At 44.0% G+C, this 137527-nt stretch overlaps 1 protein-coding gene across 3 annotated transcripts; it reads left to right on the top strand.

Moving 5' to 3' along the window:
* Positions 1-64173: 64173 nt before the first annotated feature.
* On the top strand, positions 64174-127359 carry RNF145 (ring finger protein 145). Of its 3 annotated transcripts, none has more exons than XM_063447766.1 (11): positions 64174-64207; positions 81417-81629; positions 90890-90998; positions 92275-92366; positions 94747-94982; positions 96477-96652; positions 101487-101627; positions 103264-103446; positions 122642-122789; positions 124096-124452; positions 125718-127359. In XM_063447766.1, exons 2-11 carry the CDS (start codon positions 81446-81448, stop codon positions 126177-126179), a joined length of 2088 nt encoding a protein of 695 aa, XP_063303836.1. In that variant the 5' UTR covers positions 64174-64207; positions 81417-81445; the 3' UTR covers positions 126180-127359. The 3 variants fall into 3 exon arrangements, with proteins under 3 accessions (XP_063303836.1, XP_063303834.1, XP_063303835.1); XM_063447764.1 differs by lacking the exon at positions 64174-64207 and adding an exon at positions 64233-64434; XM_063447765.1 differs by lacking the exon at positions 64174-64207 and adding an exon at positions 64233-64438.
* Positions 127360-137527: the final 10168 nt, after the last annotated feature.

Raw genomic sequence — 137527 nt, 5'->3', positions numbered from 1 at the left:
TAGCCAACTGATTCTTAATAGTTCTATTCATTCTCTCTACCTTACCAGAACTCTGGGGTCTATATGCCGTATGAAGCCTCCACTTTATACCAAGCATATGAGTCAGTTGTTGTAGGCACTGATGAACAAAAGCTGGACCATTGTCCGATCCTATAGAGCAGGGTAGTCCATATCGGGGTATTATTTCTCGTAGCAGGAATCTCACAACTTCTCCTGCTTTCTCTGTACGAGTAGGACATGCTTCTACCCAGCCTGAATAGGTGCACACAATTACCAGCAGGTAACGATGTCCACCCGATTTAGGCATCACTGTAAAGTCAATTTGTAAATCGGACATGGGGAGTCCCCCCATAAACTGGACTCCTGGTGGCTTTACTGGTCCTTGTCTTGCATTATTTTTAGCACACGTTACACATCTTCGTACAATGGCCTGAGTCAAGTTGGACAATCTTGGTATGTAGAAATGTTTTCTGAGAGATTCTTCTGTGCTGTCTCTCCCAGAATGTGTCCCGTTGTGATAATTTTGGACAATTTCTACCGCTAGTGATGCTGGAATGACTATTCTTCCATCTTCTAACTGATACCATTTGTTCTCCAAATACTTTCCAGGTTCAGTCTTTAACCACTCCTCTTCTTGAGCTGTATAAACTGGAGTCCATTGAGACAGTGGAGTTGGTATAAGGGCAGCTATATGCCCCACATATTCCTGTCTTCCCGATTCAGCGGCACGCTTAGCTGCACTATCTGCCATCCGATTTCCCTTAGTTACATCACCATCTCCTCTCAGATGCGCTCGACAATGTATGATACCGACTTCTTTCGGCTCCCACACTGCTTCCAATAGTTGTAGGATTTCAGCTGCGTACTTGATTTCTTTGCCTTCTGAATTCAATAGTCCTCTTTCTTTATACAAAGCTCCGTGGGCATGAGTGGTTAAAAACGCATACTTGGAGTCCGTGTAGATGTTCACTCTTAAACCTTCAGCCAATTGTAACGCTCGTGTCAGTGCTATCAATTCTGCCTTTTGTGCTGATGTTCCTTTCGCCAGTGGCCGAGCTTCTATCACCTTGTCTATTGTTGTTACTGCATATCCTGCATAGCGGATCCTTTCTTTCACATAACTACTGCCGTCGGTGTAATATTGAACATCGGGGTTCTGGATGGGAAAATCACGAAGATCTGGTCTACTTGAAAATACTTCATCCATTACTTCCAAACAATCATGTTGACTTTCAGTAGGTTGTGGCAAAAGGGTAGCTGGATTTAAGGTGTTTACAGTCTCTAAATGCACTCTTGGGTTTTCACACAACATTGCTTGATACTTGGTCATACGGCTGTTACTAAACCAATGATTTCCTTTGTAATCCAACAACGTCTGTACTGCATGTGGGACTCGTACATAAAGTTCTTGACCCAGAGTGAGTTTATCGGCTTCAGCTACTAGCAGAGCGGCTGCAGCTACGGCTCTTAGACAAGGTGGAAGTCCGCTGGCCACTGCATCCAGTTGCTTAGACATGTAGGCAACAGGTCTTTGCCATGATCCCAAGTACTGTGTCAATACTCCCACAGCCATTCTTCTTTGCTCATGTACATACAGGTAGAATGGTCGTGTGTGATCAGGTAGACCTAATGCTGGGGCACTCATCAAAGCCTTCTTCACATCTTCAAATGCCGTTTGCTGTTCTTGAGTCCATAAGAAGGGGTCGTGCTCTGTACCTTTGATAGCTGCATACAGAGGTTTTGCCAGTATCGCATAGCTCGGAATCCATATCCTACAGAAGCCTGCTGCCCCCAAGAATTCTCGCACTTGTCTTCTATTCTTGGGTATCGGTATTTGGCACACAGCTTCTTTTCTCTCTGGCCCCATAATTCTTTGACCTTCAGAGATATGGAATCCCAGATATTTGACAGTTGGCAAACACAACTGAGCCTTCTTTCTAGACACCTTGTATCCTGCCTTCCAGAGAATGTGTAGTAGATCGTGCGTTGCTTGCTGACATATTTCTTTTGTAACTGCTGCTATCAACAAGTCATCTACATACTGTAACAATACACACTCTCCTGGGATGGACTCGAAATCCAGTAGATCTTGACTTAGAGCTGAACCAAATAGGGTAGGTGAATTTTTAAACCCTTGGGGCAGTCTTGTCCAGGTCATTTGGCGTTTTGAGCCCGTTACAGCATTTTCCCATTGGAAAGCGAAAATACATTGACTTTCTGCGGCAATTCGGAGGCAAAAGAAGGCATCTTTGAGGTCTAAGACTGTAAAGTAAGTAGCCCCGCCCGGAATTAAAGCAAGCAGGTTATATGGATTGGGTACAACTGGATGTATACTAACAACCGCATCATTGACTGCTCTCAAGTCCTGCACAGGTCGATACTCATCTGTACCGGGCTTTTGAACAGGCAGCAATGGGGTGTTCCAGGGGGAAGTACAGAATTTTAGGATACCATACCGTATGAACTTATCCAGATAAGATTGGATGTTCTTCTTAGCCTTCTGCGGGATGTGATATTGTCTTAGGCTTACTGGATAAACCCCAAGTTTTAGTTCAATTTTAATAGGTGGAATATTGCGGGCCAGTCCTGGTGGGTTGTTCTCTGCCCAAACTCCTGGTATGTTGAATAAGGACTCATCACTCCTAGGGTTTTGGCTAGTCAACGCTGTATAAAGTCGCCACTCTTCTTCCTTTGGTACGGATAATGTCATAATACCTGAAGGTCCATTAAACTTTAAGGATGTTGTTCCATTTGGTAGGAACGTAATCTGCGCTTGTAATTTAGATAGCATATCACGTCCCAGCAATTGGACTGGACATTCAGGCATATAGAGGAATTGATGTTTTACTACGTGGCCTCCCAATGTACAGAGTCGACTTTTAAGAACCGGTTTTTCAGCACTTCTTCCAGTTGCTCCTATTACAGTAATAGTCCTTCCAGATGGAGGAGCAACTAGATTAGTCACCACTGAATGTTCAGCACCAGTGTCGATCATGAACGCACTCCTTTTTCCCCCTATTGATACATCGACCATAGGCTCCGCTCGACCAAAGGGGATGGAGCCCGGTCGGTATCAATAGTCCTCCATGACCGTGTCAGCCAATCCTACAAAGTCCCTGCCTTCTCTATCGCGGGACCTTTGCGCTGCTGGGAAATACCTATCTTCCCTAACACTTCCTCTGTTCCCATTGCTCCCTCTATTACCATTACTCCCTCCGGGGCCTCCTCTACCTCTCGCTCTGCCTCTAAAGTTTCCATAACCTGCCCTGGGTTGGTCTCTCTCGTACTGCTCTCTTTGTGGACACTCGTTCCTCCAATGCCCTTCTTCCTTGCAATACGCGCACTGATTCCTACTCAAAGGCTCCCTACTCCATCTACTATCGCCTCTATCTGGGCCCCGTCTATCTACGCCTGCGATTGCTACCGCTAGCATATCTGCCTTTCTACGCATCTTGCGCTCTTCCTCTTTCTTACTTTCTGTTTCCCTGTTCATGTATACTTTATTCGCTACCTCCATTAGTTGGGTGATAGACATACCTGCAAACCCTTCTAACTTCTGTAGCTTGCGCTTAATATCTCCGTAAGCTTGGCTGACAAAGGCGGAGTTCACCATTCGGGAATTATCTGCGTCTTCCGGATTAAAGGGGGTATACAAGCGGTATGCCTCCAATAATCGGTCATAAAAGATACTGGGCGCTTCATCACTTTTCTGAATCACCTCAACTGTCTTCGACATATTAATGGCTTTCTTTCCTCCGGCTTTCATGCCAGCAATTATAGCGTCTCTATAGGCTCTGAGTTGAACCATATCAGCACCATTTACATTCCAATCGGGATCGGTGTTGGGATAATGTGTTGCGGCCCATGCTGATGGATTGGCTTGATTCAAAGTACGGGCTTTATCCTCTAGCGCTTTAATGGCCGCTTGATTAATTCTTGTCCTTTCCTCATTGTTAAACAAAGTCATTAATAACTGCTGGCAATCAGCCCATGTCGGGTTATGTGTCTCTACTATTGAGGTGAACAGATCAGTCATAGCTTGTGGTTTCTCAGTATACGAGGAATTGTGGGTCTTCCAATTCAAGAGATCGGTTGTCGTGAACGGGACATATACGAAGACTGGGTCAGCATGTGCCATTTGACCTGCGGCATCAATATAGGCTGACCCGGGATTCAGACGAAGAGGTATCTGATAATGTTTTAATTGTTGGGTACCGGTCAGTTGTCGGGTTAGTATGGGGCTACGTGGAGGGGCGTCAGTTAGAGGTTCCGGTCGGGGGGTAATAAAACATGAGGATGTGGGAGCTTGGTTTTGGGAAAAGGTAGTAAATAAAACACTTCGAGCCGAGCTAGAAGAAGCTTGACCGGAAGTCTGAAGTGGCGCCAAATCAGGATATTCGGATCTAATGGGGGTTGGCTCTGGTTCCGGAAGGGGAGATTTAGTACGAGAGGGGGTGGATTCTGTACTGGAGGAGGAAGCGGAAGTGGATGAGGGCAATGAGGGAAGGGGTGCAGGACTTCCTGCATTTGCGTCACTTCCTCTTAACGGAAAGTAAGGGGGCGGCAAAGGGATCTCGGACTCAGGGGGCGTGTCCAAAATGGGCCTAACACCAGTCCTAGTGGACAAACAAGTCCTAGCCACCATGAGGCGACATTGCTCCTCGTGGCATGTCTGAATCCATTTTGGCGAGTCATTTACGGCCTGTCTCCAACAATCAATATAAGGAAACTGCCCGTAAAGTTCAGGCCTACCTGATACAGCCACGTGTAAGCGCTGTACCAGAGTTGGATCCAAACTGCCACGTGGCGGCCATGCCGCAACCAAAGTAGGCCACTCCCTAGTACACAAAGTGACCAAACGTACAGGAGACATTTTAACCCCAAAATCACAAGTTTTGAATCCCTTTTTAAAATTCTTCACCATACAACCTAAGGGATCCGGAATCGTTGACTGCGACGCGCCCATACTTATCAATGGAACGTCGTTGACAACGAATACTATGCACGCGTACTATTCAACAGTCACACCGTTTCCTCTGGCAACAGCACCACGTGGTACGGTTACCAAGTGAAACGTACACAATAACACAATAAACACTCAGGGAATTCCCGTACACACACAGCTGTTACACCAGTCCCTAGATAATCAATATTATGCCCTTTGGCGAAACTATACAGTCACCCACGCTATAATTCTCTATATACGAATTACCCGTCTATAACACACCCCAGTAACATCGTCTTTTACAAATAGCGGTTACAGTACGGTTAGCATAGGTCAAAGCACAATTTAAGGTCACAATACAATTATTAGTGGTTATGGTGTTAAACATGCAATGGACGACAATGATTAGTACTTATATACAGTGTCAGTAAATATACAGGGTTATGGTACCGTGCACTATGATACAGCAACACACTATTAACACTCTCGCTAGACGGCTGAGCTCGCGCTATCTAACAAGATATACACTTTACTAACAATCTTTATCACATTTACAATTCCCAACTAAACTATTGGCCAGTACCTTGAATGGACTACCAAAAACAATCTACATACGTTTTGGTTAGCCACACTGCCCAAGCACCACATATAGCGAGCTAGAGGACCGAATTTACACAGACGCCTCTTAGTCGATTACTATCAAAAATCTAGTGGGTTCCAAATTTACACGCCTTCCCACTTAGCCAAGATAGGTTGAGAGCTAGCGAACCGAATTTACACAGGCGCCGCTTAGTCTCCCGGTCCCTCCGACCTAGCGAACGTAATATACACCCTAGAACGCTAGTCTAGACAAGACACCGGTGTCCGGCTAGGGCTATTTACACAGGACCCCGCCTGACTAACCAAATCAAACGGTCTGACTAAAGAGCGTTCGATCGAGCGGTGCGCCTTCGCTCCTTCCCTCCGACAGAGGGAGCAGATTCCATACACAAATAACCCCTTATGGGCCTACCGCACAATCGGTATACCCCTAGTGGGTCTGCCGTCTAAAACAGCAGTTGTCTTACCTCCTCGTTCCTAAACCTGAGTTCACACTCATCGACGGGGACACCCCAGCACTTCTTACGTAGAGGCCGATGATCTTCTGGACAACAGACCAGTGGCGCCGAGACGAAGGGAGGTCCACGCAGAAGTTCAGGGGTGCAGCCGTAGAGAACGTGGGCAAAGATAGACCGTCTCACGCCTCTGCCTCTCAGCTACCGTTGAACGATGAGCTTCCCGGCCAATGCACCAAATGATACCGGAGAAACTGACGGAAGCGAAGCACAGAGAGATGGACACAGGTTTCTTCAGGAAGGAAGAGATTCTTTATTGGATCACCGATCGGGACTCAGAGGGACTAACGTCACCAAAATACAACAAGTTCTGAGCCCCGGACAATAGTGCAGGCTCCTTATATAGGCACATAACTCCTCCCATATTAAGCTCCACCCGCACATTCTCTTGACCAATCAATACAAATAAGAATTAACTTCCTGCTTGACCGCATGGCTTGTCCAGCACAATGGAGGAGGGGAATACTACATCCTGTATTCTTGCACATGCTCCGTACACTACTGATCGTATCTTGCCTCGTGCAACCAACTGATCGATACGTCAGCATATGCACGTACACATGCCACGTGGTAATCTCGGCCTACTAAATTTATTTTTACCGAGATTCCACCACAGCAGCGGCAAGGGACATCGCCGCTGCCTCAGGTAAGTCACTGAAGGGTGTTTTCACCCCTTCAGTAACCGGGGATCTAGGGGTGGGAGGGAGAGGGACCCTCCAGTGCCAGGAAAACGGATCGTTTTCCTGGCACAGGAGTTTCCCTTTAATGAAGGGTACAAAAGTAATGTTTTATTATGGCCATATGGCCTGCTTTTATACACAGACCCCAAGCATGGAGTCTCCAGCCAAAACATAGGTAAAACACGCCCAGGTGTCTCTGTGTCTGGAAGATAAATGAGTTTGCTTTGCTTAAACTATTTATCTCCCAGGAACGATAGGTACAATGAATGAAACATAAAACACACACAATATTAATAGTAACCCCCACTAGTCTTATATCCCCGGATCTGAGCGCCCACGTTGTCCAAATAGCGCTCAGATCCCGATAATACAGCCTAATCGCCACCAGGGTAAAGCTTTGACCAACCACACACATGGCAGCTGCACAAATTAGTTCCATACAAAAAGTGGTAGCGGTCGGTCAGCCTTCGGGAGTTCCTACATGAAAAAAACAACAAATGGTTCCCCTGGCTCGTAGGGAGCGAATGTTCGCCTCGTTCTGGAGGTTCTTTTCAACGGACACCACTCTCCTGGCTTGTCGGGGAAGGAAGTAGGTTGCGGTACAAAGTTACCAAGGTACCGCTGCCTGCATTCAGGAGACACCCAGAGAGAGCACTTCAGGTTGTGGTTGTTTTGAAGATACAAGACAAGCCAGATGGGTGGTCTGTGTTCTGTAGGTAACCACCGAACAACTTGGACTCAGGAATAAAGATAGTGTCTGGGCATTATGTCACATTGCTCCCCCCCTCCCCCCCCCCCCCCCAGTTCCATGGTGCGGCATACCCGCCTAAACCCTGACGGGTTGGCTTAGGGATGGCTGGCAGTAGAAATCAGTTCTGCAATTTGGTCTGTCGAGAAAGAGAGCCCATCCGCGTTGCCCTTCTGCTTGCCTGGTCTGTTTTGCATGTTAAAGCTATACGGTTGGAGGGCCAGGCTCCAGCGTAGCAGACAGCGATTATCTCCGGCCTCCGGGTTCAGCTAGATGAGGGGGTTGTGGTCTGTCATTAAAGTGAAGGGACGTCCATGGAGATAGGGCTGCAGCTTCTTTAAGGCCCATACAAGAGCCAAGTATTCTTTCTTCATGGTGGCATAGCTGACCTCTCGGGGTAAAAGTTTCCTGCTGAGTATGCCACCGGGTGTTCCATTCTGTCATCCCCACCTGGCTTAGCACTTCTCCCAGCCCAAACATGGAGGCATCTGTGTGGACGAGAAACTTTTTAGTATGATATGGGGCAGTCAACATAGGTGCTTCACTTAGCGCTGTCTTTAATTTTTGGAAGGCATCATTGCACTCCGGGGACCACACTACTAGCCTAGGGAAGGACTTTTTGATGAGGTCAGTGAGGGGTTGGCCAGGGAGCTATACCCTCGTACAAACGTTCGGGAATAGCTTGCTGTCCCTAGGAAAGCTAACACTTGGATCTTAGTACGGGGTTGAGGCAGGTTTAAAATAGCCTTGACTTTGGCAGGTTCAGGGCACCTTATGAGCGCTTTTATCTACTTCATCTTGTGAGTGCATTCATTATCAGCGCAAGAAACATTGTATTTACTGTATTACACTATTGTGTTTTTTTCTTATGTTCCCTTTATAGAATTTTCAGCCGTATCCCGTCTTGGTTGTGGTTTTTTTATATTTGTAAAGATCGTTTGTTGTGGATAACGATCCCGGGAGGCTGCACACTAATCAAAGTTAAGTAATCCTACACCATTTGTGGTATTTATATCTGTTGGTCTTTTTTGTTTTTTTTTCAGGGTGTTGCTTGCCTGGCTACCTCAGCCCTACCAACATAACATTTGTTGGGCTTCAGCGTAAGTCCTGCTGCCCGAATTCTCTTAAGTTCACAGATATGTGTTTGAGACGGTCTTTCCATGTGCGGCTGTAGATCGCAATGTCGTCTAGGTAAGCACAGCCAAAGTTTTTAAATTCCTCCAAGAGTCGCTTTCGCTGAAAAGTAGCCGGGGCATTCTTTATCCCGAAAGGCATAACCTTGAACTGGTAAAGCCCGAATGTCATGAAGAATGCCAACTTAGGAATGGCCTCCGGCTGGAGTGGGGTTTGCCAATAACTCTTGCACAAGTCTATTCTAGTCAAGTTATTCCCCCCGGCCATACGATCTAATAGTTTGTCTATCCGGGGCATGGGGTAGGCATCGATAACTGTTCTGTTATTAAGTTTGCGGTAGTTGATTCAAAAGCGGGTCGTACCAGCACTACAGGGGAAGCACATAGACTCTGGGAAGGTTTTATAACCCCTAGCCTTAGCATTTCTTGGCTGTCCTTCCACATGTTCTCCCTAACTGCCTCAGGGATGTGACATGGCTGCTGCTGTAGTGGGGCTTGCCCCTGGGTCTCTAGCCAATGGACTGCTACGGTGGTGTACCCTGGTAGGGCAGACAACATCTCGCTGTATCCCTGGAGTATTTAGGAGACTTCATCCTTTTCTATCGGGCTTATTCTTTCCCCTAGGCTAACCTGCTCCACACACCCTGTGGATGTGGCGAGCTGGTCGGGTAGGGGAAGGTTCTCGCTATCCTCAGGAGATGAGGCGCATATGGCGGCCACTTCCTCTGTCCTCTCGAAATAGGGCTTCAACATATTCACATGAATGGATTGGCGTATCCTTTCATCTGAACAATTCTCTACAATGTAGGTAGTGTCGCTGATGCGCTCTACTACCCGAAAGGGTCCCTGCCAAGCGGCCTGCAACTTGTCCTTTTTTGTGGGCCTGAGCGTTAATACCTTTTGACCCACTTCTAGAATTCTGTCTCGGGCTCCCCTATCGTACCACCATTTCTGACACTGTTGGGCCGTCCGCAGGTTCTACCAAACAGACTCAGTGAGAGTCTGCAGGCGGTCACTCAGCTCCATGACGTATGGCACAATCAGAATCCCTGCCTCCCCATGTCTCCCTCCCAGTTTTCCCATATGGGGTCCAGGGGTACCCGTACTTTTTTCCTGTACAGGAGGTGGGGTAAAAACGTTTCCCAGTTTTGGCAGGAGGCTGCGAACGTCTTTAGCATCTGTTTCAGGGTGCCATTAAAGCGTTCACAGACTCCATTCGTGTGGCATGGTATGGGGAACTAAGGATAGGTTTGACCCCACAGCTTTACCAAAGTTGCTGGGTGACTGTTGCAGTGAATTGGGTCCCTTGGTCAGAAATAATTTCTCTGGGGAACCATTCTCGAGTGAAAATCTTCACTAGCGCCTCTGCTACTGTTTCGGCGTCTATGTTGGGAAGAGCTATCACTTTGGGGTACCGGGTGGCATAAGTGAGTATACACCTTTTCCCCGAGGTGCTGGGTCTACTTAGTGGCCCTACTAGGTCTACCGCTACTCTGTGAAAGGGCTCTTCAATGATAGGTAATAGGCGCAACTTGGTCTTCGGATGGTCACCCATATTTCCTATCCGCTGGCAGACATCTCAGGTCCTGCGGTACTCATGCAGATCCCTGGTGATTCCTGACCAGAAGAACATCTAGGTCAACCGGTCTTTCGTTTTCCGGATGCCCAGATGTCCTACCAGAGGAATATCATGGCTGAACTTAAGTAGCTCTTCCCAGTATTTACGGGGAACAACTAACTGCCTTTTTGCAGTTTCCCCGGTAACCCTGTATAACAGCCCCTTGTCACACTCAAATCTCTCCTGTTCTATGTCTCCTTATGGGGATTCTACCTGTCCCCTATACCCTTCTAGAGTAGGGCCTTCGTTCTGCTCTCTCTCGAAGCCTTAGAGGGTGCCCCAATAGGGAGTAGAGATTTTCATTAGGTTTCCGTTTAGGAGGTTCTACCTGAGGGTCCTCGGAGTACATCGGTTCTAACCTCAGGGCTTGTATTCGGGTGGTCACGGGTATGGTTTCCTTAGTGCGAGTGAATGTGAACTGAGAAGTTAGGCAGCCCTAGTCATTCCCCAAAGGTACTTCAGCTGGTAGATCTCATAGAATTACGACCTCTAGGTGCTTGGCCCCCAAACCCCAGTTGAGATGGACTCGGGCAGTCGTGAGTTTGTCGATGGCACCTCCTGCTACCCTCACGGCAACTGTCTGGCCGGTCTCGGCCTGAAGGTTAAACTTATGTGGCTGTATCTGTCACGTATTCATCCGCACATAAAAATGTGGTTAATGGCATTTACAGTCCTGATAGGAAACGTTGTGCCAAGCAACATTACTGTCCTGATAGGAAAAGTTGTGCCGAGCAACATTACTGTCCTGACAGGAAAAATTGTGCCGAGCAGCAATCAAATCCACAGGAGGGTTTGTGCTGAGCAGCAATCATGCAAATGCTTGATTGAATGGGAGACCCCTATCTCAACCTCTTATTACCCATGAGACCTTGCCTATTTTGATTACGATAGGAGCTTTTCATAAGGAAGACATTACTTTCCAGATAATCGCTTCCCCTTCTTGTCCCATCGTATTAGGGTTCCCTTGGCTCATCAAGCATAACCCTCATATTGACTGGACTAGAGGGGACATACTGGAATGGGGTAGAGACTGTCAGGAAAGCTGCATGTTACCCATTTCTAAAAAAGTGGGCATTGTTGCTTTACCCGCTGCTACGTCTCCAACTCCCAAAATTCCCATACAGTGTTGGGAGGTTAGAGAGGCGTTTAGTAAAAGCCAGACTAATGCTCTTCCTCCACACAGATCTTATGATTGTTCCATTGATCTGTTGCCCGGGGCTATGCCTCCTAAAGGAGCAGTATATGCCCTATCCCCACAAGAAAGTAAAATCATGGATGAGTACATCAAGGAATCTTTAAGTAAAGGCCATATACGTAAATCATCCTCGCCTGCTGGTGCAGGGTTCTTTTTTGTAGCTAAGAAAGATGGAAAATTACGACCTTGCATAGACTACAGGGCATTAAACAAGATTACTATCAAAAATGCCTACCCCCTTCCCCTTATATCCGAATTGTTTGATAGACTCCAGGGTGCTAAGATCTTCGCTAAGCTTGCCCTTAGGAGTGCGTACAATTTGGTGAGAGTTAGGGAGGATCATGAATGGAAGACGGCATTTAACACTAGGAGTGGGCACTACGAATATCTTGTTATGCCCTTCGGGTTATGTAATGCTCTGGCCATATTTCAAGACTTCATTAATGATATACTCAGAGACTATATGTACTATTTTGTGCTTGTATACCTGGATGATATCTTTATTTATTCCCCCGACATCCAAACTCATCATGATCATGTCAAACAAGTTTTACAAACTTTGTATAAAAATGGTCTTTATTGTAAACTTGAGAAATGTGTATTTGATCAACATGAGGTTCAGTTTTTGGGGTATAACATTTCTGCCTCTGATTTCCAAATGGATCCTCGCAAACTAGAGGCCGTTCTACAATGGCCATTACCCACTGGGTTAAAAGCCATACAGAGGTTTATTGGTTTCTCTAACTATTACAGGAAATTCATCAAAGGTTTCTCTTTGGTAATTGCCCCCATCACCAATATGACACGCGAGGAGGCTAATTGTACTACAGGGAGTGCAGAATTATTAGGCAAGTTGTATTTTTGAGGATTAATTTTATTATTGAACAACAACCATGTTCTCAATGAACCAAAAAAACTCATTAATATCAAAGCTGAATATTTTTGGAAGTAGTTTTTAGTTTGTTTTTAGTTTTAGCTATTTTAGGGGGATATCTGTGTGTGCAGGTGACTATTACTGTGCATAATTATTAGGCAACTTAACAAAAAACAAATATATACCCATTTCAATTATTTATTTTTACCAGTGAAACCAATATAACATCTCAACATTCACAAATATACATTTCTGACATTCAAAAACAAAACAAAAACAAATCAGTGACCTTTCTTTGCAAGGACACTCAAAAGCCTGCCATCCATGGATTCTGTCAGTGTTTTGATCTGTTCACCATCAACATTGCGTGCAGCAGCAACCACAGCCTCCCAGACACTGTTCAGAGAGGTGTACTGTTTTCCCTCCTTGTAAATCTCACATTTGATGATGGACCACAGGTTCTCAATGGGGTTCAGATCAGGTGAACAAGGAGGCCATGTCATTAGATTTTCTTCTTTTATACCCTTTCTTGCCAGCCACGCTGTGGAGTACTTGGACGCGTGTGATGGAGCATTGTCCTGCATGAAAATCATGTTTTTCTTGAAGGATGCAGACTTCTTCCTGTACCACTGCTTGAAGAAGGTGTCTTCCAGAAACTGGCAGTAGGACTGGGAGTTGAGCTTGACTCCATCCTCAACCCGAAAAGGCCCCACAAGCTCATCTTTGATGATACCAGCCCAAACCAGTACTCCACCTCCACCTTGCTGGCGTCTGAATCGGACTGGAGCTCTCTGCCCTTTACCAATCCAGCCACGGGCCAATCCATCTGGCCCATCAAGACTCACTCTCATTTCATCAGTCCATAAAACCTTAGAAAAATCAGTCTTGAGATATTTCTTGGCCCAGTCTTGACGTTTCAGCTTGTGTGTCTTGTTCAGTGGTGGTCGTCTGTCAGCCATTCTTACCTTGGCCATGTCTCTGAGTATTGCACACCTTGTGCTTTTGGGCACTACAGTAATGTTGCAGCTCTGAAATATGGCCAAACTGGTGGCAAGTGGCATCTTGGCAGCTGCATGCTTGACTTTTCTCAGTTCATGGGCAGTTATTTTGCGCCTTGGTTTTTCCACACGCTTCTTGCGACCCTGTTGACTATTTTGAATGAAACGCTTGATTGTTCGATGATCACGCTTCAGAAGCTTTGCAATTTTAAGAGTGCTGCATCCCTCTGCAAGATATCTCACTATTTTTGACTTTTCTGAGCCTGTCAAGTCCTTCTTTTGACCCATTTTGCCAAAGGAAAGGAAGTTGCCTAATAATTATGCACACCTGATATAGGGTGTTGATGTCATTAGACCACACCCCTTCTCATTACAGAGATGCACATCACCTAATATGCTTAATTGGTAGTAGGCTTTCAAGCCTATACAGCTTGGAGTAAGACAACATGCATAAAGAGGATGATGTGGTCAAAATACTCATTTGCCTAATAATTCTGCACTCCCTGTATATGGCCTAAAGAAGCTAAAGAGGCTTTTGAGCTTCTTAAACAAATGTTCACATCTGCTGACATATTAGGACATCCTGACACTAGTAAATCTTTCCTATGTGAGGTTGACGCCTCCGAGACAGGGGTCGGGGCTGTTCTTTCTCAGAGAGAGACACAGGATGCCCCTTTGCATCCTTGTGCTTACTTCTCCAGAAAGTTGTCTCCTGCCGAGCGTAACTATGACATTGGTAATAGAGAACTGTTAGCCATCATACTAGCGCTTAAGGAATGGCGACATCTTTTGGAGGGTTCCAAGGATCCCATTCTGATTATTACTGATCACAAGAACCTGGCATACAGTTGCAAGAAAAAGTATGTGAACCCTTTGGAATGATATGGATTGCAGCACAAATTGGTCATAAAATGTGATCTGATCATCATCTAAGTCACAACAATAGACAATCACAGTCTGCTTAAACTAATAACACACAAAGAATGAAATGTTGCCATGTTTTTATTGAACACACAATGTAAACATTCACAGTGCAGGTGGAAAAAATATGTGAACCCTTGGATTTAATAACTGGTTGAACCTCCTTTGGCAGCAATAACTTCAACCAAACGTTTCCTGTAGTTGCAGATCAGACGTGCACAACAGTCAGGAGTAATTCTTGACCATTCCTCTTTACAGAACTGTTTCAGTTCAGCAATATTCTTGGGATGTCTGGGGTGAATCACTTTCTTGAGGTCATGCCACAGCATCTCAATCGGGTTGAGGTCAGGACTCTGACTGGGCCACTTCAGAAGGCGTATTTTCTTCTGTTTAAGCCATTCTGTTGTTTATTTACTTCTATGCTTTGGGCCATTGTCCTGTTGCAACAACCATCTTCTGTTGAGCTTCAGCTGGTAGACAGATGGCCTTAAGTTCTCCTGCAAAATGTCTTGATAAACTTGGGAATTCATTTTTCCTTCGATGATAGCAATCCGTCCAGGCCCTGATGCAGCAAAGCAGCCCCAAACCACGATGCCCCCACCACCATACTTTACAGTTGGGATGAGGTTTGGATGTTGGTGTGCTGTGCCTCTTTTTCGCCACACATAGTGTTGTGTGTTTCTTCCAAACAACTCAACTTTGGTTTCATCTGTCCACAGAATATTTTGCCAGTACTGCTGTGGAACATCCAGGTGCTCTTGTGCAAACTGTAAACGTGCAGCAATGTTTTGTTTGGACAGCAGTGTCTTCCTCTGTGGTATCCTCCCATGAAATCCTTCTTGTTTAGTGTTTTACGTATTGTAGATTCGCTAACAGGGATGTTAGCATTTGCCAGTGACTTTTGTAAGTCTTTAGCTGACACTCTAGGATTCTTCTTCACCTCATTGAGCAGTCTGTGCTGTGCTCTTGCAGTCATCTTTACAGGACGGCCACTCCTAGGGAGAGTAGCAGCAGTGCTCAACTTTCTCCATTTATAGACAATTTGTCTTATCGTGGACTGATGAACAGCAAGGCTTTTGGAGATACTTTTATAACCCTTTTCAGCTTTATGCAAGTCAATAATTCTTAATCGTAGGTCTTCTGAGAGCTCTTTTGTGCGAGGCATCATTCACATCAGGCAATGCTTCTTGTGAAAAGCAAACCCAGAACTGGTGTGTGTTTTTTATAAGGCTGGGCAGCTGTAACCAACACCTCCAATCTCATCTCATTGATTGGACTCCAGTTGGCTGACATCTTACTCCAATTAGCTCTTGGAGATGTCATTAGTCTAGGGGTTCACATACTTTTTCCACCTGCACTGTGAATGTTTACATGGTGTGTTCAATAAAAACATGGCAACATTTCATTATTTGTGTGTTATTAGTTTAAGCAGACTGTGATTGTCTATTGTTGTGACTTAGATGATGATCAGATCACATGTTATGACCAATTTGTGCAGAAATCCATATCATTCCAAAGGGTTCACATACTTTTTCTTGCAACTGTATATTGGGGATGCCAAAGGCTGTCTTCTAGACAAGCTAGATGGTCATTATTTTTGTCTCGCTTTAACTTCATTATCACCTACAGACCCGGTTCTAAGAACGTTAAAGCTGACACCTTGTCTAGGCAATATAACATTGAATCGGATCTAGAACAAGAGAAATCCTCTATTATTTCTCCTGAGTGTATTATTGAATCCACTGGCCTTCCTTTATCGTCCCCTTTGCTCCGTGCTATCATGGCGGCTCAGCCCCAGGCACCTTGCAACAAACCTCAGGATAAATTGTTTATTCCATTGCCTGACAGGAAAGAGTTGCTGAAGGTATTCCATGACAATGTGACCGCTGGATATTAATAAAACTGTATCTGCCATTTCCAGGTCATTTTGGTGAGAGTCACTCAGGAGGGATATTAAAGATTATGTAGAAGCCTGCTCTGTCTGTGCAGTTTGAAGGTTCCTCATAAACTTTCATGTGGATTGTTACAGCCACTTCATCGATCAATTTCATTGTTGAACTGCCTAGTTCCAATGGGTATACTACCATCCTCATGGTAGTTGACCATTTTTCCAAAATGGCACACTTCACTCCACTTAAAAAATTGCCATTGTCTCAGGACTTGGTGCACATATTTATAGGTAATATTGTCAGTAGACATGTGCAATTCGTTTCATTCGTCCGAATTTCGGGAAATTCAGACATTCGGGTGCTTCCGAATGTCCAAATAGCTGAAGTGCCGAATTGTCGAAGTCCCGAAATGCCGAAATTACCGAATTTCCGAAGTGTAGTAGTGCCGAGGGGCCGAATTGCTGAAGTTCCGAGGTGTCAAAGTGCCGAAGTTGCGAAGCACAGTATTGCCTAAGTACTAATATACTTACCCAGTGAAAGAAGAAGAATGTTACATTGTATAAAATTTTAAATAAAAAGTATACAAACATAGCCAGGATTGAGCTGTAAGCATTTGCAACACTTACAACAATCAAGTAACACACATTCATATACAATGTAAGTTACTTGGCCAGTTAATGTAATGGCAGGAATGAATAAGTAGATAACTCACAAATTCCCACGGTATTAGGGAGCTATCTACTAAAAGGCTGAAAGACCTGAATTGGTCTTTCAGCCAAATTTACTAATACTAAGTAAAGATTACTTAGTATTAGTAAATTATACCCCTACTTGCTAAATCGCGAGTAGGGCATGTCTATTAAACAGTGATACAGTTAAAAAAAAAAAGGTCCCCCCTCCTTAACTAAAGGGGGAACCTATTGCCCCCCCCCGCCCCAACCCTTGAGCGGCAGGGGGGGCCCTAAAGTAAAAAAGGGGGGGAGGACCTATTGTCCTCCCCACCGGCCCCCACCCCTGAGCGGCGTGTGGGGTCGCTAAAGTAAAATAATGGGGGGGACCTATTGCCCTCCCACCCCAGGCCCCCACCCTTGAGAGGCGGCTGGGGGCCCTAAAGTGAAAAAAGGGGGGAGGATCTATTGTCCTCCCCACCTGCCCCCACCCCTGAGCGGTGGGTGGAGGCCCTAAATAAAAAACCTAATGTACGCCCCCCTGCCCCCCCCCCCTGAGCGGTGGGTGGGGGCCCTAAACAAGAATAAGGGGGGGACCTAATGTTCTCCCCCCTGAGCGGTGGGTGGGGGCCCTAAATATAAATTGGGGGGGACCTAATATCCTCCCCCTGGCCCCCACCCCTGAGTGGTAGGTGGGGGCCTTAAACTAGAATAAGGAGGGGGACCTAATGTCCTCCCCCTGAGCGGTGGGTGAGGGCCCTAAATACAAATTGGGGGGTGACCTCTCTGGCCCCCACCCCTGAGCGGTGGGTGGGGGCCCTAAATACAAATTGGGGGCACGACCTAATGTCCTATCCCCTGGCCCCCACCCCTGAGCGGCGGGTTGGGGCCCTAAATACAAATTTGAACCCCCCTCCCACCCAGGTGACTAGGGGTCCCCAAACCCCTAGTCACCCCCGCACCAAAACAATGAACCCCTACCTACCCCATCACCCTAAAAATAATGACATTTAACTAAGTACCTGTAAAAATAAACTTACCATTTGATGTTTTCTTTCTTCTAAAATCTTCTTTTTTCAGCCCCAAAAAAGACCAAATAAAAATCCATAATAACCGACACACAAAAAAAAAAAAAAATCCATCTTCACCCGGCGAGGGCTCCGTGCAGACTAAGCTCTGCAGGGCGGGGGAAGGCTTATAAAGCCTTGCTCCGCCCTGCAATTAGGCTCAAAGCACTATGATTGGTGAGAAGTAAGTCTCTACATTTACCTGTTACAGCACTCTGATTGGTTGGTTTGAAATCCACCAATCAGAGTGCTCTGTGTCATTTTACACAGCGTGGGAAAGTTCTTTGGAATTTTCCCACACTGTGTAATTTGACTCATAACACTCTGATTGGTGGATTAAATAACCAATCAGAGAGTTATGAGTCAAATTACACAGCATGGGAAAATTCCAAAGAACTTTCCCACGCTGTGTAAAATGACACAGAGCACTCTGATTGGTTGATTTTAAACCAACCAATCAGAGGTTGATTTAATTTAGGGCCCCCACCCGCCGCTCAGAGGTGGGGGCCAGGGGTGAGGACATTAGGTTGCCCCCTTATTAGTATTTAGGGCCCCCACCCGCTGCTCAGGGGTGGGGGCCAGGGGGGAGGACATTAGGTCCCCCCCTTATTCCAATTTAGGGCCCCCACCCGCCGCTCATGGGTGGGGGCTGAGGGGGAGGACAATTTTTTTTTTTTAACAGTGAGCAGCCACAGGCTGCTCACTGTTTAATAGACATGCCCCTACTCACTGTATAGCGAGTAGGGGCAAAATTTACTAATACTAAGTAATTTTTACTTAGTAATAGTAAATTTGTCTGAAAGACCAATTTAGGTCTTTCAGCCTTTTGGTAGATAACTCCCTAATACCGTGGAAATTAGGGAGTTATCTACCAAGCAGCTGCAAGAGAAGTCCCAAAGTGCCGAAGTCCTGAAATTCCGAAATGCTGAAGTTCTGAAATTCTGAAGTTCCGAAGTGTCGAAGTGCTGAAGTTGCCGAGCTTCTGAAGTGTCGAAGTTCCGAAGTGCTTAAGTGGCGAAGTGTTGAAGTGCCGAAGTCCCGAATTTCGGAATGCCGAACCGAACCGAAAATTTTCCCCATGCACATGCCTAATTGTCAGGCTACATGGTATTCCTCAAAATATGGTATATGACAGGGATTCCCCATTTGTGTCACAGTTCTGGAGGGCGTTCAATAAACAGTTGGGCATTGAATTGCCATTTTACTCTGCCTACCATCCCCAAACTAATGGTACGGCTGAAAGAGCTAACCAATCACCTGAGCTGTATTTACGTTGCTTCGCGAATAGTAAACGGTCTAACTGGGCTGAATTATTGCCCTGGGCTGAATTTGCAAGGAATAACGCTACCCATGACTCATCTGGGCATAGTCTTTTTTTTGTCAATACGGGTCGTCATCCTGCTGTTCTCCCTGCTGTGTTTTCTGATACAGCTATCCCTTCTCTGGATGATCACCTTACCTATCTATTCGTGATACCTGGACTAAGGTTCACTCCGCTCTTGAAACTGCAGCTGCTCGCTGCATGTTGATAAAAGGCGGAGTGCCAATCCAGTTTACCAGGTGGGTGATCGGGTTTTGTTATCCTCACGCAGCATCAGGTTGAAGGTTCCCAGCATGAAGTTTGCTCCAAGGTTCCTTGGTCCTTTTCGTGTGGTTAGGAGAATCAACCCTGTTTTTTATTCTCTGGCCCTTCCAGCATCCTTACGTATACCTAATACTTTTCATGTGTCCTTGCTCAAACCGCTTGTTTGCAATCGGTACACAAATCTGATTGTTCCCCCTTCAGCTTTGGTTGTTTATGGACAGGAGGAGTATGAAGTCTCCTCCATCAATGATTCCAGGTTTTCTCGTGGTTCCTTACAGTAGTGTCCCTGACCTCGGCTAGTATTTTGACTATTCTTGGAGACGTTAAGTCCGGCCATTCTAAGGTTATACATTATCCTTAGTCCTAGGTGTGACACAGTACTGCGTGCTGGATCAACTTATAATCCTGACAGTATCAGCATTAAGGTCGTGCCGTTATCCCTTAGCCTTCGTGCTTTGTGTCTGTCCACTGTCGGTGGTGTTCCCGGTTGTCATCTGCCGCTTGTATGGGATTCACTTTGTGCAATACTGTCCATTGTTCCTTAGGGCAACTTGGTGCAGTTCAAAGTTCCTCTTGATAACAGTGCGCTGCTGCCTGAACTGGTTGGGATTGGGTACGTTCCCAGCTTCCTCTATTCCAGTGCAGGCTGTTGTCCTTAAAAAGTCCTTGTTGATTGCACCCATGGCACAAGGGTTCAGTTCTCCTGTACGGTGTTGGGGCTGGTGAGGGGGTGAAGGAAGTGGGTCTGAAGGATGGAAGGGTTGGTTGTGCCAGATAGGGTGGGTCGGAAAGGGGGTCGCCCGCCGCTGTTTTCTAACCTCCTTCCATCCTGATATTTGTTAGCCAACCTAGCCGCCTCATCTACGGTAAGGGGTTTACGATCACGTGCCCAGTCCTGGATCTCTGTAGATGTGTGGTCGAAGAATTGCTCCAATAGTATCAGTTGTAGAGCTTCAGGCGTCACCACATACTGAGCTAGCAAAGTCTTTTTTACAGCTGCTCTGTCAGACTACTTGCTTCTCAGTAGTGATGTCCCGAACAGTTCGCCGGCGAACATAGCTTGTTCGTGTCGAACGCGGCGGGCAAACATATGTGATGGTCGGTCCGCCCCCTATTCGTCATCATTGAGTAAACTTTGACCCTGCACCTCACAGTCAGCAGACACATTCCAGCTAATCAGCAGCAGACCCTCCCTCCCAGACTCTCCCACCTCCATGACGAATAGGGGCTGTCACGATTTGGGGAACCTAACACACTAACACACACACACACACAGAAAAGGTGCAGTACCGGACCTTAGAGTGGCCGGGCTAAGCACACACAGAATAGTCAGGAGACAAGCCGAGTAAGGGGAACCAGAAGACAGGATAACGAGGAACAAGCCAAGGTCAAAGGGTAGGAGAAAGTGACAAAGTCAGTTTAACAAGCCAGAGAGTACTTAACCAGAAAACACAAGTTCAGTATCAATACTAGCAAGCAAAGACCACAACAGGGCAGGGAGGAACAGGAAAGGTAAGTATTTAAACCCTGTGGTTAATTCTGATTGGATAACTTCCAATCAGAATTAACAATCACACGTGGGAGATATCTATGTCTCCCACTGTGATTGTCGTACTGTGTCTTTAACGCCGGGTCAGGTGGCTGACCGCGGCGTGTATAAGAGTGGGTGGTCCCCCAGCGTTCAGCGTCATGCATGCTGCCGCTGGGGGACAGAGAGGAGGACGCGGGCGGCATCCGAGGCTGGGAGGATGCCGCCCAGCGAGCGTATGCCGGGAAAGGACCCGTGGACGGCTGGAGGGTGAGTGCCGCAAGCGGACTGCAGCCTCCCCTCGCAGCTGCCCGCGGGATCCTGACAGGAGCGGATTGAACATTGCATATCTTCGCCCGCCGCATTCGCCACGAACAAGCTATGTTCGCCGGCGAACAGTTCCCGGGGCGAACTGTTCGGGACATCACTACTTCTCAGTATTGCTGCCCAGTTTTCTTAATCCAGATTCTACAATGCGCATTGTCTTTTGAAATCCTGGAGGGACGAATCAATGTCCATTTCACCATCAGTGAAATTTCTGAACGCTGCAAAGTTCAGTTTCTGTTGTCCTCAGTTTACAAGACCTTGTGGAGACCTTGTGTCTCCCTCCTGTATAGCAGCTCTGGTTTGCCATGCCATCTGTGTTGTTGTGGCTTGTGCCATAATCTGCACAATCATGTCTTGTGAGGGTTTGGGACCCTGGTCAAACATTCCTCTGGAACTCTGTATCCTTGATGCTCTCCGTCGCTGTGTTACTGGCTTGGTGGCTCTCCATCAGTTCAGCTATCAGTGCTGTTTTTGTTTTATTACTTGCCGAACGTCCCCAAGCTTCCAGTAGGTCTTTCAGTGTTGTTCGCTTAAGGGTTGGTAATGCTGGGCCATTCATTGCTGTTTCTTGTTCGGGAGGTCCATTCAGGAGGAAGATCCCGCCGCTTGCCACTAGTTCTAACGAACCTCCTGTATCCTGAGTGATACGTTCGTTTGAAGTCTCCCGAAATCCCACCAGGTCATGTGATTACCTACCTCTAACTGTGGCAAACATCAGTCGAGACTTGATGAAGGGATGTTTTATTATGGCCAATTGGCCTGCTTTTATACACAGACCCCCAGCATGGGGTTTTCAGCCAAAACATAGGTAAAACCCGCCCATGCATCTCTGTGTCTGAGAGATAAGGGAGTTTGCTTTGCTTAAACTAATTATCTCCCAGGCACTAGAGGTACAATGAATACAATATAAAACACCCCAAAATACACAATATTAAAGAGATCCTATAGTGCCAGGAAGAAAGAGCCGTTTTTCTGGCACTATAGGTTTTTAAGGTCCCCCCCCTCACCACTTGCCTGAATCCAGCACCGATGTCCCTCAACGCTTGGTAAGACTCTGCCCATGCACGTAAACTGGCGGGGGAGACCTAACACGCATGCATGGCAATGGCCACATGCACATTAGACCTCACCATAGGAAAGCATTATTTCCTATGGGAAAAATCTGAGGCTGGAGGTCCTCATGTAGAGCGTGAGGACGTCCAGCATCAGATAACGGACCAAAAGTCCATTTGGATTCCAGAAGCCATCTCTGGAACTGCAAGGTTTTACATTTTACTCTAAGTGCAAAAAGGTCACCCACCCACACCACTTAAATGAGCAGAAGGGGTGCCTACAGTGTCCCTTTAATAGGAACTCCCACAAGTCTTATATACTCGGATAGCCCGGATCTAAGCACCCAAGTTGTCCAAATAGCGCTCAGATCCTGATGGTAAAGTTTTGACCGACCGCACACATGGCAGCTGTCCAAATTAGTTCCAAATGAAAAGTGGTAGCGGTCGGTCAGCCTTTGGGAGTTCATACATCGAATAAAATGAATAGGGAGCGAATGTTCACCTTGTTCGCGAGAGTATTTTCACCGAACAGCACTCTCCAGGTTTGTAGGAGAAGGAAGCAGGCGGCGGTAAAAAGTTACTGAGGTTCGCGGGCTAAAGTATGTGTCATTCAATTCCAGGCACCGAACGACTTTGTACTGCTGCCTGCGTTCGGGAGACAAAATGGCCACCATTTTCCAAAGCACGTGTTGTTGTTTATGCGAATGGCGGTGTGGAGCACTTGAGTTTGTGGTTGTTTCGAAGGTAATGAGCCAGGGGGTGGTCTGTGTTCGGTAGGTACAAGTACCGAACCAAGGGGAACAACCTCGGCTCAGAGAAAATAAAGACAGTGTCCAGGCAGTTTGTCACAGAAGGCGTTTTCTCTGTTTCAGCAAGCCATGCAAGGTCTACAACTCGCCTAGTGTTCTCAAACAGTTGTCTCTGTGGAATGAAGCCAACCTGATCTGTGTGGATCAGAGTGGGCTTCAGATTTTTTCTTTTTCTGATAAGATGCAATTTATATCAACTCTCCTCTGATAACGGCTTTGTGTGCAGCCCATAATGTAAATAGAAAAAGTTGGCCAGGTGATTAATGTCAGAAAATCCAGGGGAACAAATAAGGGGGTAACCCTAAAGGACTATGAAATGAGAGAAGGAGGGAAATCTGTCCCCAATAATAATATAGAAAGAGAGCTCACTCGGTGTGCTTCTAAAAATCACAAAGATACTTTATTGTAAATACCAAGGACAAACAATTATTAAAGTAAATAAATAAACCCTAACTGCGGCTACCTGATTAAATGAGTCAATTACAGTAGTCTACGCAGAGAGCACACATACAGAAGGTAAGGGAGTGTAGGGTAACACATAGGGGTAAATGAAAACTGAGTATCTGTGGCAGTGCTTCACAGTATATCGGATACACTAATCTGTATAAGAATTAATGTCTATGATAGTGTATCCAGTGTATATCCTATATGCTTAAATGTATCAAAGTAATAACTGTAATGATAATTTTACAGTTGGTGGGCTACCCGCCCAGACTCAGTATGATTGACAATTCAAGCTAAGAAGAATCAGGTAGGTAAAATAAATGCCTCAATCGGTAATGTGGCTAAAGAATGAAGGTAACATTAGTTGCCTAGTAGTAAAATCCCTATGATTATAGAGGCAGTATCATAAGAAAATACTGTGAGGAAACCTCTCAGTAATAAACTGACAGGTTTAAGAAAAGCCAAATAGTAACTGATAAACACAGAAGGGAGGTCCAACAAGTTCTGATAGTACAGTAAAAGAGAGAACCCTAATCATATAACGATGTGTCCAAAGTGCGTCTAGTGCACTGGAGTGTGTCGGAATATTGGCAGTAAGAATAGTTTCGCAATTGGTGAGTAATCCGCCCAAACTCCGTATAAAGTAAACAATTGCAGTAAAAGGGAATCGAGTGAATAGATATTTGCCTCAGTCGGCGTTTGGCTAGTGAAACAAAACTGGCTTGGCTGCCTAGTAGTAATAGGGTTCTTCTATAAAGAAAACGGGGAATAATGTAATGAATAAATCCTCAAAGGTATCCTCACAGTGATATGCTCGTAACTGGATTGATACAGTGTGAGGTGCACTAATTGGTAGTCTCATCCATCGGTCAGCTATGAAAGCTAATGAAAATAACCTCGGGCTATATATTGCTGTAGAAAGCAAAGAGTAAGGTAACAGGAATGGTGCCTTCATGGGCACCTTGTACAGAAAGACAGTGTGAAAAATAGAAAATCTTAGTGTCACGTATTCATCCGCTTATAAAAATGTGGTTAATGGCATTTACTGTCCACACAGGAAAAGTTGTGCCGAGCAGCAACCAAATCCACAGAAGGGTTAATGCTGAGCAGCAATTATGCAAATGGTAACCTGGTAGCTGCCTTTGTGGTCAAAGGCCGGTTACAGCCTATCAGATCTAGAGGAGGGGTATTTAGGCCCAGTTCTCATCCTGTTCAGTGCCCTGTCGTAGTTTCCCTTGTGGTTGTCTGAGAGCGCGTTCCTGATTATAGTTTCTTCTGGTTTTTGACTTTGGCTTTGATTTTGACTTCCCTGTATTCTGGTATCCCTGACTTCTGGCTTTCTCTTATCATTGTGTCTCTTTCTGTATCCCCTGACCTCGGCAAGTATTCTGACTATTCTTTGGTATGTTAAGTCCATTTAGGGCCATTCTAAGGCCCGGTAATACGTTACCTATTAGTCATCTGTGTGACACAATTCTACTTGCTGGATCAACTAGTAATCCTGACACTTAGCAGATATATGAGGAACTAAGTAGTTGCTTCTAGAGAGGTCCTGCCAATTAAAATTAACTCTGAACAGAGACGACCCTGATCGGTATATACTTTCCTTGTATAGAGGGAACTTTGATCGATAAGTCTCACAGAGGAAAGTGGTAAGCCCAGATGATCCTGATCGGTATATGCTTTCCCTGTATAGAGGGAACCTTGATCGGTAAGTCCCACAAAGGTAAGTGGTAAGCCCGACGCGCATTTCGCCTGGATTAGAGGCTCATCAGGGCCTCTAATCCATGCAAAACGCGCGTTCCCTCTATACAAGAAAAGTATATACCGATCAGGGTCGTCTCTGTTCAGAGTTAATTTGAATCGGCAGGAACTCTCTAGCAGCAACTACTTCATATATCTCCTAAGATTTTCTATTTTTCACACTGTCTTTCTGTACAAGGTGCCCACGAAGGCACCATTCCTGTTACCTTACTCTTTGCTTTCTACAGCAATATATAGCCAGAGGTTATATTCATTAGCCTCCATAGCTGACCGATGGATGAGACTACCAATTAGTGCACCTCACACTTTATCAATCCAGTTACCAGTACATCACCTTTGAGGATTTATTCATTACATTATTTCCTGTTTTCTTTATAGAAGAACCCTATTACTACTAGGCAGCCGAGCCAGTTTTGTTTCACTAGCCATACGCCGACCGAGGCAAATATCTATTCACTCGACTCCCTTTTATTGCAATTGTTTACTTTATACAGAGTTTGGGCGGATTACTCACCAATTGCAAAACTATTCTTACTGCCAATATTCCGACACACTCCAGTGCACTAGACGCACTTTGGAAAACATCGTTATATGATTAGGGTTCTCTCTATTACTGTACTATCAGAACTTGTTGGACCTCCCTTCTTTTTTTTTTTTTTTTTAATTCTTTATTTTTGTTGTTGAAGAAATCTCCACTGGTTTTGGTGGTAACATACAATCATTCAATACAGAAGGATAAAAGTTAAACACAGCTTAAGTTAACAATATACATAAGTCATTCTTATTTAACCCCTTAAGGACACATGACATGTGACATGTCATGATTCACTTTTATTCCAGAAGTTTGGTCCTTTAGGGGTTAATCACGCTAGCATCTCCAGTGTGGGCAGCGAGGAGATAAGGGAGTGAGCTGTAAGCCCCAGCGACTGTATATCATGCTAGCCGCTCATCTGGACTTGAGATTTACAATATGCTATAGCATTCTGGCAGTCTATGAGAGCTCCCAGTTAACGGGTTGGTGCAGCATGCTATCGGCTCCAGCGGGTTTAAGGTATACCGTGCAGTGCATCATGCCAACGGCTCGTAAGGGTTTAGAATTAGCACGATTGGTATGCCGTGCAGGCTGCTCAAGCGGGCTTGATGGTACAACGCGCCAATAGCTTGTGGGGGCTTATGGGTATCTATTTGGTCTGACATGTTAGTAGCGGACCTATGATGAATTATGTGATATAACACACTGGCCACAACATACTGGCCGCTCGTGTGAATTTAAAAGTAACCACCTGGTATGTCCCGTTGGTAACTCTTGTGAAGTGAAAAGCATAGCACATTGATAGAGCACATTAGCGACTCGTGTGGGGTCAAGATAAGTACATTCGTAGCATTTGGTAATGACTCTTGTAAAGTTAATTTATACTCATTGGCGGACCACGTGAGCGACCCGCATGGAGTTAAAGTAAACTCGTTGGTATCACCTGTTCGTAACTCTAGTGGGGTGAGACTAGGTACAGTAGTGGAGCATGTTAGATACTCTTGTATAGTTAAATTAAACAATTTGACAGCACAGGTGAGCAACTCATGTGGAGTTGAAATAACACTTTCAATGGTACACGTTAGCAACTCAAGTGGGGTTAATATAAACACATTGAGGGGACATGTTAGTAACATTTGTGGGGTTAAAGTAAGCACTTTGATGAAACATTTTAACCACTCCCATGGAGTTAAAGTATATACATTGGTGGACCCCGTTAGCGACTCTTGTAGGGTTGAGGTATACCTGTTGAAATTACATGTCAGCAACTTTAGTGAAGCTAAATTAATCGCCTTGGGAGAATGTGTTAGCTACTCTTGTGGGGTCGACAGAAACAGAGTGACAGCACAGATTAACGACTCATGTGGAGGTGAGATACACACTTTGTTGGTACGCATTAGCAGTTCAAGGGAATTGAAAATAGTCACATTGGTGGAGCATGTGAGCAACCTCTGTGGGGTTAAGGATGAACTGTTCGGGGGAACCTGCTGGCAGCTCCTAAGAAGCAAAAGTTGCCTATCTATAGGGCAGAGGCAGTCAGTGTGGCCATCTGGATATCAGTGGGATGGTTAAAATCTGGAGAGCCCGAGAGGGACAAAAATAAAAATAAGTGTGGAATCTCGTGTTAAATAGTTGGACGTAAGTCCCACTCAAGCCTCTGTTTAGTTCTTCCAATCATCTTGGCTGTGGCCCCCCCTCTAGGTTACCTGGCTTATGGAGGGTACTGGTGTGTTGGTCTCCGTTCCGCCATCGCTGTGCCAGGGTTTTCTCTTCCCTCGGTGGGGTGTTTGTGCATTTGTGGGGTCTGGCGCGCTGCGGGCGGCAGCCGTGGCAGTTGGAGTTTCCCCAAAAAATCCGTCGGGTCTTCGCCCGCGGACAGCGACATCACCGTGTCTCCATGCGGTACCACCAAGGTACCCGAGGTGCCCCATCTGTACCTGACTCCATGCAGGGCCGGACTGGCCCACCGGGATACCGGGAAATTTCCCGGTGGGCCGCGGCAGCTGGGGGCTGCGCTGGGAATGTATGTGCCACCGGGTGGCTGGTCCGGTGGCACACACTCTGAGGGGGCCGGCCGGCGGCCGCATTCCACACTGGAGCCGCCGGACCGGGTGGCAGCCTCGCCGGTCCGGCGGCACTCCTGTCACTAATGCTGGGGGCTGAAGGAGGAGGGAGGAGCATGTCTCTGTACCATGCTCCCTCGCGGTTCCCACAATTCCCAGCACAGGAACCGCGAGGGAGCATGGTACAGAGACATGCTCCTCCCTCCTCCTTCAGCCCCCAGCATTAGAAATGCCGCCGGACCGGCAAGGCTGCAGCATGAAACGTGGCTGCCCCCCCTGACTCCTCTCAGGTGCAGGGCCGGCGCTTTCATCAGGCCACCAGCTCCCTGGGGGCACCACAGAGGAGAGCCTGCTGCTGAACAAGCCGGCAGGAAGATAAAAAGATTTCCCTGACCGGGCGAGGTGTCGGCCGCCCCCTCACTTTCCCTTAATAGAGCAAGACCTGGCAGCACTAGAAGTCTCCCTACCAGGTCTTGCTGTCTGTTTGCTGGAAGGAGTGCTCGGTCCTGAATAAGAGGAGGGGATAGGGAGTAACAACACGTCCCCTCCTCCTTCTACTCACATGCTGTGGGCTCCCTCCCAGCACTTGGTAAACACTGCAAGGAGGAGCTGTCTGCAGGAGGAAAGATTACTGCAGAGGCATGCTGCTCAGGGGCTGGAGGAGAGAGAGAGTGACCACACACCAGAAAGAGGTAAGTTAGAGCAGAAATAACGGGGGATTGAGGAGAACAGCTAAGGGGTGATAAGAGAAGGAAGTGGAGTGATAGTGACAAAGTAAGAGATGACATACTCACAGGAAAGAGAGAGCCCTGGACTGTGGCTCTGCCTAAAGCTGAACATTTCATTTAGGCATAGCCACAGTCTAGGGCTCTCTCTTTCCTGATTCTAATCCCCATTATTGCCCCTAACCCCCCCCCCCCCCTACAAATTTGTAACCCCACTACAGCAACCACGACAGCACCTAACCACGATTACAGCTCAAAACACCCCACCCCACTATTGCCTCTGATCAACCAATACTGCCCCTGACACTTACACTACAGGTCTTGACCCACCCCTACTGCTCCTTATATCCATTACAGCCCCTAACCCCCATGTACTGCCTGAGATCCCAATCAACAGCAAACCCCCAATACAATTAGAGATAACCCTGATTCTCCCTTCCCATCTTATGCTAAATGGAAATTCCTCTACTTTTTACATGTTTTTCCTACACCTCACACATATCACTCACAGTGGCCCAAACTTTTCACTCATGGCTACTCACACAGCTACACATAAAGATACCACTCACATCTACCCACATGCAGCCACGCACATCACGCACAACTATAAACAGAGCCAGCCTTATACATCACGCACAGAAATCCACAACATACACCTAACACATAGCTACTACACTTACAGCCACCCTACACAAGACGCACACCCACACCACACATCCACTCAACATTTTAATAAATATTCACATTACATAATATTAAAAGAATAACATAGGGGAATAATTTCCTGGTACACATCCTACTGAAATACACTGCACATCCCTATGTGCAGCATGTAGTGGCCTTACTGTAATCTGGGCAAATAAGCAGAGATGGGTGAGTCATATGGTTGTTACGTCACAACATAGGGGGGGCGGCAAATTGTTTTTTTGCCTAGGGCGGCAAAAATCCTTCCACCAGCCCTGCTCAGGTGGGTGGGGGGGAGAAAGGTAGAGGGTTCAGGGAAGAAAGAGACAAGAGACAGAGGGGGGAGAATAGAGAGACAGAGGGGGGAGAATAGAGAGACAGAGGGGGGAGAATAGAGAGACAGAGGGGGAGGGAGAGTGCCATAGGGAAAGGAGGGAGAAAGAGACAGAGGGGGGAGAATAGAGAGACAGAGGGGGAGGGAGAGTGCCATAGGGAAAGGAGGGAGAAAGAGACAGAGGGGGGAGAATAGAGAGACAGAGGGGGAGGGAGAGTGTCATAGGGAAAGGAGGGAGAAAGAGACAGGGCGGAGAATAGAGAGACAGAGGGGAGGGAGAGTGCCATAGGGAAAGGAGGGAGAAAGAGACAGAGGGGGAGGGAGAGTGCCACAGGGAAAGGAGGGAGAAAGAGACAGAGGGGGGAGAATAGAGAGACAGAGGGGGGAATAGAGAAACAGAGGGGGAGGGAGAGTGCCATAGGGAAAGGAGGGAGAAAGAGACAGAGGGGGAGAATAGAGAGACAGAGGGGGAGAATAGAGAGACAGAGGGGGAGAATAGAGAGACACAGGGGGAGAATAGAGAGACAGAGGGGGGAGAATAGAGAGACAGAGGGGGGAGAATAGAGAGACAGAGGGGGGAGAATAGAGAGACAGAGGGGGGAGAATAGAGAGACAGAGGGGGGAGAATAGAGAGACAGAGGGGGAGAATAGAGAGACAGAGGGGGAGAATAGAGAGACAGAGGGGGAGAATAGAGAGACAGAGGGGGAGAATAGAGAGACAGAGGGGGAGAATAGAGAGACAGAGGGGGGAGAATAGAGAGACAGAGGGGGCGGGAGAGTGCCACCGCGAAAGGAGGGAGAAAGAGACAGAGGGGGGAGAATAGAGAGACAGAGGGGGAGGAAGAGTGTCATAGGGAAAGGAGGGAGAAAGAGACAGAGGGGGAGAATAGAGAGACAGAGGGGGAGAATAGAGAGACAGAGGGGGAGGGAGAGTGCCATAGGGAAACGAGGGAGAAAGAGACAGAGGGGGAGGGAGAGTGCCACAAGGAAAGGAGGGAGAAAGAGACAGAGGGGGGAGAATAGAGAAACAGAGGGGGAGGGGAGAGTGCCATAGGGAAAGGAGGGAGAAAGAGACAGAGGGGGGAGAATAGAGAGAAAGAGGGGGAGGGAGAGTGCCACAGGGAAAGGAGGGAGAAAGAGACAGAGGGGGGAGCACACTATGCTGGCGCGATGCATTATGGGGCTGGTAAATATTTTTTTCCAGGGCTGCTTTTAATTCCCAGTCCGGCCCTGACTCCATGGTCTCTGAGGAGTTTGGTGACCGGCATGAATCTGCGTCTTTCCAGCAGTACTGCAAATTTTATCTTCTTCTATCAGGTCATTTTGTGTAAAACAATGTGAAAGAGACTGTGAGATTTGTTCTCTGATGCAAGGATTGGTTAAGATGCCAAGACCCAAAAGAGCCAGAAGACAAACCCCTAGCATAAACTACACCAGAAATAAAAAAACACTCCAGTGTAACAAGACAGTCATAGAGATAAAAACTGACACACACAAAAAAAGAAAATTACCTTTTTCAACAATATAATTTGTAGATAAAAAGATTCCTCTGAATCTTCTTAAAACAATGTAACAAAAAATCCACAATTAAAACATCACAGATAGTATAATACAGTTAAGACACCATATAGATCCAGGTGGACTATTGCATTTACAAAAGTAAGTTATATGTAGACAGAACAGATAATCACTGCATCAAAGTTCTTCTGTACTCCAACTCCTAATGCTTTCAGTTATATATGCAAGAGAATAAAAGAGCAAACATAGTGTAACATTGTAAAAGCTTTAACACTTCACCTCCCAATATGGAGAAAAAAATTGAATAGTAGATTCTCAGGATAAAGCAAAGCATGCAATTATTTTGGCAGAACTGTTTAACTATGCAGAAAAAAATGTTTAGCTTGTGCTGTTGTTAAAGTTCAAGCACATCAAAGCAGGACAAATGGGGATGGAATGGCAGAAGGAAACAGACTTGTAGATCAGGGAGCAAAGGAAGCTCCTTTACTAGGAGAATTGCAATACTCTGAAAATGTAATGATTGCAACTGTAACTAAAACACAAATAGCAGATGCCCTACAAGAAAGATAATCAAAGTAAAGATGCAGCTTTCCGTAGAGAAACAATGGATCTAGATATTAAAACTGGCTTGTAAAGGGTTAAACATAATGAAACACAAATATTTGTACTATCTGTACCTAGTGGCTTATTGCAATAGCTGATTGTATTCAATCATCATACACAGGGCATTTGGGTACAGAAAAACTGTTTAAGGTCCTGCAAAATAAATTTATCATCCCAAGTTAGAACAAAAGTGTACAAATTTAGTGCAAAGGGTTTAATTTAATCATAGACCTAAATACTAGAAACCAAAATTGCAGAGAGTACCTTTGGTAAAAAAAACAAAAAACATGGGACTCTATATAAATTAATTTACAATCTAAATTGAAAAAAATAAAATAAAAATGCTTTAAGATAAAGGGAGTTATTGGGCAACACATTTACCAGGAGTATTAATGTCTATTCGTGCAACTCCAAACTCAAGTGTCACCTCATGAGTTAAAGGACCACTATAGTGCCAGGAAAACAAACTCGTTTTCCAGGCACTGTAGTGTTAATAGGTCCCCCTCCCGCCGGGCAAGTGTTTGATGATTTGAATATTTGCCCCTAACCAAATTATTTATATTAATGCGTGCACGCTCCTAAAGTAAATTCACACCGGACACAAGTTTTTGGTTGATGAAAGAACTTCAGGAATGTTTATTCAGGGGGCCGGCATGCCCCTTATAAAGCAAGAATACATCATATGCAAAATTATAGATAACAGAGAAAATACATCAATAATTGGTTAGGTGTTAAGTGTTTTATCTAATGCACGTCCTACAAGGTGTGATGTCACTGTCATCACGGGATTTTACTCCGGATTCCAGCGCCATCTTGTTACACGAGGTAGTTAGTCGATGAGAGGGGTTGCCTCTAGTAGCCATTTTGAGTAGATATTGAATATGAGTATGTATGAGTAAATAGACATTTTACTAATTCTAATTTACGTCCATAACAGTCCTCCCTTAAAATGACTATTTACTAAATAACTAAAATAAGCACCAAGTCAACTATCCCTAATAGGCTGCCGCATATCTGTCCCACAGGCCTCCCGAACTCTTCCTGGTGCTGCGAATTAGACAAGCAGTGGCTGGTCCACTACCTCCCCCACTACAGACTTTGCCTGTAAAGACAGACGCTAGTCCTACTGTCCCTAAAGGAAGTAGTTGTGTGACTGGTGCAGAGGGACTGGATGGAGGAAGGTTGAGGTAGTCCGGTCACTAGTCTGGTCGACTGTCTGCATATATGGTAACACACAATAGACTAAAGGAGAAGCATCATGATTAGGACAGCCATACCTACTTGGATAAGCACTTTCTGCCAGCCACTCAACCATCCAAACCATCTATCCCATGAGTTAGGAACCCCAGAATTTCTTTTTAGCTCTTCTGAGAGGCTCTCTGATTTTTCTATTGCCAGAGTCACCTTTCCATTAGGGCCTGTGTTATCAGGGATGAAGGTACAACACATCATAGTGTCTGGAAGTATTTTACATACTCCTCCTTTTTCTGCCAACATCACATCTAGGGCCATCCTATTCTGGAACGTCATCTGGGAAGTGGCTTGTAATTGCTCTGCAAGCCCTTGAAGGGCATCTCTGGTATAATTAACAAAACGTTGTTGGTTGTAATAGATATAATTAATCCAATTCAAATTCTTGTTGGCAGTGATTAGTGGGATGATTGATTCGAAGCCTGCTGCAACTTCGTCTCTTGCTTTGAATTCATTTGGCAGCCCCCTAGGCACTCCTATGGCATCTATATATATATATATGTGTAGGTCAAAACTACCTTTAATAGATGTGCTCCTCTTGGCTCTGAGATAGGCATGTGGTGTGTCAAGAGGACCTTGGTGGTTATATGATATTATGTGTATGCGCATGATAACTTTAGTTAGGGCACATTCCAGTCTAGATCTGAGTTGCATGTCCCCACACAGCCAAAATATGTCTCCCAATGATCTGACATGTCTTGTTAAGAGGTCAACTGGAGGTGGTGTTCTATATGTAGCACAATAGCCTTTAGGGAGATTTCCTAGAGATGTACCTAGCCCACTGGGTATAGCGTAGCAGGTGTAATTCCAGGGATATATGGTAACCCCTTCAGGCGGCCTGACATTCCTGGTACTTAGGGGATATTCCTTTTTCCACGACTCACATGCTGACCAATTCGTTTTCTGATAAACATAAAGACTCAAAAAGCTAATTTCCACTTCGGGGGGTAAGTCTAAAGGCACAGTACCCAAATGGGGTCGTGCTCCTTTACATACATAACAATTAGTTCTATTGTGAGAGTTATCATTATATCTCATCCATTCAAGCCATAGGTTAGTGTCTGAGAAGCCTGTCTCTACTGCCATATAGTGATGTCGCGAACATAAAATTTTCTGTTCGCGAATGGCGAACGCAAACTTCCGCATATGTTCGCGAACGGACGGTCTCATTAGAGATATCTTTGCCAGAAGCTCAAGGAAGCAGGCTGAAGGGTCAGTGTTAGGACCCGCTTAGGGGGGTCTGCCTTGACGTTGGCAGGCGGGCATTCCCTCCAATGGCCATTGGAGCAACTAAATGACCTCCATTTGTCTAAATATACATAGGGATTAAGGAGAAAGCGCAAGTAACATTTTCTTTTCTTTGGTTTTTACTATATATTGGGGCTGATGTGTGTTGTAGTCCTTGCTGCTTAAGCGCAGGACTTCTCTTTTTGTATTTGTATTTACTTTGCATCACACAGCCTGGTTACAATGCTGCTACCCATCCCATGTGTTCCCTATTAAGGGTTAATAAGTATAGGGGTGTATATAAAAAATACCCCTTTCTGTCTCATTAGAGATATCTTTGCCAGAAGCTCAAGGAAGCAGGCTGAAGGGTCAGTGTTAGGACCCGCTTAGGGGGGTCTGCCTTGACGTTGGCAGGCGGGCATTCCCTCCAATGGCCATTGGAGCAACTAAATGACCTCCATTTGTCTAAATATACATAGGGATTAAGGAGAAAGCGCAAGTATAATAAACACAGGTTACTGGCTATGAGATGATAATGTATAATAAACACAGGTTACTGGCTATGGGAGGATAATGTATAATAAACACAGGTTACTGGCTATGGGGAGGATAATGTATAATAAACACAGGTTACTGGCTATGGGAGGGATAATGTATAATAAACACAGGTTACTGGCTATGGGGGGGATAATGTATAATAAACACAGGTTACTGGCTATGGGGGGGATAATGTATATTAAGCACAGGTTACTGGCTATGGGAGGATAATGTATAATAAACACAGGTTACTGGCTATGGGAGGGATAATGTATAATAAACACAGGTTACTGGCTATGGGAGGGATAATGTATAATAAACACAGGTTACTGGCTATGGGGGGATAATGCATAATAAACACAGGTTACTGGCTATGGGGGGGATAATGTATAATAAACACAGGTTACTGGCTATGGAGGGATAATATTAATAAACACAGGTTACTGGCTATGGGAGGATAATGTATAATAAACACAGGTTACTGGCTATGGGGAGGATAATATAAAATAAACACAGGTTACTGGCTATGGAAGGATAATGTATAATAAACACAGGTTACTGGCTATTGGGAGGATAATGTATAATAAACACAGGTTGCTGGTTGTGGGGGGATAATGTATAATACACACAGGTTACTGGTTGTGGGGGGATAATGTATAATAAACACAGGTTACTGGCTATGGGGGAGATAATGTATAATAAGCACAGGTTTCTGGCTATGGGAGGATAATGTATAACACAGGTTACTGGCTATGGGGGGATAATGTATAATAAACACAGGTTTCTGGCTATGGGAGGATAATGTATAATAAACACAGGTCACTGGCTATGGGAGGGATAATGTATAATAAACACAGGCTACTGGCTATGGGGGGATAATGTATAATAAACACAGGTTGCTGGTTGTGGGGGGATAATGTATAATAAACACAGGTTACTGGCTATGGGGAGATAATGTATAATAAGCACAGGTTACTGGCTATGGGGGGTAATGTATAATAAACACAGGTTACTGGCTATGGGAGGATAATGTATAATAAACACAGGTTACTGGCTATGGGGAGGATAATATATAATAAACACAGGTTACTGGCTATGGAAGGATAATGTATAATAAACACAGGTTACTGGCTATTGGGAGGATAATGTATAATAAACACAGGTTGCTGGTTGTGGGGGGATAATGTATAATACACACAGGTTACTGGTTGTGGGGGGATAATGTATAATAAACACAGGTTACTGGCTATGGGAGGGATAATGTATAATAAACACAGGTTACTGGCTATGGGGGGGATAATGTATAATAAACACAGGTTACTGGCTATGGAGGGATAATATTAATAAACACAGGTTACTGGCTATGGGAGGATAATGTATAATAAACACAGGTTACTGGCTATGGGAGGATAATGTATAATAAACACAGGTTACTGGCTATGGGAGGATAATGTATAATAAACACAGGTTACTGGCTATGGGAGGATAATGTATAATAAACACAGGTTACTGGCTATGGGGAGAATAATATATAATAAACACAGGTTACTGGCTATGGAAGGATAATGTATAATAAACACAGGTTACTGGCTATTGGGAGGATAATGTATAATAAACACAGGTTGCTGGTTGTGGGGGGGATAATGTATAATACACACATGTTAGTGGTTGTGGGGGGATAATGTATAATAAACACAGGTTACTGGCTATGGGGGAGATAATGTATAATAAGCACAGGTTTCTGGCTATGGGAGGATAATGTATAACACAGGTTACTGGCTATGGGGGGGATAATGTATAATAAACACAGGTTTCTGGCTATGGGAGGATAATGTATAATAAACACAGGTCACTGGCTATGGGGGGATAATGTATAATAAACACAGGTTGCTGGTTGTGGGGGGATAATGTATAATAAACACAGGTTACTGGCTATGGGGAGATAATGTATAATAAGCACAGGTTACTGGCTATGGGGGGTAATGTATAATAAACACAGGTTACTGGCTATGGGAGGATAATGTATAATAAACACAGGTTACTGGCTATGGGAGGATAATGTATAATAAACACAGGTTACTGGCTATGGAAGGATAATGTATAATAAACACAGGTTACTGGCTATGGGGGATATTGTATAATAAACACAGGTTACTGTCTATGGGGGATAATGTATAATAAACACAGGTTACCGGCTATGGGGGGATAATGTATAATAAACACAGGTTACTGGTTGTGGGGGGATAATGTATAATAAACACAGGTTACTGGCTATAGGGGAGCTAATCTATAATAAACACAGGTTACTGGCTATGGGGGAGCTAATGTATAATAAGCACAGGTTACTGGCTATGGGAGGATAATGTATAATAAACACAGGTTACTGGCTATGGGAGGATAATGTATAATAAACACAGGTTACTGGCTATGGAAGGATAATGTATAATAAACACAGGTTACTGGCTATGGGGGGATAATGTATAATAAACACAGGTTACTGGCTATGGGGGGATAATGTATAATAAACACAGGTTACTGGCTATGGGGAGGATAATGTATAATAAACACAGGTTACTGGCTATGGAAGGATAATGTATAATAAACACAGGTTACTGGCTATGGGGGATAATGTATAATAAACACAGGTTACTGGCTATGGGGGGATAATGTATAATAAACACAGGTTACTGGCTATGGGGGATAATGTATAATAAACACAGGTTACTGGCTATGGGGGATAATGTATAATAAACACAACAAATAAAATAAAATACAAAGAATAAATAAAGAAAGAAATAAAAAGAATGCAGCTTCAGAATTAATCTAAATGGTATGCTGTCTAGGAGGTGGGAGGGTCTGGGAGGGAGGATCTGCTGCTGATTGGCTGGAATGTGTCTGCTGACTGTGAGGTACAGGGTCAAGGTTTACTCAATGATGACTAATAGGGGGCGGACCGAACATCGCATATGTTCGCCGTCTGTGGTGAACGCGAACATGCGATGTTCGCCAGGAACTATTCGCCAGCGAACCGTTCGGGACATCACTACTGCCATAGTTTCTTTGAATGTGGGTTTAGCTATGGCTACCATGTCTTTGATGGTCTTGATGTGTGGTTTGAGAGGGTTAACCGTCATGTGTTGTGTGTCTACCCACTCAGGTGATTGATACATGTCTTGCAGATAGAAAGTCCCCAATTTGTTGTATGAGCCCCCCCTTCCAATACATTCCCATCACGTATTCACCAGTATCTCCAGGGCTAGGGTGCTCTATATTTAAGGTAAGTTTCATTGGGGTCGTTCCTGTTGGTTCCCGTAAGTCATTCTATGTAGTAAAGACTTCTCATTCTTGTCCACTTTGTCTAGGGCACTTCGTGGCTTATAACCCCATGCTAATCCTGTGTTCCAACCTGCCACCTTCCAGGAACTACAGTCATGCCCCCAGTAGTCATCTGTCACACATATGTATGGGTCCTTTTTGCTAGGTATATCTTTGTAGATTGTCGACAGCAATGATTGTGGAAATGTACAAGTGACAATATCACAGTAATCACATGTAAATGTGGCTATGTGTGTGTTAGAAGAGTTATACCAAAATGTGTAAACATGATTATCTTTAGTGATATCAACTTGTTGGGCCTCTGTAAGGCCTAGCAGCAAAAAAATGTACAGGAAGCTCATGACTTAGTGAGATCGGCTTCCTCTGGGGCTGGAACTTTCTTGCAGTGTGAAGCGTGTATCCAAGTCTTTTTTTCCCGGTCAATTTCACTGAGGTAGACGTAGTCAGGAGGACTTGGACCATCATATCTTGGCTCAAGATAGCTTTTCCTCAGGAACCTCTTAACTAGGACCCAATCACCAGGAAGTAGCTTGTGGGTGCCCGTATCAGACTCTGGATCTGGAATGGAAGAAAACACTTTTGCAGGGATTTTGGACAAGGCCCGAGAAAGAGCGGTTACATATTCAACTAACACATCTGACTGGAGTTGGAGCTGTTGAGGGAAATAGCAGCCTAGTCCGGGGGCAGAATCAAACAAAATTTCGTATTGGGGACAGGCCAAACTTCCCTTGTGGTGTATACCTCACACTAAATAGAGCTATGGGGAGACTCTCTGGCCAGGGTAGGTTAGTTTCTTGGGCCATTTTAAGCATTCTGGCTTTTAAGGTGCCATTCATGCGTTCTACCTTACCACTACTCTGTGGGTGGTAGGGTGCGTGCAATGCAAGGGTCACCCCTAGTGCTGCCCAGAGTTCTTAAGTCACCAGTGCAGTGAAGGATGGGCCCTGGTCACTTTCTATCACTTCTGGGACTCCATATCTGCACACAACTTCAGTGATTAGACGTTTGGCCGTTGCTTTGGCTGTCATGTTGGTGACGGGAAAAGCATCTGGCCATCCTGAGAACATGTCCACTATGACTAATGCGTATTCATACCGGCCACTTTTCGGCATCTGAATATGGTCGATTTGGATCCCCTGGAACGGATATTGAGGTTTTGCAAGATGTTTGAGGGGAGTTGTTTCCGTTCTTGGACAGATGTGCTGCCCATGGGCCCACTGGACCCCTGCTGGGTACATGGTTTTAGGTAAACAGAATTTGAGGTTAATGGTATATATTCCATCTTGAAGAGTTGCTCCTTTCTGTTTCCAGCTCTGTCTTTCCTCAGGGTTAGCAGCTGCTTGCCCTCTTTTAGGAATTTGAGATCTGTAGGCAAAGTCTGCATAGGGAACAGAGGGGTTTCCTCAGCGGACACTCTTCTGTCCACTTCCCTTGGTGCACAAGCAGCATCCTTGGCAGCTTGATCAGCCAAAAAGTTGCCACATGCTTCCTCCGAGTTCAGTCTCCCGTGGGCCTTTACCTTCAATATGGCCACCTCTTCAGGAAGCAGCAGGGCATCCATTAACTCTTTGATAGCTGCACCATGTTTGACTGGTGTACCCGTTGCTGTAAGGAAACCCCTTGTCTTCCAGATTAGTCCAAAGTCATGTGCCACACCTAAGGCATATCTTGAATCAGTGTAGATATTGGCGCGTTTTCCTTCAGACATTTTGCATGCTGTGGTGAGAGCCTTCAGTTCAGCTTCTTGGGCAGACATGGATGGGGGAAGTGATGATGCTTGAAGTACCTGATCAATTGTAGTCACGGCAAATCCAGTGTGGTACCTTCCTTGCTCATCAGTGTATCTGGAGTCATCCACAAATAAAGTGAAGTCAGGTTCCAGTAAAGCAGTTTTATGTACGGTTGGGAGATGTGTTGTTTCCATTTTCATCTGTTCAAAGCAGTCATGAGGAGCATCTGGGTCCTGGTCTGTGGGAGGGGTGTCAATGCATATTTCTGTGTGGTATCGGGGGTAACCAGTTGTCTTGCAGTTCACTGTTCTTTTGGTGACCCCCTCTTCGGTAAGTTGGTCTTGATCTGCAATGCTCCATATGCTGGTCAATGGGCCAAGTTCCTTCCATGAAATTTCTGGGGATTTGGTGAAGGAGACGTGAGGAACAGCCAGATTCTAGTGATGGTACATGTGTCTTACTTCCACAGGTAAGAGGACCAGGGCCACACTGTTTCCCTTAGAGTCACAGAACAAGTCTGTCAAGATGAGGCGTACCTCTACCAGTTTGAGACCCTTCAATAGGAGTTAAGGCCCAGGAAAGCATGAAGAGGCTTGTTCATGATGCCTCATACTCTATCTCGAGTAAGATGACGGGTGCCATGGGAAAGACAATGTCCCAAGAAGACCACAGAGGGCCGGCACCATTGTAGTTTCTTTTTAGAAGCCTTGCAGCCTTGTTCTGCTAGGAAACAAAGCAGATTTTCCGAGGTACATTTAGCAGTTGGGAGGTCATCTGCATAGAGGAGGTAGTCATCCACATATTGCCAAGGGTCCATAATAATTGACATGGCCTTTGCAAATTGACTAGGAGAATTTTGTGCTCCTTGAGGCATGACAGTCCATGTGTACTGCTGACAGTCATGGGTAAATGCAAATAAATATTGTCAGGAGGTGGCCAAAGGTACACTGAAGGCATTTGCTAAAGCAACCACTGTGAAGAACTTAGCAGTAGGGGGTACTTCTGACAGAAGTGTGTGAGGATTAGGAACGATGGGGGTGTCCAAAACAGTGACTTCATTGATAGCTCTGAGATCCTGAACCATCCTATACTTGACCAGTTCACCCTTTTCAGACTTCTTCTTCACTGGGAACAAAGGGGTGTTGCATGGAGATTCACATTTGACAAGAGCGCCCTTTTCTAAAAGGACTTCAACCTGTTTAGAGATGGCAAGGGCCTGAGCAGGTCTCAATGAATATTGTGGCCTTCGGGGTCGGTTAGCACCTTGGAGCAGTTTCACAACCACTGGAGGAACTTGGAGACGTCCAATGTGTTCGGGGCCAGTGGACCACAGTTTTGCTGAGACTCTATCTAGTGCACTGGGTGATCAACTGGGACCATTTCATCCCTGTGAGGAGCTTCCATGTGAAGTAGGAGAGGTAGAGAGCAGAGAGCTAAAGTATCTTCTTTAGATAGGGGGATTAGTAACTGTACCTGACCATCAGGAGTGAAAGGGATAGAAGGCTGTAGGCGGGAAAGAACATCAGCACCTAACAGGTTAATAGGACAGGTAGATGAAACCACACATTGTGTGAGATCTGGGAAGGTTTCCACTTGCAGAGGCTTTGTTAATGGGTTACTGCGGGGGGTACCATTTACACCTACACATGAAACATCAATATTGGACAGGAAAGAGGAGTCAGGTCTTGTTCTCTGAGAACGCTACGGGCTGCGCCTGTGTCGACTAAAAAGGATGTAGGGGTATCTTCAATGGGTAGAACCACTGTAGCTAGGGGCCCCTTTTTATCCCCTATAGACACTGCCATGACAGGGGCATGACACTCCCCTATAGACAGTGCCATGACAGGGGCACAGGTTTGCCAGTTACCTATTGTAAAGGATCTAGATGTGCCTGGTCAGGGCTTGTGTAGGGGCGGTTGGTTGCTGCAGGGTGGTTAGATTGTTGAGCACATTGAGCAGAACGTTGAGGAATGGGTGCGGGGTGGTCAGTGGATGGGTTAGCAGTGGAAGGATAGTCATCTGCGGGGTAGCTGGCAGCATAGTCATGAGATGTAGGATAACTGTGAGGTGGGGGTGGGTAATGACCAGCCATGGGGTAACCTGGGGCTGGAGGTGGTGGGTAGACAGTTGGAGGGTAGCCAGCCACAGGGTAGGATGGTCTTACTGCTTGTGGTTGTGGCCTATGAGCCCTGGGAGCAGGACAGTCCTTCCTAAAATGACCTGGTTGTTTGCAGTTAAAACAGAATCTGGTCTGTGGCCTAAGAGCCTGGGGATTGAGTGGGTAAAAAGGTGGGTGTACGGGGTACCCAGTAGGGGCTGGGGCAGGTCTGATTGCAGGATTATGAAAAGAAAACATAAGGGGAGCAGGCTTCCTTGTAGAAGGCAGTTGGGAAGACTCTAGGCCCAACAGGAGGGTATCCAGGGGAATAATCCTGTACACGGGGCGGGACAAGACCAGGCCTTTCTTTATGGGTTCTTTAACCCCTTAAGGACACATGACATGTGTGACATGTCATGATTCCATTTTATTCCAGAAGTTTGGTCCTTAAGGGGTTAAGGCCTGCCACAAAGGCCACAGATAACATCTGGGTGTGAGCCTTGTTATATAAATTAAAACCCAGGTTTGTGTCAACCTTGAGTGAAATTTCTCTACTGATTCTGTCTTTTCTTGAACAATATCATTAATACATGTGGCTTGATCCGCTAATTTATCCTGGGCCCATGCACAGAGCTGCTCACAGAATATTATGCCTGACTGAAAATCTGTATCGCTAGTGAGGCGGGCATCATCGAAACTCCTTTACATTATGGGCCAATAGGCATCCCCAGCTTTATTTTCACAGAGACTGAACAAATCACGCCAAGCAGCACAGTATGTTTTACGGATCTGAGCTATCCTCCGGAAGAAAGGCATGGGTTGTCTCTCTGGGTCTGGGAGCGAAGCTACCAAGGTTGCGGCCTGGGATAGGTTGAATGTGACGTACATTAAAGGTGCACCATCCATGGTAAGTTGGGCAGTTTGGGGGTCAGCCGGGGGTGCTCGAGGAACATTATTTGCCAGGGGCTGAGGTGAGCTTTCGACATGTACACTGCTACCATCAGGGGACACTGGGTTCTGTGGTGCGTGGAAACGAACAGTATCAGAGGAATCTGGAGCTTGTGCTGCGCTGGCAACGATATCTCGTATTGGAAGGGCTGGTTGGGCTTGTGATGGTAACTGGTGGGGTATTTGTGGGAGGTTTGGGGAATGTGATGAGGCTATGGATTCTCTGGAGCCAGCCGTCATAATAGGAAGAGACCCACTGGAGGCAGCCATTACAGGGGCGGGGACGGAAACGGATGCTGAGGTGGGAGAGGAAGTGACCGGAGGGATGCTGGGAGAGGAAGTGATGACAAAGGCAGGGATGGATGGGGCGGATGTGGGAAGGGGCAATGGGGTAAGGGCCGAAGTGACAGGATCGGGAAGGGGAGTGACCAGGGCGGAAGTGACAGGGAAAGGGGATGGGTTGAGGTAGCATTAACCAGAAAAGGGGGTGGAGCAAGGGTAGGAGTGACAGGCGGATAGGGAGTGGGCGAACCAGGGAATAGCGTGTCAGAGACAGGGAGAGGAGACGTGACTGGGGCGGATAGGGAAGGCAAAATGGGGGAAGGATAATAGTAAGACCCCTCCGCTCTGAGGACAGAATATAAGGGGGTGGGGACTGTAAGGGATGCGTATTTGGGTGGGGGTTATGAGGGTTTGACTTCTCTTTGTGCCAGGCCCCATCATAGGGCGGTGGCTGGAACACATTTGCAATGGTTTCAACAGTACCAACATTTTCGTGATACACATAAACTTTCTGTTTTTCCATTTCTACTTCTTCCTCTATCCATCCCTCTCGCTTAACCCCTTAGGCTACTCGATACCAAGCTTCTGCTGCTTTCATTAACCCATTATTAAGTAATAATCCTTCTTTGTCCTTCAACAATTTTCTCCAACTCTCTGGTTGTAATCGCCGGGTTGGAAACATAGTAATGCCACATATCTTAGCTATCTTCTCCCACTTCTCACAGCTTCCTCGCCTGCTCTTTCTTTCACAATATCACGAGCCAATTTGCCCTTCGAGGGCTTCACGTGTTCCCGTCCCATTCTCACTACACTTGATAGAGATAAATAGGAAAAGAACGTCTACAGTGCTCGACTGCCACGAGATGGTAAATCTGCGTGCGTCTTCCCGAAACTTAGACTAGTCACTGAATCCGCCTCGGATTGGAGCGAGGTGAGTAGTGCGTGACTAACACTTCTCCGGACAAAGGGTACAGGAGGAGAGAGAAAAAGAAGGTGAAAATGCCAATGAGAAAGCACTTACAAGAATCACAAACAAAAATACGTGCACACAAACACGAATCGAGGATAAGCCACTCCACACACGCAGATGCAATTACGTCACAAACAATGAAATCCCAACTAAGCAACCACCACACTACAACAAAGGAACAATAACGAATTCTGCATAACAATAATAAAACCTGTGGTCCCTGCCCATCACCGAACAGTAAAAGCTAATAAAAACTGCGAACCCTGTCTCTCACTGGACAGCAAGCTAATAAAAACTGCAAACCCTGTCTCTCACTGGACAGCATGCTAATAAAAACTGCAAACCCTGTCTCTCTCTGGACAGCAAGCTAATAAAAACTGCAAATCCTGTCTCTCACTGGACAGCAAGCTAATAAAAACTGCAAACCCTGTCTCTCACTGGACAGCAAGCTAATAATAATAAAAACACACAAAGGCAAAACTCATTCCTTTCATGCAAAATACACACACACTTAGGAGGCAGATAGTCAATTTACAGGTTCTTTTAAAGAGACATCGAGCAAGCTATTTACCTGTCTTTGGTGCCCTCCGGCAGCCAGCGTTGACACGGAGCCAGGCCAATCACAAAGACAGGAGATATAGGCAAGGTGCTACCGCGATCATTACCGTATATGCAGACTTGATCAATCTCTGTCCCTCTCTGGAGGTCTGCTCTCCGGGGTCACAGCTCGATGCCCCAAGTTGGGCGCCAAATGTTGTGGACCAAACCAAGTGTTTGATGATTTGAATATCTGCCCCTAACCAAATTATATATATATTTAATGCATGCACGCTCCTAAAGTAAATTCACAGCGGACACAAGTTTCTGGTTGATGAAAGAACTTCAGGAATGTTTATTCAAGGGGCCGGCATACCCCTTATAAAGCAAGAATACATCATATGAAAAATTATAGATAACAGAGAAAATACACCAATAATTGGTTAGGTGTTAAGTGTTTTATCTAATGCACGTCCTACAAGGCATGATGTCACTGTCATCACGGGATTTTACTCAGGATTCCAGTGCCATCTTGTTACACGAGGTAGTTAGTCGATGGGAGAGGTTGCCTCTAATAACCATTTTGAGTAAATATTGAATAAGAGTATGTATGAGTAAATAGACATTTTACTAATTCTAATTTACGTCCATAACAGTAGGAAGGGGTTAAACGTTTACCTTTCTCCAGCGCCAGGCTCCCTCTGCGCTGGGCACTCTCCTCCTCCTTCCGACGTCATCGGCTGAGCGCCCATGCTCGGCAAGAGCCACACACGCATTCAATCAGTCCATATGAAAGCATTTCTCAATGCTTTCCTATGGAAACTGGCATCTTCGTACTGTGATTTTCACAGTGAGAAGCACGGAAGCGCCTCTAGCGGCTGTCAATGAGACAGCCACTAGAGGCTGGATTAACCCATATGTAAAGATAGCAGTTTCTGTGAAACTGCTGTGTTTACAGCAGAAAGGGTTAATCCTAGATGGACCTGGCCCCCAGACCACTTCATTGAGCTGAAGTGGTCTGGGTGCCTATAGTGGTCCTTTAATGACAGGTAGAACCATGCAATCACTTTCCCTAATGAACCTTTAGTTCCAAGTACTTTTTAAAGTTGTTGGAGAACATGCTGAATGGTTAAAAATATTACAAGTACAGCTGCAGTCAATTTTGAAGTTTGCTACTTCAAATATGGCCCTGTCTGGTAAACAATGGGTTAAAGAGGTAACACAGGGGAACTATGCAGATACATTTAACCCCTTAAGGACCAAACTTCTGGAATCAAAGGGAATCATGACATGTCACACATGTCATGTGTCCTTAAGGGGTTAAACCAGGAAACAAGGCTATGGTAAAATCATTAAGAACACCAGGTCCCTGGCAGGCAGGTTGGGAAAGTCCTTATGTTATTCTAAAGAAATTAGGACAAACTGTCTTACAGGTTCAAAGAGCAAAAGTTGGTAGGAAATGTCATAAATCAATTCTTGCGCATATTGATCAATGTAAAGTCACTAATGTATAAATATTGTAAACTGCCATCAGTTTTTTAGTACAAAACCAATAATGTTTTTTTTTTATGGACAAAAACCTGTATGATTTTTTTATTTGTTTTAAAAGGTAAAATTGATTGGACTTTCAAAGGACAATATAGATAAAGACTGTTCTTGTGGATTTGGTTAAAGAGGACATTTTTTCATGGACTAAATCAAACCGATTGTGTTTTCTGGTTAATGTAAACTGTATACAATTGCACAGCATAATAACTATGAATTTTCAATAATCATGATGTTGGGTACAATCAATGCCCAAGGTTAATTAATGAATTTGTGAAACATTTAAAGGTTATTGTAAAAATAATTTTGTTCTTAGATAAATTAGACGGCAGTCCAGAAATAAAAGGGTTAAAATGGCTTGTAAAATTAGGCAGACAGACAACCCGGATTTGACCCTCCTCCTCCTTCTTGGACTCAGTGTAAAAGTAATACAGACAGCTGAACCCCTCACTGTTTTCTCAACGTGAAATGGCTGTGTTAAAAGGATAATCAGACAAATATCTGAGAATAGTTAAAATCCCATAAGGAATTGGAGTAAGTTATGCCTTATATTTAAAGGGACTCTCCAGGGAGGCAATTTTACTCACCTCGTTCCAGCGCCTCGTGAAGCTGCGCCCCCTATTTCGTCAAAATGACGAAATAGGCGGGCGCGAGCAGGGAGCAATCAGACGCTTCCATTTGCGCACATACTTCACACATGCGCATGCGCACATACTTCAGCTGAGCTGTCAATTTACATTGCCATAATACAGACAGGGGTCTGGCAGCGAGCGCTTACCTCTCCTGCAGCTCCTGTCAGCTCCCTTCTCCTCCGCTCCAGTCCTTTCAGCACCTCTGTCAGCTCCCAGTGTAAGTCTTGCGAGAGCCGCGGGGTCATAGTGCGGCTCTCGCAAGACTTACACTGTGAGCTGACAGAGGAGCTGCACGGACCGGCGCGGAGAAGAAGGGAGCTGACAGGAGCTGCAGGAGAGGTAAGTGCTCTCTGCCAGCACCCCTCCACTGAACTGCCAATGCCACTGGACCACCAGGGAGTGAGAGCCCCCCTCCCTGCCATGTATCAAGCAGGGAGGGGGGACGAAAAAATTATTAAAAATATAAATAATAATAATAAAAAAAAAAAATAATAATAATTAAAAAAAAATTATATAACAAAAAAAACTATTAAAATAAAATAATAAAAAAAAATATAAAAATGCCCACCCCCACCAAGGCTCTGCATCACACACTCAAACACTGCATTCATACACAGTGCACTCATACACACACACTGCATTCATACACACACTGCATCACACACACACACTGCATTCATACACACTGCATCACACACATACACACACACTGCACTCTTACACACACACTGCACTCATACACACACTGCATTCTCATACACACACTGCATTCTCATACACACACTGCATTCTCATACACACACTGCATTCTCATACACACACTGCACTCATACACACACACTGTAAATAAATATTCAATTACATAATATTTTTAGGATCTAATTTTATTCAGAAATTTACCAGTAGCTGCTGCATTTCTCACCCTAGTCTTATACTCGAGTCAATAAGTTTTCCCAGTTTTTTGGGGTAAAATTAGGGGCCTCAGCTTATATTCGGGTCGGCTTATACTCAAGTATATACGGTATATATATATTTAATGTAGGATTTCATCTTTGTAATATGAATATTATCATTTTGAATTAGTTGAAATTAATTTCTCAAGGAACTGAGAGGCCCTACCTAGGCATATAGTAACAGACTTTCATAGTATATATATGATTGATCACCACATATGATTCTAGTCCAGATAATGATGCATGAAGGCCTGTTGATATTAAACTTTGACCCAGCATTGCAAGCCAGACTCCCTGTGTATTAGGATGGTTCAAATTTCTGAAGGCATTCATTTAATGTATATCGTAATTTGTGTAAATTATATTTTACCGCCCAAATATAAAGTATGGCTTTAATCGTAGATTTCAAATGGTTACTAAGCCATTACCCTTTTTTTCATGATAGCCAATTATTTTAACGTATCAGGCAACCTTATTGGTACGCCTTTTTAGTAACTGAAATTAGACATATAAAAACAATTGCAGTCAGAATTTCGTTACCAATACTTTTACAACAAAAATGGAAACTATGTAGAAGTGAATATATATCGCGTATTGGTCCAGATGTGTGCAAAGAATGCCTTTATGCTATTTTCGGATGGTGTGTATGTTTGAATAAATATAAATTTTTAGCTGCAAGACACTCTGATTCGATTATTAGAACACTGGTGTGTGACAAACAACAACATCTCAAGAAAAGCTAATTTCCTACACTGTTCTCTCGTGGTTTTCCTCCCATCTGTCCCAACGCTCCTTCAGTGTCTCCTTTTCTAATGATACTGTTATGGACAAAATATTAGGATTAGTAAAATGTCTATTTACTCTGTGCATCTGTGCTCATTATTCCCTGTGTTAACCTGGCTGCTAGAGTAACTATTCCCCCTCTAACCCCTCCCCTCCTTTGTTCAGTAACTGCTCCCATCGACCACTACCTCGTGTAACAAGATGGTGGAATGTGGAGGAGAGCTCCATGTTAGTAATGACATCACGCCCAATAGGATGGAATTAGATAAGACCCCTTAAAGTGTAACCAATTGTTGAAGTGTATTCTTTGTTATCTATAATTATGCATGTGACGTATTTCTGTGTTCATAAGGGGCTCCCCGCCCCTTGATTAAAGATTCCTGAGTTTTTCATCAACCTGGAAACTTGTGTCTGGTTTGAATTACTTTAGGAAGTGTGCACACAATTATATTGATAATTTGGACAGGGGCAGATATTCAAATAATCAAACACTTGATTTGATCCATAACAATACTTCCTCCCTTCGTCCTGTCTCGGTTGGAGTCCCACAAGGCTCAGTCCTTGGTCCCTGTAACAAACTTGTAATAAACTATTGCCAAAAGAATATTATCACTTCCACTCCCTCCCCGTTACATCTTCTTCCACGAACTGCCATCCCAGGAAACCCTTTGTTTCAGCCCATCTCAGCCTGTTGAGCCAGCCGGAGCGTCTGACTCGACCAGCGGGAGATACGGACAATCTCTCTGGAAATCTAGCTCGGCTATGGACAAGTACCTCACACCGGTCCCTTTACACCTAGGAAGGCGCTCTTTGGAGGTTATGTTACCCCCCTCCTCCTAAACAATCGCCACCTGTGAGATGGAGGGAACCCCCCTTTTTCAGCACGCCAGAGTCTCCGGAAAAATACTAAGACCTAGCCCTGACCGCCTGGAAATATTTTCGGGAAGGACTTAAACAGCAGTCGGTCTAAAAGTTAACCGAGTGGTGTTTGGACAATTTCTTATGGACAGGGCCGGATTAACATAGGGGCTGATGGAGCTGCAGCTCCAGGCCCAGGCCCAGGCCCACTACTCATAGGGATTCAACCTGGCTTTTATTGGCACAGCCAGTATTTGAGGCTGCCTGGCTGGTGCCAATATTGCAGTGATACTGGCAATACAAATGCTGGTATTTTTCTCAGTATAAACAAGAGATTACTATACAATACCAGCACTGGCCAGTAGGGGTCACTGTGTGTGAAGAGAGGAAGGGATAGTAAGTTACAGCAATTCATTCCCTGCCTAGCTCTACTCACTGATCCACAAGGGAGCAGCTACAGAGAGTCCAGACAGCAACTCCCACCCTGCAGAGACAGCCTACAGCTCAGGGAAGTGAGGGATGGGGGGAAAGGCTGCAAGGAGACATACACTGAGACACTAAGGGACACTGGGAGACTAAGGGACATTGGGAGACATTATGACACAGACACATGAGGACACAGTGTCCCTGGTGTCTCAGTGCCCCCTAGTCTCCCAGTGACCCCTAGTCTCCCAGTGACCCCAGTCTGCCAGTGTCTCACTGTCCCCCAGTGTCTCACTGTCCCCATGTCTCTTAGTGCCTCCATGTCTCCCAGTGCCTCAAGTGTCTCAATGTCTCCAAGCTGGTGTCCCTAGTGTCTGTGGCCCTGGTGTCTGTGTCCCCATGTCTCCCAGTGCCCCCATGTCTCAATGTCCCCCAGCCATTGTCTCTAGTGTTTGTGCCCCTGGTGTCTTTGTCCCCATGTCTTCAAGTGTCCCCTATTTTCCCAGTGTGCCCATGTGTCCCCTAGTCTCCCGGTGTCACTGGTGTCTCCCCGTGTCCCCAGGTCTCCCCGTCTTCCTAGTGTCCTAGTGACATAGGGACCCTGGGATACATGGGGACATAGACACATGGGAATACTGGAGGACACAGAGAGACATGGGGCATTGAGACACTGTGATACATAGGGACACTGTGATACATAGGGTCACTGGGAGACCTGGGGACACAACACTCGGGAACACTGGGAGACATGGGGCACTGAGACATTAATACATAGGAACACTGAGACCTGGAGTAATTGACACAAGGGGGCACTGAGTCATGAGGGCACTGGGAGACATGGGGGCACTGGGAGGAATCCATCTATACAGCAGAATCAAACTAAGTAGTTTTTTGGTGATTTTACAGCATTTCCTCTTATGTCACTCCTTGTGATTTACATCATGTGATGTCACCCATACATATTTAATTATGCAAATTAATAAGGCTGGTATGTTTTTCCAAGAAAGGTGGCAACCCTAACTACTTTTCACATACTCTTACTTAAGTATGGAAACTTAAGAGGGATGTATGGGAACAAAACTTGTGTGAACTGGCTGACAATGAATATAGTTAAAGGGACACTATAGTCACCAGAACAACTACAGCTTATTGAATTTGTTCTGGTGAGTAGAATCATTACCTTCAGGCTTTTTGCTGTAAACACTGTCTTTTCAGAGAAAAATGCAGTCTTTCCATTACAGCCTAGTGATAACTTCACTGGCCACTCCTTAGATGGCTGTTAGAGATCCTTCCTGGGTCATGGCTGCCTAAAATGCATCCAAACATTCAGTGTCTCCTCCCTCTGCATGCAGACACTGAACTTTCCTCATAGAGATTCATTGATTCAATTCATCTCTTTGAGGAGATTCTGATTGGCCAGGGCTGTGTTTGAATCATGCTGGCTCTGCCCCTGATCTGCCTCTTTGTCAGTCTCAGCCAATCCTATGGGGAAGCACTGTGATTGGATCAGGCCACCACTTCTAATGATGTCAGCAGACTGCTTGTATTTCTGAGTCTAACAGCATGCAGAGTTACAGCTTCAGGCTTGAATACAGTAAGATTTTTACTATATTTATGGAGGCATGAGGGGCCCATGGGGGCTAGATGGTGGTGTTAACACTATAGGGTCATGAATTCATGTTTGTGTTCCTGACCCTATAGTGATCCTTTAAGGTAATGCTGACTTTGGTCTCTCTAACACTGTGGCATGTCCCCTTTCTTCTACACTCACTACATACAGCTTTTCTCTGTCCCAGACTATATATCAGGAGCTTCTGCCTGCTAGTAAGAAGGTAAGGAGACAAGTGGACCAGCGAGTGCTAGGCAGGGCCGTCTTTAATATAGATTGGACCCTGGGCAAGCATTTGCTTGGGCCCCCTAGCCCCCTTTGCCCATTAATAACTATCACAGTCACTGTGACTGAGTGTGAGTCTGACAGTGAGTGTCCTTGTGTTTAAATGTACGTCTCTGTCACCATGTGTATGTTTGTGTACGGGGCCATATGTGTATGGGGTAACTGTTTGCAATATGTTGTTTGTGTGGGGGGCTGTATGTGGTCATTGTGCTTTGTGTTTATGGCGCAGCTATGTTTCATGACTGTGTGCGTATGATGACTATCTTCAGGGGGTGACTGTGTTAGGAAGAGAAAAGGGGTAACTGTGGAAAGGTGAGTGTGACAGGGCCAGAGAGATGAATGAGACAGGGTTGGGATGTGAGTCTGACAGAGTAAGTGTGAAAGGGTTAGGGGGTGGTCGTGACATGGTTGGAGGAAGGAGTGTGACAGGGCGAGAGGATGTAAGTGTGTCAGGATTACGGGGGTTAATGTGACAGGGTGGTGTGGCATGGTTGGAGGGTGAGTGTTACAGAGTTGGGGTGAATATGGTATGGTTGGAGGAGTGCGTGTGACAGGGTGAGGGGAGGTGAGCGTGATACAATAAGGGGAGCTTTATGTGACAGGGTGAGTGTGGCATGGCTGGGGGGATGAGTATGACAGAAATAGAAGGTGTTAGGGTGAGTGTGGTAGAGTGATATGAGGTGAGTGTGGCATGGGTGAGTGAGACAGGATTAGGGGTGTTAATGTGAGTGTAGCAGAGTGAAGGAGGTGACAGTGTGTGAGGGAGGGGGACAGTATGTGTTTTGGGGCGACAGTGTGTAGGGGCTGACAGTGTGTCGGGGGAGTGAATGTGTGTGTGTGGGGGGTGGCAGGGGGTATTTGTGTGTAGTGTTAGCGTTGGAATGCAAGTGCAGTGTTGGCATTGGAATGCACTGATTTTCCTCTCCAGTTGGTACTCTCACACCCCACCCCTTTGTCAGTCCTTACATTGGCTTCCTGTATCCTATAGGAGTCAATTCAAGGTACTAATTCACACCATAAAGTACTGAACAATTCTAGCCCCTCTTATATCTCTTCACTGATCCATAGGTATGCCTCTTCTTGGTCTCTATGCTCTGCCCATGACCTTCTCCTGTCCGCTGCTCGCACCAGTACAGCCAACTCACGCTTGCAGGACTCTTGCGGGCGGCTCCCTTCCTATGGAATAGCCTGCCTACCGCCATCAGACTCGCTCCTAGTCTTCAATCATTTAAGAAGAGGCATGGGCGCCCTGGTTAACCAACCAACTTTGACCCATACAACCAAAAAAAATTAAAAAAATGAAGTGCAATGAGATGACATACCACTACCCACTATTTGCTCTGGTACGAATCCCCTCTTGGTTCCCCCACACCCATTCTTTTTTTTATCTCCCCCTCCCCCTCAATCCACACGGACTGGTATACATTCTCTGCTAGCACCGAAACTGACCCGTTCGGCCGAGATATTTCAGAGCCGCTGATACAGACATATGCAGACTACGCACAGAGACAATATCTGGCCTTCAGGGGTTATAGTAACAAGGCGTAACAGCACCTCAGAGCAACCATAAGCTCTCCGATATCGTAACCCAGGTGAAAGTGTTTTAAAGCAAGCTTCTGGAGACTGTATAAAGTGGTACTGAGAATAATAGGACAAATTGTATAATGCCAAATTTGTGGAGGAATCAAATTGTCCCCCGACACTACTCTTTTTTTTTTTTTTTTTTTTTTTTTTTTTTTTTTTTTAAATTCTTTATTTTTGCACACGATAGGTAAGGCAAGCATAATACAACCTTTTGGCTTACGCAGAAGCCTCAATATAAAACATCAAACTTATAAACAGAAGAATTGGCATCAGCCCATAAGATAAATCGTTTTATACATTCTGAACAACTTGCCTCCCATCGAGGATTTTATGTTTTTGTACAGCTATATTATCGAATTACCGTATGCTCATAGAAAATAGGCATAGCAAAAGTAACATGACCGCGTGGCTTGCGCAGAAGCCACCGTGCAAAAGATCAGAGTTGAGTATATAACATTCGATATCAGCCCATATTCCCAGCCTCAGCATGTAGGTCGTTCAACTTGCCTCCCCTCTAGGATTCGTAAGGAATAATCAGGCTGCTTATCTTATAGAGGAGCCCTGTCTCTATCTACGTGAGGCCGTACTGTAGGCATCTTCAATGCCCAATCACTATACTCATGCCTGGGTGATGAAATTCGATATTGACAACATAGCCTATAACATAAGAGACGAAAGAATATAGAACAAGAATAGCACCCTTGTCAATCAAGGGTATAACAAGAATAATGAAAGAAAAAAACTTAAAGAAGAGAGAAAAGGTTAAAGAAGAGAAGGTGAAGTAGAAGGAAGAGAAGGATACGAGGACAGGAGTAGGGAGGGTAGGGGGGGGGGGTGCGTGAGGTTAAAGCGACTCAGTCCTGCAATGGCCCCATGGGGCCAAATCCCGAATCAAACTGGAGACCTCCCACGTCACTCGTTACTGGAGCCCATAACACTATTGTCCCAGGGTGCCCATGTCCTCTGGAAGGCCATGGTTGTACCTCTCAATCTAGCGGTCAGATCGTCCATGATTCTGCTTTCCTTTATCCTAGAGATCACCCCCCCAAACTCCGGGCCTTCAGGTGAGAGCCATGCCGTTGCTACCGTTCTGCGTGCACTTAAAGTTATCGCCCGTACTAGTTTCTGCTCTCCTCTCGTCCATCCCGCAATAGTTCTATTTAACAAGTAGATCCACGGGTCTAAGGCCAGGGGTCTGCCAAAGGTCTGACGCAACAGGTCCTCGACCGCCTTCCAGAAACCACGGAGTTTCGGGCATTCCCACCACATGTGGAGATACGTGCCTCGGAGTCCGCACCCCCTCCAGCACTCGTCCGTATCTATCTTGCGCATTTTGTGCAAGGTGATTGGAGTAGTATACCACCTAAGCATGGTTTTCCATGCCTGCTCCTGTTGCGTGACGCACACAGAAGCGCTCTTGGTAGCTTCCCAGATCTCCTGCCATTCTATTCCCTCCAGCACCTCCCCCAGGTCCGACTCCCATCTATCAGTATACTTCAGGCTACCCCATTCTTTTGTTTCCGTGCTAAGATGAGCGTACAAGAGTGTGATCATTCCCTTAGGGTTATAACCCTCTCTACACAGTCTCTCATAAAAAGTGAGCTGTCTCTGGGCTGCTGCTTTTATATGGGATTTTCTAGCGAAGTCTCTAATCTGGAGATACCTAAAAAAGTCTGCTGGAGTCAGGTGGGCATCCTGTTGGAGGTCTGTAAAGGGTATGACATCCCCTTCCCTATATAGTTGGTAAAGGCGTTGTAACCCAGTCTGTTCTATGTTTCGAAAGTTCCTGGGGGCCATTCCCGGTGGAAATTCCCTATTTCGGAGTATCGGAGTCATAGGGGAAGGGTAGGAGGCGAGTTTAAATTTAACGCTATTTGCATCCCATACTCGGAGAGAGTTAAGGATGGCCGGGCAGGTCACCCGTATCATGGGCCTGTGTTCTTTAGGGACCCACAACGTAAATTGGGGAATATCTATGCCCACCATCAGCGATTCAAGGTCTACCCACCTCCGTTCCCCGACAGGGGAGTGCCACATGGCTACTTGAGACAGTTGAGCCGATAAATAATAGTAATACAAGTTCGGGAGTCCCAAGCCCCCTCTGTCCTTTCGCCTATACAAAATTTGTCTGGCTATTCTGTGTCTCTTATTGTGCCACACAAAATCACATATCGCCCTCTGCAAGGGTATCAGTTGGGATTTGGAGACACGAGTAGGGAGAGCCTGGAAAAGAAACAGTATTCGCGGGAGGATATTCATCTTCACAGAGTGGATGCGCCCTAGCCAAGAAATAGGCTTGTCCGCCCATTTTTCTAAATCACCCATCAAAGTCCGAAACATAGGATCGTAGTTGCTAGCATATAGACGGGTTGGATCCGCCGTCAAGTATACCCCTAAATATTTTAGTGAGTTCGGTTCCATCCTCAGATGGTGCGTTTCCGTTATATATGCTTCATCCGCCAATGGTAAGCCTATAGACATCGCGCTGGATTTCTGCATATTCGCCTTGTAACCCGACAGGGCCCCATATTCTTGGATGACACCCTGTAGTGCAGAAATCGACTCAATTGGGTTTGTGACAGTGAGGAGGACATCGTCTGCGTAAGCAGAGACAGTGTATTCCTCCCCCCCAACCGTGACCCCACTAATGTTTGGGTGCATGCGTATCGCCTGAAGCAGAGGCTCCAAGGCCAGCACGAATAGGAGGGGGGACAGGGGGCACCCCTGTCTGGTCCCGTTATGTAGGCTAAAAGGATTCAGTGGTGCCCCTGCTATCTGTATCTGTGCCCTCACATCGTAATACATTGCTCTTGTAACTTGCACGAATTCCTCCGGAAATCCAAGGTGTTTCAGTACCGCAAATAGGAACTCCCACCTAACCCTATCGAAGGCTTTCTCCGCGTCGATAGAGATTACCAGAGAAGGCGTTCCAGTTGCTACTTGTTTCCAGATTAGGTCGACTGTCCGCCTGGTATTTTCAAACAACTGCCGACCTTGTATGAATCCCACCTGGTCAGCATGGATAAGTGAGGTCAAGAGGGGGTTTAGTCTATCCGCCTGTATCTTAGCTAAGATTTTTAAGTCGTGATTTATCAAAGATATCGGCCGGTAATGTTCGGGTAGGAGCAAGTCCTTCTCTGGTTTAGGTAAGAGGACAATCGTGGCCAACGCCATCTCCGGGCCCAATCGTCCCCCTTGCCTTAGGTAATTGAAGAGCATCACTAGGTGAGGTGCGAGCTCCTCTCTGAAAACCTTGTAGTATGTCCCATCGAACCCGTCCGGACCAGGGGCCTTGTTTCCTTTCAGACTCGAGATTGCTTTGTCAACCTCCTCTATACCGATCTCCGCAGCCAGGGTTTCTGCTGCCTCCCGCGTAATTTTGGTCATACCCAATCCGTCCAGGTAATGCAAGATGTCGTTTTCCCCTCGTCCCTCCTGGGCGTGTCCGTCCGGGGTATGGTTATACAGGTGTTTATAAAAATCTTCGAAGACCTGTGCAATATCCGTCGGTTTCGTTTTGATCGTGCCATCCGGGTGCCTGATGGCCGTGATATGAGGTCTGGTTTGCCTGGGCCGCAACGTCCTAGCCAGGAGCGTATCCATCTTATTAGCCTTATCAAAATACGTACGTTTGGACCACGTCATGGCCCGAGCCGTGTCATCAAGTAGAAGGGAACGGATGTCCCTCCTAACAGCTTCCAGTCTTCGGAATAGTTCCCTATCCGGGGCAGCTTGGTGTTTCTGCTCGAGGTTCCGTAATTGTTTGAGCAAGGCCTCCAGGTGTTGATGCTTCAGTTTCTTCCTCCTCGTGGCCAGTTTGATCAAGTGCCCCCTTATCACCGCCTTATGCGCCGCCCATACTGTGCTAATGCTCACGTCCGGGGTGGTATTTTCCGCAAAGTAATCCGTCAGAGCCGTACGAGTGTTCTCCGTGATCGACTGGTCCCTCAACAACGATGTATTCAGTCGCCATGACCAGGGATTTGCGGTACAAAGATTGCCAAGGGTGATAGAGACGTCAGCATGATCAGACCAGGAGATATTTCCGACTTCAGATCTCAAGAGCCTAGCCATACCCGCCGCGTTGACCAAAAAGAGGTCGATTCTAGAGTAGGTTCCATGAGGGGCCGAATAGAACGTATAATCCCTGTCCAGCGGGTGTTGCGCCCTCCATACGTCTACCAGACCCGTATCTGCAATAAAAGCCTTAAGCAGACGGTCCTGCCTCCCCCTACCATGCGACCTCGGGCCCCCGTCTCTCGAGCTTCTATCTATCGCTGGGCACGGGGTAGCATTGAAGTCACCTCCCATGAGGATCATGCCATGCGGCAACGCTGCAACCTTCCCTCGGATCATAGCCCAGAATTCAGCGTCCGGTTGATTCGGGGCATAAATATTTACTAAATGAGTGGTGTGGGAATGTAAGGTTCCGGAAACGATTATGTATCGTCCCTCCGGGTCAACATCTTGGGCCACCATCTGGAAGGGGCAAGTGCGTTTAATTACAATGGCCACCCCGTTCCTTTTACGGTGAGATCTAGCTTCAAAGGAACCCGTATATACATGGTCACTTAGTCTAAAAGTTGCCTGTCTAGGGAGGTGAGTCTCCTGTAAGTAAGCAATATCTGAGTTCATCCGTTTTAACACCCTGAACATAAGCCGTCTCTTGTTTGGGGCATTGAGGCCCTTAACGTTCAGAGATGTAAGTTTAATCGTCATCCAGAGACATGGTGACCCCTGCTAAGACAATATCTCCCTTGCATAGATCAGTAAACATCAATCGGACATTAGGGTTACACCAAGGAGCCAGCCCCCTGCACACCCCCCCCGGGGTCAAAGGAAGGAAGGGGACAAAGGGGAAAGGAAAAGAGAGACAAAGAAAAGGGAAAGGAAAGAACAACAAAAAAAACATCTGGACCACGTCCGATGTAAGAGAAATTCTGGTCTTACCAATTGCCAGAAAACAGTGGGTAGTGTGCTCCCACCTCCCCCTCACGATCTACGTGCAGAGGGAACCGAGAATCCCTAAAGCCCCGACCCCTACGCGCCCCACACGATCTACTGAGACCCTTGCATGTCCCTGCTAGTCAACCCCTTGGCCGTCCTCAATTCTCCCAAAGATGGGGAGTACAGTGGTGACCTCCTCATAGCGTCTTGGGTATCCAGAATTGGAATCCCTTCCCTCTACATTCCCCTGTCATACGGACAGGAAGCAGACCCTGTCTCCCGCCACCCCTCCCCCCCCTCTGGAGTCTGTGGAAGGAGGCTCCTGCTCTACCCCGCCTCTCTGGGGTCCCATCCATCAACTTTCACTCTCTATTATTACCCAAACGGACAATATCCCAATTGGCCTAATGACCTAAGGTGTACAGTAAGCGAGGGAGGTCCCTCTATAGTTTGATGCTACCATAGGGCACTCGGGACACAGGAGGAGTGATAAGGAACCCCCCTCCTCCCACCACCTGATCTCGTTATATGATGCAGCCGCCCCAATTCCTAAGGCTCCCCTCTCTCCCCTTCGAGGCAGGCAAAAGCTACTGAAGCATAGGCAGTACACCTTCCAGTATATAGTCACATGGCGCATGCCGGCGACCACCTGTGCCCTAGAAGCTTCGTAAAAATTATATAAGCTTGGGAGCAATTGTAGAGGAGCACAAGCAAGAATGCAGCCAACAATATGTAGGACCGTAATCACGGCAATAATAAGTACGACAATTAAAGTACCATCCCAGAAACCCGCCCGTCTTAGGATAAACCAGGATCAAACATGGCCCGAAAAATACAACATAACATGAACCATAGTTTTATAATTATATGTTTTTTCCATTATTTTTTTTTTTTTTTTTTTTTTTTTTTTTTTGGGGGATCATCGTGTTTGAGCTTTGTTTCACCTCCTTTTGTTGTTTAATGCTTTGTACGTTATTTACGTGTTAATTATTAGCGTTTTTATTTCTATTGTTATTTTTATTATTTTTTTTTTTTTTTTTTTTTTTTATTAATTAAAACATTTTCTTTTTTGTGCAACATTGTTATTTGAATCCAGCTTTATCGGACCCTTGAAAGCAAGACACTTTGTACCTGCGCAGTTTCGAATCTTAATCTGTGTACATAATCCCATTGGTGCAGTAAGATCCGCGTCTACGCTAACCCATCCTCTACGTGATGATAGCTCTATTGTTTGGGTGTCGTGATAGGCATGCCGTGGTAACCCCCCAGGGAGAAGAAAACTGTATCTTCAACATGTGCACTACCGAAACTAATATGTCCCCCGTCGTTCCCGTCACCCCCCCTCCCTCCTGCCGAAGAGTCTAGACATGAGATGCCGTAAACTGCCCCCCCACCCCCAAAACGCAGAGAAAAGTAACAGTATATATTGCCATATGTATAGTAGGTTACAGTAGGTTGAACGCCCGGCCTTTGCTATCATTGCTTAGTGTGCTTGTAATGTGCTTACTCTCTCATGTCTTATTGTGTACTTCAATGTTCAACTAACAGGGTTTTGAAGTTATTAAAATGTTCCAGTTAATTTGCTATGGTCAGCTTTTATCTCTATCTATTCTCCCCCTCTTACTGGATGGTCACTGTAATAATAATTCTATCGATTGTTAACACTTTTTATCATTTTTTTTTTTTTTTTTTTTTTTCCCCTAACATTTTGAAATGAAAGCCTTGTTTTCAGACACGACCACTAGACTCCTCTCCCCCGTGGGCGCCGTCATCCCCGGCCACCGAACGGAGGGGCCAACACTGCGGGGATGCGACTACAAGAGGAGGAGAAGCAAGGGCCCACCGGGGCCCCCCGCAGCCGCGGCCAGGGACAAGGGCGCCCCCCAGGGGAGAGCAGAGACATCAAACACAAAACAATCAACACTGCATTGGTAAATTCAAGTAGATCCCAAGCGGAAGACCAAACCCCTCACTCGCTGAAAGTACTTCACCAGGGGAGTCCCATAGGAAACCAGGCCAGAAGCATGCCGCTACCGAGAGCAGGCGAGTACTGTACCCCTTCCCCCTCCCAAGCCATGCAAAATGCGGCCAAAAATAGGCCTCACGTCCCGGTAAACCTCCCCACTCTGGCGGTGCGGTATCGGTGTTCCCCGCAGCCCCGGCGTAACGGGAGGCGAGCATCCCCCAAAATCTCAAGCTGTAGGCAGAAAGGCGAGTATGGGAGGGGGGGGACGTTCCAGAAGACCCACGGTGGAGAGAAAAAAAAAAAAAACAAACCCAACCTCTCAAAGTGGAACCTCTCCCCGTCACCCACCCCAAGTAAAACAGAAAAGATCCGGAGAACAGCCTCCCTCGGGCCCCATGTCATCAGGGGAGAGAGAGTGAAGGGACACCAGCAGCCATTTCATACGATACCATCAGTAGTTATCGGCGTCTTCCCGCTCCCGCTCCCTGCCACTCCGAGGACATCCGAGGAAGGTCCTCCGGGTACAGAGCCACGCTGGGAAGGTCAGTGGGCGGCTGAATTCCAAGGCCGCTCAGTAGGCGACAGGGATCCCCTCCCGGCGTAAGGATGTGAGCCCGGTCGCCACGAAACACCATTAACTTGAAGGGGAATCCCCATGCGTATTTTATGCCAGCAGTCCGTAGTGCTTCAGTAATAGGCCGCCAGTCCCGCCTTCGTTGTAATGTGGACGGAGCCAGGTCGTGAAAGAGGGACACCACCCTGCCATCATACCGTATGGGTACCTCGCGGCTCTTCTTCATAAGTGCTTCCTTGGTGCGGTAGTACAGGAATCGGATGATGACATCCCGTGGGGTATTTGGATCGTTCCTCTGGCCCCTCAGGGCTCTGTGAGCCCGCTCCATGTGCCAGTGTTCTTCCGGAACTTGCGGGAGCAGAGGCTTCAGGATGGTGAGTATGATCCCCTGTAGGTCCTCGTCCGCTCCCTCTGGCAGGCCCCTCAGGCGAATATTGTTTCTCCTGGACCGGTTTGCCATGTCTTCGTAGGCAAGGTTCATGTCCACCATCTGTGCCGAGATGCTGTTCACCCTCTCCACGACAGCGTTGTGGGCCTGCGTTGAGGCCTCCACTCGGTCCTCGAGTTTGGCGGTACGTTCACCCAGGGCCCCGATCTCAGCCTGCAGGACTGCGGTAGACTTAGCGATTTCGCCCGCAAGGAAAGCCCTTACCTCCGCTAATTTTGCGAGGACTGTGTCCTGATCATCCGGGGAAGCCTCCCTGTCAGTACGGGGCGAAGCCTGCGGGGTCGAGCCAGCGCCATCTTGGGTCCCCACGCGGCCCTGTTTTTGCGCCGACATGAGGTCGAGAACTGTGCCTCCGGAGTCGGTGCCCCTCTTCTGCAGCTTCTTAGTATGCTTCCTATCCATCTCAGGAACCTCCTCAGGGTAGATATTCAGGCAAAAGGTCGCTTTTGTAAGCTATAAGGGCGCGTTTCGCCGGGAGCTCTAGTGAGACACGTCTAGTCTCATCGACGGTCAGACCACGCCCCGACACTACTCTTTTTTATGTACCAATGAAAATACTGAACATTAAAGAACAAATTTAAAAAAAAGAAAAATCTCTTAAGGAAATATATGGCCTCCCAGAGTAACTTCTACCTCACATACCTGTCCCTTGCTCTCCTAAAGGGCAGACCTCTACTCTCTCCTCCAGCTTTGCTTCAACCTCACATTGTTTGATTATTATTATTGCTATTTATAAAGCGCCAACAGATTAAGCAGCGCTGTACAATTAGTGGAGAAACGTACAATATACACAGACAAATACAAGAGGTAGAGAGAGCCCTGCCCATAAGCTGATATCTAGCCATTGGAGCTCTTTTATACAAAGTGCTTGGCTAGATGGCCCGTGAGCTTACAATCTAAATGATTGCTCTCTTTTATCTTTTTTATACCCCACCTCCTATATACTGTAAGCTCGTTTGAGCAGGGTCCTCTTCATCTTTTCATTCATGTAAGTTTTTTGTAATTGTCTTATTTTTCTTAAATCTCCCCTTTTTTAATATTGTAAAGCGCTATGGAATCTGTTGCCACTATATAAATGCCATTACTAATATATACCCTAAAAATTACAGTAATGTATAAACCCTAAGAGTGACAGCAGGGCCGGCCTTAGGCATTTAGACGCCCTGTGCGAAAAATCTTCACAGCGCCCCCCCCCCCTGTCATTCATGTATGCTGTTATGTTTGTGTTGTCTGTGTATGTAATAGTACGTGTGATGACTGTGTGTGATATGTATGCTATGTGTGATATTTGTAATGGGTATATTAACAGTGTGTGATATGCGTGTATTGGTTGTATGTGACACACACACACACACAGAGTCAGACGGCCATACACACACAGGAAGACATCCACACATGCACAAGCAGACAGTCATACACACACACACAGGCAGACAGTCATACACACACACACACACGCAGACAGTCAAACACACAGACACACACAGGCAGACAGTCATACACACAGAGGCAGTCATACACACAGAGGCAGTCATACACAGTCACACACACAGAGGCAGACAGTAATACACACAGACAAACACACAGAGGCATACAGTAATACACACAGACACACAGTGGCAGACAGTAATACACACAGACACACAGTCATATACACACACATGCAGACAGTCATACACACACACACGCAGACAGTCATACACACACACACACACACAGACAAACACACAGGCAGATAGTCACACACACAGAGGCAGACAGTAATACACACAGACAAACACACAGAGGCAGACAGTAATACACACAGAGGCAGACAGTTATACACACACACGCAGACAGTCATACACACACACGCAGACAGTCATACACACACACAGACACACACAGGCAGATAGTCATACACACAGAGGCAGACAGTCATACACACAGACACACACACAGAGGCAGACAGTCATACACACAGACACACAGAGGCAGACAGTCATACACACACACACAGACAGTAACACACACACACAGGCAGACAGTCATACACAGACACACACACACACACAGGCAGACAGTCATACACACACAGGCAGTAATACACACAGGCAGAGAGTCACACTCACCTGACAATCACACAGTTACCTGTGGAGTTAATTGTGGAGGCAGTGCAGCTCCTGGTGACTGTTTGGTGGGGAAGCAGGGACTCCTTCCTGCTTCCCCTGCAGCAGTTTTCCGGCGCTTTTAGCTCCGCCCCCGCCGCACGGTAAGCTCCGCCCCCGCTGCAAATTTAAAAAAAAAAAAAATTTTTTTTTTTTTTTAAAATCGGCTGTGCGGCCGCACGGCGCCCCCTGCTCCATGGCGCCCTGTGCGGCCGCACAGCTCGCACACCCCTAAGGCCGGCCCTGAGTGACAGTTGACGATTGGGGGGCATAATCTTCACTTGTTCAATCAGGGGGACATAATCTTCATTTGACCCAGTATGTCTATAGATTCAAAGCAGACTGATAATAAAAATATCACTATAGAATCCTGACAAATTACACTTTACTGCTTTGTTTTCGCAGTAACTGCTCACTTTTCAGACTTTTTATCCGCAACATCACTAAGAATGTGCACTGCAAAAATAAAAAACGCTCATTATAAACGTGATAACCACGATGGAGAAACTAACATACAAAGAGTCAGTCTCTGCCTGGAAGCAGCTGGACACACAGTGTGAGTGGACCCAGCCTGGAATCTTGCCTGTATGAACGTTCCGAGCTGCCAGGAGGTGGGCGGCCCTGGCAGGATTATCGGGACTGCGCATGCGTCTTATCTTTCACTGTGGCCTTTCTGCGCGCACGCACCGCTCTGCGTTGGACTCCTCGAGCATGCGCAGTACGTCCAGTGTTTGTTATTGTGGGCGGGTTGTGCTCTGTGTGTGAGTGCGCGGACGGCCTGTCGGCTTGCGTGGGCCGCTGGTGTGGCCTGCAATCCCCGTTACACACCGGGGACCGAGAGCGAGTGTCTGAAACAGCCCTGTGCCTAAAGAGGGGATTCGTTCCCGGGGAGGAGGGCGCAGGCCCCGACATGGACTGTACCAGGCCCTGAGGAGCGGAGTGAAGGCAGGTAGAGGCTGTCACTGTGACCTAGTTAGCTGGTTTAGAGTAGTGTTAGCAGACCCAGTGCTCCATCTGTTATGGACCATTGCACACCCTGCTGCATGACGGGAATTGTAGTTCACAACAGCTTGAGGGCCAGCGATCAACTCTCCCTTCTTTATCAGATCTGGTATAGTGGGACTGTCAGTGATTGGGTTATTGTCACATTGAGATAAAGCATAGGAAAATTCCTATTGCTGACAGTTCTGTATGAAACTAGGGGTGGTAACTTATCATATAATTAAGAAATACTGCTCGATTGATACATCATGGGGTGTCTCTCTACAACAGCTGATAGTCTGCACACCCATGCTGTAAAGTATGGTTTGTTGTTTTATTTATTTTTAACAAGGAAGACTTCGCTGATGCCAATACTCCTGTCAATTCCCCTCCCAATGCTGACTTCAGTAATAGTATGTGAGTCAGTCCCTTGGTGTGTGCTTCTTGCATGCCATTATGGCATCACTAGGCATGGAGGACCTTTAATGGGTTAGGTGTGACAAGAGTGTCCAGCTATGGTGGTACTAAGCATTAATTGTCAGAGTATGAGGTGACTGGTGCTAACGTTGGTACAAAATCAAAAGCTTTCTTGAAAGTGGGCCTCTCTTGAAAGTGGGTCTCTTTACATGAGTGTTAAAAGGACACTATAGTCATCAAAACAACCTTGGCTTAATAAAGCAGTTTTGGTGTATAGATCATGCCCCTGAAGTCTCACCGCTCAATTCTGCACCATTTAGGAGTTAAATCACTTTGTTTCTGTTTATGCAGGCATAGCCACACTTCCACTGACTGTGACTCACATAGCCTGCATGAAAAGAAATGGTTTCACTTTCAGTCAGATGTAACTTACTTTAAAAGTTTATATTTCCTGCTCTGTAAATTGAACTTTAATTACATACCAGATGCTCCTGCAGGGTCTAGAAAGCTATTAAAGGACCGCTATAGGCACCCAGACCACTTCAGCTCAATGAAGTGGTCTGGGTGGAAAGCCTTGAGAATGTTTTCCTATGGACTGATTGAACGCGCGTGTGGCTCTTGCTGCGCATGCGCATTCAGCCAATGACATCCAAAGGAGGAGGAGAGTCCCCAGCGCTGAGGGAGCCTGGCGCTGGAGAAAGGTAAGTGATTAACCCTTTCCTCCAACTTCAGCCTGGCGGGGTTGGGGGCACCCTCAGGGCACTATAGTGCCAGGAAAACGAGTTTGTTTTCCTGGCACTATAGTGGTCCTTTAACCCCTTAAGGACACATGACATGTGTGACATGTCATGATTCCCTCTTATTCCAGAAGTTTGGTCCTTAAGGGGTTAACAGAGCAGGAGATAAATAATTCTAAAGTAAACAGTATTTTCAATACAGGAAGTGTAAACATTATGTTACTCTTTGTTGGAAGGCTGTGTAAGTCACATGCAGGTAGGTGTAACTAGGGCTGTATAAACAAAGTGATTTAACTCCCAAATGGCAGAGAATTGAGCAGTGAGACTGCAGCAGCATGATCTGCACACCAAAACTGCTTTATTAAGCTAAAGTTGTTTTGGTGACCATAGTGTCCCTTAAAGGTTATTTTTCAGGTTGGCTAACATAGATTCATTGTAACAATAGCATTTTTATTTTAAAATCAATTCCTTGTGTCAACAGCTTGGTATTTAAACGAGGAAAGCATGTTTCTCGCTGTCATTTACTTTTTTCGCTTTAGAGTTGTATATGCATAGGCAAGCCTCTAGAGTTTGGGATCTTAGGATAGATAACACTTATGATTTGTTGGAGAGCCACACTGAGTATCTCCAGTGAATTAGGAATTCTCTGTGAATCTATTACTATGATGCAGATTCCAGTGGGGCGGACAAAATCTTAAATCACCATCAGAGTTCTTTGCATATTTTATAGTGTTCAAGTAGAGATTGTAGCGGTATTAGTCCAGTGATGTAGACGTAAAAAACTGATTAGATTTGTATATTGTAATACTTTTTTTTATTGGACTAACAGAATTTTTTAATGACAAGCTTTCGGGAGAACCTCCCTTTCTAAAATCTAAAGCTTTAGACTTGAGAAAGGGAGGTTCTCCCGAAAGTTTGTCATTAAAAAATTCTGTTCGTGCAATAAATAGGTATTACAAAATATGAATTGGATCTGTTTTTTACATCTACATATTTTATTGGGTAGATGTTCTTCTTTCTTGAGCTCCCTTCATCTGCTAGAATCTATCTACTGTAGCATTGATGTCTATGAAGAATCTGTGCTGGAGCCCCCATAGGTCAATGCTCGGTATGTATAACTGTTATGGAATTTTGACAAAAGTTAATGGCGAACCCTTAGTCTTTTGGGACATGTTGCCAAGTAATCCCTACTTTGTTACATGTTTTGACTTCGTTGGAATTTCAATGCAGGGTGAAATCCAGATAGGCACACACAATAAGGACCCACACTGTGCCTCCAGCCCAGAGGCAACCACTCTCCCAAGATCAATAGTAGAAAAGATAGGACTAGTATGATATTCAAATGCAGCTTTTATTGGACAGGATAGAGTGTTTGCAGGCCTGTCCAACCTGCGGCCCCCCAGATGTTGCCGAACTACAACTCCCGTGATTCTTTCAATGAAACAGCCAGGGAATCATGGGCGTTGTAGTTCAGCAACATCTGGGGGGCCGCAGGTTGGACAGCCCTGAACTTTAAAGGATCACTATAGGGTCAAGAACACAAACATGTATTCCTTACCCTATAGTGTTAAAACCACCATCTAGCCCCCCCCTGGGCCCCTCATGCCTCCACAAATATAGCAAAATCTTGAACTGTATTCAAGCCTGAAGCTGTAGATCTGCATGATGTTTGCCTCAGAAAAACAAGCTGTCCGCTGACTTCATCAGAAGCGGTGGCCTGATCCAATCACAATGCTTCCCCATAGGATTGTCTGAGACTGACAAAGAGGAAGATCAGAGGCAGAGCCAGCATGATTCAAACACAGCCCTGGCCAATCAGCATCTCCTCATAGAGATGAATTGAATCAATGAATCTCTATGAGGAAAGTTCAGTGTCTGCATGCAGAGGGAGGATACACTGAATGTTTGGATGCATTTTAGGCAGCCATGACCTAGGAAGGATCTCTAACAGCCATCTAAGGAGTGGCCAGTGAAGTTATCACTAGGCTGTAATGTAAACACTACATTTTCTCTGAAAAGACGGTGTAATGATTCTACTCACCAGAACAAATTCAATAAGCTGTAGTTGTTCTGGTGACTATAGTGTCCCATTAAGGCAAAAGCTTGATAAAGGCTCTTTTCAATCACAAACTTTGTTATATCCTGTTCAATAACTTTTTTTTTTTTTTTGTACTATTGTATTTAAATTTCAGTCCAATTCCAACTCTGTTAATATGAGCATTTCATAAATATTTTCTTTTTATTAAATGCTCATAAATACATTATTCATAACTACTATAGTAGTTATTGTGCCAGGAGTGCTCTCTCCCCACTCTGGTGTAATTTAACAAACTGTTTTATATTGGTTTGATAACTTACTTCAGGCTTGCTGGGCACTTACAGATGCAGCTCATGCTTCCAGGATTCTCCTGCAGCTGGGCTGTGTTGATTGTCTGGGAGGGCCAGCTGTGCACTCTCATCCAATGAGCACAGTCCTGTATCAGCCATGTTTAACTGAGTAGAGCCATCTGGCTTTTCCTTCAGTAGAAGACAGGATTGTAGCGTGGACAAAACCGGTAATTTGTTACAGTGGGATGGCTCCAAGGTACTCCGCGCACCATAACTAGTACAGTGGGTTGTACTTATAGATAATGCATTAGACACATTATGCAAACAAATGCCTTTGGTAGCAATCAGACTCCATGTCCAGACCACAAAGAGGCAGCGTGTCTGTAAGGGATAGCTTGCTCTCCCCTCCCTCTTTGCATTAAATCACGTTAGAAACCTCTCCCCTCATGGGCTCAGAGTGTCTACGAATGTTGCGCGCATTCGCACTGAGCTGGCAAAAAGGTCCCTTTAAAGGCTTTTCTATAAGAAACCTTTGATTGGCTAGGGTGTGGAGATCAGTGCCAGGAGCTTTGCCTAGCGCTGCATTACAGGTAACATTACTTTTTTTTTTTTTTTTTAAACAGGCTTTAAATCTGTAGTAATTGCATTGTAAAGCAAATTTAGTTTAAAAAAAAAAAAAAGTGTCAAAAAGGATTGGAATTACACTTTAAAGGAACATTGTGTGGCTGTATGAAAAAGTGGAATAACACTTAAAGGAACATTCTGGGCATATAACAACCCCACAGACCAGTATCCTGCGGCCAACCACTCTGATACCTGTCCATCTGCTGCTCATATTCTTGAAAGAGGAAGCCTCGGATAGCCACTGATTGACTGAGAGCATGTGCAGGTGCTATCATCAAATCAGTGGCACTCCTATCCAATGCTCCCTCTTTCAAGAATTGGGTGTTGGATACTGGATTTTGGGGTTAAACTGTTAATTAATGATTTAATCCGTAAAGATGAGCCGGCGTCTGGGATCTCCTAGGAGCATCACTTAACTTTAATGAAGTTGTTATGGTGCCATAGTGTTGCTTTTATTTCTCTCTCTCGTGGTTAATGGGATATGTGCTGGCCCCTGCTATAGTTTCACCCAATGTATAAGATGAGTGGTACTGCTGAATAAGCTTATATCAGCTGCGTTATGGCTGCTATAAGATTATTCTGGTTGAGTTTTTTGTGATCCACGCTATCTCCTGAACATAATTGCTAATGCAACTCAAACATGGTGTGGTTACCATTAAAACCAGTTTTATTTTATCTTTTTGTTTCGGAACTGTCCTTATAAACAAACCACAGTGTGTTTGAAAAATGTAAAGGTCTGTCCGACATTACTTGAAACTGTTGCTGTTTTAGTGTGGATGAACAAAACCAAGGCTCTTGAAAGTTTTTGCTGGCACTTTTTGAATATAGAACACAAGCGTTTTTCTCTGGTGCCTATTAAAGTAATTCTTCTAGCATTAAAAGTAAAACAAATGTTTATGTAAAGAATAACTAGAACATGGACATGAGCACAGATAACAAGTAACAAGCACATGAGCACAAGTAACCAATCAGAGTGTACAATAGAGTATGTCCAGTCATCAGGCTCCTCCCAATTCCTCTTTCTTGATGCAGCCGACAGCCGCAGAGTAAACCATGTAAACAGGAACGCTAAAACGATAAATAGTTCAAAAGGAAGTCAACCATGTAAACGATGTGGGAACGTAGGCCATCCCTCGAGATATTAGTGAAGGGTTTTCACACTAGGAAAAAGGAGAGAGGTCGTGAAAGTATGGTCTCTTAGGAAAGAGAAAACAATACTTAATTACTTTAGCTGATATGTTTCCAATCAAGGTGTACAACCATAATCTGACAAGTCTTAAGTTATGAGTTAATGTGTGTAGTATCTGTAAAGGTAGTTGCAAGGAGAGGCCTGAAATGTAGATAATAAAATATTTAAGTCAATAGAGGTGTTGTGGGATACCTACCTAGTTGGGTTGGGTGTGTGTATTCGCGGGTGGGAAAATATTCGCTTTCTGTCTTTAATAAAATTTAGATTCGGTCACTGAGGTTAGAATAATCCCGAATTTTATGGCAAGACAGGAGGCTTCATATTTGCTGTTTTAAAGCGATGATATGATGGCATTAGATACATGAGGAGATTGTCTAAAATAGAAGGTTCTGAAGGTGGATTCTCTGGACCAATCTGCGGAGGTGAGGATCTCCGTTAGGGAGCCCCCAGATGTAAATGCAGACGAGGCGGCCGCGCCTCTTACTGAGTGAGCACCAAAACATGGGTTGATGCCAGCTAGGGTTAGAAGCCATTTGATCCAACGAGCAATCGTGGGACATGACACTGGCTTGTGAGGTCAAGCGTAGGACACCAGTAGGGGGCCCGTTTGTGGTCTAAGATCCTTGGTGCGGAGGATGTAGTGTCGGACGCAATTAGCTACGCAGAGCATGGGTTTGTCGTGAAAGTAAGGGTAGCTTACTGTAGATGAATTGGTTTTGGTGCGTCAGGTAATTGAGAAGTGTACTCCCGCTGGGGTAAAGCCCTTCCGTTCCAGGCTTCCATATGTTGAAGCCACCAGTGGAGTTCTAATTGGACTTAGTCTGTGAGAAAGATCTGTTGGTCGTAAGATGGTGAGCGATGTAAGAAGTGTGTTCTCAAACGTTGCATCGCCCGATAGTGTAGCGGGGCTAGGAATATTGCCTGGATTGAGGCAGAGAGTAATCTGATTGTGCGGGCTAAATCCCTGAGTCGGAGGTGCTGCGAGGTCAGCAATCTCTGGATGTCCTTTTTTATGGTTTTGATTTTTGTAGCAGGGAGTTGTAGGACTGCCTGAATAGAATCTATCTGAAATCCCAGAAACTGTACCGTCTGAGATGGATTTAGAGATGATTTTTGGAGGTTGATGATGAAACCCAAATTCTGGAGGAGGGCCGAAGTCATATCCGTATGGAGACGTAGAGTCTTTTTCTTGTGCCATAAGGAGGATATCGTCCAAGTATATGATGGACCGAATTCCTTGTGAACGGAGGAGCGCCATCACCGGTTTTATTAGTTTGGTGAAACACCAAGGTGCAGAGCACAGTCCGAAGGGGAGGCAGCTGACCTGCCATAGTGTCTTGCCCCAATTGAATTGGAGGAAAGCGCGATGTTCTGGCGTGATTGGTATCGTGAGGTATGCATATTTGAGGTCGAAGCGGGAGAACCAATCTCCCTCGCAGAGGATGTCTCGTAAGAGGTGGATGCCTTCCATCTTGAAGTGTCTGTATTTGATGAATTTGTTCAGTTCTCTCAGATTGATGACTGGTCGGAATTCTCCCGACTTTTTCTTGACTAAAAACATATTGCTGACGAAACCTCATTGGGTGAGGGCCTGTTCGATGACACCCTTGTTGACTAGGTTGTCGAGTTCGGCTTGAAGGGCTGTGGCAAACCTAGCCACTTCTGGACTGTAATATGGAAAGGTTGTCTGTACTATGTGCTGTGTGTATTTTCGCTATGTATACTGTGTGGTATAGGTAAATGTACTGTGTATCCATGCTATGGTAATTCGCATGCTAGCAGCCGTAAGCTACCAGCCTGCAAGTACTTCGTTCGACGAATATCGGCTATCCGGGCGATTCGTGGAACGAATGAGGGCTCCCCTGATAGACCACACACTTAGAGGCGTGTGGCGCTTGTTAACCGATTGCAACAATGTTGCAATCGGTAATTATGGGCTCTCCTAGGTGGCCGTCGTTCGGCTACCGACCATGCGGCGGTCGGCCATCTTGGATCGTCTATTTTTCAGCGGTGTTTGGTCGTCGAGCGCCTGGAACCGAAATCGGCTACTCGATGACCCGAACACCGCTGGACTTCCAGACCGTTCGGGAGCCCGGTATTTGGTAGGATCGTTCCCCTAGGTGCAATCGGCAGATTGAGGGGAACTTCCATGTATAATTGTATTTGTTGCGGCGTTCGGTTAGTTCAGATGGGAACTGAGCGGTATTCTCTCAAAAGATGCGCTCAGCCCCCAGTTATCTACCGAACGTTCGGTCACGTTAAACTACCGAATAAAACTCATAAACCGTATTTTAATGTAAATTGTCAGTTCTGCTGCACGAGGGGATAATCCACTTAATCGTCCATTTTAGTGGGAGTATCCTTCTCGTGCAGCAAAGCCTGTTGGGAGAATTATACTGCATGATGGGAGAAATCCCCTGAAACATCTGTACGGAAACCCCTTGCATGGGGAACTGTATAAATATGCAAGCTTGTGAATAAAGCCAGTTAGTTGACTCCCAAACTGTGTTTCGTCCGGTTATTGGGAGGATTGGGATATTGCCTTACTTTTCAGCGCTGAATGTGGATTTACCTGTTATACCAGCGGAGATCGTGGATTTTAATATTGCACTCCGCTGCAAGGGCCATGTCGTCTATTTGAGACATTTTGAGAGGGGTAGGCAAGGACACCTGAATTGGATCCTCTGTAAAGTCTAGGTGGAAGCCGGATACGGTTTGAAGGATCCACGGATCCTGCGTGAGTCGGTACCACTGTTGGGGAAAAATGTATTAATCAGCCTGCTATAGGTACATGAGAAAAATGAGAGTCCCTTACCTGTAGGAGTGCGACCGCGGAGGGAAGCAGATCCGCGTCCTCTAATGGATCCATGAGAGGGGAAGAAGTGCTTGTGGTGGAAACGGGTATTGCCCGAGTTCCAATGTTCGGAAGGTCGAGGCCTATAGCCTGTAGAGGCAGCTCTGCCAGCCGTCCGGACTCTGTAATGGCTGGCTCTCCCAGAAAAACGCTTGGGCCTAAATACCTTGCATAAGGAAGATTGCGCTTTTGTAAGCGTAGTGAACACAGCCACGTGTTTACTTAATTCTTTAATGAATTTGTCTCCAGAAAGCATACCTTGTGCCTCAGGGCCAAGCTCTTTAGTGCCTAATTCGGCGAGCTTTGAATCGATTTTATATAAGGCGGCTTTCCGTCTTTCAGTTGACATGGAAACATTTGCGTTGCCTAGTAGGCATAATGCCCTCTGTGCCCATTCTCGCACCATATGTGCGTCCAAAGTGCCACTTGCCAAAGCCTCATCTGTGATAGTGAAAATCTGGATAAGCGGTCCCGCCATATCCATCATTTTATCTTGTGTGGCCTTCAGGCCTTGTTCCAAACCCTTACGGGGGTCTTTTCCTGTCTTGTACAGGAAGGTGACGAGTAAGGGATCGAATTCTGGGGTAACCGCCACTTTGTCTGGGATAACGGGTCGTGGGCATTCTGCCCTTAATTTAGCTCTCACCTCTTTTTCCAGTGGCTTACGGAGCCACATCCTGCAAAACTTAGCTATGTGGTCTGGTGGGCTCCACTCTGCGGAGCGTGGGTGTTTGACATACCTAGGGTCGAATAGGGGGCGGCCAGAGGTATCTAGTAAAATATCCTCCGATATGTTTTGGTTAGGATCAGAGGTTTGGAGTTCATTTTGGTGGGGTTCATGGGAGGGAAGGTCCTCTTCCGAATACCCTGCGGAGTATTCATCCAGTACCTGAAGTTGCAGGTTGGAATTTGAACCCTCTACCTGAAAGGGATAATCTAGGTCAGGGGTAGGCAACCTTCGGCTCTACAGATGTTGTGGACTAAATCTCCCTTGATGCTTTGCCAGCAATATGGCTGTAAAAGCATTATGGGAGATGTAGTCCAAAACATCTGTAGAGCCGAAGGTTGCCTACCCCTGATCTAGGTGCTTTTGCTGGTGCCTTGCCCTTACCGGGTCTAGCACTATTGCCCTTCCAAGGGCGTTTGCGGGGGCATTCGTCATGGTCTGAGCCTTTTGACTCTTCAGAGTCTGAGAGGTGAACAACAGGAGCCCTAGGGGCAGACCTTGAGTGTTCGTTAAAAGCTGCCAAAGCTTTTGGAATGGAGTCTGCAATGGCGTTATACAGCCAAGCTTTGAGCTCTGCAGAGACTGGTGGTTCCGCAGGCAAATCAGACATATTAAGAGAAGTGGGGTCACCACAAGAATAAATATATATGTATTTTTTTTTTTTTTATACATAATATAAAACTCAAAGGCAGTGGACTTGATCAAAACGCAAAGCGTATATATCAAAACTTTGAATTGCTAGTAAGCGTGGGGGTCACCATAACCAAAATTAATACTATATGTAATGAGGGGGTCACCCTCAGGAGACAGTTAAAGGGGGTCACCCTTTATATGAGGCAGAACTGTATAATATAGAGGGGGTCACCCTCTTCAGTGAGGCAAATATTAAATTAATATAGAGGGGGTCACACTGAGTAATGAGGCAAACAGCTTTCTTGAGGTATAGAGGGGGTCACCCTCTTATGCAAGGTTTTAGTAATCTGTAATAAAACAGAGTAGATACACTTTAATAATATTGAATAAAAGTTTAGTTTGTTAAATTGCTGTCAGAAAAAAAACTTTGAATGCACTTACCTAAAACTACCAATAGAGACGCTGGAGAGAGAGAGACTCCTAGCCGTCCAGACGTTCCGGTCTGATGGAGGAGGAAAAGAGCGTGAAAAAAGCCCGCCGAGAAACGGCCGCGGGAGGAAGGAGTCGTCGCTATGGTGACAGGTAAGGGGCCGGGATCGCTCTCACAGATGGAGGCGGTGATATCGCCGAGGTTGGCAACCGGCCAGAAGCCGATCAGATCTCGGCTTCTGGCCGCATGAAAGTAGTTTGTGTAAAGTGCCTCTGAGTTTGAGGCAGAAGGTAGCGCACACACTGGGGATTAAAAGGAACCATAGGTCAGAGAAAAAAAATCTATAAAAAAATCCCTCTAAAGACACAGTCCATTAAAGGGGAAAGGTCCTAAAGTAAATATTGTTAAAATATCACCAATTTATACATTAGGTCAAAACAATAAGGTATATTAAATCAATGTAGATCTATCAATACTAGACTGTAATTGGAATAGACTCTCCTGGGAGGCTAAGCAGCAAAGAGAGAGGAATTGGGAGGAGCCTGATGACTTGACATACTCTATTGTACCCTCTGGTTAAATTATTTTACTTACTGTGAACTGTTTCTTTGCTGCTGGGAGTTACAGTAAAGAAAGTAAAGCAAATATGAAGCCTCCTGCGGAAGTTATCTTATCTAGGTGGTAACATGTAAGAATTATTGAGTTTAACTATCTTGTGCTGTGGGAGAGATGATGAAATTTTATATTTCTCCTGCAATAGCATTTGCAAGTGCCTTTTATTATACTTCAGGGTAGTAATCTGAAGGTTAGTGTGCTTGTCTGCTGAGGGTGAGGTAATACCGGTTATATTCCACAGTGGTTTTTATTTGTTTGAAATTGCACCCAGTAAAGAAGAACTGCTTTACTAAAGACTGTCTGGCACTACTTGTTTCTCTGCGTTATTTTGGCAAACTTCTAATGTTCTCTTTTAGCCAAAAGTTGATCCTGCCTTAAGTCTACTAAAAATGCATATGTCTGGTGTCTAAATTGTGGAGAGTTGTTACACTCGTGGTCATCGATCAAGTATAAAAAAAAAAAATGTAAAAAAATGTAGTTCTTAATATTTAAAAAAAATAAAAAAAAAATTCCCCATTGTACACCTCTGCTGGTGCATTTTACTTTCAAAAATCGCTACTGCATTTCCAATTTGCATACAAATGAAAATTTGTAGTAATGTACACACACAATTTTGGACACCAAAGTAAGTTGTGTTTAATGCTATTTCTGTTTGCATTAAGGGGACAATATATGCACCATAACTGCTTTAGTGAGTTATGGTGCGCCATCCCCCAGTTTTATCCAAACCATTTTAAAGCAGTTTAACAGAAACTCAACCCAAAACATGGGTTCTTCATGGTACCCACTTGCCTGTGTCATCAGCAACTTTGATAAAGTGGAAGTCATACATTTTTCCATTGGCAATTATATGGGGCTGTAATGCTAAATTAACCAGAAATCAGTGCTGAAACAGCTGAAAAGACCAACTAAATCAATCTGTCAAAATTGTAAGTAGGCTGGTCTCCTACACTCTAATTTACCGAAAAGACAGGCACGTTAAATGAATGGGGATAAATGAGGTCCTCCAATGCTGTAGCTGATGCAAGCAGGGTTATTCAGGCTTACTGCAACCACTGGGACCACATCATTGATTTGAAGTGGTTTTGGTGGTAGGATCTTGAAACACTGCACAATCAGATATTTTTTGTAATTGTGTGCTGGGGGCTAGTTGCACCCCCAGCACATGGGACAATGGAAACCCAGAACTCTGTTCAAGGCTGCCTAATGTCAATTCTGTGCATATTTTGTCACAAGACAACAGACGTTAGTCTTCCTCTTGCAGGCAGAGTGTCTGCAAAAGGAAAGCTAGCTCTCCCTGCCTGTGGGTTCTCCCTCCATTGCATGAATTTTGTTTTCCTTTTAATAAAAACGCAGTCCTCCTTCCCACTCCCCTGCACCAGCCTAGAGCACATGCATGCGCTCTGAGATGGCAATTGATCTAGTAGAGAAGCCTGTGATTGGAATGTGCGGGGCATGGAAATCGACACCGGCAGCTTCACCCGGCGCTGAATAAATTTTTATTTTTTCGAATTGATTTGAATGCAATTGGAGTGGGGGGACCTTATGCGTAGTACCCAATAGGACGTTTTACACAGGAAAGGTCCCCATGCCTAAAGTGTTTTTTTTTTTTTTTAATTCTTTATTTTTGTCGTGCGGGTGATTACAGAGCATTGTCATGCGCCACAACAGCGTTTGTTTACTTAAAGTTACATATTGATTAAACAGTGGCATGATAATCTTGCACAATTTTTCTTTTTTGTAAAACATGCTAAGCTAAGTAGTTTTGGTTAAACGATGGCAATCTATTTGATATCAGGTTAGCTCGAAAACGATTATTACAAGGCTAGGTAAACAGGGTTAAACTTTAAGGTTGCTAATAATAAAACAGGCTTATATGAATCGAGAACATAGTGAGGGTTGAGCAGGCTCATACTAGTTATGCTATTTTAAGAGGCAAACAGGTTGATACAATCGGTGAGATATTCATAGTTAAACAGGCTTGTGCTAGGCGGCACATCGATCAAATTAGTTATTAGGTGATTGCCTAAGTATAGGTTAACCCGCTAGGATCACAGTGCGTCTACTCAGGACTAAATTATGCAACAGGCAAAGTACATCAGGTATAACAGTGTTAAATTTTCAGCTTACAAATTAATGGGAATCAGAACTGCATAAAACAAAACATAAGTGTCAGCGTCGCTTATTATATATTCCCATGGAAAGACTGTCACATTTTGATATTATATAAACACGGTAATACAGGTTGGGTACAACTATTGCTGGAGATTAATGAGGAAATACGTTTGCTGTGCCTCTTGCCAGATATAGCTAATTCAGTTAACGTGTTATTGACGGCATAATGTAAGCTTGGTAGTGTAGCACAATTATAAAGAGATGCGTGTGCTATGCTTTTTATCAAGGACTCTTAGTAAAGTAAACATGGTATATGGTACAAGCAAAGTTAGAATAAGTAACGTTGTTGATCACAATGGAATGAACAGGCTTGCATCATTAAACATACACACGTACAAACATGTAGAAATAGGCTGATGAGAGTAAGAAAAACATGGATGAGCAGACGTGGATTGACAGTGTAGTGGAAATGTCAGGCTTATGGGTCACCTTAGGACACAGTCCGCTATGTTGGGGGTGTTCACGGTTTTGGGGACCCCATAGGGGGCAAGTCCAACTTCAGCATTGTCGGTGCGAATCCCCCGGGTGCCAGTCCGGGTGCTATGCTCACTTACTGGCTGAAGCGCAATTCACGGCCGGCTCGTCAGCCGACTCCCCTGCGCGGCTGTGAGGATGCTGGTGCTTGCGAGGAGATTGCAGACGCTTGGCCTCTTTGCCTTCCTCCTGCTCTCTCCGCTTTGCTGGGGTGGTTTCTCCGAGTGTCTGTAGGGCTCGCCCGAGATCTTCTGGGAGCCACTGGCCCAAGGGTGTGTATGGGAATGACCTTCTTGCCCCGGGTCTGTGTGAGGTCTTGCATCCGTCGGCCACAAACTCTGTGCGTGGTGCAAGCAGAGTTTCCTCCACGTGGGAGATTAATAGAGGGCTTGGCAGTGTGCTTGTGCTTGCGCTGCTTGGGTCTCCATTTGTGTGGTTGATGCGGTCGGGTGTTCCCCAGTCGGACCTTCAACCCGGGTGGGCTCTGTGGCTTGGGATTAATTGGGGGCAATGTCGCTGTGCCCAAGGACTTTCCCCTCACCTCCCTCCGTCCGTGGCTCTGCTCACCATTGATCTGTGGGGTGGTCAGTGCGGGCTGGGCTGTGAGATGCCTCTCCCAGAACTGTTCCCAAAAGCGGTTGAAGCTGTCCTCTATGCCTCGCATGGTGTCTTGGTGCAGCCTGTTGTGTGTGAGCAGTGCCTCCGTTTCAGCCGCCATCTTGGGTGCTCCGAGCTTAGGTGCGTTGCTGTTTTGCTGTTTGTCTTTAGGCAGGTCGATTGCTCCAGACCTCCAGCACGGACCGTGATATCCCCCATCGGTCCAAAGGGGGGGGGTAGGTGGTGAGTATATAGAGGGGTCGGTATGCGCAGGTGCCGGTGCGGAGAGCGGCCGCCTCTCCCCGGCCTCATGGCAGGTAGGCCCCATGCTGTGTGTGTGGGTTCCCGGAGGTTGTTTGTTTGGATTTTGGTCTCGCTGTGTTCCTCCGGGGGTGCCCGTCGTCGCTGTCACCTTCCAGGCAGCATGTGTGCCATTATTCTGGGGTTTTACCCCTTGTTTCGGTGGTTTGTGCCAGGAGCTGGGGTATAGCACGTCCATCCAGCCCGGAAGTTAGCTCCGCCCCCCATGCCTAAAGTGTTAAAGTAACATTAAAGTAAAAATTGTAAGGAAGTCAAAGTTCCTGCTTCCCTGTAAATTTTACTACTTCTCCTGGGATAGCCCATGGCACACTTATTAAATAGCGTAGGTCCTCACATTGTTGTCTATTGGATATAGCTGTTAGTGAATTGAGACCATTTATGTAATTAGCTTTTATATTAAAACAATCTCAGCTTGAGTTTAATTAATCGCTAAACTAGCTATATGGTGCCTTTGGAAGTGGTGAGGGTAGGTGGAGAATGTTGCTTTGTCTGGTTTATTTTTAACCATATGTTTATCAGTGAATCTGAGCATACTCAATATAGAGGGACCATATTATAATAAAACAAACTAGATTTGTTTTTTTACATATCTATATCAAAGTACAATCAGACATTTAAGGCAGTATATCTCTGTCTAAGCTCATGCTACAGGTCGTTTATTTCCAGATTCTAAATAAAAGTGGTTTGTTAGGCCATATGCCCATGTGGGTTACAAATGCCAGTTGACCTAAAAGGGACACTCCAGACTTTAGCTTGTTGAAGTGTTGTATGTGTAAAGAGTAGGAAGTCTGTGATTGGACAGTCACAGAAAGTCTGGGCGGGGTTAAAAGTGGAGGGCTTGCAAAGGCAGAAATGCAGCTTATGCAAACTGTTTTTAGATATAACTCCAATAGATAGATAGATGCATAATTACATTTTCAGGGGAGATATATCTGCTAAATAGTGATTTATTTTATTTGATCAGTGGAGTGTCCCTATAAAGTAAGTTTGTTTCTTTAAAGAGGAACTGTAACTTCTCTGGGAATTTATACCATTGAATAAAACATTGAAAATTACATTTAACTGTGTTTACTTTTTAAATAAGACACTGTTTTCTTGTAAATTCATACTAAGGATTTAGCAAATGACAACATCTAAACACTAGTTCAGGCAAGGACAGAACTTGAGAAAGGAGCTTGTGAAATAGAAATATCTTTTAATTTTTCCTCTAAGTCGAATGCCAGGTGCAAAGGACAGAGCTTTTAACAATGATTGACCCAGTAATTAAAGTACATTCCTCCCCTCTGCTTGGGAGATAATTTAGTTAATCTTTGTATCAGCTCATTTATCTCCAAGCTAAAATATATACTTTTTCACATTTATTATAACTTCAAAACTATGCATGGGATTTCAACACAATCAATCAATTCATGGGAACGACATATCCAAAAATGGCACGAATTGGACCGGGGTTAGTAAAAAAAAAATGTGGATATGACCGACTGTTCGTATATTTGTATGCCCAAAATAGTGCCATGATTTCAGTCACTGCGGCTGGTCTATTTTCCCTGTTGTATTAGCTGTAAAATGCACGAACGGAACTGTCCCTCATTGGATGTAGATTGTTCGTATGAGGAAACCCACGAATTAGCGCTCCGTTCGTATGTTTCTAGTTGAACGCACTGAAGGTGGAAGTTCAGCGGTGTTCGTGAAAAAAGGTAGCCGAAATCAGTTCCACGTGGTCGACGACCAAACACCGCTGAGTGTGTTCGACTAAACAAAATGGCCGCTGCCACGTGTTCGTACAAACTAACGCCGACCACCCTGATAAACCATTAGAATGTTGAGGTGTTTGCGGTTTGCACAGGTCAATAGGGTTAATTGGTGCCACACTCCTGTGCTGGGTGGTCGGTCGTTCGACAAAATATTCGGTAAATGAATGATTATGGCCAAATGCACGATTAATCCATTTTAGTGAAGGAAACCACACGAATAGTCTCAGTTCTTATGCAGCACATATATAGCTTAACAAGGGGTTTTGTTACACAAATTCTCCCAGGAACAGAGGGGCAAACACTAAAACATAAAAATAATCCAAAACATCATAAAAATATACAGTATTTTTACATAACATACATCCCCCCAAATAGCCCTGATCTGAGCACCCAAGCTCTCCAAATAGCGTTCAGATCCATGCAGTATATGGGAAACGCCACTGTGTTAAAGTTCTGACCAGCCCCACACACATAGTCTTATACGTCACAGGAGGTATGAGAGAGCAGGGGGAAGGAAGGCGTAGGTATGAGCGAGCAGGGGACGGAAGGATGGGGGAGGTATCAGCGAAAAGGGGACGGAAGGATGGGGGAGGTATGAGAGAGCAAGGGGACGGAAGGATGGGGGAGGTATGAGAGAGCAAGGGGACGGAAGGGTGGGTGAGGTATGAGAGCAAGGGAAGGAAGGATGGGTGAGGTATGAGAGCAGGGGAAGGAAGGATGAGGGAGAAAAGAAGGAAGAACTTGATGATCAAATGGACCAAGAGTTCCTTGAAAAAGCTTCTAAATGTCGTTTTTTTTGTTGGTTTTTTTGGCATATTTCATATTCTCGGTTGGTGCAGAAAAAGGAGGTTGGTTGGTAGTGTGTAACTAGATACATATCTACTTCGTAACCTGGCTGCAGCATTTAGTGTCATTTTTCCTGGAAGCTTGAGATAATGGTAATTGCAGAATGATTAACATGTAGAACTAGAACTGGCTAAACATGTAGATCTATACAATTTGTGCCAATTAGGGTGCCTTTTATTTTTGATAGTTTTGTGACCATCACTGTTTTTCTTGTCAATTTTCCAGGTTGATTTGAACTTATTACTAAGGGAAACATGGGGGCAAAAGAGAAATTGGAAGCCATGCTTAATGTGGCACTTCGTGTACCAAGCATCATGCTCTTAGATGTCTTGTATCGATGGGATGTAAGCTCCTTCTTCCAGCAGATCCAGAGAAGTAGCCTGAACAACAACCCACTCTTTCAGTACAAGTACCTTGCTCTTAATATGCATTATGTTGGTAAGTTGTTGTTTTTGTTTTTTTTGGTTTTTTTTTACAGAATATTCTTTTTGTATTTCCAGTTACTTATGTTACCTCCTTATTTTATTGAGTATATTGGTTTAAACCCCGTTAATCGTGGTCAGATTGTCTGCATATGAAGTATAAATTATCCTTCTTAGGTATTCTTTAGATATGTAAAGTGAGGCTGCTAATAAGAATAAAAGAAGTGGCTATTCATCCACTTTTTCTACATGTAATTTAAAAGCTGTGAGGTTGATATTGTTTGCAGAAAAAAATTATATTGATAACAAATTACCAACACGTACCTTTTACACATTTCCTTCTGTGTAAGTGCATACATATTTTTCTGGTCAAATGTAAATAATATAGTTTGTTTACAAGTTTGTTGTGGTGTGACAAAACTGATAAACGTGTTGATCTGAATAAAGAGGGCGCACCTACAGAAATTAATTTATTTTTATAGGGAGTATTGGGTGGGATTCCTAGGGTCAGAAATATGCAGGATAATCACTTCAACAATTATTTTCTCATGTGTGATCGGGGACCAGAGGTGCATGAAAGGATTAAGAATAAACAAAATGTGTGCATGCAGAACCAACAAGCGGATAGGCCTGAATACAGTGGGAAATTTATTAAATCCATCTGTAATTGCATCGAAATAGTAATTGACTGTCAACTTAGTGGCTTGACCCATTCGCTGACTGTTTGTGGGATCTGTGTTTTGAATTCTACTTTGCCCATCTTCTTTAATGTGTTGGCAGAAAAGGAACTAAAGGCTACCTGTCTAGTTTCAGTATATATGTTAATTTTTACTAGGTCCATTTCCTATGCCCAGGGAAATAACTAGTGTTATATGGTTGAACTGAATCCTCATGTTTGTTTGCTGAGAGAGGTGATTGTAAGTAGCCTTATAAAAGCCAGTGCTGCTAATCTCAGCTCGTTACCTGTATAAAAGACACCTGTCCATAGAAGCAATCAATTAGATTCCAAACTCTCCACCATGGTCAAGACCAATGAGCTGTCCAAGGATGTCAGAGATAAGATTGTAGACCTACACAAGGCTGAAATGGGTTACAAGACCATCGCCAAGCAGCTTTCTGAGAAGGTGACAACGGAAGAAACGCAAAATAACTGTCAGTCTCCCTCGGTCTGGTACTCCATGCAAGATCTCACCTTGTGGAGTTTCAATGATCATGAGATCAGTAAGGAATCAGCCCAGAACTACACGGGGGATCTTGTTAATGATCTCAAGGCAGCTGGGACCATAGTTGCCAAGAAAACAAATGGTAACACTATGTCGGGGGCTGAAATCCTGCAGCGCCCTCAAGGTCCTCCTGCTCAAGAAAGCTCAGGTATGGGCCAGTCTGAAGTTTGACAATGAACATCTTAATGATTTAGAGGAGAATTGGGTGAAAGTGTTGTGGTCGGATGAGACCAAAATCAAGCTCTTTGTGCATCAACTCAACTCTGCATTTTTGGAAGAGGAGGAATGCTACCTATGACCCCAAGAACACCACCCCCCACCTTTTTAAAAAATTCTTAAAATGGTCAACCTTAGATTATGTCTGTAGCAATATGACTGCCGCTTCTACTCCTAACATCTATTGATACATTCTCTCTTGGCTGCTACCTGGCTATTCAACAGCTCTACACATCCTGTTTTATTCTATTTCTTTTATTTTCTTTGGGGGATGGGGTGGTTTACTGATGTAGATGGGTTTAAATATAAAAATCTGTGTGCTTGTTTACATTGTATCGTATGTAGTACAGTAAATCCAGTTGCAGTTGTTTGGAATGTTCCATTTCATAAGTGCTCCCACAGCGCCAAGCCTGCTAGATCCAGGTGCTTTAAACTTCATGTAGTTCATAGAAGGCCACAGGTGCAAGCAGTGTTTTGCCAGTGTTTGATAGTCTAACCAATTCTCGACTCATGACTAGCAGGGATGTGAGAGAAGATACGTTTTTTGGATTGTAAAAGTACATTGAGCAATGATGTGCATACTACGCTATAAAGCTGTTTTTTTTTGTTTGTTTTTTTTTAATAAAAAAATATAAATATATAAATGTGTGTGTGTGTGTGTGTGTATATATATATATATATATATATATATATGTATATATATATATATATATATATATATATATATATATTTACACAAGCAAGTATATATTTTTTTTATATTTGTAGTGTGTGTAAATTATGTATATGTATGTTTTGGTGAGTCAGACGTTTGAGCTACATGTACATTTGTTTGTGTATACATTCACAAACTGACCTCTAAAGCACCCTTAACCCCTTAAGGACCAAACTTCTGGAATAAAAGGGAATCATGACATGTCACACGTCATGTGTCCTTAAGGGGGTTAAAGGGACAGTCTGAGCAAAACCTTAAATGTTGTGCCATGGTATCATTCCCCACCCATTGTAAGTAGTAAAACCATTTTCAAGAAAGGTTTGATTTCTTACCTGGGGTCTTCCAGGTACCTCTCCCTGCTTCTACTAATCACAATTAATGAATATGATTTTTTTTTTGTTTTCTTGTTTTGAAATTCTTTATTTTTACATGACCGGAACAGTGGCATAATATTCACATTTCGGCTTGCGCAGAAGCCCATATGCATCATTGTATTAAAAACCCATTCTAACCATGAGACTTTGTGTATGCAGTTAAATTCTCTGCGGACAGATTTCACCTTCCGTCAAGATTTTTATATTCTAGAAGCACGATTTCCGTACGTACTCTGTTGTATGTGCCTCTGATGCGTATTTTCGCACCGCAAGTATGTTGTCACATCCTCGGGTGCAGATCTGTCAGGTTGTTGTGTCCCTCGCCCATCTGCTCTCGCTACTTCTTGATCCAACTTTACCCCTCAGCGCTCCCCGGACCTGCCTAAATCTGATGTATGTGTTGCATAGGGGGGAGGGAGAGGAAGAGAGAGAGCAGAGCACACTCCTCGAGTGGGAATCGCCTGTGTGTCCATCAGGCCTACCCCCCAGGCCGCCGTGTCCACCTCCGTCTGTTCTGCGTAGGCCACCCCACTCCCCCTAAGTCGCCCCATGGATGAATATGATTTTTAAGAAAAGTACACCTTCCTGTGTTTTCACATAAACCCTTATGCAGAAAGGAAAAAAACAGATGGAGCTAAGGTGCAAGTGTTTGTGTGTTTTTATTTTTATATTCGGCTTGTGGGCTGATTCACCTTCTTTGCTGTTACATTTGGATTCAATGTTAAGTGACAGGGTTGTGATATTGCTTGTTAAGTCTGGATCGTGTCTTATACACAGTCTGCTTAGGTCCAACGGCATATGCATGAAGCTACTTGAATATACTCCCTATTCTGGGTTCATCAGGACAGGTGAACAGCCTCCTGTTCATGAGATCTCCCTACAGAAGCTGCAAACCCTGGGCATTTCCAGAAAATGAAGGAATATAATTTGCAGTACAGTATTCATCCTGGACTATCACTTTAATTGTGCTTGTCGGTACCACCCAAAAATTAGATGAATTCCTTGTTATGTAACTATCATAAACACACAAAGTGTTTATGGTAAAATGGCTCTCTAATGCTCAAAATATGCACTTTTCACAAACTTCTATTTCCTGCGTAAAGGAAGTTGTTAATGACCAATTGATCTCCATTTGCATAAATTCATATATACAATCACAAAAATGTCTGAAAGTTACATTTTGTAATCACCAAGCGTCTTTAGTTTATCACTTAACCGTTATAAAATGCCGATCTTAAGTACTCATCACAGCCTCCACAGTTTTTCAGATGTCTGTTATGTTATCTGCTTTCATTTTTAGATAATACCATAACTTTAAAGTCAACCTTACACATTTTTTTTGTAAATTGAAATTGATTGATTTGGGATAATGATCAGATGAATTAAGTCCCCCTAATGCTCCTTAAGCATCCTAAAATAAAGTGTTTGCACAGCTGTGGATAACAGAAGTTATCGTTACATTAGACCTGGGCCACTGCAATGTGTTCCACTAGTCTATGGTATCACTTTATATAGATAACAGAAACCTTAAAGGGACACTATAGTCACCAGAACTACAGCTTATTGTATTTGTTCTGGGAGTATAATCATTCACTTCAGGCTTTTTGCAGTAAACACCATCTTTTCAGAGAAAAGTTTACATTACATTACAGCCTAGGAATACCTCCACTCGCCACTACAGATGGCTGCTAGAGGTGCTTCCTGGGGCAGTGCTGCACAGTGTCTCCTCCCTCTGCCTGGAGTCACTGAACTTTCCTCATAGAGATGTATTGATTCAAAGTAACTCTATGAGGAGATGCTGATTGGCCAGGACTGTGTTTGGCTTGTGCTGATTCTGCCCCTGATCTGCCTCCTTGACACTCAGCCATCAGGAAATCATTGTGACTCGCTCAGAGATTCACTTCTGATTATGTCAGCCAAGCAGGCAGATCAGGGGCTGCAGATTAGAATAAAAGTAAGATTTTGCTATTTTTTGAGGGGGAAGGGGGTAGATAGTGGTTTTAACACTATTCGGTCAGGAACACATTTGTGTTCCTGGCCCTATAGTATTCCTTTGCGCTGCAGTTGATATGCCATTAATTAACTTTCTGCACCTTTTTTTTCTGTACCATAGTACCATTACCTGTCTGATATTGGACTGGCATTGGACTCTCAAGAAAAAAAACCTGATACCTATATTTGTAAAGAGCTACCAACTATAGAGCATTCTGCCAATTCTTGTAACTTATATGTCAAAAAAAGTGGTGCACAAGTAGTAATTAACCCCTCCCCGACTGCTGACGTATCAGGTCATCCGACAAAAATGGTCATTAAGGACTGCGGACATACCTGATACGTCCGCGTGTAATTAGAGCTCTGGAAGCGATCATGATCGCTTCCAGCAGCTCTAATGGTATTACAGTGATGCCTCCATGTTGAGGCGTCGCTGTAATGCCCCCTTCACTGCCGGGGGCCACCGGAGCTTACCGGGTGATCGCTCCCCCTGGAGCGATCACTTCCCGGTTGCTCTGCGTGGAGCCTGGCAGTTAGACAGAGCATTGGAAGCCTTCAGATCTCGTCTCTGTACCTAATGGCAGTCAGGCTACCTCTGGCGAGCACATGGGTTGTGCGGCCTCCCAAAGAAATGCCTCCCCACACCATTACTGACCCACTGTCAAACCGGTCATGCTGGAGGATGTTGCAGGCAGCAGAACGTTCTCCACGGCGTCTCCCGACTGTCACATGTGCTCAGTGTGAACCTGCTTTCATCTGTGAAGAGCACAGGGCGCCAGTGGCGAATTTGCCAAACGTCCTGCACGGTGTTGGGTTGTAAGCACAACCCCCACCTGTGGACGTCGGGCCTTCATTCCACCCTCATGGAGTCTGTTTCTGACTGTTTGAGCAGACACATGCAAATTTGTGGGCTGCTGGAGGTCATTTTGCAGTGCTCCTCCTGTTCCTCCTTGCACAAAGGCGGAGGTAGCGGTCCTGCTGCTGGGTTGTTGCCCTCCTACGGCCTCCTCCACGTCTCCTGATGTACTGGCCTGTCTCTTGGTAGTGGCTCCATGCTCTGGACACTATGCCGACAGACACAACAAACCTTCTTGCCACAGCTCGCATTGTTGTGTCATCCTGGATGAGCTGTACTACCTGAGCCACTTGTGTGGGTTGTAGACTCCGTCTCATTATACTACTAGAGTGAAAGCACCGCCAGCATTCAAAAGTGACCAAAACATCAGCCAGGAAGCATGGGAACTGAGAAGTGGTCTGTGGTCACCACCTGCAGAACCACTCCTTTATTGGGGCTGTCTTGATAATTGCCTATAATTTCCACCTGTTGTCTATCCCATTTGCACAACAGCATGTGAAATTGATTGTCACTCAGTGTGCTTCCTAAGTGGACAGTTTGATTTCACAGAAGTGTGAATGACTTGGAGTTACATTGTGTTGTTTAAGTGTTCCCTTTATTTTTTTTGAGCAGTGTGTGTGTGTGTGTATATATACCGTATATACTCGAGTATAAGCCGACCCGAATATAAGCCGAGGCCCCTAATTTTACCCCCAAAAATTGGGAAAACGTATTGACTCGTGTATAAGACTAGGGTGGGAAATGAAGCAGCTACTGGTAAATTTCTAAATAAAATTAGATCCTAAAAAAATTATATTAACTGAATATTTATTTACAGCGTGTGTATATAATGAATGCAGTGTGTGTGTGTGCAGTGTGTATATAATGGAGTGCAGTGTGTGTATAATGAATGCAGTGCAGTGTGTGTGTATGAGTGCAGTGTGTGTATATGAGTGCAGTGTGTGTATATGAGTGCAGTGTGTGTATATGAGTGCAGTGTATATGAGTGCAGTGTATATGAGTGTGTATAATGAGTGCAGTGTGTGTGTATATGAGTGCAGTGTGTATATAATGAATGATGAATGCAGTGTGTATATAATGAATGATGAATGCAGTGTGTATGTGTGAGTGCAGTGTGTATGCAGTGTGTGTATAATGAATGCAGTGCAGTGTGTGTATGAGTGCAGTGTGTATGAATGCAGTGTGTATATAATGAGTGCTGTGTGTGTGTGTGTGTGTGTGTGCAGAGCATTGGTGGGGGTTGGGCATTTTATTAATTATTTAATTATTATCTTAATATTTTTTTTTAGGTAATTATTTTTTTATTTTATTATTAATTGTATTATTTTTTGTTATTATTATTTTAATATTTTTTTTTCTTATTATTTGTTTTATTAATATTTTTTTTTTTCGTCCCTCCTCCCTGCCTGTTAGCTGGCCAGGGAGGGGGGCTCTCACTCCCTGGTGGTCCAGTGGATGGGCTGTAGGAGGGGGGCTGGCAGGAAGCTGTAACTTACCTTCACCGCAGCTCCTGTCAGCTCCCTTCTCTCTCCTCCGTCCGTGCAGCTCCCAGGTCGGCTTCCTCTGCAACTCTCGCGAGAGCCGCGGGGTCAGAGCGGCAACGCTCTGACCCCGCGGCTCTCGCGAGAGTTGCAGAGGAAGCCGACCTGGGAGCTGCACGGACGGAGGAGAGAGAAGGGAGCTGACAGGAGCTGCGGTGAAGGTAAGTTACAGCTCTGCCAGCCCCCCTCTCCCCCCAGTCTGTATTATGGCAATGAAAATTGCCATAATACAGACACTCACTCGAGTATAAGACGAGTGGGAGTTTTTCAGCACAAAAAATGTGCTGAAAAACTCGTCTTATACTCGAGTATATACGGTATGTATATATATATATATATATATATATATATATATATATATATATATATATATATATATATATATATATATATATATATATATATATATATATATAATTAAACCATTTTAAAATATATTGTACATATATATGATTTGAGGTATATACACATGTATCTCAAAATACACTTATAATGAAATGTATATGTATGATATCTTATAAAATGCTTTTAATTACAATATTTTTTACATATATAGGAAATAAAGGTGTGTGTGTGTGTATGTATAGTGGCCTCTTAGCCAGAAACACCAGCCAAAGTTAGCATTTTATTTGTTTTTTTTTTATTTTATATATATATATATATATATTTCACATTCCTGGGCTGCTATACGGTCTCAAATGCAACATTTGTAGGGAAAGCCCTACATTTGATCCATGTAAGTTTGCAAAAACCTATAAAACCTGTACATTGGGGGCACTGTTGTACTAGGGTGATGTTGCTGAACACATATTGGGGTGTTCTTTGGCAGTAACACATAACATGAACTAAGAATCATGCCTAAAATACAATGTGAGAGAAAAATAAAACCAAAAAATGACTACCCAAGAGTGTGACAAAGAGTGGTGATGGAATTAGTGTATGGAAAGTGTTAAAATACCACCATTTGAAATACCCCAGGGTGTCTACTTTTCAAAAATATATGGTTTGATGGGGGTAAATTACATTGACCAGCTTCAAAAATGTCCCATGATGACCAGCTGTGAAAATTCCAAATTGGAAAACTGGAATGCCCACCCTCAAAATAAGGTATTTTAGCCCACAGAGAACCCAACACACCTATACATGGGTGGTATCACTGTACTCAAGAGATGTTGCTGAACACATATTGGGGTGTTCTTTGGCAGTAACCCTTAAAGTTCTCAGTACATGTATTCTTAAATTGCTATGTGTATCAAAAAATCACCAATTATTATTATTTTTATTTTATTTTTTAAACTTGGCATAGATTGATGGTAAAATGGTTGCATGAAAAGAGTCAAAATACCCCAAGTTTAATGCCTTAGGTTGTCTTCTTTTAAAAAAATATATACATGTGAAGCGTTATTCAGGGATTCCTGACAGATGTCAATGTAACTTGCGTTCATTTTGAAAAAAATTGGTTTGGAAATGGCAAAGTGATACTTGTACTTATAGCCCTATAACTTTCCAAAAAAGCTAAGAACATGTTAACATTGGGTATTTCTCAACTCAGGACAAAACTTAGAAAATATTTAGCACGGGTGTTTTTTTGGCGTTTGTAGATGCGTAGCAAATTTTGGGGGTCAAAGTTTGGAAAAAAAATGCGTTTTTTTTTTGTTTTTTTTTTTTTTATATATAATAAATTATATATGATATGAAAATAATGGTATCTTTTAGAAAGACCATTTAATGGCAAGAAAAACAGGATATAATGCGTGGGTACAGTAAATCACTAGTGTATACATGAAATAACTCGCACTTTTAACAATGTTAAACTGCTTTTTTATCTTCACACTGTTTGGTTCTTGGGGCTCATGAACAGATTAAAAAAAAAAAAAAACCTGTGCACAACCATAGCATCAAGACCAAGAGTTCCTGTGACTTCTACTTCATATACAAGAATTGTACCTATGCAAGTCGACTGTGCTTGCTGATGGCATGGTGACCAGGAGGGTGGGCTTATGAAGCTATAATATAAGGTACCTCTTGTTAGGGACCAGCAAGAAGGGAAGTCTTTTAGACTGAGGGATGTGGTTTAGAAGAATGGTTTATGTATAAAATGCTGCAAATTATTTATTTTTGAATATTTTGTAAAATTAAACATGCACCAAAAATACAGCAAATTATTTAGGTCCAAAGCTACTATTGTCCTACTCTGAGCAAGCAGAGACCGCATTAATTACAAAGAATTTTGCTGCAATACTTTGATTTTTTTAATGGATTATTGAGTACACTGAATTAGGTTAAATGCAGTACTCTTTCATGAGTTAAGTTTTAGATTGTTTCCAAGTTCCATAATAAATTCTTCCTTTTCTGACAGGTTACATCCTAAGTGTCGTGCTTCTGACTTTACCCCGACAACATCTGGCTAAACTATACCTCTATATGGTAACTGCTCTGCTGCTTTATACGGGACATCAGATCTCCAGGTATGCTACACTACATAAGCTGCTGTAGTCCAGATCAAAGAAAATATGACGATTTAACATAAGAAGCAACAGAATGTCACTATTCTAGATCGAAGTGCAAGAACTACATTTAGAATGGGGGGGGGGGGGGGGGAATCCTACTCATGAGGCTTAACACTGTAATTTTTGAGTTGTCACTCTCATATTCTTCACCACTTTGTAACCGATTCCATAATCTTTAGGAAGAAAATATATTGAAACTAATCCTCCTGCAAGTAACACACATTCTAGTAGGGATTGCTGTTTACAGAACAGTGTAAAGAGAGTAGATGAGTTGTATCTGTGATCTGCAACCATGACTTAACATATATTGCCAAGTGGCATTTGTACACTTGCATAGAAGCTTTCCAGACAGATTGGTTTCTGTTTTTTACTGCTGATTTCCCAGGGCTTAGCTTTTTTTTTTCTTCTCTAGATATGCATACACTGTATTGGTTTTGAATTCAATATTGGTATCCACTGAACTCTGGGAATTTTAGAAATGCCTAACCTTACTATTTTCTTTTCCCCAAGACAATCCCTTGCCCACCCTTGCAGGAAAAAGGGATATCCTCTCTGCACTGTAATCAACCAATGTAACCAGGAATTTTGATATGGACTGTATAACCGTTCAGTAATGTTTATTCACTAAGTGGATAAAATTATATAATGGAGTAAATTACACGAAGTTTACAAATTTAAGGCCAAAATACCAAGCTTAAAGGAACACTCAAAGCGCCTGAGTATATAGAGGTGATGAAGTGCCCTGCCCAACCTTCTCTTTCCATTGTAAGTAGTCAAACTGCGTAACAGTTTAACAACTTACCTGTGGTCTGCTGAGCACTGGTGTCTAAGTACACTGAGAGCCAGAAGCACGTGCATGGAGCACCTGTAAGCTCCCATGAGTTGAACCCTGCCAAGCAGAACCCGCTTATTCGCTAAGAACGAACGTCTTTCATAAAGGAGATGAACTGTGCAATCCAGGTAAGATTTGACTACTTGCGTGAGGTTGGTGTATGCACACTCCTGGAAAAATAAACACAACAGTGCGCATTAGTGGCTATAGTGCTTGGAGGTTATTTTTAGAAAAAAATGAGTTTGAGAATGTTTCCATTTCAGCTAATTAGGGGTACACTTTGGCAGTTCTTGGTATAATATAAATACCATAATATTTTGTAGAGAATATGCATGAATGATCCTGCTTAAGTCGAAGACCATGTGTTGGGATTCATTGAAACTTGATTTCTTTGTATCTCAGGGATTATGTCCGGAGTGAGTTGGAATCTGGCTATGAAGGTCCAATGCATTTAGAGCCACTGTCTATGAATAGATTTATTACGGCGCTAGTAGGTGAGTTACATTTCTGTGCTTCCTGTCTATCTTTTATGTATTTGAAAGCATATAGAAATGACCGTGCAATGAACATACACGATCAGTATATGTTTGGTATTGTTAAATAGCTTGGTTTATACAAATAAGAAATCTGAGTATTTTCCTTATAAAATTGGAAGATTTAAATAGCCTTAACTAATAAGGGTTTCATTGGGAATACATTGTGGGGAAAATAATTACTGGATAGGGAAAGGAAAGAGTCCCCTTTTCTCCATCAACTTTGAACTTTGCCTACTCCAGGAAGCTCTTTAAATATAGAAAAGACATGTGACTGTCACTAGCATAAATGCAAATTGTTTTAAATAATCTCCAGATCCAAGTGCCTGTTTTTTCACTTATCAGCTTTCTACTCCTAAAAATGGTTAGCTGAACTTCAACTCTCAGAAAGCTTTTCTGTGACTACACATGCATATATTTTATTGATCACTGCAGGTTAGGAAGTAGGGTTTAAAAGGATATGTGACCTCATGCATGCCGGGCTGGGGATGCAGTCCGTGCGCACGCGTGCTGGGGATGCTGTGTGTGTGTGTGTGTGTGTTTGTGCTGGGGATGCTGTGTGTGTTTGTGCTGGGGATGCTGTGTGTGTTTGTGCTGGGGATGCTGTGTGTGTTTGTGCTGGGGATGCTGTGTGTGTTTGTGCTGGGGATGCTGTGTGTGTGTGTGTGTGTGTGCTGGGGATGCTGTGTGTGTGTGTGTGCGCGCTGGGGATGCTGTGTGTGTGTGTGCTGGGGATGCTGTGTGTGTGTGTGTGTGTGCTGGGGATGCTGTGTGTGTGTGTGTGTGTGTGTGTGTGTGTGCTGGGGATGCTGTGTGTGTGTGTGTGTGTGTGTGCTGGGGATGCTGTGTGTGTGTGTGTGTGTGTGCTGGGGATGGTGTGTGTGTGTGCGCTGGGGATGCTGTGTGTGTGTGTGTGTGTGCTGGGGATGCTGTGTGTGTGTGTGTGTGTGTGCTGGGGATGCTGTGTGTGTGTGTGTGTGTGTGCTGGGGATGCTGTGTGTGTGTGTGTGCTGGGGATGCTGTGTGTGTGTGTGCTGGGGATGCTGTGTGTGTGTGTCTGTGCTGGGGATGCTGTGCGTGTGTGTGTGTGTGTGTGTGTGTGCGCGTGCGCTGGGGATATGTATGTTTGTGTGTGCTGGGTGAAGTGTGGGTCTATGAGTGTGCTGGGGTGAAGTGTAGTGTGTGTCTATGACTGTGCTGGGATTGGCTTACTATGTGTAACACACTGTGCACATGAAACTTACCCTTACCCCTGCTCCTCACGTCCCCACAGCTGCTGCCTGACTCCTGTATGCTGGCTCCTGCATTAGGGAGCTCCGTGTCCTGCGGTGTGTGTGTGTGCTGCCCTGTGGGTGGTCAACATGCCAGACACGGAGTGGGTTTCTGCCGCTGTGCCCATCCTACAGCAACAGGAGCAGCACCTGAAAGCAAAGTAAGCACTGAAGTTCCGGCTCGCCCTGCAGGTAATGCGCCGGAACTTCAGTGCTGAACCTTCCCATAACCCTGAGTGCCCGGGCAACCCCTTCACCCTCCTCACGACGCCCCTGACGTATTAGAATTTGGGGCAGCCTCACTTCCCGCCCTGGCAGAGCGGCTCATCGTGGAAAGCAAAGGATTTCCCCAAATGGCTATTATTTTATTACATAATGACACGGGCGGCAAAATTCTGCCCCTGTCAGAGTGCCCCCTGAAACCGTGGCTCCATCGCGGTCTATGGACACACACACACACACACACACACACACACACACACACACACACACACACACACACACACACCTCTTTCTGATTCCCTTAAAAATGGACTAGTTAGATGACTTGCTGCCTTAGACCTCTCAATGCTGCATGGGTTAAAGTAATCTACGCCCTGCAGTGCTCATCGAACAAAAGGGTATCATTTAACAATTATTTCATGTGGAACTGATCAACTCTCATTATAAGAGCTGGATTGTTATCATAAAAAATTAAAAAAATAAAAACATATATATATATATATATATATATATATATATATATATATAATATCATATCTGTTAAGTGAATAGAAGGTTGCACTGGATTGCTGAATGCTGGCAGCTTTAAGTTTGCAAATCATGTGAAGGGGCAGTCAAATGGTGCCAGCACATGACTAATGTGCTATATTGGGAAAACCAGTTAAGCATCTCAAACATTTCTAGCAAATGTAAATGCATTGTAAAAGTTGCTATGAAAGCAGAAAAACATTATTTTTCATGTTCAGTATATCAAGTTACTTAGACCAATTTTTTGTTTTAGTTTTTATTTATATATTGATGTATAATATTTTGTTTGTTCATCACCACAATATGTGCATATATTACAGGCCAGTTGGTGGTTTGTACGCTCTGCTCTTGTGTGATGAAGACGAAGCAGATATGGCTATTCTCGGCTCACATAGTCCCGCTGTTGGCGCGCCTCTGCTTGGTCCCTATTGAAACTATCGTCGTCATTAATAAGTTTGCCATGATTTTCACTGGACTTGAAGTGTTGTACTTCTTGGCATCTAATCTCTTGGTCCCCTTTAATCTTGCAAAGACCGCATATAGAGAACTTGTCCAGGTAAGACACAGTCGACAAGTTGTGATTAAAGAGTTGTTGCATTTAAAAAAAATAAATACTTTTTATGTTAAGCTAGGACTGCATGTTGTGTTAACAGTATTATTTCTATAGTTTAAGGGGCTCTGATTTTTTTTTTTTTTTAAATTAACCGTATGGGGGGGATCTTTATTACCTGATCCTTCAGCCATGCATATGCGAAGTCAGTCGGACAGTGCTTGAAACCCACCAATATTCTCTATGTTCTCCCTTGCTTCACTCTCACATCATCAGACATTGCCATGTGCACTCTGTGAACAGGTAAGACTAGCAACCGCCTGAAAATCACAACGATCATGGCCTATATATACTTATTAAATACTGAATTACGGTAACTAAAGCTGATCATTTTTAAATTAGCTTTTCAATCTTCTCTGTATTTTGCACCCTCTATATATCTTTCTACTTGTAAGGAAGCTCCTGACAGATTTTCTAATAAACTACTTTTGTCATTTATAGGACTTCATTGTCATTGCAAACAATAAGATCTCCATGAGATTTTCATTTAATAAAAGATTATTTTAAATACATATGCCTACCAATATTTTCACATGTACATCTCAAAAATCAACATAATAAACGTGATGATAATGACTGAATTATGATTTGCCAAAATGTAAAAAAACATTTTTTTTTAATTGATTAACCCCTTAAGGACCAAACTTCTGGAATAAAAGGGAATCATGACATGTCACACATGTCATGTGTCCTTAAGGGGTTAAACTTCATGTGATATGATCTCATAGTTCTCACAGTACAAGGCTATGTGCAACAAAATTGCAAGTGGCATTTAATTCACAACCATCACACTGCAAGTCAATGGATCTATACCTCTGCACCATAGCCATTGCATTCGTTAGCAGGAGTTACTAGGATTACGCAAACATTACAAGACAAATCTTGAATGCTTTTACCCATTATTGTGGAGTGGGGACACATAGACATAATCTCACAGTAATTTACTCATGGTCTATGGAAATTAGATTGATTTAATTTTAAATTATATTCTCTTTTATATAATATTTAATTATATGTCTTGTTTAATTAGGATATGAGTAAATTACTGTGAGAGGGCTGTCAGGTCCATTTGTTTGACCGCTCTGTCCGATATGCTTTACACCAAAGCCTGGACTATTTGACAGGGAATAAAATGTCACGTTTTTGTTTTATTTTTATTTATATATTTTTTTTATTTTAATTTTATGCCATTTTACCCGTAAACTAAATGACCTTCTACTAAATTTTCATAAAACCAAAAAAAAATCATGAAATATGGCTAATGTATTGCTTGCATTTCAAGAATTTGGTTGGTTGAAGTATCCCTTCTCTAGAACTTTGCTGTTCTGTTATTATGGTATACACTGAAACGGTAATCATTTTGGTAATTCAATGGGATGGCTTCTGAATCTAGAATAACTGTTACATGAGTCGGTTTCTTACAAGGATTTTGTTACACAGGTGGTAGAGGTCTATGGCCTCCTCGCTCTGGGAATGTCTCTGTGGAATCAACTTGTGGTCCCTGTCTTATTCATGGTGTTCTGGTTGGTCCTGTTTGCTCTTCAGATCTATACTTATTTCAGCACCCGTGACCAGCCGACCTCCCGTGAGAGGCTTCTTTTCCTCTTTCTCACAAGGTACTGTTTTGGTTTTGGTTGATTTTTTTTATTTTTTTTTTTCCCCTTTTCAGGTATGTCTTGGAGAGTTTCCTATCTGCTTTTAAGATGCACTATAAATATAACTGAATAAAAGGGATCTAACAAACCTATGGAAATCTATTTCTATTAAAGGTACATGATAGACACCCATACCACTTAATCTCATTGAAGTGCCTTGTTTCATGTTGTGGAGTTACCATAGCAACCATAGCATTTTTACAGTGGCATAATTAGATTTTGTTTATTCAATTACTATAAATCTTCATATATATTCATGCAATGTTAATGTTGTGATGGCATAGAGAGAACAAAGACTGTACCTTTTAATAGAATTGTATTTTTAGTGAATACAGATTTTCCATCTATTTAGTGACCGTTAGATCTTCAGTAACATCCGATTGAAATGCCTTTTGCTAGATTTGTCCTTTTCAATTTATAAGTGCCATGTATTTTATTGAAAAGGGTAATAAAACAGAAATACATGTGTCTTTTAAAGGGAAGATGTGTTAAAGTCCCCCCTTTTCAGTTCTGCTTTATGTAACTTTATTGTATGACCCTGTAAGACAACAGTAAATGAAAAATCTTAAAACGTATATTCAATGGAAAATACAAATACGGATCAGTGCACAGACAAATTATACTGTTTACGTTTTTATTTTTTTATTTTTTATTTTAACCTAAAGTATAGTAAGTAGTGATATAATCACACTGTATAGACATACAGCTATGACAAAGTCAAATAAAAAGTTGCTTTTGTAATGGTAAGAGAACAGGTTCTGAATGCCATCACTTATTTAAAATAAACAACACTTGTATAGTAGTCTTATAAAGTCTTGCCATGTATAACAGTCCGGAGTGTGGGGCCAGTCAAGATATTTGTAATCCAGTGTTAACAGAAATAAATCTGCACAGTGTGGGTTGCGAGTAGGATTAGCACCCAACAGAGAACTCCTCTCTATGGTAAGCAAATTAAGCTACTTTGGAAAAACATGAGAGGAAAAATTACTACGTCCAGCTAATTTCTCATTACTGTGTGAATCAGTGTAAATAACCAGTAATGGAGAAGTGAAGTGAAGTGTGGGCTTGGAAGGGCATATTTGTTATCAGAGATGATGATGAATACGACACTTTGTATATGAGTTGTTAGGGAGTGGTTGATACCAAGCAGATAAGAGGCCTGGTCCCGAGGCAGAGATACTGTCTATTACTGGGGTGGAATGTTTATTTAGTTGAAGCTAAGTTCAATAATAATTGATTTGGAAAGCTTATTGCATTCCTGAGATAGTCTTGAGATTAAAATGCACTCTACCTTTCCTGTGAAAGGATAAATAACAGAGTTACCTTGCTCTTCCATGCCCTATGAACTTGGTTTTGATGCAGTTAACACATCAAGTTCCAGTTTGGTGTACAGTGACATGACAACATCCATCCAGTTTGACCTTTTTTTTTTTTTTTTTTTTTAAATATAAGACACATCAATTCAGTATGCTAACACCAGATATGAAATGGGTAAGTGGGTAGAATGTGGAAGTAACAGCAAATTCTCATGACATCTAAAAAACAAAACAAAAAAAAACCATTAAAATGGGGAAATTAGAAATTAGAAAGACTTGATATATTCTGCTATGTCAGCTATTGTCGGGGCTCCAAAATGAGATAATGAAAGGTAAAAATCACAAAATGAAGAAAAACCTTTCACTGCCTTTCAGTAGCTGGCTTAGAAGGTCCTCCAGCAGGACAAAGAGGGTGATGTTGGCATGGTCTTGGTCTAATGTTGTGAGAAAGGCAGTGGTACCAATCTCTAATACTTTTTAGGGGTCTGGGCCTTAACTCAATTATAAGGCACATTTTGATAAATCCACATAAAAAAACAGAGCAAGTTGGTAAATTCCATTATGGTCAAATCTCTCACAACTGTGAGTAACAAGTTGTAAGATGAGATCGCTAGAAGTAGAGCCTACGTGGATTTTCTATAGAAGCCATCTATGAGAATTCCCTTGGCCTGTTTAGTAGGTAAAAGGTGTTGAAAAGGGGCAGATTAGAAAATGTGGGATACCTCAGTTTTTAAGATTCTTGTGATGAATTCTGCACATTACTGAGCCATATCCGCTTTAGTCTTCCCCTACGGCCCTATTTTCGCTGTAGAAAGCTTTTGGACAAACTGGAAATTGTATTTAATTCTTTAGGTTAAGTGGCACAAATACGGCTGTGTAGCTAGTTAAAATATAAACTCTTTGTGGCAGTAAATTCAGGAGTGTTCATACACACAAAGGTTGGAGAAACACAATCTCCAGGACATACCTGAAAACTATAAAGAAATTGCCCTGTATGCTTCCTGGAATTTTAATAATGTGTAATCACATTACGGTAAGTTTGGGTTGAATTAAAAGTCTGCATATTTGTATTCTTGATGGCGACTTGGGGGTTAAGGAATATATTTAATGAGTACTATAATATAGTTATACCTTGAGGTGTCCTACAGGTCCATGGGTGGCTTCTGACTCTTGACTCACCCCATTGTTGGAAGCACGGAATATGGTAAATTAGGGAAAGTAGCCGGAAACCAATCTGTGTCCAAGATTCATAGAATAAACATTACTGTTTTGTGGCAATTACCTGGCTAAAGCTTTCCCAACTGGAATGCAATGGTAACATAACTTCTATCATTGATAGAAAGTGGTTTGTTTTTTACATTTTATTCTGCCAATATTTTTTTGTGGCTCTGCATTACAACCATCACAAACTGTAGTTTGAACAAATTATCTGTTCCTCATGAATAAACCGTAATTGAGCTGAACCATTTTTATTAACCTAGCTCCGCTATAATAATTCTGAGCTGTGTAAATAAATAATGCACTAGTTCCTTTGATTAAAATGTTCTTTATTTAAAACAAGATCCTATTATTGATTTCCACCTTGCTGTTTACTCCATCTCTGAAGTTCACAGAATGTTATCATACTGATAAGGTTTTTTGATGAATTCCTTCTACCTCTTCAAGAAAAACAAAGCTGGGTTGGTGCAGAACAGCTGGCTGTAAGCATCTGATGCTATGGTTTACATTTTAACACGTAGGCAAAGAAATCTATAGCAAATTAGTTGAATGGTATAAAAAAAAATGAATGAAAAAAAATGCATATTCTCTGTTAATGGCAGAAAGAAACTAGCCAGTTGTATCATTACTACAGATAACTATCCTAATGTGTTAATAGAGAAGGTTTTACAAGTGATACTGATATATTTTTAAACTGAAAAGATGAACCCAGGCTTGACCATTACAGTAGATCTATTCCTTTAACCCCTTAAGGACACATGACATGTGTGACATGTCATGATTCCCTTTTTTTTCCAGAAGTTTGGTCCTTAAGGGGTTAAATGAATACTCCAAATACCATAACAGTCCCCCCCACACCCCATGCCTTGTAGCACTGTAATAACTGCAATAAACGGTAAAGTCTCAGTGCTTTCAGTAAAATCCATTTCCAGTGATTTGAAAAAACTTGGGAGATTCCCCAAAGCACTAAGTCTACTGCAGATGTCATAATGAGAACTTTTCACTTTCTCCTCATCTTTCCATATATTTCTGTGGCATGTAGTGATGGACTGGAAACTCACTGTTACAAACATGTACTCCTGAAGTGGCTGTTTAAGTGACTGGGCCCCACTTTGATCATGCTGAAAAGGTGATATTACTCTCCTTTTCTCCCATGCCGCAACTTTCTGACCATGGCTGGCCTCGCCTTCGTGGCTGAGATCATCAGTTTTGATGATCTCAGCTAATCCAATGCTGCACCATAGGGGAGGCTATTGCACATTCATGGCAAACCATTTGAATCTGTGCATATTTATGGTGAGCGTTCAGCGTTTCAATGCAGAGTGTGGAGATGCTAAATGTAGGTCCTGTGCAGAGTTTTTTCAGGAAATGTATAGGGATACTATATTTTAGCAGGGGGGAAAAAGGGATTTATCTCTTAAGTGGCAGAGAATTGAGCGGTGAGACTGCAGGAGCATGATCTATACACCAAAAGCCACTTCAGTAGAACTTGTTTTAGTTCTTACTGTAAAAAGAAGTGTCACTTCAGTTAATAAGGAACTGTCACTTACCCACTTATATGAACCATATCGCTAACTAAAAGTTAGCTATTAGTTGTGCTAAAATATTTGTAAAAACTATTTTCTTTTTTATATGACCTTATGCAACCCAATAAGCAATGCTCTTCTTGTTACATAAAACCTGTTCCCCATTGCTAAAATGGAGCCCAGCAAACCTAAGACTGGGGAGTGCTGCAGTGACTGCTTTGGTAATGTTGTACCTAAAAACTCATTACTAGTTGGGAATATTGACCATCCGCAATGACTCCTGGATCATATATTGATGTTGATGGGTAGGACCAGTATATGTCATGTGAACTGTCTGTGTGCCCATTAAAATATAAATAATTAGAAGTAATGCGCTTGCCCACATCACTTTGAGGTTAATTAATTACTCAGTGAGTTGTGGTGATCGAATTGCTAAATTTAAGACAAAAGTTATTCATAAAATTTTGATATGGTGGCAATTCACAATGAATTAAATTTTTTATTACAAAATAACTGAAATGAAAGAATACATTTTCCATTTCAAAGAATCAATATTGAATACAAATTCATTCCATTGCATTATACATATATATTGGGATTTAAGGGGGATGGGTGACTCTGCTGGAAAACGTACTTGTTTCTTTGAAAAGGCTTGGGAATCTTCAAAGTCAACTTTGTGATCTAGACTTTGTGTCATTCATAACTAATTTTACGTATATCTTGTGTTTATTACAGTATTGCTGAATGCTGCAGCACTCCATATTCTCTACTGGGTTTAGTATTTACGGTTTCCTTTGTGGCTCTTGGTGTATTGACCCTTTGCAAGTTTTATCTTCAGGGATACCGAGCTTTCATGAATGATCCGGCCATGAACAGGTACTGCGTTCTATGTGTTGTATTTTTAAAGTTATTTCATGTTTTGGCTGTAACTTTTCTGAGCTTAGTTATGACCATAAAATCATATAGTATATAAAATATCAAAATGCAGGTAGAAAAGCAATACGATATGCGGCTGTTTTTTTTCTTTCATTTTCTGGAATATATTATATATAATATGTAACTTTTGCTAACATACCCAATTTTAACCTCTACAAACAGAGGTTATTGTCCAAGCTTTGAACCAAAACCTAGAATTTGTGCTGTTTGTTCCACTGTAATCTAATGGCTTCTCTTTAGGTGCACCTATACATATATTACTTTTAAAGGACAGAAATGGCTTTCATTTACTATCCCATATGTATGCTCAATACAAAATGAGATTTGAATGAAGTTTAAAATGGAGGAGGGGTTGGGAGGGGCGGGGGGGGAGGGAGAATAGTATGCATACACATATGTATGCACATTATTGCTTATAATCATTTTCAAACATCCAGTGCAACTAAAAGAAAAGTACTCAAAATTAATTAATCATTACTGCTTGTTAAATGCCTAACATGTCTAAATTAATTATTGGTTGTTAACGCTAAACCCACACCAACGCTATACCAACCATAGAACCCATTGCTTACACTAACTCTTACCATATACCTACCCTGAACTTTAATTTTACACTATCCCTAACTCTAAAGCAGCATTAGCACAAACCCAGTATTAACCCTTCCTAACACTAACCCTACAGTAATCCTAACCTTATTTCTAACTTTAACCCCTACTCCTAATGAATTCCTCTTCTAATATTAATTCTGGTATCAGAAGATGTTTTTTTTTAAATTGAAACAGTAGATGGTGGTCTGTTACTGCCATCTACTGGCTATTTTCATAATTAAATTTTATGTAATTATGAATGGATCCTGCTTCCCAACCAATTACTGTAATCCATGCTGGACATCGCAGTCGGCTGGTGACAGGCAGAGAGACCATGCCTGGGTGTTTTCAGACCAGGCTGGAATCCCGTGATTTATCTCTATCACTGGAGTTTGTGCCGGAGGTGGATTGGAAATACCAGAAAGGCAATGAGCCCCCTTAAATCGGTGGAGGCACCCTATATGTGCAAGAAGTTGCACACTTATTTGTGTAAATTTTATTACACTGTTATGTCTCTTTGTAGTATAGGAACAGCGTATTCTCTGTATATATTTTGTATTGTATACCAGGTATCTATTGATGCCTGGATTTCCTGGTTCGAGTAGGGGTTTAACCATGCTAACATTGCTAAATGTTTATAGTCCTTTAATTCTTATTTTTATAGAGCTACTTGCTGCGCTGATTATCAGTGCTGCTTTCAGCTTATCAAAAAGTCTGGACCGCTAAACATGGCTCCTGCTAACACCGGGGAGTAACCGATAATACCCAAGGCTACCTGGTGTGAGTAAGGATTTAACCCTGCTCATATCAACACCGCATTGCGTTCCATGCCGTCATACACAGAGAGAGCTTTATCGGCTTTTGCTGAAATGGAAAGTCCTAGTAACGAGAAGGGGTTAAGCTAACCAATAAACAGTCAAGCCCATAACTTTGTATTATCGATCTCTTCCTTCCATTAAACCTTATTTGATTTTTCTGTTGTGTACAGGGGTATGACTGAAGGAGTGACTCTACTGATTCTTGCTGTGCAGACGGGCCTGATTGAGCTTCAAGTGGTCCACAGAGCCTTTCTTCTCAGCATAATTCTGTTTATTGTTGTGGCATCCATCTTGCAGTCTATGCTGGAAATTGCTGACCCTATTGTTCTTGCTTTGGGGGCTTCACGTGACAAGTAAGTAGCTTGAGGGTCCTATACCCATGAATATATTTCCATCGAACTTTTAATTTAGGCATATATAAATATTCTGCAAATTAGTAAAATTCTTAAATATCTATTTTTTTTCTTCTTAAAGCTAAGGCTTATTATACATAAAACCAGGCTAAAAAGTAAAAAATCTTGCACCTTTATGTCTTTATTGGCACACATTGATACATATTCACCAACATTGGGTCTGTTTCCATGTCCATTGCAATAGTTTAGCAACAATCGCAAAAAATGGCTGCTATTGGTGATTACGGTCTGTTTCCATTTTAAAAATGTTACGGTTTAATAAGTAGCACTACATCCTATTTAATATGAAGTTTATGCTACTTTGTATTAGTGTATGTAGTTTTTCATTAAATACCCGTGAAATTTGTCAAGACAGATGTATACAAACACTAAGCGGAACTTGCTCAGTCCTTTTTAGTGTGTCTTTGTGGAGTTTCTGAGGCAGTGAACTGGAAAACAAATTCTTAGTAAAAGACATTTGCAAAGCGCTGATCACAAAGTGGTGATCCATATCAATGGAGAAGGACATGAGTAGCGTGCACTTGATAAAGGTTGGGGGGGAACCAAGGAAACCGTCTGGATTTCTTTTATGCATGAATATCATTAAGGGAACACTACAGGGTCAGGAACACAAATGTGTATTCCTGACCCTATAGTGTTAAAACCACCATCTAGTCATCCTGTCCCCCCTAAAAATCTTACCTTTATTGCAGTCTTCTGCTGCTGGCTCTGTCCCTAATTTGCCTCCTTGGCTGTCATTATCAGAAGTGGAGATCTGAGACAATCACAATGCTTTCTCATAGGAAAACTTTGGATTTGCTGAGACTGTCAAGGAGGCAGATCAGGGGCAAAGCCAGCACAAACCAAACACAGCCCGGACTGGCATCTAATTGAGTAAAGTTCAGTGTCTGCATGTAGAAGGTAGAGACACTTCCTGACACTGAAAGTCAGGAAGACTTCTAGCAGCCATATGAAGAGTGGCCAGTGGAGGTATATCTAGGCTGTATCCCTTGGAGTATTGTACACAGTACTGGAGACTGTATCTCCAGAAGGATATTGATACCTTAGAGAGAGTTCAGAGAAGGGCTACTAAACTGGTTCATGGATTGCAGGATAAAACTTAAAAGGAAAGGTTAAAGGATCTTAACATGTATAGCTTGGAGGAAAGACGAGACAGGGGGGATATGATAGAAACATTTAAATAAAGGGAATCAACACCGTAAAGGAGGAGACTATATTTAAAAGAAGAAAAAACATCATAACAAGAGGACATAGTCTTAAATTAGAGGGGCAAAGGTTTAAAAATATCAGGAAGTATTACTTTACTGAGAGGGTAGTGGATGCATGGAATAGTCTTCCAGCCGAAGTGGTAGAGGTTAACACAGTAAAGGAGTTTAAGCATGCGTGGGATATGCATAAGGCTATCTTAATTATAAGATAAGGCCATGGTCTAGTGAAGGTATTTAGAAAATTGGCTAGCTTCTCCCCCGCCCCAGGCTCCCTCTGCTTCTCCCCCGCCCCAGGCTCCCTCTGCTTCTCCGCCGCCCCAGGCTCCCTCTGCTTCTCCGCCGCTACAAACACTGCCACACAGGCAGATGCAAAACAGAAAAGTGCTGGTGCGCATACATATGTATAGAACCCCTCAAGTGTTAAGAAGTATTTACAAACAGAGGATACAGTGCAAGCAAGTGTGATCCCTCATAGGGTGTCTACAAGCCCAGGAGTATATGTGTGTATACTCCCAAAGCCATGATCCAATCGACTTGTAGCTTTCCAAAGTTGCACACATTGTCCATAATTACTTAAAATCCAAATAACACATAGAAACATAGAATGTGACGGCAGATAAGAACCATTCGGCCCATCTAGTCTGCCCAGTTTTCTAAATACTTTCATTAGTCCCTGGCCTTATCTTATAGTTAGGATAGCCTTATGCCTATCCCACGCATGCTTAAACTCCTTTACTGTGTTAACCTCTACCACTTCAGCTGGAAGGCTATTCCATGCATCCACTACCCTCTCAGTAAAGTAATACTTCCTGATATTATTTTTAAACCTTTGTCCCTCTAATTTAAGACTGTCCTCTTGTTGTGGTAGTTTTTCTTCTTTTAAATATAGTCTCCTCCTTTACTGTGTTGATTCCCTTTATGTACCGTATATACTCGAGTATAAGCCGACCTGAATATAAGCCGAGGCCCCTAATTTTATCCAAAAAAACTGGGAAAACTTATTGACTCGAGTATAAGACTAGGGTGGGAAATGCAGCAGCTACTGGTAAATTTCTAAATAAAATTAGATCCTAAAAAAAATATATTAATTGAATATTTATTTACAGTGTGTGTATAATGAATGCAGTGTGTGCGTATGTGTGTGTGTGTATGAGTGCAGCGTGTGTGTATGAGTGCAGTGTGTGTGTGCATGAATGCAGTGTGTGTGTGCATGAATGCAGTGTGTGTGTGCATGAATGCAGTGTGTGTGTGTGTGTGTGTGTGAATGCAGTGTGTGCAGGGCCGGTGCAAGAATATTTGCCGCCGTAGGCAAAAAAATGTTGCCGCCCCCTCCCCCCCCATATGTCCTGACTTCCCCTCCTCCTCCCTCAGTGGTCCTTACCTCCCCACCCCCGTGTTCCTTCACCCCCCCCCCCCCCCAGTGGTCCTGACTCACCCCTCCCCTAGTGGTCCTTACCCTCCCCTCCCCTAGTGGTCCTTACTTCCCCCTCCCCTCCCATAGTGGTCCTTATCCCACCCCCTCCCTCTCATAGTGGTCCTTATCCCACCCCCTCCCTCCCATAGTGGTGCTTATCCCACCCCCTCCCTCTCATAGTGGTCCTTATCCCCCTTCTCCCTCCCATAGTGTTCCTTATCCCCCCCATCCCTCCCATAGTGGTCCATATACCCCCCCTCCCTCCCATAGTGGTCCTTATCCCACCCCCTCCCATAGTGGTGCTTATCCCACCCCCTCCCTCTCATAGTGGTCCTTATCCCCCTTCTCCCTCCCATAGTGGTCCTTATACCCCCCCTCCCTCCCATAGTGGTCCTTATACCCCCCTCCCTCCAATAGTGGTCCTTATCCCCCCTCCCTCCCATAGTGGTCCTTATCCCCCCCTCCCTCCCATAGTGGTCCTTATCCCCCCCTCCCTCCCATAGTGGTCCTTATCCCCCCCCTCCCTCCCATTGTGGTCCTTAACCCACCCCCTCCCTCCCATAGTGGTCCTTATACCCCCTTTTTTTTATTATTAATTTTTTTTATTATTATTATTTTTTTATTATTATTTCTTATTTTATTTATATATTTTTTTTTTCGTCCCCCCTCCCTGCTTGATATATGGCAGGGAGGGGGGCTCTCCTTCCCTGGTGGTCCAGTGGCAGTTCAGTGGGGGGGAGAGGGGGGCTGGCAGAGCTGTAACTTACCTGTTCTGCAGCTCCTGTCAGCTCTCTCCTCCTCCGCGCCGTCCGTTCTGCTCTTCTGTCAGCTTACACTGTAAGTCTCGCGAGAGCCGCGGCTCTCGCGAGATTTACACTGGGAGCTGACCAAGGTGCTGACCGGACGGCGCAGAGGAGGAGAGAGCTGACAGGAGCTGCAGGACAGGTAAGTTACAGCTCTGCCAGCCCCCCTCTCCCCCCAGTCTGTATTATGGCAATGCAAATTGCCATAATACAGACCTTGACTCGAGTATAAGCAGAGTTGGGGTTTTTCAGCCCAAAAAATGGGCTGAAAAACTCGTCTTATACTCGAGTATATACGGTATTTAAATGTTTCTATCATATCCCCCCCTGTCTCGTCTTTCCTCCAAGCTATACATGTTAAGATCCTTTAACCTTTCCTGGTAAGTTTTATCCTGCAATCCATGAACCAGTTTAGTAGCCCTTCTTTGAACTCTCTCTAAGGTATCAATATCCTTCTGAAGATAGGGTCTCCAGTACTGTGTACAGTACTCCAAGTGAGGTCTCACCAGTGTTCTGTACAATGGCATGAGCACTTCCCTCTTTCTACTGCTAATACCTCTCCCTATACAACCAAGCATTCTGCTCGCATTTCCTGCTGCTCTATTACATTGTCTGCCTACCTTTAAGTCATCATAAATAATCACCCCTAAATCCCTTTCCTCAGATGTTGAGGTTAGGACTCTATCAAATATTTTGTACTCTACCCTTGGGTTTTTACGTCCAAGATGCATTATCTTGCACTTATCCACATTAAATGTCAGTTGCCACAACTCTGACCATTTTTCTAGTTTACCTAAATCATTTTCCATTTGGCTTATCCCTCCTGGAACATCAACCCTGTTACATATCTTAGTATCATCCGCAAAAAGACACACCTTACCATCAAGACCTTCTGCAATATCACTAATAAAAAATATTAAAGAGAATGGGTCCAAGTACAGATCCCTGAGGTACCCCACTGGTGACAAGCCCAAGCTTCGAATATACTCCATTGACTACAACCCTCTGTTGCCTGTCACTCAGCCACTGCCTTACCCATTCAACAATATTGGAATCCAAACTCAAAGATTGTAGTTTATTGATAAGCCTTCTATGTGCAACAGTGTCAAAAGCCTTACTGAAATCTAGGTAAGCAATGTCTACTTCACCACCCTGATCTATAATTTTAGTTACCCAATCAAAAAAATCAATAAGATTAGTTTGGCATGATCTCCCTGAAGTAAACCCATGTTGTCTCTGGTCTTGAAATCCATGTGTTTTTAGATGTACAACAATCCTATCCTTTAACATGGTTTCCATCACTTTCCCCACTACTGAAGTAAGGTTACTTAACACAATTATTCACAATCTGTTTGTTTATAAAAAAAAAAAAAAAAAAAAAAAAATTCAATATCCAATATAAAAGGATCATCATGCATACAGATTTAGATATAACTTGTGTGTGCACATAATTTTCCAAGCACAGAAACTTATAAGCATTTGTTAAATATCCAAATAATCACATTAAACATATCCAGGGAAAAGTGGAAGATCGTCTAACTCAAATCTTAAGATGATATTAACCTTACAATGGCAAGAACATCCGTTTAGTGGTATCTAAAAGCACATAAATTTAAAAATTATATAAAAAGGTGCCTATACAGATAATAACAAAAAAAATCTATACATCATTTACCGAAGATATGAATATACAGAAACCTCGATTGGGATCCCACAGGTGTATTGGGGGTGGATATGAGGTATACAAAAAAAGACTAGATAAAATGTAAAAAGTTAAAAATGATAGAAAAAGCATCTATAAAAATAAGAATACTAAAAATTATATATTTTAAAAATTCCTAAAAAAAAATCTTTAAAAATAAAGGGGGGGTTATAGAAAAATACAAAATTCAAAATCTTTATTAAGACCAGATGGGATTAGGGTGTATAAAAGGAAGATCCAACACATCTCTTCCTAACCGATCTTACAAATAAAATCACCCCCCCTTCCAATCCCTGGGCACCCGTTTGATCCCAATGCAGGCAGATGCATCGACACACAGATACAAACACTGACAGACCTCCTCACCCACTTTAACATGCAAAAAGCACCCACAATTTAGTTTTTAACATGTTCAAGAATATAAACCTTGAAATACAAAACCCCTGCCCTCTTCTAAAAAAAACAAACAAACAAACAAAAAAAAAAAACGCCCTAATACTGAACCCCTGCGCCATCTAAAAAAGCCCTGCCTACCTACAGAAAAACCCAAGCCGCCCCCTCTACAAAACTTCTACTCCTCTACAAAAAACACATGCACCACCTTCTTTTCAAAAATCCATGCACCGCCCTTCTTCACAAAAAAAGCCCATGCACCCTCTCCCCCTTCTTCACAAAAAAGCCCATGCACCCTCTCCCCCTTCTTCACAAAAAAGGGCAGTGTTTAAATTGCTTCCTAGTGACGGTCACTCAGACTGTCACTAGAGGTGCTTCCTACATCCAGCATCTCCACGCTCTGCCTGGAGACGCTTAACGTTCCACATAGAGAGGCATTGAGTCAATGTATCTCTATGAGGAAATGCTGAATGGTGCAGCGTTTTGCAGCCAATCCTATTGCAAAACATTGGATTGGCTGAGATAATCAAGCTTGATAATCTCAGCCATAGAGGCAGGGCCAGTCGAGGGGAGACCAGCACGGCGTGGGGAAAAAAGTGAGTAAAAACACCATTCCTTTGCGAACGGAAGGGGTCTTGTCACCTCAACACACACACACCGTTACAGACAGACACCTCCCTCCCCCTCCCCAATGACAGACCTACACACTATGACACACTCACACTGACAAACATAAACTCACACATTATTGCTTGATTTAGTACCTGGGGTCCAGTGGACAGCATGCTAGGGGATCGTGCTGGTGAGCGGCAAATTGCGGGATTATGGAGGAGGGCGGCGGCTGACTGCGCATATTGTTGCTGGCGGCGAGGGAACTGTGATGTCTCTGCTCCCCCACGTGCCGCTTAGTGAGACCGGGTCTCATTAAGCGGCACGTGGGGAGCAGAGCACGGACATCGCAGCTCTCTCACCGACCTCCTCCTATTCGCGCAGCTAGCCGCCCGCCTCCACGACCTCCCAGCATGCTGCCCGCCTTCATAATCCCCCAGTTTGCCACTGGCTGCCCGATTCGGAAGGACTCGCATATCTCAGGTGCCAAGGCAAAACTCCTAGGTGCCATGGCGCCTGGAATTTGTCGAGCCCTGAGATACACGAGCACTGATATATACAGATACATACGCACTGACATAAGTCACAATTCTAGCCACCCTCCAGTTTCTCACCTTGTAGTTGCTGGAGGGTGGCTTCCATGGCTGAGGTTGATGGGTGTGAGGGTCTTGCTGCTCCTCCGTCTTGCAGCTCCTTCTCACCCTCCCTCTCGCGCCTCCCGCGCGGCAGGTTCTTTTTGAGCTGGGAGGAAGTGCACGCCTCACTCACTTCCTACCAGCTCTCTGGGCAGGTTAGAAGGGGCTGCAATGCACAACCGGGACCCTTGTGACACATGTCCATCAGGTGGCCCTGAGTGCATTGGCCACCCGATGGGCCTGTACCTTTGAGGTTCCCAACTCGTGCGGCTGCCGGCACCGCCGCCATTGCCAATTTTGTTTTGCGTACCCCTAGGGGCACTGGATTGTACCCCAGAGGGTACGCGAACCCCTGATCTATAGGAACAGTGTTTTTAATACAGAGAAGTCATCTCTATGTGTAATATGTTCAAGCATTAGCATACATATCAAACATTTGTTGCAGGAAATTAGGATACAAATACTTTTGAATGGTTCACATGCTTTCTCTGACTGCTGATTTTAGGAACAAATCCTTACTATTTCTGAATCTTTAAAATTTATATAAAAATTTTACATTTAATTGCCTTACTCTGCAGATCAAAACTTGGAGTTATTAGTGCTATATTACTAAGAGTAATCCTGTTGTGGGGAAACACTGCAATCCTGCTATCCTTAATTATTTGTACTTAATTAGCAGTGTTTTAGTAATTGTTGGCAGTAGTGTTATGGTACTTTTTCAGTAAACCAAAATGTTTAAGTGTCTATCTGTTCCTGTCCAAATTAAAGAGAATTGAATTGCGTATATACGCTGAAGTAATTCAGTCTGACACACGGAGTTCAGGTTAAAATAACTTCGAGGAAATTTATTGGCAAGTGCAGAATCAGCGGGCGCGCAGGCCCTTTTAAGAGACATTTTCGTCATCATTGATTATCAAGATATCAGTGAATAAACATCATTAATTGGATTAATTGTTAAGTGTCTGGGTTAGTGTCCACCTATCAATATAATTAATTGGATCAAAAGCTAAGTGGTTAGTCCCGTGTCCACCCACCAAGAGGTGGTACTTTTTCGGACACGGGTGGGGGACAAGGGGTCTTGAGCGTCATTTTACTCGGTCGGTGATGTCAAATCTCGTGGTTAGGTGCAAGGTCTCTTATGAATAGAACATTTCATTACTACTGTGTTCTCATGGCCTTTAAATTATACTATGTTGCGAGTTAGGGGAAATTCAACAGTTCCTGGGTTAGTCATATCCTTATGGAGAATACAGTCCTTGTCTATTGTATTAGATGTGCTGAGAAATACTGTCATGTAATGTAGTTTTCATATGAAGAAGTCAGGTTATGAGGACAAAATGGAGGATTTGTCACAGTATCAGGTTAATACAGAGTTAGAGCAGCAATTCAATATAAATACAATAAGATTTTTTTAATAATTCTACATCAGTCCCCCCTATGAAATGTTAGATTCTAAGAGATAAAAACTTTATTTGTTAATACCAGAAGACGTGTTAGCCCAAAGGCACAGAAACCCCGTGGCCGCTAGCTAGGTGTTAATGCAAAGTGCAAGTCTGTCCCTATTTTCTGACCCTACTAGGCTAGCTCATCTGTCAGTATGGCTCTCGAACACTTCACACCCAAGGGTATCCCATGGCAGCTAACCCACCACTTCTCCACATGGGGCCTTTACCATTCACCGACAGATGCTGTCCCTAAGGTGGTCCCTTCCTAGAACTCTCGCACTTTATCATCAAAAGGGATGGATTGCAGCGGCAAACAGGGTGAGTTGAGATCCTGGAAATCTTGGTCATCAACATCAAGTAGTGTGAAAGTGGGTGCCGCTTGGTCAATAGTCTTCGTGAGAGCTTTCCTCAGGCAGGGGAAGACACAACAAAAGAGAAGAGCAAAGATAAAAAAAGAAATTAGTATTGCCATACCAATATGCATTAAAGCCTTTTTCCAACCCGTCATCCAACCAAACCATCTGTCCCAGGGATCTTTTATCCCGGAATTCCTTTTTAATTCTTCTGAGAGGTCATTTAATTTTGCTATGGCTAATGTAACTTTACCATTAGGACCTGTGTTTTCTGGGATGTAGGTACAACATGTCATGGTGTCGGGCAAAATTTTACATACCCCTCCTTTTTCGGCTAGGATCATATCCAGGGCTATTCTATTTTGGAAGGCCATTTGGGATGTTGCCTGCAATTGTTCGGCTAATCCCTGGAGGGCATCTCTGGTGTAATTAACGAAACGCTGTTGATTGTAATAAATGTAGTTTATCCAATTTAAGTTCTTGTTTGCAGTAACTATGGTAAAAATTGATTCAAATCCTGCAGCAACTTCATCTCTTGCTTTAAATTCATTGGGTACCCCCCTAGGCACCCCAATGGCATCAATGTAAATGTGAGGGTCAAAACTTCCTTTTACTGGGGCTTCACGCTTGGCCTTAGTGTGGCTGGACTCATGGGTGTTGGTGTGTGTGTCAGAAATAATGTGTATAGGCATAATGGCCTTGGCCAATGTACACTCCCCCCACCACTCTGTGTCCATTCTGGATCTTAACTGTAAATCCCCACACAACCAGTAAATATCTCCCAGTGACCTAGTGTGCTGCTGCAGCAAACGTACAGGAACAGTTCTATATGTAGTACAATAACCTGCGGGAAAGTTACCCACAAATTTACCAATCCCATCATGTTTGACATAGCAAGTGTAATTACCTTTATATACGGTAACACCATGAGGAGGTCTTACATTTTTGGCTATAAGAGGATACTCCGCTGTCCATGCTTGACATTGAGACCTGTTGAAATTATATTGGTAGGCAAAAAGACTTAAAATGCATTTTTCTTCATCTACTGGCAGGGTTAAAGGTACAGTGCCCAGATGAGGCCGGGCACCACCACACACATAGCATGCGGTTCGGTTATGTTTGTTGGCATTATATTTCATCCATTCTAACCATAGGTTAACATCATTAAAACCTGTTTCAGCGGCCATAGTATCTTCAAAGGTGGGGTTAGCAATGGCCATCATGTCCTTAAAGGACTGGATGTGTGGTTTTAATGGGTTTGTGACCATATGAGTAGCTCCTTGCCACTCAGGGGAATTACACATATCTTTAAGGTAGAAATGCCCTAACTTAGTATAGGAACCCTTTTTCCAGTACATTCCCAATACATACTGGTCTGCATCTGTTGGGCTTGGATGCTCAACATTAAGAATTAATTTCATTGGTGTGCCTCCTCCAGGCTTTCTCAGAGTCATTCTTTGAAGGAGGGACCTACCATGATCATCTACTTTAGATAAGGCACTTTTTGGCTTGTAGCCCCAGGAAGGTCCGGCATTCCATCCCGCCGCCCCCCAATGGCCACAATTATGCCCCCATTGTTTGTCAACTACACAAACATATGGATCTTTTACATGAGGGATATCTCTATAGATATTCTGGATTTGTGTTGTAGTGAATGGGCATTCTACGATGTCACAATAATCAAAGGTATAGGTAGCCACACGGGTACATGATGAATTATACCAGAAGGTGTACCCACTAGCATCTTTAGTGATGGCTACTTGCTGGGCCTTAATTAAACTAATTAAGGAGACAATGTACCAGAGGTACATGGTTGTGCGGTATCTGCTTCCTCTGGGGCAGGAGACTTCTTGCAGTGGGAAGCGTGGATCCAATGTGGCCTGCCGGCCAATTTGACGGAAGTTGCGGTGATCAGGAGAACTTGGAATGGCCCGTCAAATCTTGGTTCCAGGGTGCTTTTCCGCACGAACTTCTTAACCAGAACCCAATCTCCGGGAAGCAGGTTATGGGTACCTGTGTTCAGATCAGGATCTGGAATTGAAGAGAAAACTTGGGCATGTATTTTGTTCAAGGCACTTGCAAGTTCAGTTACATAGTCTACTAAAACATCTGATTGAAGCTGTAACTGCTGTGGATAATAACAACCTAGCCTGGGTGCTGTCCCAAATAGAATTTCATATGGGGATAACGAGTGTTTCCCTCTAGGTGTGTGCCTAACGCTGAACAAAGCTATTGACAGACTTTCTGGCCAGGGCATTTTTGTTTCTTGTGACATTTTTAACATTCTGGCTTTTAGAGTGCCATTCATGCGCTCTACTTTACCACTACTTTGTGGGTGGTAAGGGGTGTGGAAGGCTAGGGTCACTCCCAGAGCAGTCCAAATTTCTTTAGTCACTGTTGCTGTAAAGGCTGGGCCTTGATCACTTTCAATGACTTCTGGAAGTCCAAATCTACATACAATGTCTGTAAGTAGGCGTCTTGCGGTTGTTTTTGCAGTGATATTGGCTACAGGGTAGGCTTCTGGCCAGCCTGAGAACATATCCACCATTACTAGTGCATATTCATGAGACCCACTCTTGGGCATTTGGATATGATCAATTTGAATTCTCTGGAATGGGTACATGGGTTTTGCTAGGTGCTTTGCAGGCACCTTGATTGGTCTTCCTGGATTACATTTTGCACAAATGACACAGGCCCTGCAGAAGCTGTTGATCAGGGTTGTGATTCCAGGTGCTTCATAATATTTTTGAATGAGGGCGGCCATTAGGTCTTTTGACAGATGTGCAGGCCCATGGGCCCATTGGACAACTGCTGGGTATAAGCTTCTTGGAAGGCAAAATTTAGAATTGTTGTAGTAAATTCCGTCCTTTAGGACAGCTCCTTTCTTCTTCCATTTCTGGATTTCTTCAGGGGTAATTATAGCTTGTTGTTCTCGTAGAATTCTTAGGTCAGTAGGAAGAGTTTGTAAGGTAAAGATAGGAACTTCTTCTTCTTGACCGGACACTTCTTCATCCACTTCCTGCAAATCTCTGGCTGCTTGCTTAGCAGCCTGATCGGCCAAATGGTTGCCCTTTGCTTCATCTGAATCCAATTTCCCATGTGCCTTTACTTTCAAAACGGCCACTTCTTCAGGGAGTAGGAGGGCATCCATTAGTTCCTTGATTGCAGAGCTGTGTTTGACTGGTGTACCGGCAGTGGTAAGAAATCCTCTTGTCTTCCAAATGAGGCCGAAGTCATGTGCCACACCCAGAGCATATCTTGAATCTGTATAGATGTTGGCACGCTTTCCCTTGGAAATCTTGCATGCTGAAGTCAAGGCTTGCAATTCAGCTTCTTGCGCAGACATTGCTGGCGGTAGAGGTGATGACTTGAGAACTTCCCCTGTCGTGGTTACGGCATATCCTGTATGGTATTTTCCTTCTTCATCAGCATACCTTGAACCGTCCACAAACAGAGTAAAATCCGGATCCGGTAATGGATTCTCATGCACAGTTGGTAAGTGTACTGTTTCCATTTTCATCTGTTCGAAACAGTCATGAGGAGTTTCTGGGTCATAGTCATTTGTTATAACTAGGTCTTTAAATTCTTTTTCCAGGAAATGTCGTGGCCATGCTTCAAGAAGGTCAGTTGCTGGGTATTTGGCAATGCCATTTTCCTGTAGTTGTGATTCATCCATGGTGGCCCATAATTTTGCCATGGGCCCAAGGTCATTCCATGATCTTGTCTTTAACTTGGTAACAGGAATATGTGGAATAGCAGTATCCCAATGATGGTATAGGTAATTGAGTTCTGGGGGCAGTTGGATCAGGACCATGCTGTTGCCTTCCGAGTCACAATAGAAATCTTGGGCAGTGAGCTTTACTTCAAACCAGTGGTAGAGCTCATCTTCATAGCAAGGTTCAGGAGTAATGTCTGGCTTGTACCACATGGTACAGAAGGCGTAATCTGGACCTTCACAGAGAGGTGTCTTGTCCTCGTGAAAAGTTAAATGTGGATGCATTTTCTTGATACATCCACAGAGAAGGTAAATGTAGGTTTCATCTGTGACAAACCCATAGTAGATACCCCCCTCAGGGAGTGGAAGAAGAGTGGATGGGTTAAGAACTTGACACCTTTGTATAGAAATGTTGTCAGGCAGAAGAAGATGACATTGCAGACGTAGGTGTCTAGCGGGAGACACGTGCTTGAGCTGGACTTGGTTGATAATGGCAGAGATGTCATGAGGGGCCAAAACAACCAACGGGTGGCCAAGGACCAGGTCTGAAGTTCTTTCAATAAGTTCTCTTGCAGCAAAAACAGCCCTAAGGCAGGAAGGGGTCCCTCTAGCCACAATGTCCAGTTGGCATGAAAAGTATCCAATAGGCCTCTGGCGGCCTTTTAAGTCATTAGTTTGGGTAAGAACTCCTGTAGCATGACCTAGTCTTTCAGAGACAAATAATTTGAAAGGCTTGGTATAGTCTGGTAGGCCCAAGGCAGGAGCAGAGACAATGGCACGTTTAAGAGATTTGAAATTGTCCAGAGCTTCGTTGGTCAGGCCGAATGGATCTGACTTGAGTGCATCGTAGAGAGGTTGCATAAGCAGAGAGGCCTCTGGGATCCATGCTCTGCAGTAGGAAATGAGGCCTAAGAAGGCATGAAGAGATTTTGAAGTCCTTGGGGGTTGAATGTCCAGAATTGTTCTGACTCGGTCCCGAGTGAGATGTCTGGTACCTTGAGATAGGCAATGTCCAAGGAAAATCACAGAGGGTTGACAGAATTGTAGCTTGATGAGTGAAGCTTTGCATCCTTGTTCTGCCAAATAGCAAAGCAGACTAATTGAACATTTTTCAGTAGTGGGTATATCATCTCCACAGAGCAACAAATCATCCACATACTGGAGTAAAACAACTTCTGGGTGTTCAGCCTGCCATGGGTCAAGAATAGTACACATGGCTTTGGCAAATTGACTTGGAGAATTTTGTGCCCCTTGGGGCATGACAGTCCATGTATATTGTTGCATTTCATGGGTGAAAGCGAACAGGTATTGACAGGATGGATCTAGTGGAACACTGAAAAAGGCATTAGCTAGATCAATGACTGTGAAATACTTTGCAGAAGGTGGGACGCCAGAGAGCAGGGTATGGGGGTTTGGTACAAGAGGGGTGTCCAGGACAGTGGCTTCATTGACCGCACGGAGATCCTGAACCATCCTGTACTTTACTGGCTCACCTTTTAGAGTCTTCTTCTTCACAGGAAATAATGGAGTATTACATTCTGATTTACACTCCACTAAAGCACCCTTTTCCAGGAGCGCTTTGATGTGAATAGAAATGGCTGCAGCCTGTGCTGGTTTTAGAGGATATTGTGGTTTCCTTGGTAACTTAGCTCCTGGGATAAGCTTAACCACCACAGGTGGGACATTTAGATGACCTATATCCTCTGGGCCTGAGGACCATAACTTAGCAGGCACCTGAGTTTTTAACTCATCTGGGAAATTGGACCTAGGTTCTGCTGCTTGCTCATTGGGTATATCTAATTGCAGCATCAAAGGTAAGGAGCATAGGGCTGAAGTGTCAGAAACAGATAGAGGTGTAGACATTTCTACCTGTCCATCTGGAGTGAAGGTTATAGACGCCTGCAGGCGTGAAAGGACATCAGCGCCTAACAGGTTAATTGGGCATGTGGAGGAAACTACAAAACGAGCAAGTAAGCTTGTGCCAACCCGCAGAGGGGTTGTTAGAGGACTGTGTCTCGGTTGGCCATCCACTCCAACACAGGAGACATCAATACTTGACAAGAAAGATGGGTCTGGCAGGTCTTGTTCTCTGAGAACACTTCGGGCTGCGCCTGTGTCGATAAGAAATGTGGTAGGTTGGCCTTCAATGGGTAAAGTCACTGTGGCAAGTGGCCCCCCCCCCTTATCCCCTGTAAACACTGCCATGACAGGGGTTAATGACACAGGTTTGCCAATTTCCTAATCATCATCTGGTTCCTCAACAATTGGAACCGTTTTCATGGTCTTAGGGACCGGGGCAGGCTTGGGAAACTTTTTGGGCTCCCCTGTAGGAAACTTTTTGGGCTCCCCCGGTTCCCTTTTGGGTTCTGGACAGTCACTTCTGTAGTGTCCCTTAGCCCCACAATTAAAACATGTTACGTCCTCTAACTTGACACCCTTGGTGCCAGGGGTGATGGGGGTGGCACGGGCCACCATGAGAGGAGCTGAATTGGGTCTTCTGGGGGTTTGGGCAGATTCCAAACCTCTAGCAACTAGGAGTAACGTATCTAGGGGAACAACCTTGTATTCAGGGCGTGCAGCAATGATTCCCTTGCGTATGGAATCTTTAACACCTTGGACAAACGCACCTGATAGCATTTGTGAATGAATTTTGTCAGTGAGATCAAATCCCAAATCTGTAAACATTTGATATAATCTTGCATGAAACCTTTCCACTGATTCTCCTTTGTCTTGCACAACATCAGTAAGGCCAGCAGCTTGATCTGCAAGTTTATCCTTAGCCCAATCTCTCAATTGATTGCAAAAGGTTACTCCGGAGGGATAATCAACATCACTTGTAAGCAGATCTGTACTGAGGTGGCGGGCCATGCTGGGCCAATATGCATCCCCTGCTTTAATAGCACAAATGCTCAGTAGGTCACGCCAGGCGGCGGAATAAGTCTTTTGTATCTGAACTATCCCTCGGTAAAAAGGCATAGGCTGTTTCTCTGGGTCAGGGAGAGATTTCATTAAAGCACTAGCTTGTGTGGGGTTAAAAGCGACATATTTAGGAGGGGCCTGTTCTCCCCGACCCTGATGGCCGAAGGGATCTTCAATAGAACGGTGGGCTCTCGCAGCCTCCATTGAACCCTGGGACAGCCTGTCATCCTCTTCCTCATCTAGCTCTATTATCTGGGACCTTCTGCGTGAGGGGAACACCTGAGGAGACAGGGCCGGGGGATAGGAGGGAGCTCCGGAGGCGGGAGTTGCCATTGGGTCATAACCTTGGGACCGGTAATCACCGGGAAGCACCGGCATCAGGGGTGCTGAATGGCTGGGGGCCGCCATATTGGAGGTGGGGAAGGAAGTTGCATTGGGGTTAAGGGAAGACGTGGCGGCCATGTTGGATGTGGGCACATCCGGGGCAGACTGAACCGGACTGGGCATGACCGGAACCTGGGGAGTGACTTGGGGAAAGGGGTATGGCCAGTGAGGATAGGGGTATGGGAAGGGGTATGGCCAGGCCATTTGGGTGGGAGTTGGGGCGGAACCTGGAGTGGGCAGTGAGGTTGGGGAGGGATTAGCAGAGGGGGTGGGAAACTGGGCTGTGGTCGGGGCGGGCGAGGGAGAGGGTGGGGAAGAGTCAGTAAAGGTGCCTGAAGGAGGAGGAGCCGGAGTGGGATCAGCAAGATTGACAGTGGCAGGAGAGGAGGGGTTAGTGAACTGGGCAGATGCAGATGGGAGGGTAGGATTATCTACGGAGACAAAGTGTGAGGAAGGAATGGCAGATGAGATGTTAGCATTAGACTCAGAAGGTGGCTTGGGGATGGATGAGGATGATGGGAATGTTAGGGAGGGAGAAGGGGAAAAGTAGGATCCATCAGAATTTAGGACCGGGCAAACGGGAGAGGTGACGGGATGGGGATTGGGAGGATTAATCAGCTGGCAATCTCCCATTACTGACTGGATCTTTGGGATAGACATCCCCCGGGCGCCATTTTGGGGCGCTGGCTGAGGAAGAGCCCCAGCAACACAATTATTATGGTACACAAACATTTTCACACCCTTGTGAATTATTTCTTCTTCAACCCAACCTTCTTGCTGAATAGCCTTTGCTACTCTGTACCATGCTTCAGCTGTTTTTAATAAATCATAATTTGCAAGCTTGCCTTTCTTTTCCATCAACAATCTACGCCAACTTTCTGGTTGTAATCTACCACATGTCGGCACAGCTATTTTACAAACTTTTGCAATCTTTTCAACACCTTTAACCATCTCCTCACCCTCTCTGTCATCAACTAAATCACATGCTAACCAGCCCTTACTGGGCTTACTTAAATCCTGCCCCATGATCCCTTCTCCCCTACACCAGCGTCCCAGATATAGGGAAAGATAAGGAAAATTGAACCGGAACGTCTACAATGCTCGACTGCCACCTGAGAATCGTGGGTCTTTCTCAAGTGCGTCTTCCCAAAACGTAGACTAGTCACTGAATCCGCCTACCCGGGGTGGTAGACACGGATTGGAGCGAGGTGAGAAGTGTGTGACCAATCACTTCTCTATTAAGAGGAATGGGAGTGGATAGTATAATAGTACAGGAAGTGTAGAAAAGGTAAAGAGTAAGGGAAGAAAAATCCTTAGAGACAGATACAGGAGTTTAAATGACTCCACATTAAACAAACAAGACAACAATACAGTTGAAATACAGTGCATGCATCACAGTTCAAATGAAATCAACAGTAATCCCTTTCCTTCTACATGTGCTTACTCCAAAGTCACCTTTCTCAACCTCGTAGTGTCCCCGCTCGGAGAATGACTTCCTCAAGTCTCACTACCAGCGGCCAAGGATAACAGCTAACACCGGTCCGAAATCCTTTCTAGCCTCCCTCGTTACAGCAGTCCACTTAAAGTGGCCACGCCACCCTCACTCCCGTAGTGCCCTTATAAAACCCACTCTATAAGTCTCACTACCACGTGATGCGGAAAACAAGCAATGCCTGCCTGAATCCCCCCAGGAAACTGAGTCCCCTGCCACAAGGCTAAGTCTCCTACCACAGTTAAAATAATCAGTGGACCTTCAACTCAACTAGAGCCGAAGGGTCCGGGTCAGGACGTCCCCAACTCAACTAGAGCTGGATGGTCCGGGTCAGGACGTCCCCAACTCAACTAGAGCTGGATGGTCCGAAAGCGCACAGTGAAGCTAGCTAGGCTATCAAAGTGACACAAAATTGGATCACAGGAAACTATGATTCTACACAGATCCCACAATTCCACAAACTTATTTTTCCTTACAGCCACAGCCACGAGGCTCCTAAAAGAAGTAAACAGGCAAAGAAGACCCCCAGGAACACATCCACAGGTCAACCCCCCTTTTTCCCTACAGCCACAAACACGTGGCTCCTAAAAGGAGTAAAACAGGCAACAGGACTCCAGGCAAATCCCCCGGGTCCACCCCCCCCTTTATCCCAAAAAGGGGAAAACAGACAAACACAGGACCCTCAAGCAAACTACCACTGGTCCACCCCCCCCCTTTATCCCATAAAGGGGAAACAAATAAACATTCAGCCCGGGCAACCAAACTAGACACACCCAGGCAACAGATAGACTAAATGCAGGTAACAAATGGGTAATAAGACTCCGGGCAAGATATTACCTGTCTTTGATGTCCTCCCGGGAAGCAGTCACAGACACGTGGACGGGTCAATCAAAGGGGCCGGAACATACCGGTGGCTCTGCAGAAGTCTCTACCGTGTACCTGGAGGTGATCAGTCTCCCTTCCTTCCCCCTGGATTCCTCCGTCCACTCTTGTCTTCCTTAGGACGGCTCACCGGCCAGACATAGCCCGGAGTCCCTGTTCGGGCGCCAAAGTTGTTATGGTACTTTTTCAGTAAACCAAAATGTTTAAGTGTCTATCTGTTCCTGTCCAAATTAAAGAGAATTGAATTGCGTATATACGCTGAAGTAATTCAGTCTGACACACGGAGTTCAGGTTAAAATAACTTCGAGGAAATTTATTGGCAAGTGCAGAATCAGCGGGCGCGCAGGCCCTTTTAAGAGACATTTTCGTCATCATTGATTATCAAGATATCAGTGAATAAACATCATTAATTGGATTAATTGTTAAGTGTCTGGGTTAGTGTCCACCTATCAATATAATTAATTGGATCAAAAGCTAAGTGGTTAGTCCCGTGTCCACCCACCAAGAGGTGGTACTTTTTCGGACACGGGTGGGGGACAAGGGGTCTTGAGCGTCATTTTACTCGGTCGGTGATGTCAAATCTCGTGGTTAGGTGCAAGGTCTCTTATGAATAGAACATTTCATTACTACTGTGTTCTCATGGCCTTTAAATTATACTATGTTGCGAGTTAGGGGAAATTCAACAGTTCCTGGGTTAGTCATATCCTTATGGAGAATACAGTCCTTGTCTATTGTATTAGATGTGCTGAGAAATACTGTCATGTAATGTAGTTTTCATATGAAGAAGTCAGGTTATGAGGACAAAATGGAGGATTTGTCACAGTATCAGGTTAATACAGAGTTAGAGCAGCAATTCAATATAAATACAATAAGATTTTTTTAATAATTCTACATCAGTAGTATTACTAATTGGTAACCAACAAGATTTGGCTTTTGGGGTGTTTCAAAAACATTCTGATCGTTTCACTTAGTATTTTTTAAAATATGTAACTATGGTTCACTGTAAATTATACTTTATCTGATATCTTTACGTCAGAAAGGTATTAAATCTTAAATGGTTAAAGTATTATAATAATTTTAGATTTGCAGTATGTGTTTTTTTTGGGGGGGGGGGCGGGGGTTTGCTCGTACAATCTATAACTGTAGTTATTTTGTGGTTACTTTTTTTTTTGGTTAACTAGGAGCCTGTGGAAACATTTCCGCGCTGTCAGCCTTTGCTTGTTTCTTCTGATTTTCCCATCATATATGGCTTACATGATTTGTCAGTTCTTCCATATGGACTTCTGGCTCCTAATAATCATATCCAGCAGCATCCTCACATCTCTGCAGGTATGAAATCATAATCCAGCCTTCGGTATTGTTTACTTTCAATATATTTCCCATTTAAATATTTCCTTTACCGGTTAACTGTTTTTTTTTTTTTTTTTTTTCCAACCTGTGAATTTGGCATCCTTGATGAACATTCCATTTATTCTAGTTGATGCTTTATCACAAGATTTTGTAAGCCTTAGTGAGCTGCCTGTAACAAGTAAAATAAATATACATAATTATTTTCACAGGCCTTTACATTTCAAGTCCTATGCTGCAAGCTAAGCCCTGAAAGGAACTCACCAAAGCAAGCCATAGCATACTCACAAGGGATGAATTTCTACTTGTCTGGGCTTCATTTTCACTTGCCAATGATTAGTGGCATGTGGAGCTTTTGAGCCCTAGTTTTAATATAAACAAACAACATCGGACTAGGGCACTGCTTCAAGCCAGTCTTTAATAGTCCAGGTTTTTAAATATCTCCATTGGATCAGATTTGAGTAATAAACTATTCTGCACACTACAGGCAGTTATTAAAGTAGGATACTAACCACCAATAGTACTTTTCTTGATTGTTAATTACGTTTACAATATACGTTATGATATATTTGTTTGCAATATATTATATATATTATATGCATTATATTATAGACGTCTGTTTCTAAAGCCGACAATACGATTACTCAGAGACCCTTGATGCCGGGTTCTGTGCTCAACTGTATAAATAAATGGAACAGCAGGATTCAGGGTCGGAAAAATTCTAAAGGCTCTTCTGTGTTCAACTCTACTTTTCAGTCTGATTCTGTAGAGAATACTTTATTTTACAATTTTTCACTTGTGTGCTTTATATGCCTTTCTGAACATTTCATAGTTTATTATTATTATTATTATTATTATTATTATTGAAGAAGTCATGCTGAACTTGTACGCTGCCTTCATTCACTTTAAAATCATAGCATTACCTTCAGGTACAACTCACTGAAAGCCAAGCTAGAATAAGTGCACTCTATTTTGTAATTTCTAGTGTAATGGAAGGTTTAACATGACATTTACTCAGGTGGACACATTTGTTGGAACCCCACAATGTTTGAGGGAAAAGTAAATTGCCACTAAGGAAGCACATGGGGAGACTTTTTGTTTGATTTTTCTGTTTGTGAGCTGTGAGGAAATCATTATCAACATGTTTGAGTGCTCACAGCCATATCAGGTTGCACCCAAGTGAATATATCCTCTTGTTTTATATTTGCCATCAGAAAATTATTTTGGTTGGCAAAAGTTAGTTCATATCTGTCAAGATAACTTCTCAGTTTCATTGTGTTGGTCACAGGTGCTTGGAACACTTTTCATCTACGTCCTTTTCATGATTGAGGAGTTCCGGAAGGAGCCAGTTGAAAACATGGATGATGTCATTTATTACGTGAACGGCACATACCGTCTGCTCGAGTTCTTGGTGGCATTGTGTGTCGTTGCATATGGAGTCTCTGAAACTGTGTTTGGCGAATGGACCGTGATGGGATCCATGATTATCTTTATCCACTCTTATTATAATGTCTGGCTGCGGGCACAGCTAGGCTGGAAGAGTTTCCTGTTGCGCAGAGATGCAGTGAATAAAATCAAATCATTACCAACTGCCACCAAAGAGCAACTGGAGAAACATAATGACATTTGTTCTATCTGTTATCAGGTTAGCTGCAATCCTGAGTTAATAGTATGAATCAAAGAAGTTCAGTTGCCTTTGCATGTGGAGGCAAGAAGAACCATATCTAGAACTGCTGCTCCTAGGATAGTGTTATGCATTTTTTTTACCTACGTTAGTAGGGGACCACTATAGCGCTGGGAATACATGTTCCTTTAAGTGTGTGAAATATACACACATTCTTACCTTAGGCTTAATTTAGTTTCTTAATATAATTTTGCTACAATATAAGCACTTATAGCATAATTACTGAAAAAGATGATTAAATACACGTGTTTAGCAATTTTTCAAGCACAATATATAGATTAGTTATGTTGTATAATTTTTGCATAACAAGTACACTTAAACGAACAGAAGCGTCAGTCCAAGAAATTAGGTAATTTTGTTCTGCTACAATACATTCTTTAGAGTCAATTACTACATTGCTATTGAAGGGCACAAATCTGGATATACTGAAATCAAAGAGTTAATCGTTAAGTTGCTCACTTTGCATACCCTGTTTCCACAGGGCAAAAACAACTCCCGAATGCATATCATAGGAGCGCACAAAATAAACATAATGCAGTCTTCATTAGGGATTTAACAATTAAAAATGCCATTCACACTTTACATTTTTTACATATAAACATATTTAACAAAGACCCAAACACAATTTGCATAAATATAGACATAACATACTTTACCCAACTCTTAACCAGTAGTCCAATATTGCAGAGAATTGTAATACACAGGCATTACATTCTATAACCAGATTTACTGCCTACCTTACACTATCACAACTCTGTCTACATATATATATATATATATATATGTATGTATGTGTGTATATATATATATATATATATATATATATATAGTGTGTGTGTGTGTGTGTGTGTGTGTGTGTGTGTAGAGCAGTCTTGGTATTGGATACTTAGAACACTAGCACAATCATCTGTATTTACAGCAGTCTTGGTGTATAACACTTAGAGCACTAGCACAACCCTGTATATTTACAGCAGTAGGATACTTAGAATATACTTGCCAGTGAGTCTCTCTGTTGTTCACTTCCCTCCCTGGTGTCTCTCTCCAGTTTTAAAGAAGGGAACCCTGGAATTAATTTTCACTGCAACACCGGTGCATTGATATATGTACCCTAAAACATTGCTCTTTTAGATCGATCCTAAAATATTTTTTGTTTATTTAGATTAATGTTATAATCCATTACCAGTCTTTTGAGTATGTTTTACATGTGTATTTGTTTTCTCTTTTAGGACATGAATACAGCAGTCATCACACCCTGCAGTCACTTTTTCCATGCTGGGTGCCTTAAGAAGTGGCTGTATGTGCAAGAAACCTGTCCATTGTGTCACTGCCAGTTGAAATCTCTGTCTCAGCAAGCCGTGGTGGAAACGGACACCCTTACAAATAATGAAGAGGCTCAAAATATACACCAGCCACCACCAATAGATGTTTCCAGAGCAGAGACAGTGGCAGAACCTCTGCAAAACGTTCAAGAGAACACAGCCCAAAAAGTAGAGTTTGCACCAGAGACTCTGCCTACTGGATCATCAGGTAGCTTTCAAGAGCTGTATGAGGAGGACTTGCACAGCCAAGCTGCAGGTTTAAACAGAAATGAAGAGTTTGGGGGTGTAACGGCTACAGACGAAGAACCACCTCCGGGCTTAAATGAACACTTTCCCCCTCAAGTACCAGAAGTTTTTGCAGGGATCTGATCTATTTTGTGTTTTATCAGCCTGTTCAGACTAGCCTTTTCAAAGCCAAATCCCATGTTATCACTTGCAGCATTCTGATATTTGAGGAGAATTTAACCATTGATGCTGAGCAAAGTGTATGCAAAAAAAAAAAGTTCCCATGAGGATTTTTCTTTTCACGATTTTGGTGCCGATGAAGATAATCAATTCTTTCTGTGTACATGTTGCTAGTCTTGCAAAAGGAGCTAGCCCACTGCTTATTTTTGGGATTCATTATTGTAAATGGGGGGGGAAAGTTGTTTCATCAATTTTGTTTATAATTTTTTTGTTTAATTTTCTTTTCTTTAAAAAGTCCATCAAAGTTTTCAGAAAAGTTTACAGATAATCTTAACAGATTTTTCATGTCTGATTTAACAAAGCATGGGGGGGAGTTTTTTTTTTTTTTTTTTGTGGGTTTCCCTCCCCCACCCCTCTTTTTAAGCACCCGATGATGTGATTTCACAGTGAGGATGCTGCATGCTTGCATGCACACTTGCTTGCACTCTTAATTATACACAAATTTGGAGGGAGGGGTTGTTATTTCGGAAAGGGAATGTCACTGGATTTTGGATGACAGAATCTGCGGCCTGGAGTGATTATCACATTTCCTTCTTACCTTTTTAGTATTACGCTGCACTTAAACTCTGTTCCTGTATGAAGTATAAATGAAGTTCAGGTGACTGCTATCTAAGCAGGATGAACTTCATTGCACAGAAAGGGGCGTATGAGTTAAACGACTGCAATGTTATTTAAAAGAAATACAGTGTTAAAATTTGGCAGTATTTGCACTTTTTGGAAATGAGTACATATTTTTGTGTATGATCAAACTACGCAAATGCCATTTTAAGGCTGTTGGTAGTGTGTGTATCAGTGGTTCTTGACCTTTTTTGACAGGGACCCAAATGCACGTCATTAGCTTGGCGACCCATTATTCAATTGTATCATAGTGAATATTAAAATAAATTCTGCAAAATACTTGCATTAGTTTTCCCATTGCCACATGGGGCCTCTATTGCAACAGAAAAGACAGTTCAGTACAGTCAACATTTTCTTGTGGGCAACTGTCTGTGGCCTGTTGAATATAGTGTTTTATGGTTCATGCAATAAAAGAACCAAGTTTTGGTTTAGATGCAGAGGTTTAGGAACCACTGAATGAAAATATATATATATATATATATATATATATATATATATATATATATATATATATATATATATTCCTCCCCTATCAAAGTTTTTCAATTTTTACATTGATCATGGCTTTAGGTGGATAGGGAAATAAGGAAAAAACAAACCATTTTTTATGTGAATTTTGATATGAAAAGAAAATGATTAATTTATACTAGTACACATTGGCTGTAAAGGAATGAGGTTGAGATTTCAATCTTCCTAATGTAAAATGTGACTTTTTATTTTAGATAACTATCATTTGCTCTTTTTTTAGTGGTACATTTGGATGTAGACTGACAGACATAGCTGAATGTCTTAATAAATTATATTTAAACATGTTTTGGCTCGGTGCTATTGTTATGGTACTTTTTGAAAGTAAACCAAAATGTTCAAATGTCTATCTGTTCCTGTCCAAATCAATAAAATTAAATTGCGTATATACGCTGAAGTAATTAAGTCTGACACACAAGGTTCAGGTTAAAATAACTTCGAGAAAGTTTATTGGCAAGTGAAGAAAAAGCGGGCGCGCAGGCCCTTTTAAGAGGCATTTTGCGTCATCATTGATTATTAGAATATCAGCAAATAAACACCATCAATTGGATTAGTTGTTAAGTGTCGGTGTTAGTGTCTTACCTATTGGTTCAAAAATAAAAAGGTTAGTCCCGTGCCCACCCATCAGAGGTGGGATTATTCTGGACACGGGTGGGGATAAGGGGGTCCTAAACGTCATTTTACACGGTCAATGATATCAGGCTTCATGTCCAGGTGCAAGGTCTCTTATGAATAGAACATTTCATTACTACTGTGTTCTGTGGCCTTCAAACTATACTATCTTACAAATTCTAAGGAGTAGCCAGCAAGTCTTAAGGAGTAACCAGCACCTCCTGGTATTTGTCCTTGTAGAAAAACACAGTCTTTGTCTACTGTACTAATTGGGTTGGGAAGTTCAGTCACGTAATGTAGTTTTAAAATGAACAAGTTAAGTCATGAGGACAAAATGGAGGATTGAAGAAGTCAGGTTAGGAGGACAAAATGGAGGAGGAAGTCACAGTATAAAGTTAAAATGGAGTTAGTACAATAATTCAATACAAGTACAATAGTAATTTTTAATAATTCCACATCAGTCCCCCCTATGAAATGTTAGATTCTAAGAGATAAAAACTTTATTATGTTAGTATCAGAAGACGTGTTAACCCAAAGGCACAGAAACCCCGTGGCCGCTAGCTAGGTGTTAATGCAAAGTGCAAGTCTGTCCCTAGAGCTGACCCTAATAGGCTAACTCATCCATCAGTATGGCTCTCGAACACTTCACACCCACGGGAATCCCATGGCAGCTAACCCACCACTTCTCCGCACGGGGTCTTTACCATTCACTGACAGATGCTGTCCCTAAGCTAGTCCCTTCCTAGAATTCCTGCACTTTATCAACAAAAGGGAATGTTTGCAGCGGCAGACAGGGTGAATTGATGTCTTGGGATTCTTGGTCATCAACTTCGAGATGGGTGAAAGTGGGTGCCGCTTGGTCAACAGTCTTCATGAGGGATTTTCTCAGACATGGGAGGATACAACAAAAGAGAAGAGCAAAGATAAAAAGAAAAATTAGTATAGCCATACCAATCTGCATTAAAGCCTTTTGCCATCCTGTCATCCAACCAAACCACCTTTCCCAGGGATCTTTTATCCCAGAATTCCTTTTTAACTCTTCAGACAGGTCATTTAATTTTTCTATGGCTAATGTAACTTTACCATTAGGGCCTGTGTTTTCTGGGATATATGTACAACATGTCATGGTGTCGGGCAAAATTTTACAAACCCCTCCTTTCTCGGCTAAGATCATATCTAGGGCCATTCTATTCTGAAAAGTCATTTGGGATGTGGCCTGCAGCTGTTCGGCCAACCCCTGGAGGGCGTCTCTGGTGTAATTAACAAAACGCTGTTGGTTGTAATAAATATAATTTATCCAGTTTAAATTCTTGTTTGCGGTAACTATGGTAAAAATTGATTCAAATCCTACAGCAACCTCATCTCTTGCTTTAAACTCATTGGGTACCCCCCTAGGCACCCCAATGGCATCAATGTAAATGTGAGGGTCAAAACTTCCTTTTACTGGGGCTTCACGTTTAACCTTAGTGTGGCCGGGCTCATGGGTGTTGAGGTGTGTGTCAGAGATGATGTGTATAGGCATAATGGCCTTAGTCAAAGTACACTCCCCCCACCACTCTGTGTCCATTCTGGATCTTAACTGTAAATCCCCACACAACCAGTAAATATCTCCTAATGACCTAGAGTGATGCTGCAGTAAACGTACAGGAACAGTTCGATATGTAGCACAATATCCTTCGGGAAAGTTTCCCACAAATTTACCAACCCCATCGTCCATGGCATAGCAAGTGTAATTACCTTTATATATTGTAATACCATCTGGGGGTTTGACAACCTGGGTTAGGAGAGGATACTCCTTTGTCCATGCAATACATATGGACCTGTTAAAATTATATTGATAGGCGAAAAGGCTTAAAACACATTCTTCTATATCTACTGGTAGGATTAAAGGCACGGTACCCAGGTGAGGCCGGGCACCGCCACACACATAACATGCAGTTCTATTATGCTTATTAGCATTGTATTTCATCCATTCTAACCATAGATTTACATCATTAAAACCTGTTTCAGCGGCCATGGTATCTTCAAAAGTGGGGTTAGCAATGGCCATCATGTCTTGAAAGGTCTGGATATGAGGTTTTAATGGGTTAGGGACCATATGGGTGGCCCCTTGCCACTCAGAAGAGTTGCACATATCCTTAAGGTAGAAATGCCCTAACTTTTTATAGGAACCCTTTTTCCAATACATTCCCATCACATACTGGTCTGCATCTGTTGGGCTTGGATGCTCAATGTTAAGAATTAATTTCATTGGTGTACTCCCCCCAGGCTTTCTCAAAGTCATCCTCTGGAGGAGGGATCTACCATGATCATCTACTTTAGATACGGCACTTTTTGGTTTGTAACCCCAGGCAGGCCCGGCATTCCATCCCGCCGCCCCCCAATGGTCACAATTGTGCCCTCATTGCTTGTCAACTACACAAACATATGGGTCTTTCGAATGAGGGATATCTCTATAGATGCTCTGGATTTGTGGTGTGGGAAATGGGCATTCTACAATATCACAGTAGTCAAAGGTATAAGTAGCCACCTGGGTGCACGATGAATTATACCAGAAGGTGTACCCACTAATGTCTTTGGTAATGGCTACTTGCTGGGCCTTCATAAGGCTAATTAAGGAGAAGATGTACCAGAGATACATGTTTGTGCGATATTCGCTTCCTCTGGGGCAGGAGATTTCTTGCAGTGGGAAGCGTGGACCCAGTTTGGCCTACCGGCCAATTTGACGGAGGTTGCGGTAATCAGGAGAACTTGGAATGGACCGTCAAATCTTGGTTCTAGGGTATTTTTCCGCACAAACTTCTTGACCAGGACCCAATCTCCGGGAAGTAGGTTATGGGAACCTGTATCCAATTCGGGATCTGGAATTGAAGAGAAAACTTGGGCATGTATTTTGTTTAGGACATTTGCAAGTTCAGTTACATAGTCTACTAAAACATCTGATTGGAGTTGCAACTGCTGCGGATAATAACAACCTAGCCTGGGTGCTGTCCCAAATAGAACCTCATATGGGGACAGTGAATGCTTCCCTCTAGGTGTGTGTCTAACACTAAATAAAGCTATTGGTAGGCTTTCTGGCCAGGGCATCTTTGTTTCTTGTGACATTTTTAACATTCTGGTTTTTAGAGTGCCATTCATGCGCTCCACTTTACCACTACTTTGTGGGTGGTAAGGGGTATGGAAGGCTAGAGTCACCCCTAGGGCAGTCCAAATTTCTTTAGTCACAGTTGCTGTAAAGGCTGGGCCTTGATCACTCTCAATGTACATACAATATCTGTAAGTAGGCGTCTTGCGGTTGTTTTTGCAGTGATATTGGCCACTGGGTAGGCTTCTGGCCAGCCTGAGAACATGTCCACTATTACTAGTGCATATTCATGGGGCCCACTCTTGGGCATTTGGATGTGGTCAATTTGAATCCGCTGGAAGGGGTACATGGGCTTTGCCAGGTGTTTCGCAGGTACTTTAACTGGTCTTCCTGGATTGCATTTTGCACAAATGACACAGGCCTTGCAGAAGCTATTGATCAATGTTGTGATTCCAGGTGCTTCATAATACTTCTGTATGAGGGCGGCCATCAATTCTTTTGACAGGTGTGCAGGCCCATGTGCCCATTGGACAACTGCTGGATACAAATTTCTGGGAAGACAAAATTTGAAGTTGTTGTAATATATTCCGTCCTTTTGGACAGCTCCTTTCTTTTTCCATTTCTGGATTTCTTCAGGAGTGACTGCAGCTTGCTGTTCTTGTAAAATTCGCAAATCAGTAGGAAGAGTTTGCAGAGCAAAAACAGGGACTTCTTCTTCTTCTTGTCCGGACACTTCTTCATCCACTTCCTGCAGATCCCTGGCCGCTAGCTTAGCAGCCTGATCAGCCAAATGGTTGCCCTTTGCTTCATCTGTATTCAATTTCCCATGGGCCTTGACTTTCAAGACGGCCACTTCTTCGGGAAGTAGGAGGGCATCCATTAGCTCCTTGATTGCAGTGCTGTGTTTGACTGGTGTACCGGCGGTGGTAAGAAATCCTCGTGTTTTCCAAATTAGGCCGAAGTCATGTGCCACACCCAGAGCATATCTTGAATCTGTATAGATGTTGGCACGTTTTCCTTCGGAAATTTTGCATGCTGAAGTCAGAGCCTGTAATTCAGCTTCTTGCGCAGACATTGCTGGCGGTAAGGATGATGATTTGATGACTTCGTCTGTTGTGGTTACGGCATATCCTGTGTGATATGTTCCTCCTTCATCGGCATATCTTGATCCATCCACAAACAGGGTAAAATCCGGATCTGGTAATGGATTCTCATGCACAGTTGGTAAGTGCACTGTTTCCATTTTCATCTGTTCAAAACAGTCATGAGGTGTTTCTGGGTCATAATCATTCTTTATGACCAGGTCTTGAAATTCCTTTTCCAGGAAATGGCGTGGCCATGCTTCCAGAAGGTCAGTTGTTGGGTATTTGGCAATACCATTTTCTTGTAGCTGTTCTTCATTCATGGTGGCCCATAGTTTTGCCATGGGCCCAAGATCATTCCATGACCTTGTCTTCAACTTGGTAACAGGAATATGTGGGATAGCGGTATCCCAATGGCGGTAGAGGTAGTTAAGTTGTTGAGGTAGCTGGACCAAGACCATGCTATTACCTTCAGAGTCACAATAGAAGTCTTGTGTAGTGAGCTTTACATCGGTCCAGTGGTAAAGCTCATCTTCATAGCAAGGTTCGGGAGTAATGTTTGGCTTGTACCACATGGTACAGAAGGCGTAATCCGGGCCTTCACAAAGAGGTGTCTCATCTTCATAAAATGACAAATGTGGATGCATGACTTTCTTGATACATCCACAGAGCAGGTAGATGTAGGTTTCATCTGTGATAAATCCATAATAGATACCCCCCTCAGGGAGTGGAAGAAGAGTGGACGGATTAAGCACTTGACATCTTTGGATGGAAATGTTATCAGGCAAAAGAAGATGGCACTGTAGGCGCAGGTGTCTGTCTGGAGACACGTGCTTGAGCTGGACTTGGTTGATAATAGCAGAAATGTCATGAGGGGCCAAAACAACCAGAGGGTGGCCAAGGACCAGGTCCGAGGTTCTTTCAATGAGCTCTCTTGCGGCAAAAACAGCCCTGAGGCAGGAAGGAGTCCCTCTGGCCACAATGTCTAGTTGACATGAGAAATATCCAATAGGCCTCTGGCGGCCTCTTAAGTCATTCGTTTGGGTGAGAACTCCTGTTGCGTGGCCTTGTCTTTCAGAGACAAATAATTTGAAGGGTTTGGAGTAGTCAGGTAGGCCCAAGGCAGGAGCAGAAGCAATGGCACGTTTTAAAGCACCGAAATTGTCCAGAGCTTCATTGGTCAGACAGAACGGGTCAGACTTAAGAGCATCATAGAGAGGTTGCATAAGCAGAGAGGCTTCTGGGATCCATGCTCTGCAGTAGGAAATGAGGCCTAGGAAGGCATGAAGAGACTTTGAAGTCCTTGGAGGTGGAATGTCCAGAACAGCCCTTACCCGGTCCCGAGTAAGATGTCTGGTACCTTGAGACAGGCAATGTCCAAGGAAGATCACCGAAGATTGACAGAATTGTAGCTTGATGAGTGAAGCTTTGCATCCTTGTTCTGCCAAATAGCAAAGGAGACTAATTGAGCAATTTTCAGTAGTGGGTATATCAGCTCCACAGAGTAACAAATCATCCACATACTGGAGCAGAACAACTTCTGGGTGCTCGGCTTGCCATGGGTCAAGGATGGTGCCCATGGCCTTTGCAAATTGACTTGGAGAATTTTGTGCCCCTTGGGGCATGACAGTCCAGGTATACTGTTGCATCTCATGAGTGAAAGCAAACAGGTATTGACAGGATGGGTCCAGTGGAACACTGAAAAAGGCATTGGCCAGGTCAATAACTGTGAAGAATTTTGCAGATGGTGGGACTCCAGAGAGCAGAGTATGGGGATTTGGTACAAGAGGGGTGTCCAGGACGGTAGCTTCATTGACAGCACGGAGATCCTGAACCATCCTGTACTTCTCTGGCTCACCCTTTGGAGTTTTCTTTTTCACAGGAAATAACGGGGTGTTGCATTCAGATTTACATTTCACCAGGGCACCCTTCTCCAAGAGTGCCTTGATGTGGACAGAAATTGCAGCAGACTGTGCTGGTTTTAATGGATATTGTGGTTTTCTTGGTAACTTAGCTCCTGGAATGAGCTTTACCACCACAGGGGGAACATTTAGGTGACCTATGTCCTCTGGGCCTGAGGACCATAACTTAGCGGGCACCTGTGTTTTTAATTCTTCTGGGAAATTGGACCTTAATTCTGCTGCTCCCTCACGGGGCTTTTCTAAATGCAGCATCAGAGGCAAGGAGCACAGGGCTGAAGTGTCTGATACAGATAGAGGTGTAAACATTTCTATCTGTCCATCCGGGGTAAAGGTGATGGATGCTTGCAGGCGTGAGAGAACATCAGCACCTAACAGGTTAATCGGGCATGTGGAGGATACTACAAAGCGAGCGAGCAGGCTAGAACCAACTCGTAGTGGAGTTGTTAAAGGGCTATGTCTCGGCTGGCCATCCACTCCAACACAAGAGACATCGATATTTGACAGAAAAGATGGGTCTGGCAGGTCTTGTTCTCGCAGAACACTACGGGCTGCACCTGTGTCAACAAGAAATGTGGTGGGGTGGCCTTCAATGGGCAAGGTCACTGTGGCAAGTGGCCCCCCTTTATCCCCTGCAGACACTGCCATTACAGGGGTTACAGACACAGGCTTGCCAGTTTCCTAATCATCCGGTTCTTCAACAATTGGAACCTTTTTCACGGTCTTGGGGCCTGGGGCAGGCTTGGAGAACTTTTTGGGTGCCCCTGGTTCCCTTATAGGTTCCGGGCAGTCACTTCTGTAGTGTCCCTGAGCTCCACAATTAAAACAAATTACATCCTCTAACTTAACTCCCTTGGTGCCAGAGGTGATGGGGGTAGCGCGGGCCACCATGAGGGGAGCTGGATTGGATCTCCTTGGGGTCTGAACAGATTCCAAACCTCTAGCAACTAGAAGCAGGGTATCCAGGGGAACAACCTTATATTCAGGGCGTGCAGCAATGATTCCCTTACGTATAGAGTCTTTAACACCTTGGACAAACGCACCTGACAGCATTTGTGAATGAATTTTGTCTGTAAGATCAAATCCCAAATCTGTAAACATTTGGTACAGTCTTGCATGGAACCTTTCTACTGATTCTCCTTTGTCTTGAATAACATCAGTGAGGCCAGCAGCCTGATCTGCAAGTTTGTCTTTAGCCCATTCTCTTAATTGGGTGCAAAAGGTTACCCCGGAGGGGTAATCAACATCACTGGAAAGTAGATCTGTACTGAGGTGACGGGCCATGCTCGGCCAGTATGCATCCCCTGCTTTAATAGCACAAATGCTCAGCAAATCACGCCATGCGGCGGAATAGGTCTTTTGAATTTGAACTATCCCTCGGTAAAAAGGCATAGGCTGTTTTTCTGGGTCGGGGAGCGATTTCATTAATGCGCTAGCTTGAGTGGGGTTAAAGGCAACATATTTAGGAGGGGTCCGTTCACCCCGGCCCTTGTGTCCAAAGGGATCATCGATGGAACGATGAGTTGAGGCTCCTGCAGCGGCTCCTGACGCCTCCGACGAGTCCTGGGATGAACTATCCTCATCTCTCTCATCTAATTCTATGATCTGAGCTTTCTTTCGTGCAGGGCCCGGGTAAGGTGACAGGACCGGAGGATGAGCGGGGGTCCCAGATGCGGGGGTGGCTAGCGAGTCATAACCGGGGGATAGGTAGTCACCGGGAATTACCGGCATCAGGGCTGTACTGGGGGCCGCCATATTAGTGGCCGGAAAGGGTATTGTATTCGGGTTAAGGGAAGAAATGGCGGCCATGTTGGATGTGGGCACATCCGGAGCAGACTGTGTCGGACTGGGCATGACCGGGACCTGGGGAGTGGCTTGGGGAAGGGGTAGTGGATATCCGGGATAGGGCAGAGTCATGGGATACGGGAAGGGGTAGGGCCAGGCTGGGGAGGGGAAGGAGGTGGGGTATTGGACTGGGGTGGAGATGGGAGGGGACGGAGAGGGATTGGTAGGGGTGGGTGGAGGGGGAGGAGTCGGGGCGAGGGTGGAAGAGGTGGTTAGTTGGGCGGATGAGGAGGGGAGGGGATCATGAACGGAAAGGGAGCGTAGGGAAGGAATGGCAGATGAAATGTTAGGGAGAGGTTCAGCAGGTAGCGTAGGGATGGATGAGGATGATGGGAATGTTAGGGACGGGGAGGGGGAAAAGAAAGATCCATCAAAATTCAGGACCGGGCAGACAGGGGAGGTGGCGGGATGGGTGTTAGGAGGATTGGGAGTGGAGAACATAGTCAGCTGGCTATCACCCACTGCTGACTGAACCTTGGGGATAGACGTCCCCTGGGCGCCACTTTGGGGCGCTGGCTGAGGGTAGACCCCAGCAACACAATTCTGATGATACACAAACAATTTCACACCTTTGTGATTTATTTCTTCCTCAACCCAACCTTCTAGCTGAATAGCCTTCGCTACTCTGTACCATGCTTCAGCAGTCTTTAATAAACCATTATCTGTAAGCTTGCCTTTCATTTCTGCCAGTAACTTGCGCCAACTTTCTGGTTGCAATCTTCCACATGTCGGTACAGCAATTTTACATACTTTTGCAATCTTTACAACACCTTTAACCATCTCCTCACCCTCTCTGTTTTCTACCAAATCACATGCTAACCAGCCCTTACTGGGCTTACCCAAATCCTGCCCCATAATCCCCCTACCCCTATACCAGCGTCCTAGATATAGAGAGAGAGAGAGAAAACTGAACAAGAACGTCTACAATGCTCGACTGCCACCCGAGAACCGTAGGACTTTCTCAGGTGCGTCTTCCCAAAACGTAGACTAGTCACTGAATCCGCCTACCCGGGGTGGTAGACACGGATTGGAGCGAGGTGAGAAGTGTGTGACCAATCACTTCTCTTTTAAGAGGAATGGGAGTGGATAGTATAATAATATAGGAAGTATAGAAAAGATGAAAGGCAAGGAAAATCCTTAGAGACAGACACAGGAGTTCATGAGACTCCGAATTAGACAAACAAGACAACAATATAATTGAAATACAGTGCATGCATCACAGTACAAATGAAAGCAACAATAATCCCTTTCCTTTTACATGTGCTTACTCCAAAGTCACCTCCCTCAACCTCGTAGTGTCCCCGCTCGGAGAATGACTTCCTCAAGTCTCACTATCACAATTAAATAATCAGTGGACCTTCAACTCAACTAGAGCCGAAGGGTCCGGGTCAGGACGTCCCCAACTCAACTAGAGCTGGATGGTCCGGGTCAGGACGTCCCCAACTCAACTAGAGCTGGATGGTCCGGGTCAGGACGTCCCCAACTCAACTAGAGCTGGATGGTCCGGGTCAGGACGTCCCCAACTCAACTAGAGCTGGATGGTCCGGGTCAGGACGTCCCCAACTC

Source organism: Pelobates fuscus, chromosome 3 (genome assembly GCF_036172605.1).
Source record: "Pelobates fuscus isolate aPelFus1 chromosome 3, aPelFus1.pri, whole genome shotgun sequence".
In the NCBI taxonomy this organism is placed as follows: domain Eukaryota; kingdom Metazoa; phylum Chordata; class Amphibia; order Anura; family Pelobatidae; genus Pelobates; species Pelobates fuscus.
Note: the sequence above shows the minus strand (reverse complement) of the source record. Positions and strands in the feature narration are given on the sequence as shown.

Bases quoted from the DNA above. Each gene is read 5' to 3' on its own strand.
- RNF145 (XM_063447766.1), top strand. From the start codon at position 81,446: ATGGGGGCAAAAGAGAAATTGGAAGCCATGCTTAATGTGGCACTTCGT. The intron at 94,983-96,476 runs GTAAGACACAGT...TTTGTTACACAG, and splicing joins CATATAGAGAACTTGTCCAG to GTGGTAGAGGTCTATGGCCT. The intron at 101,628-103,263 runs GTACTGCGTTCT...TGTTGTGTACAG, and splicing joins AATGATCCGGCCATGAACAG to GGGTATGACTGAAGGAGTGA.